A 144,179-nucleotide genomic window follows, 5' to 3' on the forward strand; every position below is an offset into this window, starting at 1 on the left:
ATATAGGTCCACTACCAGAGGGAGAACTTCATCTATAAATGATACCTTGCAAGCTTTTCAAACCCTATGTACAAGAAGAAAAAGAAATAAATGTTTATAGTGAGAAACTATGCTTTACAAATGGAAAAGAGAGTTTGAAAATAACTTATTACATCCATAAATATATGATGAAATACAAAACTAAATCTTAATAAAGCCTGTATAACTGATGAAGAATACTATTACACTACTATAAATAAACACATCGATATAAATTGATAGGATTTTTTTTAAAATCTAAAATACATTTCATTTGCATATGAACACAATTTAGAATGGAAACAGAAGAAATGAAGAACTACCTTTGATACTCAGTTCAGTCTTTGTTAATGAAAGAGGAAATCAGGCAGGAGAGAAGAGAAGATGGGAGAAAAGACGAAAAGAATGGCTTTATTGTGTGATAATGAATTTTACCCCTTTTAAACACAATAATTTTAGCTGATATCCTTTGCATTAAAATATAGGCAGACACATTGCTTCGAGACCTGTGATCAACTTTGAAATGATGTGGTAGAATGCTGGGGTGAAATACGTATCAAAACCAATGCTTGAAGGGAGAAAATTCAATTCCTCTGTAAGGACAGATCTGTTACTTTGAAAACTTTCTTTAAAAGCCCTAGAAAGAACAAAACAATTGTTCTTTAATCACTGAATTATAAAATCAGCCTTTCAATATGAAGAATACAGCACTTTACAAAATGTAACAATATCTCAAAGCTTGTTCTTTTTTTAATCTGGTCCTGAAATTCATAATGAAGCTGTTCCTTTTCTCTTTTCACGGCTACAGAAGCATTTGTGAGCCACACTTTATGTTCTTGCAGGTGTGCTAGGAACTTTTTTCAGTTGTCCTTTCTAGTGATGATGCCACATGAAAATTAAATTTTAACAGTCCTCTAATTAAATTTGAACTAGGTTGTGGAACATTAAATAACTCAGTTGTTTAATAACTGAGTTTTACCTCTTATCAGACTGTAGACTATTTCTTCCAAATAGACTTTTAAAGAAAATGACCTCATCTTTAGCAGGTATTCCCTTCTCTCAAATTTATCACAGCTGCTACATTTGCTCAGCAACATCAGTGGGGCTAAGCCAGAGATAAAAATGGTAGGCAATGGCAAGGGAAAAAGATTGACTATGCTATTTAACTCTCAAATGCTCACGCAGCTACAAGACGTAAGTTTTAAGAGACTTTTCTGTAGCAATGAAAAGTCTCTAATATAAATGAAATATACCTGATTTTTCTTGTGTATTCCAACTGAAAATCATTCTAAGAGAAGTAATGTAAACTTCTACAAATAATTTCTAGAAATTGCTAGCTTCTAGAAACAATTTATTTGGAAACATATGGGAAAGTAGGAGTGGCTAAATGTATCTGTTTTAGCAGAACTTTAAATGTCACATTATTTATCCTAAACTCATTCAACTCCTTCATTCCTCAACAAAGTTAAAGGATAAGAATGGAAGGAACCATGTCTTAAAAATACAGTGGGGCCTTCAAGTACTGTTTGGTTAAAATGACATCCTCACAATAAAGGCTGGGAAATAGTGGTAATACAGAACTTCTAAATGTGGGCAACAACTGTCAGGAAACCATAGGCAAAGCACTTTCAGTTTGCTGTCAAAATGAAGGTATTTACCAAGTATCCATTTATCCTGGGTCTGAACTGGCGTACTGTGCCCTATTTGGAACATAATGCTTTAAGATATATAGCTACTTACATATATATACATAATCCAAAATGAAATGCAAAATAATCACTGTGAAACTTGGATGATGACAATCATCACAAAAACTGTAAGTAATGAAGTCATCAATATAGAATCATCTGCATCACACAGAAAAGGTTCTACATCTTGAAAGGACAGAATAAATGTCACCTGGATAAGAGAAAGTACTTATTCTGGAAAGCAGGGACTTTGGAAAGCATTTGTGGTTCATGATGAATAATCAGCTGCAAAAACCATCATGCCCTGGGCCAAATGGATTAACACAGTTCTACTATCTGCAAATAGAAAATAATAATAAAATATTTCTTTTTTTTTTTAAAGAGACACTTAGGTAGGAACAGGGAAGTCTTATTCCTCTACTACAAGTATGCATGTACATGTTTGTACATCAAGAGAAGTGTATGTAAGAGAAGAGATACTTAGAGATGACAATTTAACACAATTCCTATCTCCAAAAAAGACCAAAAAGTCAAAAATTGCATTTCCCCATAATCTAATTTTATTTTATAAATGGTAATAGGAGAGTATGAAAAAAGACCTGTATTCAGAGTTGGTTCTAGTCCAATTTACTATAAGTCAATATTGTAAATGAAAGTATAGTCTTGCTGTACACAAAATCCTACTATACATTCTTCGAAAAGGCACATAAGGGGAGGAATAAAATTGCTTCACTGAGCAGAAAGATTCAAAGGCTTAACAACTAGCTAATGGTAATCATCCCAGGATATTCAAATGCAAGGTCAAATCCAAATTTAGCTTTTTATCTTTTTCAAAATCCCTAATTTCTAAGTATTCCAATCCCACTTTGGTAAACCACAAAACGTGAAAGCACTGGATTCATATCAGTACCAATACAACCCAATTTGCCAGAAAAGCAGGAATTGAATAAACAATAGCAAGAAACGTTGAAGATTTTTATTATTTGGGTCTACATCTAACTTTTCACTCAAGTCCTCTGAGTTGAAGCACAGGATGTTGGCACTAGTTCCCTAGGAAGGCAAAAAAAAGTGCCTCATTCCTACTGATTCAAAGATCGAAGCCGAAATTCCTTTAAGAGGTATATTCTTTATTGCAGCGCTGGATGCACAAGGGATCTCTCCACCTATCGTGCATACCCAAAGCAGAAAGCAGTCTTGAATTTATACAATCAATCTATCAATATTCTACAAGCGCCTATACATATTCATTACCTATCCCTGCCTTCCCTTGCTTCTCATGCTAATTAGCCTTTTGGCACCTTGCACCTGCGTAGAGCCTCCCAAGAATTGTGGGCAGGGGTCTTTGGGACGTGGGCAGGGGTCTTTGGGAGGAAGACAAAACATTTTGTCTTCCAAATGTCTTCCAAAACAAAAAACAAACATTTATTGTGTATCACACCCCCCAGTCGGAAGGGTGACCCAAGGGCCCACGGCGATGGGTTCCTGGCAGTGGGGCTGGTGGCTCTGCTGGGATAGCCCCGGGAGGGACCGGGACAAGGTGCCCGTTCCGCTGGAGTCCTTGGTTTGGGTTCCCGCTGCCATGGTGCCTTCCTGTGCCCCCCTGGACTTGGGTGGATGGGCCTTTGCTGGGCAGATGGCCCCTGCGATGGGCCTGGCAGGAGCCCGGCAGGGACTTGTCTGGGCTCCCCCTGACACCGCCGTCCCTCTGAGCTCCTCGGTGGGTGAGCGTAGGAGCTCCCACCACAGCATCCAGCACCTTCCCCAGCATTCCCAGCCCCCCTGGCGACTGTTTTGGTTGGGATCCAACCACCCCTCTAGACCCTGCCTGCTCATCCCATCCCCACCATGGTGGGTTTGGTGTTCTGGGTCTGCCTGGGATGGACTCAACCTTCTCCACAGCAGCCCATACAGCACTGTGCTCTGTACTTGTAGCTAGAACTGACTTGATACTGCACCCATGTGTTTTGTCTGCTGCTGAGCACAGCACCAGGACTCCCACAGCGCCCTCCCTCTGCCACCCCCCAAGCCCCAAATCCAGTCAGCTGGCCGTGGGCAGGAGGTGGGGAGGGGGCGTTGCCGGGACAGCTGACCCCAAAAGACCAAAGGGATAGTGCATACGGCGACGTCACACTCAGCAATAAGAGCTGTGGAAGGGGAGGGAGAAGGGGGGAGACAAAAGAGACACAGACTCCTTGGTTAAGACTCTTTATTTTTGTTTCGTTTCTTCCTTCTACTTCTGCTGCAGAACCTCTCTTCATCGTCGCTATCCTGCAGGAGATCACGTAGCTCTGGAGGCACGTTTGTCACTGGCTCGTCGTCTGAAACTTCTTCTACAAAATTAGAGGGGATAAATCCTCGTTTGCCATCCGTCAGCTCTCCCACAAACCAGCCGTCCTCATCCATGTCTCCAAGTACATAAACGTATTCTCCTGCAGTCAGAGGAAGCTCTGCTTCGGGGTGCTCATTAGGACCCTCAAAAGGATTGTAGCTATAGCGAGCTAAAAATCTTCGAAGTTTTAGCAGTCCTTGTCCCAGGGACGGGAGTTCGAAGGACACATGCTCCACTCCTGAGTCTCCGGTCTCATCCACAGGGCCCTCGTCTGAAAGAAGGCTGCAACCAGGGCTGTTGTGTGCGGCATCCGATGTTGAGGTACTTGTGTGGGATGCCAACACTTCGGCTGCCTTCTCAGAAGTATCATAGCAGTCTTCATTGTTGCAAAGGTCATGGGACTGCTCTGCAGAGGCCTGTGCTGTGGTAGGAGATGTCACCTGGAGCAGTTCTGAGGTGATAAGGTTGGATTTTTTTCTTTTTTCTTGCTCAAGTTGCTGAGAGAGCAGCTCACATTGTTGACTTTGCTGCTGATACTGCTTCTCGAATTCTCTCAGCTGCGCCTGAGCCACTTGCATGTCTTCCTCATGTGTCCTTCTTTGCTCTGCCCAAGCCCTCTGGAAATGCTCAACTTCCTCTGCTTTGTTGTGCAGCAGTCGCTTTGTTTCCTCAAGGTCTTTCTCCTCTTGTTGCCTTTTTTCTGCCAGTTGCCGCATGGCATTCAGTTCACAACCCACATCTTTCAGTTGTGTTTGAAGACGTTTGACCTCTCCAATGGCAGCATTTCGCTGCTCTGTCACTTGCACAAGTTTCGCCTTCAGAGCAGCGTTTTCAGATTGGACCTCCTCTATCCGATCCTTCTGCCCGCGGAGCTGAGAATTTTCTTCTGCACGTCTGGCATTTTCATTTGTCATCTCTGCTAGACGCACTTTCAGGTCCTCGTACCTTTTCCGCAGTCTTGAGCGCTCCAGATCCAGGTTCATGTGAGGCCTAAGTTTTTTCCCAGCCTCGCTTTCCAATTGCCCTCTCTGCTCCTGGTCGGCCTGCTCTGTCTTTGCAACCTCTTTCAGTTGCCTGGCTTTTTCTTGCAGACGCTTGGTAAGGAGGCCTAGCGTACAGGTGTTCTTCTGGAGCCACTCCACCTCCTCCGTCACTTCCAGTGAGCTTTTCTTGATCAGGCAGCGGGTCTCCTGCTGAAGGGCACTGCATTGCCTCCGCAGGTCCTCCACATCATGCTGCAGCTGAACTTTCAGCTCCAGCAGCTGGCTGTCTCCGCTGCCAGGTGGACAGGCCTCTTCTTGCGCTGCGACCTGAACACCCACGTCTGCGACAGAGCGCCCGCTGCTCTTCCCATCTCCCTGGAGGTGAGCGTCTTTTAAGCCGGAGGGGGTTGTCTGCTGCCCTCCTCCACCAGCAGCACCAGATGCACCGGGGCACTTTGAAATGCAGGGCCCGGTGGCTCCTATGCCCAGGAGAGTCTGCAGGCGCTGCCAGGCCTTGTCCCCTTTGTGGGAGGCAGGCGACCCACCCTGACCCTGCTCCAGGATGTACTGCAGGAAGAGTCTCCTCTGCAGTTGCAGTTCATTTTGGAGGCTGAGGATCTGGGCGGCCTGCTTGCTATCTGCCCGCCCGCTAAGCTGCCTGTGGACCTCCTGCAGCTTGCTGCGGACCTCGTTGGTTCTTCTCCAGCCTTTTCTCACCAGCTCCTCAGCCAGCTGCCGCTGCAGCTCCCGTGCCTGGCGGATGGAATTGTCCCGCTGCTGCTGGAGCAGCTCGTGTGCCTGGCACCGCTCGGCGTCCTTCTCGCGCAGCAGTTGACGGATCTCCGCTGCCCGCTGCCTCTGGCTCTGCTCCTTGAGCCGCTGCAGCTCGCGCACCCGCTCCTGCTCCCATTTGGAGCATAGCTTGTCAGCTAGGAGCTGCCACTCCTGCTCTGCCCGCTTCTTTATGTCACGGGCTTCATCAGCAAAGCGGCGCTGCAGCTCCTGGGTCTGGAGACGCTCGGCCTCCAGCTGGGCCCGCAGTTCCTCCAGCTCCTGCCCGTGCTCCTTCTGCTGCACAGGGCTGCTGGGGCGTCGCGCTGGGCCCCGACGGGATGAGGAGTGACCAGACACCATGGGTCCCTGGCCAACACCACCCCGGGACATCGTTGAAAGAATTACAAATTGGCGAACAGTCACCAAACACTGCCAGCAAAAGCTACCGGCAATCGCACGGCCTGGGCCTGAGAGGGACAGCAGGCTCTGAGCCCTCAGCAAACACCAGCACCGCACAGCAGCAAACTCTGCAAACTCTGCGGGCGCGAGCGCGGCCTTATATACTGTGCCTGGTTGTGACGTCATAAAGGGGGGATGACGTCACATGCCCTTATATGGCATGTGCTGGCCCCAAATACGCCCCGACAGCCTCAGCACAAGGGGTGCAGAGGAGGGAGGTGAGGGGGTGGCAGCCCCCATGCAGGTGCGCAACGAGAACCTGTCTGCGAGGCTTCGGGCATGGGCATAGCTGCTCCTTTACTGATCACATCCGTAGGGAGCTGATGACCTCCATCTTGCCAATTTATTCCTAAAACAATGCATTTCCAGTGCACATCCTTTCGCCTTACTCTGTTTGATGTGAAAAAGGCACCCATCCCATTTTTATTATTTTCTCCCCTTTCTCAAAAGCATCCTCTCCTGTGTTGCCCCACACGATCATGTCTTCAACGTACATCCACGGGTCCTGAGGGAACCGGTGGACTTGCTAAGCCACTGTCCCTCATACCTGAGAAGTTGTGGAAGTGCATTTAAGGAGTTCCCACTGACTGCAGGAGGGAAAATATAGCCCCCATTTTTAAAAAGGGAAAAAGGAAGGCCCGGGAGCTACAAGCCTTCCTCCCTTTGTGGGGGTGCAGAGCCTTCATCACCCTCAGGTGCGAGGAAGAGCTGAGGCAGGGCCGGGCTGGGTGGGCAGGGCCACTCTGGAAGGTTCTGTGCTGGGGGCATGATGTAGGGGTTCTGGGGGAGGAACACCACAGAGCTAAGGGGACACATGGGGCTGGGGGCACCTGGAGCACACAGTCAGGGAGAACTGTACTGTATCCAGTGCTGAGGACTGAATCCAGTTCGTGAGTTCTGGGTCCAGCTCTGGACTCCCCAGTACAAAACAGACCGGGATCTCCTGGAAAGGGTCCGGCGGAGACCACAAAGGTGATACGGGGCCTCGAGCATCTTCCCTAGGAGGAGAGGCTGAGAGACCTGGGGCTGTTCAGCCTTGGGAAGAGAAGACTGAGGGGGGATCTCATCAATGTGCTTAAATATGTGAAGCGTGGGAGACAGGGATTTGGCCAACCTCTTTTCAGAGGTCTGTGGGGACAGGACAAGAGGCAACGGCCACAAAATGGAGCCCAGGCAGCTCCACACCAACAGGCAAAAGAAATTCTTCACAGAGAGGGTGCCGGAGTGCTGGGACAGGCTGCCCAGGGAGGCTGTGGGGTCTCCTTCTCTGGAGATATTCAAGGCCCGTCTGGAGGCCTACCTGGGCATCCTGCTGTAGGGAACTGCTTTGGCAGGGGGGTTGGTCCCAATGAGCTCTCGAGGTCCCTTCCAACCCCTACAACTCTGTGATTCTGCAAACTGTGGGGGAGACGTGGGGGGAGCAGCTTGGGGTGGGGGACATGGGGCTGCACATTGGGGGGCACATGTGAGTGACAGTGGGGGTCTGGCGGGCACACAGGAGTTGAACTGGTGAGGGGAAAGGGGGTCATATAAGAGTGGGGGTGTTATAAATGGCTCAGTCTTCAAAGTAGGATTCTAATCAAAGTTTACAATTTATTAAAGGAATAGAGGTAAGCAAACAGCGCTGGGTGCGCCAGGAGCCTCCGCTCCACCAGGACGCACACCAGTTACATCCAGTAGCTGATTTTTATGCTCCTAGGCCAATACATATTCATTACTACTTCTAAAAAAAATGGGTCATTATAATTAACTTCTGGGATCCAAACCCTCCTACTGGAGTATGCGTATCAGTCTCCGGTGGTCCCTCTGGCGGTCTCTGGGGGTCTTTCATGCTGAAGGCTCATAGTCTTCCTCTCAGTTTGTTTTTTTTTTTTTTTTCTTGTCCTTCCCCTTTGTACTCCTTGGCAGCATGTCAAAAGCTTACACAGCGTCCCCTGCAAGTTTTGTCTCCTAGCTGTCCTTCAGCTTCTTTTTTCTTCTCCTTAATCTCCTGGCCACCTGGCCAGGTATCAGGGGCTTGCATAGTGTCCCATTCAGAAGCCATAACAGTCACTAGTTGTTAGCAGTTGTTCTGAAACCCCCAGACATCAGAGACTTCAAAGAAAGAACATACAAACACAAATAGTTCTCTTATTGACACTTCACGAGTAATTAAAACATTCCTCACAGGCCATTCACAGGGACAGTCACACCTATAGCAGTACTAAATAAACCACAAAGAAGACAAAAAAGGCTGTAACTGTTAGAAATAAGAGTTCAGAATAACAAAAGCAAATAGGCTCATGGATTTGAGGAATATTTCTGAAGATTTGATCATTTGACTATAATGAGGGGGAGACTGGGACACTGGGAGGAAAGGGAAGAAACTACATCTGTGGAAGAATTAAATTGCCAGTGCAAGACCCAGAGACAGACAGAACTGCTCTCTAGTGACACGAATTGTTAAAATATTCCTTTGCAAGGTACAAGAACTATATACATTAACCATTCTGTTTTTCTTAGACTTGTGGTTATACAAGGGTATGTAAGACAGAAGGTCACATTCATCATACCATGCGGCCCTAACACTGTTCCATGCTGACACGAATCAGATGAACATATATCACAGGGGCACACACGAGTGAAAATGGAGGACTTCTCCACCTCCCTGTTAAAGGGGAACAAAGCTCCCCCCATGGCCTTCCTCCCTCTGTGGGGGTGCAGAGCCTTCACCACCCACTGGCCGTCATACCTGAGAAGTTGTTGGTAAGGCCCATAGGAAATCAGGAGGTGGATGGTGACAGACAACATGGCTTCACTTGGGGCAGATCGTACCTGACAAATCTGGTGGCCTTCTATGATGGGGTTACAGCTTTGGTGAGTAGGGAAAGAGCAACGGACATCATCTTCATGGACTTGTGCAAAGCACTTGCACTGTCCCCCACGATCTCTGTGACAGCCATGTCCCATTGTCCCCCATGGCCTCAGTGCCAGCCATGTCCCAGTGGGCAGCAGTGGCCATGTCACCATGGTGTCACCATGGTGTGTCATTGTGAAACAGCGGCCTCCAAGGGTAGAGGTGTGAGAAACACTCCGTAGCCAATAACTTAGGCTCAGGCGAGGATCTCAGTGAAGTAGTAATTTATTCGCGATTGCAATGGCAGGCGCCCCACAATCAGGAGAGAGAGCATCTACTAGTTCCAAAACACAGTTTATATACCTTTTGATGGCAGGACCCTCCCCTGTTTCCCCACTGAGTGGGTAATCCAGGTTCACAATCTATCTGATGCTTCACAAACAATGCATAGTCTTCAGTTGCCGGCCTGTTAAATTTCAAATTTCTTTTGACATTTTTACTGCTTGAAGTGGTAATGTTTCTTCACTTATCTGACTTGACTTGACACCGTGATTTTCACCTAATTGTCCTAAGGAGACTGGTTGTCTGCATTTTACTAGGTCGCCTGCTAAACTTTCTTATCACTGTAAGCATATCTCAGTACCACATTCCCTCCTTCTAAACAATGTAACTCTGCAAAAACAACATTTCTATTCCCACAGAGGGAGGGCTGCTTGGTGAGGTTATCTGCTGCGTCTGGGTTGTGGGAGTGCTTCTGACAAGCCATACAGTGTCTGCCACGCAGGGTGAGGCCGCCAAACTGGGAGAAGAGGGTGAGGGCAGAGTGACCTCCCCGGAGCCCGCACAGCCCGCAGGCGGGCAAGGGGGTGAACAGGGCTGTGTGTGAGGCTGCAAGCAGTGAGGGGCGGGCAGTAGCCCCCCCAGCTGTCTTGGGGCCACAAGGGAGGGCCGTGTGGGGCAGCTGAGGCTGGCAGGGGGGCAAAGGAAAGGGGTCCCAGGGGCTGTGGGCACTGGTAACATCACAGGGTGGGATGCGGACACTGGAGGTGGCCTCAGGGAGGCCCACGGGTCGAGCAGCCCTGTGCACGCTGTGCAGGTGCAGGGTCCGGGGTTCATGAAGGTGTCTTGGAGCACATGTAGGCCCGCAATTAAGAGCTGACGGAGATGCAGGACTCGAAGGATAGGGAGCTGCTGGTGCTTCAGTCTGAGCCCATGGCCATGTTCCTCACGCTGTGCTGGCTTGTGACGTGCAGGTGAAGAAGCCATGGAGGCAGAGGGTGTGAAGGGTTCTCTGCACTGCAGCCAGAACATGGCAGAGGTGTTGGCACAGGTCGCTCAGGCAAGGGCCGATCTGGAAACAGCGCTGGAGGAGTTCTTCAAGGTCTGTAACCCAAAGGCAGAAATCCAACAGGGGCACGGCAGAGCTGCTGGGGAGTGCTGCGAGCCCCTGAATGCCTTAGCGCTTGCCACCCTGGTTCTGGCCTGGCCTTGCAGAGCCCTGGGGATAGGCTGGGGATGCCCTTTCCCACCCTGACTCCATGCCATGTGTCCCGGTTGCTTTGCAGTGCAAACGGACGCATGCAGAGCTGGAAAAGGCTGTTGCTGAAAGCGCCAGGATCAACAAGGTCCTGAGGGCAGGAGGGAGGGGAGATCAACATGTTTGGGGGGGGGGGAAGCCCCCTCTAAGCAGGTGATGGACTCACAACCTGGTCCTTTGTTTCTCCAGGCGCTGAGGGAGGAGATTAAGCACCTCCAGGAGAGAAAGGAGGTTGTTGAAACACAAACTGCCACGTGAGTGAGGACAGGGCCCTGACCCCGACCAGGGGTAGACAGTGGGGAGGATCTGCACAGCATCCAGGCACCTGTGTCACAGTTTGAGGGCTCCTTTCAGCTCTTCACACCTGCTTTGGAGAGCCTTTTGCCTTCTCCTAAGCAGCTCCAAGCATCTCAGAGCAACTCTTGACTCCTTTTAGCAATGCTGCACAACTGTGAGCAGCTCCCAGCCTCTTGTCAGAGCCCCCCCACCCCCAAGGCCTGGGGCAGGGAGGAAGCAGAGGATGCAGTGTATCCTCTGTTAGCGGTGCTGGGACAATGAGATGTCTCGTCCCTGCTCCAGCAGAGGCTGGGCAGCACCCTGTGCCCCTCCTGGCCACCTTAGTCAAGGGGGAAGTCCTAATGCTGGCTGAGGTCACTTATCGCAGCCCAGAAACTCTGTGGTGTCTGTAACAGGGGGAAGAGGATGCAGGCAGCCAAGCTGCCCAAGACTTGGATGCAGGAGATTGTGGCTGTGCAGCTGGTAGGAGAGATACCACTGCTGTGGGGCTGGGGGGGACGGTCTGGACTCGGCCCCAGAGGACATGGGGCCATTCATCTCAGTGGGAACGAGGGAGGGGGTCTGAGTGCCCCCAGTGCCTTCCCAGTTTTGCGTGCCCCAACACGTGGCCCTGCTTTGCCTTGTCCTGTAGGATGAACAGTTGGCATCAAGGAGGCACAGAATCACTACTTGGCTGCGGTGAGTTGCTCTTGGAGGTTGTGGCTCCCAAGGCATTAGGCAGCTTTTGACTTCTCCAAGATGAACTGCTTCAGCATTTCTTTGTTTCCTGGGTCGGGGAAGCAGGTGGGGTGTGGATTTCAGCCTCCCCTGGCCCTCAAAGTACCACAGAGCCAAGAGGGATAGGCAGGTTCCTCACCCCACTCCTGAGCAGCATCTGTTGCTCCCAGCACGGCACAGGGTCCCATGGCAGGGCTTAAAGAGGATGGTTGGAAAGAGCTGGGACAAATTTTTCGCTGGCTCTGTCTGAACCTTCTGTTCTGCAGGAGATTTCTGCTGTCCTTTGCCGGCCTGCAGCTCGCCTTCCTCATCCTGGTCCTGCTGAAGAGGGACATCCTCCACTGGGTCCTTCCTCCAGGGCTGGCATCTGCCCTTGGAAGCCATCCACCACGACCCTTTCTCTTCTAACCCTACCAATAAACTGCAGCCCTTTATCAATAACCCTACCAATAATCCGCGGTCTTTTATTAGTGGGGAAGGGAAGGGCAGACATTCTGCATGGCCGGTGCTGACTGCATGATGCTGCCGAGCAGTTGGTGGCCTGCTGGGTGTTTGATGCACCCCACAGTGAGCAATATCAAACAACAAGAATCCCAGCTCAGAAATCTGTGCTTCTCTGTGTGTTGCAAAAGGAATCGTGCACTTTCCTTGTAAGAGAGAAGCAGCAATATATTTATTGCTGAAAACAGTGATGGAGCAAAGCCAAATACGCCGGCTGAATGTCTGCTTGGCAGCTTACCAGTGTGTGGGGCTAGCAAAGGGCATCAAACAGACCTCAGTGTGACCACAGCTATGGGGGCAGTGACCCACCCCTGGGTGCTAATGGAGGGCTGGGAAGGGCCCCTCCACAGCCCCGTTCTGTGCAGGGGAGCACTGCCAGGTACACACAAACAGGGACAGCTACTTGCAGGCAGGGGACCACGATGCTGGGGGGGGATGCAGATGCTCAGGGAGGTGCTCCAGGGTGCTCTCACTTTTGCAGCCGCTTGATGCGGGCTTCTATGTCAGCAAGGTTGTCCTCTGCAATGGCCAGGTTCTCCTTCATCGTCTTCTGGACCTGCAGGGGGGTCAGTGGGGAAAGGAGTGAGCAGGGGGGACAGGATGGGGACCCCTCCCACCCTAGCACATGCTGCTGAGACTCACCTCTGCCAGCAGCACGGTGTTGTCCTTGAGAGCACCAGCTATCTCCTGCTGTGTGGTGTCCATGTGCACAAGGACCTGCCCAAACTGTGTGGCTGGGAAGGAGGTGAAAACTCAGCACGGGAGAGCCCCCAGACCCCAGGATCTCCCTTGTCACACCACGCCACTGTCCCCAGCATCCCCCTTCCTTGTCCCTCACGTTGCTCTGGAGTGCATTCAACCCAGTAAAGCCAGCTGTTAATTATCTTGCTGCATTTAATTATATTAACTAATTAATTAATAACTAATTATCTTGTGGTATTTACTATGTGTGCAGCCTCACCTTGAGTGTTGTGTGCACTTCCGGGCTCCACGATATAAAAGGGATGTGAACGTCTTTGAAAGCATCCAGAGGAGGGCAACAAAGCTGGTGAAAGGGCTGGAGGCCATGTCCTGTGAGGAGAGGCTGAGGGCACCTGCGTTGTCGAGGCTGGAGAAGAGAAGGCCAAGAGGCCACCTCATTGCTTTCTACAACCTCCCAAGGAGGAGAAATGCGATGGGCAGCCGGGGAGTCTTGGCTCCGCCAACGGCGCGCATCTCACCCCCGCCAGGGTCCCTTCTTATATCTTGGTAATTCCGGGATTACGCAGCACATCCTGGTATATTCTGCGACTGCGCGCACTGTTGCTAGGGGGTCGTCTCTGTCCCTCTGGTGGTCGTGAAGATGAAGGCCGTAGTCTTCCTCGGCTTTGTGGTTCAACTTCTTTTTTTATTTGGTCATGTTGGCCCAGTGTGAGACAGGAAGGCAGGATGTTGATACACTAGGTTAGCAACTTATCAGGAGATGGTTACATGAGCTTTGCAGCAGGGTCTTTGAACAAAAGAGGCAACTGAGATGCAGAAGGAGAGAAGGGGAGGGGGTTCTCTTTTTTGTTACATTAAGCAAAAGAATTTTCATAGTGTCTAGCCAAGCATTATACAGCTCCTTACTTCAGCAGGGAGCTTTTGCAACTCCAGCTCCTCAAAGGGAACTCCTTGTTTTTATAATACAAAAGACAGTGAACAAACACTTATTGTGTACTACACCCCCCAGTCGGAAGGGTGACCCAAGGGCCCACGGCGATGGGTTCCTGGCAGTGGGGCTGGTGGCTCTGCTGGGATAGCCCCGGGAGGGACCGGGACAAGGTGCCCGTTCCGCTGGAGTCCTTGGTTTGGGTTCCCGCTGCCATGGTGCCTTCCTGTGCCCCCCTGGACTTGGGTGGATGGGCCTTTGCTGGGCAGATGGCCCCTGCGATGGGCCTGGCAGGAGCCCGGCAGGGACTTGTCTGGGCTCCCCCTGACACCGCCGTCCCTCTGAGCTCCTCGGTGGGTGAGCGTAGGAGCTCCCACCACAGCATCCAGCACCTTCCCCAGCATTCCCAGCCCCCCTGGCGACTGTTTTGGTTGGGATCCAACCACCCCTCTAGACCCTGCCTGCTCATCCCATCCCCACCATGGTGGGTTTGGTGTTCTGGGTCTGCCTGGGATGGACTCAACCTTCTCCACAGCAGCCCATACAGCACTGTGCTCTGTACTTGTAGCTAGAACTGACTTGATACTGCACCCATGTGTTTTGTCTGCTGCTGAGCACAGCACCAGGACTCCCACAGCGCCCTCCCTCTGCCACCCCCCAAGCCCCAAATCCAGTCAGCTGGCCGTGGGCAGGAGGTGGGGAGGGGGCGTTGCCGGGACAGCTGACCCCAAAAGACCAAAGGGATAGTGCATACGGCGACGTCACACTCAGCAATAAGAGCTGTGGAAGGGGAGGGAGAAGGGGGGAGACAAAAGAGACACAGACTCCTTGGTTAAGACTCTTTATTTTTGTTTCGTTTCTTCCTTCTACTTCTGCTGCAGAACCTCTCTTCATCGTCGCTATCCTGCAGGAGATCACGTAGCTCTGGAGGCACGTTTGTCACTGGCTCGTCGTCTGAAACTTCTTCTACAAAATTAGAGGGGATAAATCCTCGTTTGCCATCCGTCAGCTCTCCCACAAACCAGCCGTCCTCATCCATGTCTCCAAGTACATAAACGTATTCTCCTGCAGTCAGAGGAAGCTCTGCTTCGGGGTGCTCATTAGGACCCTCAAAAGGATTGTAGCTATAGCGAGCTAAAAATCTTCGAAGTTTTAGCAGTCCTTGTCCCAGGGACGGGAGTTCGAAGGACACATGCTCCACTCCTGAGTCTCCGGTCTCATCCACAGGGCCCTCGTCTGAAAGAAGGCTGCAACCAGGGCTGTTGTGTGCGGCATCCGATGTTGAGGTACTTGTGTGGGATGCCAACACTTCGGCTGCCTTCTCAGAAGTATCATAGCAGTCTTCATTGTTGCAAAGGTCATGGGACTGCTCTGCAGAGGCCTGTGCTGTGGCAGGAGATGTCACCTGGAGCAGTTCTGAGGTGATAAGGTTGGATTTTTTTCTTTTTTCTTGCTCAAGTTGCTGAGAGAGCAGCTCACATTGTTGACTTTGCTGCTGATACTGCTTCTCGAATTCTCTCAGCTGCGCCTGAGCCACTTGCATGTCTTCCTCATGTGTCCTTCTTTGCTCTGCCCAAGCCCTCTGGAAATGCTCAACTTCCTCTGCTTTGTTGTGCAGCAGTCGCTTTGTTTCCTCAAGGTCTTTCTCCTCTTGTTGCCTTTTTTCTGCCAGTTGCCGCATGGCATTCAGTTCACAACCCACATCTTTCAGTTGTGTTTGAAGACGTTTGACCTCTCCAATGGCAGCATTTCGCTGCTCTGTCACTTGCACAAGTTTCGCCTTCAGAGCAGCGTTTTCAGATTGGACCTCCTCTATCCGATCCTTCTGCCCGCGGAGCTGAGAATTTTCTTCTGCACGTCTGGCATTTTCATTTGTCATCTCTGCTAGACGCACTTTCAGGTCCTCGTACCTTTTCCGCAGTCTTGAGCGCTCCAGATCCAGGTTCATGTGAGGCCTAAGTTTTTTCCCAGCCTCGCTTTCCAATTGCCCTCTCTGCTCCTGGTCGGCCTGCTCTGTCTTTGCAACCTCTTTCAGTTGCCTGGCTTTTTCTTGCAGACGCTTGGTAAGGAGGCCTAGCGTACAGGTGTTCTTCTGGAGCCACTCCACCTCCTCCGTCACTTCCAGTGAGCTTTTCTTGATCAGGCAGCGGGTCTCCTGCTGAAGGGCACTGCATTGCCTCCGCAGGTCCTCCACATCATGCTGCAGCTGAACTTTCAGCTCCAGCAGCTGGCTGTCTCCGCTGCCAGGTGGACAGGCCTCTTCTTGCGCTGCGACCTGAACACCCACGTCTGCGACAGAGCGCCCGCTGCTCTTCCCATCTCCCTGGAGGTGAGCGTCTTTTAAGCCGGAGGGGGTTGTCTGCTGCCCTCCTCCACCAGCAGCACCAGATGCACCGGGGCACTTTGAAATGCAGGGCCCGGTGGCTCCTATGCCCAGGAGAGTCTGCAGGCGCTGCCAGGCCTTGTCCCCTTTGTGGGAGGCAGGCGACCCACCCTGACCCTGCTCCAGGATGTACTGCAGGAAGAGTCTCCTCTGCAGTTGCAGTTCATTTTGGAGGCTGAGGATCTGGGCGGCCTGCTTGCTATCTGCCCGCCCGCTAAGCTGCCTGTGGACCTCCTGCAGCTTGCTGCGGACCTCGTTGGTTCTTCTCCAGCCTTTTCTCACCAGCTCCTCAGCCAGCTGCCGCTGCAGCTCCCGTGCCTGGCGGATGGAATTGTCCCGCTGCTGCTGGAGCAGCTCGTGTGCCTGGCACCGCTCGGCGTCCTTCTCGCGCAGCAGTTGACGGATCTCCGCTGCCCGCTGCCTCTGGCTCTGCTCCTTGAGCCGCTGCAGCTCGCGCACCCGCTCCTGCTCCCATTTGGAGCATAGCTTGTCAGCCAGGAGCTGCCACTCCTGCTCTGCCCGCTTCTTTATGTCACGGGCTTCATCAGCAAAGCGGCGCTGCAGCTCCTGGGTCTGGAGACGCTCGGCCTCCAGCTGGGCCCGCAGTTCCTCCAGCTCCTGCCCGTGCTCCTTCTGCTGCACAGGGCTGCTGGGGCGTCGCGCTGGGCCCCGACGGGATGAGGAGTGACCAGACACCATGGGTCCCTGGCCAACACCACCCCGGGACATCGTTGAAAGAATTACAAATTGGCGAACAGTCACCAAACACTGCCAGCAAAAGCTACCGGCAATCGCACGGCCTGGGCCTGAGAGGGACAGCAGGCTCTGAGCCCTCAGCAAACACCAGCACCGCACAGCAGCAAACTCTGCAAACTCTGCGGGCGCGAGCGCGGCCTTATATACTGTGCCTGGTTGTGACGTCATAAAGGGGGGATGACGTCACATGCCCTTATATGGCATGTGCTGGCCCCAAATACGCCCCGACAGCCTCAGCACAAGGGGTGCAGAGGAGGGAGGTGAGGGGGTGGCAGCCCCCATGCAGGTGCGCAACGAGAACCTGTCTGCGAGGCTTCGGGCATGGGCATAGCTGCTCCTTTACTGATCACATCCGTAGGGAGCTGATGACCTCCATCTTGCCAATTTATTCCTAAAACAATGCATTTCCAGTGCACATCCTTTCGCCTTACTCTGTTTGATGTGAAAAAGGCACCCATCCCATTTTTATTATTTTCTCCCCTTTCTCAAAAGCATCCTCTCCTGTGTTGCCCCACACGATCATGTCTTCAACGTACATCCACGGGTCCTGAGGGAACCGGTGGACTTGCTAAGCCACTGTCCCTCATACCTGAGAAGTTGTGGAAGTGCATTTAAGGAGTTCCCACTGACTGCAGGAGGGAAAATATAGCCCCCATTTTTAAAAAGGGAAAAAGGAAGGCCCGGGAGCTACAAGCCTTCCTCCCTTTGTGGGGGTGCAGAGCCTTCATCACCCTCAGGTGCGAGGAAGAGCTGAGGCAGGGCCGGGCTGGGTGGGCAGGGCCACTCTGGAAGGTTCTGTGCTGGGGGCATGATGTAGGGGTTCTGGGGGAGGAACACCACAGAGCTAAGGGGACACATGGGGCTGGGGGCACCTGGAACACACAGTCAGGGAGAACTGTACTGTATCCAGTGCTGAGGACTGAATCCAGTTCGTGAGTTCTGGGTCCAGCTCTGGGCTCCCCAGTACAAAACAGACCGGGATCTCCTGGAAAGGGTCCGGCGGAGACCACAAAGGTGATACGGGGCCTCGAGCATCTTCCCTAGGAGGAGAGGCTGAGAGACCTGGGGCTGTTCAGCCTTGGGAAGAGAAGACTGAGGGGGGATCTCATCAATGTGCTTAAATATGTGAAGCGTGGGAGACAGGGATTTGGCCAACCTCTTTTCAGAGGTCTGTGGGGACAGGACAAGAGGCAACGGCCACAAAATGGAGCCCAGGCAGCTCCACACCAACAGGCAAAAGAAATTCTTCACAGAGAGGGTGCCGGAGTGCTGGGACAGGCTGCCCAGGGAGGCTGTGGGGTCTCCTTCTCTGGAGATATTCAAGGCCCGTCTGGAGGCCTACCTGGGCATCCTGCTGTAGGGAACTGCTTTGGCAGGGGGGTTGGTCCCAATGAGCTCTCGAGGTCCCTTCCAACCCCTACAACTCTGTGATTCTGCAAACTGTGGGGGAGACGTGGGGGGAGCAGCTTGGGGTGGGGGACATGGGGCTGCACATTGGGGGGCACATGTGAGTGACAGTGGGGGTCTGGCGGGCACACAGGAGTTGAACTGGTGAGGGGAAAGGGGGTCATATAAGAGTGGGGGTGTTATAAATGGCTCAGTCTTCAAAGTAGGATTCTAATCAAAGTTTACAATTTATTAAAGGAATAGAGGTAAGCAAACAGCGCTGGGTGCGCCAGGAGCCTCCGCTCCACCAGGACGCACACCAGTTACATCCAGTAGCTGATTTTTATGCTCCTAGGCCAATACATATTCATTACTACTTCTAAAAAAAATGGGTTATTATAATTAACTTCCGGGATCCAAACCCTCCTACTGGAGCATGCGTATCAGTCTCCAGTGGTCCCCCCTGGCGGTCTCTGGGGGTCTTTCATGCTGAAGGCACATTGTCTTCCTCTCAGTTTGTTTTTTTTTTTTCTTGTCCTTCCCCTTTGTACTCCTTGGCAGCATGTCAAAAGCTTACACAGTGTCCCCTTGTCCTTGCCTCCCCAATACCTCCTTAATCACTACTTTCAATAACATCCTATAGAATACCCATTTGCATTCTTTTTGCCAGCTACAGTCAAAGGTTGTTGTTTTTTTTTTCCGTCTCCATATCAGAATAGTAATTTTTTTCATCATCCTCCACAAAATGGGGCATGAGCATATCTGACAGCTTTTTAGGGTATTTACTGTATTTTCAGAAAATTACAAAGCTCACTTAGTCTTCACATTCTCTACTCGTAGCACACTAGAGTTACATTCTTTCATCTCTACCACAGCACTGTCATTGTTACAGGGAGCTGGTTTAGAGCCTGCAGCATAAGTATTTTGTGAATCTTCCAACCAGGCCTTCAGACTGTGCCTATGCCTACATCTGTGGGCACTGGACTTGATGCTCCTTCTAGTTCCTATTTTCCCACTAAGTACAAAGAAATGACATATGATTTTATCCCCATCTTCTTTTATTGTTTGTTTTCTGCTATATTTCTTACTTTACTTCTTCCTTTCGATGATCAACAATTCTTTTAATAATTGTCAATGATGATGGGAGAAAAGGAGAACTTTGAAACAATTTACACCTCAAAAAGTTTCCCAGCTGAGATATCAGTAGCATCAAGGGAAATGCACTCTGTTCCCTCCAAAGCATTCCAACTGACATAGAATACAGTATCCATCCTTTAAAAAATAATCAGAAGACTTCATTCCTACTAATCTGCCAGTCTTTTCAAAATAAAATGCAACATATGGTAACATGCAGCAAACACAAAATCACCTAATACCACCTCAACATCATTCAGGAAAGATGAGTAGCATGTGACAAGAATGCCAAACATACTAGATAGAAACTGTACTTGGAAGAGGGAGTAGTTTCAACTTAACAACAGCACAGGAAGCCATACTACACTGTGTATATGGGAAATGTTGCAGTTTTGGGGAAAGCATGGAAAAAATCAGGATGCACTAAAACATCCACTTTAATAGGCATTGCATCTAAGACAAGCTTTCATTTAAAACTGAGCAACAGGCAAAACATTTAAAGCTTTGATACATACACTGAAGAAAACGTCAACCAAAGAATACATCTTGTCTTGTCCAGGTCTGAAATGTTTCTGTTTATCATGCTTAAAAAAAAAAAAAAAAAAAAAAAAAAAAAAAAAAAAGCTTGATTTAGAAAAAAATAGTTATAAATAACTGGATTCATTACATGGATTACCATGTAAGTGGTGTTATGTGTAGGGAATTTAAGCTTGTTACACAGATACAGACAGCTGCTAAGACCTATTAAGTATGGGCATACACCAAGCCTGCCAGCTGAAAAAAGAACAGATTGAGAACTACTTTTTATGAATAATAATCTTAATTTATAGGCCTGGAAGAATATTACACTTAAAAAAGGTAAAGCCTTTTATCTGCAGCTGTTCATCATCTCTCAACACACAGCTAACAGTATAGAATATGAAATTTCTCAGCTGATTATGGAAGATTAATATTCTAAGCATCTATGAATTTTTTCTCACTTTAAAAGAAATACAAATATGCCAGATAATATAAACAAGAGTGGAAAGGGATCCAGAATTCATTAATAAAGGCTACGCTCTCTCTCTTTCACATACACACAAAAACACAACATAAGAAATTCCTGCAAAAATTGACAGTAATGAATAGTAAATTTTCAGAGGTATCTACAGTCCTCCTTAGACTAACTGGATGAAAGGGAAAACAAGTGTCAGATTCATTTCAGTATTAGTGAAATAAGTGTAACAGTACTTTAGTTAACAGAGGCAGAATGTGAAATAGTTCTCTTTTCTTGCAAAATTACTTACATTTCCATACATTTTTAGCTGCATTCAAACCTGACAGATTAGAGAGCACTTTTAAGTCAATATTTAAATTATACGTAAGATATATTGCAGTCTCTTCCATATTTCAACCTGAAAATGTTACTGCCTGAATCACTTCTCTTTAGCTATTATTATTACATTCACATTGTATGTGCATTTATGATCTTTCAGACGTAACACTTCCTTGCAGATGAGAAAAACATCTGTATTTTTATGTTTTCATAAGAATATACTGGAATCACTTTTAGGTTTCTCAAAAAGTTATCTCACAGCTTTCCGATTTGTGGACCTCTGATTAAAATTACTCTTGCACTTCGGTCAATAGTTTTAATGACCATAAGCTTTAATTTTTCCCTTCTATGTTTTGGACTTTTTTTTTTTTCTGCACAGGAAAAAGTTGGGGACTAAGAGGTGCAAAATTATTAAGTTTATATAATTGTTTTTATAAAATACCGTTCATGTTTCTGGAATTATGACAAAGGGGATTTTCTGCATATTGAAGTTACTCAATTAAAAACAAGTCAATGTGTTGGATTAGCAGGGTGTTGGGAAAAGACTGAAACAGTTACCTAGCAATTGATCAAGGAGCCTTGTCTTATAGAACAATACCAGCATAAAAATAGCTCATAAATCTGAAAGGCTGATTACTAAAACTGTTGTGGGAGCTTTATTTTTCAGAAGAATATTGAATTAATGAGAAATAATACAAAGGGGGAGTTTAATTATTCTGAATAGAATAATTTTTGAACCTAGCCTCTCAGGACAGGTATAATTATGTAGGTTATATATCAGAAATGACTTTTATGCATATTTCATTAAAAGCCACATTTTTTCATGAAGGATAGTAAGCAATAAGCCCTGTTCAAACAGAACTCTCTCTATAGTGCCTTAAATGAAAGATATTTCCTTTGTGGCTATGTAGCTGTTAAGATGGACGGTCAATAAACAAAAACCAGACTTGCTTATAGGTTATTGTTTTCACTAAATAATGAAGTTGTTTTGTTTCTCTCTCTCTCCATGGCCCCACCATCCTTTTGAATATACAGCAATTAGATAGTGGGCATTGTCATGTATATCTAAACAATGAGATTTTAGTTCTGAGTTGATTTGTAAGACTTTTGGTTTATTTTTACAAATGCACATGAAACAATGACGCAGCAACAATTGAATTATAGATCAAAACCACTGAATTTTCTTCAGTGGCACACACTTCACTGTTTTCAGAGAGGAAACATTTTATATCCCCTTTTAGTGTTTCTCTACTTTAATTTTTAACTCGATTTCATCATAAAAAAATATTTACCAGATTTAAACATGTAAATGCTTTTGCTGGAATATATACAGTCTTTTCATCATTGTTGCCACCGTCTCTAAGCTGAAAGACTGAGATTTTTTTTCCACGTACAAGCAATGGTGGAAATGTTTGGTCCATTGAGCATCAGAAAAAAAATCAATTTAAATTACAATTTTCTGTTTAGAATTAAAATGCTAATGTGCATAGTACAGGATCAGAAAATTTATCAGGTACTGTCCTACATAATACTAAAACTTGGATCTCTCAGCTCAGTAATGGACTGAGGAATCCTAGTTTATCCAACACATTCAACTCATGAACTGAACTGCACTTCATCGCATGCCTTCAGAACTAAAGTCTATGTTTTGATTTACTATACTACCATGTTCACTTAAGAGTACAAAATAATTGTTTATAATATTTACATTTAGCAGAAATAAATTCCTGGATATTCCTGTACTCGTGCATTCACATACACTCAAACCTATGTATAAATAACAATAAAGACAAAAGTGTTCTTGTTAAATTATGAAGAACCCATTTCTATCATATTTTGGTGTGGGCCTTGACTCTGGTACTTTTGTCTGAAATGTTTGATAGAGCTCCTGAAGTATTCCTCCAAAATTCAAATTACATTTACATTTATTCCATGGCTATTTTTGTAGCTGAATATTTTTCCTCTTCTATAAGCACTAGTTTCAAGAAAAGGTAGTTAGGGTTAAATTGTTGGCCAAACAGGAGGAAAGAAAGACAACATGCAAGGGATATGGTTAACTAAGCAGAAACATTGTTAATTCATCAGGGAACTACTCATCACTGCCTCATACAGCAAAGGTTGTGGATTATTATTCGATTGTTTCCCTTGGCTAAAGAATTGTCATTGGTCCCTTTACCCACTGCTAAGACTGCACAGTCCTCTGACTACAGTGTGATAACTCTACTTCTCTTCTTTAACGCCATGTTCTATAGCTTATTAATGCTCTGGATCCCTTCTGGCCGAGCTGGGACAGCCTGATAAACAGACATTTTGAACTATCTTCCTACCAGACAAGGTGGTGCAAAGTGGCCAACCTGCACGAAACTGGACATGAGGGTATAAGCTTCCTGTTCCCCAAAGAGTCCAACACAACACAGCTGACAAAAAAAAAAAAAAAAAAAACAGCCAACCTCTAAATCACAAGGTGTAAGGGTGGAAGCTACACCCTTCTCTCAAGATGGAGAAACAAGCTTTGTACATACTCCACCTTGTGTGCAGAAACTTACTCCCTATATTAGCAACCCGTTAATCTGCTTCCTCACTCAGACAACTCAGAGGAAAAAAAGTGGAAGGAATGTTCCTTATCTACCCCTTAGATCAATGACTTTTATTTCTTCTTCCTAACCCTGCAAGTGCATGCCACGTCTTTGTAGATCTGAAATCACAAAAGCCCCTGGGCAGGTTCCCAAGCAAGAGAGGACATGCCTTCCAAAGGACCCCAGCACCCTCCCAACAAGAGCAGGCTATAGATAGTCAAAGGTGGGGCTGATGAAATCACCACCTTCTCCTAATTTTTTTCCCCGTAGGAATTCATGATATTTAGCAAATCCCACACTAACATAGCCCTGTGGTGATTCATATACAACACAGCTGGAAAAGGCAAGAAATCTGAACTTCATAGTTGCAAGCAAATTTGGAAGGTAAAATTTGGCTCCCTTAGGGCCATTAAACATCTATAAAAGAGCAAGTATATGAATTCTCATGTCTGCTAATGCAAAGGTCCTAATGATATATACTTAGGCTTATGAGTACCTTTTGTGCTTTCCATTTTGCTAGTGATTATAAGCCTCTTTTAGATTAGTTTTCATATACTGTCTGTATTTAGGGTATTTAATCTGACATAAAAATTACTACCTAGTCTGTACAAGTCAACATGACACACTTAGAGAGCAGAGCAAATACAAATAAGGAGCTCTCATTTAATCTTTTATTTAATTTGCAGTGATCTAGACCACTGTGATTTGAAGGAGTACCAAACCACCACCAACATATACAATTGGAAGAAGAGTGCAGAGACCACTACAACTAGATCGTGCCTGACCTTGCACACATCTGAACTGTGAATGGACAGTACACAGTATGGACAGCTCATTGCAAGACTGATAGGAAATGAACATTTTTCCAGCAATTATCCCTCTGAAATGAATAGGAAAACAACAGCAATAATAATAGTAATAATGCCCAGGATCTGTGCATAGCACTGTTTCTCACTTGCTAAAAACTATCCTCAACTTCTTGCAAATGGTTAGACTCAGTCCCATTGTTCCCAATTTACTAACTTTATAACTGTTAGTCTGAGCCTGTTAGCCTAGGAAAGAATCCAGAAGACAAGAGTGCATTAGCTATTATGTAAACCAATTAAAAATGGGGAGGCTTATGCACTTATCAGCTTGGCACCACAGGTAAAAAGCAAGATTTAAGTAAACCTACACCTGAGGCTACATCTTTGACAGTTTAGCTTGCATGTATTTTCTGAGGCTATTTTACGATAGTAATACAGGGGATGTGTGTTCATGCAGAGCAACTGCTTCTTTCTCCAAGACATCTTGAACAGCTTTTGTACCCTAACAGTACACAATTCTTTACACTATTCTGACTATGGCTCAGATTTTTTTTTATCACTCAAACCTTTTGCTTCAGTCACATTCCCTCTTTTTATACCATTCACAGTCCCACCCCTTCTCGTACCTTAATTCTACTTCCAGAATCACAGAATTTCTAGGTTGGAAGAGATCTCAAGATCATCGAGTCCAGCCTCTGACCTAACACTAACAAGTCCTCCACTAAACCATATCACCAAGCTCTACATCTAAACGTCTTTTAAAGACCTCCACGGATGGTGACTCCACCACTTCCCTGGGCAGCCCGTTCCAATGTCTAACACTACACATATAAATACTGCTACTACCACTGCTACATATAAAATTAATAAGTATCTGCAGTGTAAACATCTTCTACATTTCTATTCAAAGGTGTGTTTTTTTGTTTTTTTTTTTTAAAGAAAAAAAAATATCTTTAAGTGACCAGGTCAGAAAATATCAGGAAAAATTTCCTTCTATGTGATGTGCTCTTAATTACCAAACAAACAATATTTTTCCTAACAAAGGTTGAAAGTCCTTTACCAAAACTATGAAAACTGTTTCATTTGGTCTTTTATGTGTGTACATAAGTTATACATATATATACACACAAAACAATAATTTTTATAGAAAGTGTTCAATCAGCCCGAGTCTATAATCTGAAGTCTACTGAAATATTAACAGCAAAATGTTACATAAGTGCTTCTAATATCTCCCCTTGCTAGCCTGGATAGCTATGACATCTTTACTAATCTTTGTTGTCCTATGCAGAACTTCTTGAGAAAGCACCTACACTGCTTATACCTGATTTTTATCTTATATGTGTCTTTGATCCTGTTTTGACCTTCTTGTTTTAGTCAAGTCTCAATGAACTTAATATTCAAGCTGCATTAAAATCCTGAGTATGTTTTCAAAAGCTACAATTTAACACTTTGGGAAAAAAAGAAAGACTATTATAAAACTTTTAGCATGATATCTGCAGAGCTTTTATTGAAAGAGGGTAGTCTCAAGTAGTTTTAGTTTTTAGAATAATGTTTCAAATAATTAATTTTCTAAATCTATGTAGACAAAACATCTTCTCAGTTTAGAAGACTGAATAATAAAATCAAGAGCCTCTACTTCATTGTTTTCAAACAATTAAAATACGTAGAATGCCCACCAATTTCATCTAGGTGAAGACTTTTTTTTTGTGAAATTATGTTTCAGAATATACCTAACCACATTCTTACAGCATCTAACTAAGAAAAAAAAAATATGTTCTAGCCCAGTCAGGCTACTGTTTCAAAAGTACTGTTACTCCACTATCTGAATCATAATTCAAAAGTGTTTAAATGCAACCGAATACTACATTCTAATATAGTTAGAATACTTATATAGTTATAAATTTTTTCTTCAAAAAGCATCACTTTTTCTCTGGACAATAATTTATAAGTATTTTGTGTTCTATTAAGCATAAGCCTTATACCTTAATAGCATAAGTCCTATGTTCCTTGGCAGATGGGAACAGCATCTTCTCAACTAAAGATTCAGGGTTATCTTAACCTTTGTCATACTTATTAGAAGTTTATTTCTCTGTAACCATTGTGTGTCTCCTCTGTAATATATAGCACTGAGATATTTAATAAATAATATATACCCATAGAAAATATTCTATTAACACACATCAGGTACTTCAGTAACTTTCCAAATAACTAATTCACTTACAGAATTTTAGGACATTATAAATTTATAACCTTTTATCATTCTCTTCCTGACTCAACTCACAGTTCTGCCCAATCAGGAATTTTTCCTCTTTCCCTATTAAGCTTAATTGCGTATAAGTATCAAATGTCTATGCACAAAAACTGACTATAAGAATTAGGACAGTTTTAACCATTTGTATAATGTAAACAGAATTTCCATTACAATGGGGTTTATAAGCAAAATATTCAGTAATACTGATCAGTGCCAAGAACCTATTGATTGTAAGCATCTCTGCATTTCTGAGGGACAGGTATTAACAGAATCTAACTGAAAGCTTGCAGTGGTCCACACTGTTGTTTGTTTTGTTGTGGGTTTTTTTTTTAGCCAAATGATTTAACCAAAACTGTGAACAGACTTAAGCAATTCCTAGTCTATAGGCAATTGTTGTTTGTTGTTTTTTTTTTTCTTCATGTTATTCTTCTAATGCTACATTAATATTCTGAACTGTAGCATTTATTTTGTAACAGGCTCAAACATGAGAAAGCAAATATTTGCTTTTAAGTATAAGGAAAATTGAAGCTATTATTTAAATAAAGCTTTCCTTCCCCTCCAGTATTCTTTAATTGGTTAAGAAACTATTACACTTGTATAAAAACAGGAACACTGATTTTTCCCTTGTATAAACTAAATGCTGTCAAAGATACCATAATAGTTTGCTCTTGACTTTTACAGAAAATTCAGCTAAGCTCACGCTCCATATTAACTACAGAAATCAATTGGCTGGGAAAATAATATGTAATATATATATGAAAAGCATTATTAGAATTAAAAACTTCATTAAAAATTTAAGGAATTAAAAGGAAGTGCATAGTAATAGAAAGTCCATAAGAGCTACTTGTAAAACAACTTCCCAAACTCAGTAATAGTACAAAATTGTACCTGTTTGTTGAAATGTACTTTTGAATGAAATGTTTTGTATATATTTTGATTATTTCAGGAAGAAACAAATGTCAATTCCCTATGAAATTGAAATTCCAAGTTTCAGCTTGTTCTCTTTAAATGTAAATATTTATTCTATAGCAATAGCTGCAATGCAGTAACTTACAGAGAGAGATTCATAACTCCCCATTGCCTTTTCTTCACAAAACTTCTATGAGGTTACTGACAGATGAAAAATTTATGTTAAAAAAAAAAAAAAACAAACAACATTATGTCTCCCATTTCTAAGATTCATTTTTAATAATGATTGCAAATACTGAGGCTAGAAATGGTGCTATTTACAAAAAGGATATTTAAATGATAAAATGCCCACATTGCACTGGCCACTGTCCAAAATTCACCGTAGCTGAAAAATTCACATGTTGTTCCAGATTTTCTGTTCAGTATCTCATTATTCCTGTCTCTGCAAGGCTATGAACACTAATATGCAAAGCCTCTCAATGCCCTGTCTGTATCAGAAAGACAAGTTTGTTTGTTTGTTTTACCTGGCAGTTTGTCTTAAACAGTTATCATATGCTTTCGTTGATCTTATTCAGGGGTTGACAGTATGGCAACTACACCACACTTGATCTGGCAGGACACAAAAAACCTGGCCGAATTCAAAGCACACAGGCATTGCTCTTAAAAAGTCCCACACAGACATTTGTTTGGTCACGACATATGTATTTTGCATGGCTTTGCATGAGCTTTGCATAATCCTCAGGCCCTGATTCTGATATGCACAAGTGCAAACATGAAACCCTTGTTTTAATGTTTTAAATGCTGCAGTCCTGAATTGCACTCCTGTGGTTTGATATGTTTTCCTTCTCCCAGTACAGTTCTACCCTAGGAATAAACTGATATAATTCCACAATTAATTCCTACCTGCTGTGACAGTGCCCCCTCAGGGTAAAGATGATATTTTTACATTAACAGACAGGAAGCTTCCAGTGCGATTGACCTCAAAGACACTGACAAATTAATTACTTTGCTAGTCAATATGGCATGGCAGCTTAAAGATACGAGCAGATACCCAGCCGACTAACATGCATGCTGCCATCTGCTGAATATGACAGCCAGGGATTTGTACTACTCTGGAAGACAAGTAGTGTAGAGCCTTCCAAGAAATATGCTACCAAACCCCTCATTCACAGCTTATTTAACAAGTCAAATAAAGACAGTCTTCTGGTTCTGAAAGAGAACTGGTAGTATCTTAGGATTTTTTGACCTACATGTTTAAAATGGAAAAGGAAACTATCTTAGAGTATTCATTAAAACTTTGGTTTTGAGCCCACAGCTTAACAGCAAGAGCTAGGGTATATTCAAAAAGCTCATGAGATTTACGGGAACACTCATGCAGTGCAGATGTTCATAAGGAGTTCATAGTTTATACACCTCACTTGTCAAGCTTCAGTGTCACCCTGATTTAAAAAGCTGTCCTCTGGCTTGACTTAAAAAAAAAAGTAATTATGAGAAAACTTGTTACCATTTTTACAGGCTACCATTTTTTCAAGAAAAAAATTAGATATCTCTTATCACCATTTTTTTTTTTATTTCCATAATCTTTTTTCTTTTTGATTTTCAACAAAACCACATCAGATTAGAAAACTGAGTGATTTGTACCCTACTATTCCTGTAAATAATATTATACCTCAAAATGGCCCCAAACTATTTATACATAAAACTGTATGTAGGTAAAACTGTTTAAAGCTATATAGCACATATTATATTGATCCATAAAAATATACTCAGAATATATTCATTGAAATGAATAGAATCATTTAATTTGTTCCTCTGTTCCTGCTGTGAAACTGGGTAGGAGTAAAATCAAAACAAAACTAGAGCCAACAGTAAAGATGTATTTGGGGTAACACTGGATGAATGAAACAAACAAACAAACAAACAAAAAAGTAAAAGTTATGGTTTCCTAAATTTTGTATTGTAATAAGAAAACAGAAAACAAATAACACCGTACATTGTGGGACGCTGAATTTGCTGAGCTGTTCAGACAACCCAGTACATCTGTCAGTGAGCACAGCAAACACTGCCTTGAGACTTGCCTGGCACCAGTTTGCAGATGTCTTCATTCACAACAAAGTGTATCACCTGGATAACCTCACAGATGAAGAATAGTAGATACCATTTGATAACTGCCAGGAGACATATCAACTCACTTTACAGAGAGACTTGCACTAGAACCTGACAAATGTTGTACGAAGTAAACTGAAAGACCTTTTTTTAAATATTTCTCTTAATTCTTTTCCTCACATTTATCTTTAAAAAGCTGTCTTCCTTCTTAAACTGATCTCAAAAAGAACACCAATATATACCTTTCCTACATCAGTATTCAAAATCAAGCTCTACAGAAGCACCAGGGGAATGCCTGTTAAGCATCAGCTTACACAATGATTTTTTTCTAGATCAGTTACATTCTAGCATTCAGCTGGAATTAAAATATCTAATACATGTCAACTAAAAAATTATCATTAGAGTACCTTACAGTACCTGAGTTTATGTCATCAGCTATAACAAGCATCCTTGGCTATATGGGACAGAACCACAAATACTGCAATAGTACCGCAGAGAGTTCTGTACTGCTATATTCTTTTTAAAACAGAAACTGATTAAAAATCAAAGCAATGGCTTACTGTCTTACAGAAAAAAAAAAAAAAAAAATCTTAAGCTCATTTGTCTTTGTGGCAAGTCCTGTTCAAACTATTCTTTCTCCAGTCCAGCAGAAATCTCTGCACTGAAGAGATACATAGGACACTAGATGCACTGACTCTTCTTTTGGGGGAAATATAACAGGTATGAAGATAACACACATAACCTGAAAACAGATCAGAACACAAAATTCATCTGAATGTTTGCATTATAATTTATAATTATGACTGAATATTTCTTCTAAGTATGTGTGCTTTTAAATAATTATGAGCTGGTCAATACATAATACATACATACATATATATATATGATGGTAAAATCTACACAGGCAAATTTAATGATTTACAGTAGTCCAGAATTCTGTCCAGAGACCTACAATGTCTCTCTATTTCATTTAACATCTATGTACTCTTCACTAAACTCAATGAATTAGTGCTTTACTGAATCCTCTACTCACCCAAGTTTACAACACTTTAAGCAATCTGTGTCTCTAATGTTTATTACAAATGTAGTCACCTATCACAGAAGTTCAGCTTCTGCATCGATAGTAGTTTTTGTTTTCATTTTTATCTCATTTTCAGCTCTTCGAATCAAAATCTTTTCTTTAATGTGAGATGTAATAATGCTCTCCAAGGACATTTCACCTTCATTAAAGTCAACAGGGTCAGTATTTAACCCCTCTCTTCCCAATTTCCTAAATTCTTCATCCTTATCATAAACATAGAGAATGCCTCAAATTCCAATTTTGGACTACCTTCCTGAACTGGTGGAATATTCAACACCCACAAAATAATCAGTGAGAGTGTAAGATAGACAGATTTTATAAAATATTTTCTTTTCTAGAAAAACCTTTGATAGCACTGCAATTAAAACCAGCTTTCAGACATGACCTGCCATAAATAATTTTAGTAGTATCTTTCTAGGTATGTGTATATATGCCGTCTTTTATCATAGTTCCAGTCAGTACTTTTGAGCTGTCAAATTCAGATTGCAGAACTTGGAACATATTTATATATAATTCAGTACCTACCTCCAATTTATCAACTTCAGTTTCCAGTGTACCCAAGTGAACAAGTATCTGTCTTTATTCCAAGTGCTAGCAATGCTTCTTGCAATACGGTGTCAAAAAGAAGTTGTTATAACTCTAGCCACACACTGAGAATATCCTTCACTGTCTAGACAAGCTGTATTCAGCTTGCCACCATTTTGCTAATACGCCGTCATTGATGCCTGCAGGAAAGCTTTTGATATCTCTTTTTCTTCTTTCTCAAGACTGAGTATTTTACCCTGACTGCCAACTGTCTCCATACAAAGAATTCAAGAAGAAATGCCATACAGATAGAATTTGATAGGTTTTAAGGATATGAGTAAAAGCTTTGTTAGAAGGAAATGCTCAGAATGAGGTATTCCCTTGCCACTATAGGAGACACAGCAAAAACAAAACCTTCTCATATTAGCTTGAATTTTGTTTAATTTTTCAGATATGTTTTAACAAACTCAATTATTACTCAATTACAGGTAGCAATTGTCAGTAATTTTCATTAGTCTGATTGCAGTCTTTTCTGACTCAGAAATTACTTGTCAGGTTGCAGGAGGATGGACGAGTTAGTCTATTAGGTAGTTTCTTTTTCTCTGTAATGAACCATTAAAATCAAACAGAATAGAATGGGGTCTCTTTATGTCATCCTTATGTATTCTTTTAAAACACATTTTGGTGCTTTTGCATGTACCAAACAAATTAGTTTCTATAACAGGTGAAAAGTATCTGAAGAGTTCAGGAGATCTGATGTCTCACTTTTTTTCGGGGGCCTTGGGAAGCTTTTGTTTTATTTTTAACTTGTACTCTTCAATATTTTACTGATTTCATAGACAGATGTTCCAAGCAGCATGAGGAAGTGGGCAAACATAGAGCTTTTCTGAAGCTCCTCAGAAAGTTTGCATGCCATGATTAATAGTTCATACGTTTTGCCAATTTCATCTACAATAAAAAAAAAAAAAAAAAAGAAGGAAGGGAGGAAGGAAGGAAGGAAAAGAAGAGTGTAAAGTGATAAAGTGTAGAGGAAGAAAGAGAAGGGAAAATTAAAGAACTAGTCACTGACATATTCTAGTAAAATTCTAAATACCTTTATATCTACCTTTGTGGTTTTAGAATCTATGTGTGTTTTTTCTTTGTTTTGTTTTGTTTTTGTAAGAAATGGGCTATTTTGAAAACACCATTCACTTCATCCTTTGGAGAACTGTCAGAGTTTTGGTGTTTTGGTACTGTTACTTTACCTTTGCTTGAAGCCACATATACGCAGCTATCCCCTTGATCGGCTCTTATCCTGATTTCATAGAGAATAGAAATGGCTGAAACCAGTCTCCTTTCTGTATCTTTTTGTACTTTCTTTATAGATGGAAACTCTAAAATAGGGTATGTATCAGAGGGTATTCTCTTTCCATTGTAAATTCATAGAATTTCAATAGAAACTCATTCATAAATTCTGCAGTTTATTATTATTTTGATCCACACTTTGCAGATCTACCTTACATAGAAATTTAAGACCATATCTTTGAAAAAGACAATTATGACTGAAAGAAGTCTTCTCTAAGTCATCTTACCATAAAACATACATTTTGATTCACTCACAAAAGCAAACCTGATTATTTTTATCCTGTAAAAAATTCAGAACGCAGAAAGATAATAAATCACTGTAGGGAAAACTGGCATCCTTGATCCAATTATTATGCCACTGATATACAATCCTTTCAGATAGCATGTGGGCAGAACAGATTCTGTTACATGTATCTTTCAGCAGAACTCCTGAAGACATAAGACACCAATCTTGTAGATTTGGAAACAGGTTAGAAAACAGTGCCATTTTCATACTCATTCTAATGAGCACTTAACCAAAACACTCTCCTGGGCTTGAGAACTCACCAACATACTGTACCTAAAAACATCCTTAAATAATATTTTGCACTGCTATTTTGTTTTTTATTGTGATGTTTTTCTTCTTTCTTTAAGAATATTTTTGATCCTATTTTCTTTGTTAAGATTACACAGCACCTGAAAATCCATGACAGCATTAGCTTTTCTGTGGTAGCTGCTGAAAAAGTACAAAGGGAAAATGTAGACCCCAGAAAAGTTAACATCTAATCAAGACCAAAACCAAACCAAACCAACCAACCAACCAAAAACAACAAACACATGCCAACAGTAAAGCTGATACATTTTGCCATGCAAAACTGGAAAACTTATTTGTATCTCACAACAGAAGCGACTGGTCTGTCTTATTAGTTTCCCTGAATCAATTCCCTTCTCTCCTCTTTAATCCTAATACCAAGCCTGATACAAAAGGAGCTTCTTTTCGTTTCACTTCCTACGACCCCAACCCATAAAACCAAATCAAACCAAAACAATGGGGACGCAGACAAATAATCCTCTACCTACTTACTGTTTCTACTGCCTGCACACAGGAGCTCAGTCCCCAGTTAGCAGCTGTTTCTTCCTCTACTTTCATGGGAAGATGAAAAGGAAGCCTCCTGCAGGTTCCTAAAGAGAGAGGAATGGTGCTCCAATCACACTGTAATAGGAAAATATGGAAACTTTTCCTTTTCAATCAGCCCCAAGTAGTAAAAATGTGCCAATCCCTCAGAAAAGATGACATCTTTTCATGAGATGACATCTTTTCATCAGTTCCAAGTTTATTTCCTCTCTGTGAGTACTTAAATTACCCTCAGGTTGGTTTTGGTGAAGAGAAGGATGTCTGCTACCACTGAATACTGGAACTGCTGTATGTGTTTTAATAAAAGCTAGTAAATCTTACACCGCATCCAGGACCCGGGGCTCTTTCAAACAGAACAGCAAATACTGTTAAGTTCACAACAGCATTTAGAATTGCTGCTATAGGATAGAGCTGTGCGGAGAGAATGAAGAAATGTTTCCTGGTCATCAACTACTAGGATGAAGCGAGCAGGAAGACTCGCTTTTTCTGATGACCAGCTAGGCTTAAGTTCTCTGGCCAAATCAGATTATCAGATTAAAAAAAAAAAAAAAAAAAAAAGGAACTCAGTATTGTATGCATATAAAACAGGTATTTAAAAGTAACGAATACCAGTAACAGTTGTAGGAGAGAAGCCCTTGAGAAAGCACGGAAGGGGACACCCCAAGGCCTCTGGGCACCCCGCTGGGGCCGCTTGGTACCGGGGCTCTGCAGCCCCTTGGGGCTCTGGCAGCCACCTCAGGCAGCCCCCGGGTGAAGCGGAGCGCGGGCTCGGGCGGCTGCTCTCCAGCTGCACCTCAGGCGTGCCCCAGCCCGTCTGAGAACCACTAACGCATGAAACCTAAGGTTATGCTGACTATGGGTCGTGAACTCGAGCGCTGTAAGGGCAACTAATTAAAGCCGTAACCCATTTTACCAGCGCTTTGTTACAGGACGGAGCCGCCACAAGCTCCTCCGCGCAGGAGCTGCCCCGCGAGGGGGCGCCTGAGGGCGGGCGGGCAGCGGACGGGCGGCAGCCATGATGTCGCATCCTTGCCACCGCCTCCCGGGCCCGAAGTTTGGCGGAGGGGCGGGCCGGGGCGGGCCGGAGGCGGGCCGGGGCAGGGCAGCGGAGCCGCTCCGGCACCACGGGCAGCGCCGTCCTCGCTCGCCCGCGGAATGAGCGGCCCCCGGGCGGCTGCCGCTGCCGCCGCCGCTTCCACTCGGGCTGCGGCGGGAGGCGCGGTGCCCGCGGGGGGAGCGGCGTGAGGCGAGGCGAGAGGCGAGGCGAGGCGGCCCCGGCGCCAGGATGCGGGCGCCCGGCAGCGTCCCCAGGCTCCTGCTGCTGTCCCTGCTGGCCGCCCTGCACCCTGCCCAGGTAGGAGCCGGCCGGGTGCCGCGGCCGACGGGGCTCGGCGGGCCGGGGCGGGGGGGATCGCGGCAGCAGGAGCGGCCCCGGGCTCCCCCGGGGCTCCCCCGGGGCAGGTGCCGAAGCCGCGGCGGTGCGGGTCTGGAGGAGGTGGCTGAGGAGCAGCACCGCGCTGCGCCGCTGAAATCGCCGCGGTGGGCTGAACCCGGCGGGCCTGCGGCGCTGCGGGAGCTCACACCTTGCCAGCCGCCTCCTGGTGCCGTGCCGCCTCCTACCCGGCAAAGTGAGGAGAGGGAGAGGATCGCGGGGCACTGCGGGCAGCCCCCCAGCAGCCCGCTCCGCTGTGCGGGTGAATGTCCCCCCCGCGGCACCGCTCGGGTGCCAGGCAGCCCCGCGAGACAGGATTTGGCTCTTCTGACAGTTTGCTTTTCCCTTTTAAATAATTGACATAGTCGTATAAAATACGCACGGAATTTCCAACAGCGTGAAAAGGGTATTCCTCCTACGAAAATATAAAGACAGAACTTAATAAGCAATTCGGTGAAAAACAGATTTACAGCTGCAGTAATCATAAGATACGGTGACAACATAAAAGGAGATGATATATGATTAATAACATTAGCTAATAATGAATTATAGCCATCTGATATTAAATAGCAGCTATTTGACAGCATCGCTATCGCTGTGTTCTGCAGAGACTCGTATCAGGCGGGGAACAGGAGTTCCTCAGCTGTGTGAGCCCGAGCACATGGCCACATCGCAATCACAGGTTTCCAGTCATTGCTCTGTCTTCTGGTACACTTAGATCTGTTGCAGGCAAAGAGGCTGCCTGAAGACAGGATAAACACAATTTGTATCACTGTCTATCCACAGAAGAGTAAAACCACTAATGAAGTGGATGACCTTCAGCTGGCAGAATTTTGCTTAGTTTAGGTGTCAGAGATATGCCCCATAACAACACTGGGAAGAAATGTTCCATCATAGGTGTCTGTTACCATCGAGCACTGAAAAGCAGGATGCACCACTGGAATGGAACTGCATAAATTATCTCTGAAACTTTGCTTCTAGTCCTTTGTGCTGTGGCACACTGTGCAGAGGGCAGAAAAATGGCCTTTTAGTCATTGCTGTGTGTGACATTTTCAGGGATATTAAAATGTTCATTGCAGGCCCTTTTAACTCCGTGAAGAGGTCATGAGCCAGAAGCTCTAAAGTCCTTAAGAATATGTAAAAACAAGAGCCCCTTAATCCAAGTCTGCTTTTTATCAGAGATAAATTGGGTTTTCAGAAATTAAAACAGGAGAACAAATGGTTATTCAGATCCTTGATTAAGATACTGCTCCACTTTAAGCATATGAAAAGGTGCCACATATAGATGACAGATGATAGTTGAGTTTTGTTGATGTATTTCTGTGAAAAATGATGTATGCAAAATGACTACAAGGTCTGTGGGTTTGGTTTTGTTTGTTTGTTTTCAGCAAATAAATACAAGTTATGATTGAAATCACTTTAAAAATGGAAGCAATCCTCAGGTATTTAGCTTACTTTATGCTAAATGGAATAACAATGTTCTGCCCTGCAGGTTTGGAAGCAAATATATTACGTGAAATTAGTATTAGGAAACAATGAGGTGATTATTTCCTTCTTTTACAAATAATTGTGCAACATGCTCATGACTAGACACAACTTTTTAGATGCCCTTGACACACACAAATGAAAATAAATCATGACAGATGTTTCAAAGCATGCCACAGTACATTCCTATTAATGTTCTGCATAATATCTAAGTAATAAAGAAATAATTTCTGTAACTCATCTATTACTTTTAAATATTTCCAAGAAAAAAAATAAGAAAAAAAAAGCTTTGATTTAGAACTAGCTATCACTGACTTTAAAGACTGTTGTCCACAGGCACTCTTACTATGACAGGGGTTTTATGCTAAACTTACTGTGTTATCTACTCATTGTAAAGTATTTAAGTATTGCCATCTTATGGTAATATATGCTAAAAATATGTATAGTTTATTCTTAAATTTCTGGCACATTAAAATTTTATTTCAATTGCAGTAACTTATTGCCCATGTTGTATTTTTATGTCTTTTTTTCTGCTAAGCTTGATGTAGAATATTGACCTGCTCTGGAAATTAGCCTTTAACAAATGGAAGACAGCTCACTAATGATTAATTTTAAATACTCTTAATGCTAATTGTAGAATATCAATTTTAAGACACTTATTAAAATGTCACATCTGTTAATTTGATTCTAATTTTGCTCTGTATTTATACTGAAAAATACAAGGAAATTATTCATTATAATGTGTTTCAGTAAAGTTTTATTTCCAGCAGGATGATTAGATATTCAGCAGGAAGCCAACTATATAAAAAGACTTGGAATATAAAATCTTTCCTTTCTCCTACACGCAAAAGCAGTATCTTGAAAGAATGATCTATTAAGTACTAGGAAATTTCTAAGAGTTACTGCTAGATGGCATCTCTGTGCTGCTTTTCTGCAAGCCTGGAGTTTTCTGAAATGACCTTCGTAGTATACAAAGTGGATTTCTTTTGTAAGTGTTATTTTGGTGGCCATCATTTGATCGCTATATCCAAATAACCACAGCAGTATAACCAAGTGAGCATTTTAGAGTAATGTAATGCTGCACCAGACAGGGAACAAGCTCAGCAGGTCTAGATGCTGTTTTTTAAGTTTGATTTTTGAAGATTTAAACAGATCTGAAAATAGGTATTTTTCAATGCAGTCAATAAAATTTATGTCTTTAATTTTTATAATGGTTGTATATCCTACACCTGGTGGGTTTCTATTCTTTGAACTTTGCCAAAAGAAGTGTTTCAAAGGAAGACTGGTGGGTCCAGTCCCAAACAGGAGCTATGTGTAGTATCATTAAGGACAGTTGCAAAAAGCATCTGTTGTCTATGTTCATTGCTTGCGATAATAGGATCTTTGGGAGCATTAACATAAAAAAAAAAAAAAAAAAAGCAAATTTGAAAAGTTAACTGTTTTTGAGTGCATTCGTACCTTCTGCAGTTTGATCTTTGGAACAGCCATGTTTCTAGATTTCAAAAATCCACAATTTTCACACATCAGCAGACTACACAACTAGCTGCTAAAATCCTTCTTTTTCCCAGAGACCAACAGAACTTGTTTGTAGGAAGAGTGCATTACTTTAACACTGCTTCAGAGTATAATTTAATTCATCTCTACTGTGAGAGTGTATAACAAGGATATTATGTACAAACAAGGGTTACCGTAATACACAATTTTTGTTGGAAATACTGAGTCATAGTACTATAATACAGCACAAAATTGTGTGGAAATCTCATTATCTTTTTGGAAATTAATTGACACTGTTTTCCACAGTATTAGTCATTAGTCAATATGAAAATCGTATAGAATTATTTAACCTACAGGATTTAAGAATGCTCTAAATAAAGAATTGCTGAATATATATGGTCAACTCTTGCCTTAACATTTCTGAGCAATGTGATTCAAAACCCAGTGAAGAGCAGTCCAGAGCTGTCTGTGTCCCGTGTCTTCTCCCAGATACGTTACTCTCAGTCCAGTAACTTCAGTCAATGGGTAACAGTTTGCAGAAATGCAGTTTAATAGCTGTCGAAACAACACCCAGCTATAACTCTAAAAATGTGTTTCTAGTTGCCTACAGATTGAGCAATTATAAATTTCCAGTTCAAATCCTTGCAATTCGTAAGAGACCTATTAAGAAATGAACAGGAAATCCTCAGAGAAGCCCCAGTTTACTTTGGGCACTGAAATACCCTTTTTCAATACTTTAGTATGACACAAATGCTTCAGGGCATCACTTCAGCGTTCTTACTGGATCTTCACTGAAAACCAAGTAAAATTTAAAAATCCTTGTGTAAATCTTTGCAGCAATAGTATTTTGAAGACCATCTTTCACCAAAACGTCAATCTATTGTACTGCTTCACTTCACAGGGCAGTAGATTTCTTGTCTAAGATGAAATTGAGAGAAGTGAGGACTTTGTATGCCTGGGTATAAATACAGAACTCTTTCCACAAAGGAGAATGCCAGCATGCAGGAACACACAGATAGCTTTACAGATAGAAAAACATTCAAGAGTTAGATGTTTTTATGTACTTCAAGAATGCCCAAAGAAGATCAAAGAGCTTATGTTGTACTTGTTTAGCATAATGAGGTCATGTGTACTACTTTCCACATGGTCAGCTAATAAATGTGCACTTGGTGCACCTGCAGAACAGAACAATTTGCTGTTCACCTGATCTGACCGTCATTTTTCAAAAAAATCTTTTTCAAAATATGACAGCTCCGAATCTGCCTCCTTCAGCTTTTTTTTACTGACTTTTTATTTTTCTAAGAGGTAACGATCTTAATGTGTTCACAAGGGGATCTCTTAAGAACCCTTGAAGTGCACAACATCAATCTTCATATACTTAGTCTTGGCATTAATGATGTTTTTGGTGAGTTTGCTAAGAAGAAAAAATGGATGATAAATATCTTAGCCATTCCTTTATTCAGTCAACTGGGAATTTTTCCTAATACTAGAAAGAAATACGTTTTCTAGAGGACATAACTCCTCTTACTTCAGTACTAAATTATCTTTACCAGCCATTCAGAAAGTCGATTCTTCTGTTCATCATATTTGCTCTGGGACACACTGCCTATTAACTGCAAAGAATGGCACATCTTACCCAAGAAGTAAGAATATTAGTAAAACAAAAGTGCAAAGGTGTACAACTTTGCGGAGAACTCTTATTCAGAAATTGATAAAAAGTTGCAACTTTAACAATTCTGATTATGACACATTATTTATCTGAAGGACACTGATCCACCACTGATGGCCACTTTATACCTTTCACAGGCTGAGATAAAATTAATTCAAAATGAAGGAATTCAGCATGACAAGTTAAGGGAGCATTTGCCTCTGGGAATTTAAAATTCACATTACAATGTCTGGGTGATGGTGAAGCCTAGGACAATTCTTAGATTGTTTCTTAAAGTTGAGCACAGTGTTGAGAGATGTATCTCAGAAAAAAAGGAGTGAACTCAGATGTTACCTGTTATGTCGGAGCATAGAGAAATCAGAGACACTTCACTCCGAGCATGGACTGCAGCTTCAGTTATTTTCATTAAGTGGTTCCAATCTTAAAGGTAATTGCACTCCTATCAGCAGCATAATTTATCAGAACACTTGAAACTATTTCCAAAATGTTACTGTTTTTAGTGTCTTTGTTTTATTCCTGTCATTAAAGGTGTTTAAGGTCTAACCTTGGTTTATCTGAAATTAGAGAATTCATGTCTCTGCCTGAAAGGACACCAGAATACTAAATTATAAGGCCCTTTGTTACTGTGTCCTGCTTTTATTACTCACTTCTCAGTATTTTTAAACTTGTTTTGTGGCAAACTGGACTACTGGCCAGCAGATAACTTGTTTAATATGCAAATAAAAGAGGCATGTAACCTTGTTTACAGTAACACAGATTATTTTATCCCTGTTGGGAGCAGTTCTAAAAGATTTTTTATTAACAGGGAAATACCGTGTGTTGTGTGTACCGGACAAAGGAAATCGTTACCATTTGTCTAGCTAGCTCTGTGTAGACTAAAACTAAATGACCCGTGGCCTTCATTTTTACTGACCACCTTCTAGAAATAGTTTCCTAATATTTTTTCTCACAATACGAGTGATTCATATTAATGAACTCAACATACCACGCAACTTCCATACTTAGAGGAGGTGACAGTGAACACAAAATGTTGGTGGTATAAGCAGTTAACATTAAGGACAGAACTCTGTTAATGATGTATAGGGTATAGGTATATAGGGTATACCCAGCAATTTGATTCCTTGAAGTTTCATTGTGGTATCACACGTACTATATGCTTTTCCATACCATCCTATACCCTCTTCAATTTCATGACAGAAGCTGACCTATCACAAAAGCAAAAGAAACAGCCAGGCATATTTGTCATAACTCACTAAACAATCATAACTTGGAACTTCAGTTATAGCCAAAAGGAGGCTGCATAGGAAATACCAGGCCTGCAGGTAGGAATTTTGTAAACTCTTACCTAGCTGCTTCTGTATGCACTTTATGTACTTTTTTTTTTCCCCACAGAAAATAAAAATGTAATATGAAATTATTCACAAAACATCCAGTATTTATTAAAACTTCTTCCTCAAGAAAAAAAATAAAATAATTTTAATATTCTGACCCCCTTCTGAGCCTTTCTCACTTAAATTAAACCACTTCAAGCAGCCCCAAATAACACAAATGTAATTTTTTCATCCTTCAGTTCCTTCAAGAACAAAGTCATCTGCCTGCTGCACTGCCATCTAAACAAACAAATCCTTGCAACTGTGGAATGCAGATTTAATCTTTTTATTCCTTCTATTTATTATTTCACTGAAAAACGTATGTTCATCAGCAGAACAATAGCTTAAGCAAATGCTGGAAGCAAGTAACCCACTTCACTCCTGTGGTTTGGGGAAATACTGTTAACATCCTCCTGCAGCTGTTAAGTAACTCATAAGGGAAGGGGAACAGGTAGAACAAGTGGAAAAGATTCTGTTCAGAGGACTGCATCTTCGTGAGCTCTACAATTAAGTGCCTATCACTACATTGTAAATAATGTTAAACTATTGGTGCATGTTATTAAAAAATGCAGTTTAAAGATATTTTAATGAACCCATTGCTTCTTTGTTTGTTTGTTTGTTTGTTTAGAACTCCTGCTTTAGGAAAATACTATAAAATGTGTTTCAGTGTATTGCTTTCAAGGTGATAACTAAGCATTTAAATCATTTTCCACATCCGAAATTGTAAATGCTATTTGAGTTTGGCCATTAGTCTTAAAATTGGTTTTATAGATATACAAACTTCAATGTATTTAGAATATATTACTACATCATTATTTACTCAAATTAAACTGTTCTGTGCAAGTCCTAGCCTCAGTACTGCAATTATTTTTTTCTTATTCATTTTTTCATATAGCCTTTTACACAGTATTCTAACAAATCCACCTTCTAATAAGATTCTGAGCATTTTCAATATACGGTATTGAGACTTCTCCAAGAAAATATGAAGTAAACAGTGTAGCTGTAACACCAAGATACTTTACCAAGAAACAAACAATACATGGAGTACAGACTGCGATTCCAACAACTGCATTAGCTTTCTCAGATTAGATGTAATTTTGTAGTGAAACTTACCTGCTTTTCAATGTGAGCTATCAGTAATTTGCTTTCATTTTTGGCTGCTCTGGGTCTAAGTGAACCAGAGCTGAAGTGAACCCCCTGAACTGAATAGGCATTTCATCGTTCTGATTTTGTAGAGGTAAAGACAGCCCATTAGTTGTAGCTTAGTGGCAGATCATTATTTTCAAATTATCTATTGTTAACATCATTGAATCCAAGTTCTTAAGAGCTGAAGTTCCCCAGCAACACCACACTGCAAATTGCCCCAGGCCCAGCATCACCTCCTGACCCATCCCTGTTCCACCTCTGCTTCACCAAACTCATTAGACCTTTCACTGTCCATTTTAAGGCACTAAATCTACACAGCACTGCCCTTTTTAGAAGGGAGATATGGTCTTCTTTTTCACTATTCTGCACTATTCTCAACTTTTTAATAATTCTAAAGATACACAGGATCGTACTTATGACATTCATTCTGTTTGCATGGTCATAAAATTTCCAGAGGCTATGGCATGTGAGCTTGGCAGAAAAATTACAAAGAAATTGTCTTAAAGGCAAGATCTCTCTTACATATCATAATTTACTAAGCCATGTAATGCTGGAGGGTGTTTTTTTCCTTTTTTTTTTTTTGTTTTGTTCTTTGCTTTTCTTCTTTTCTTGCATATTAGCAAGAGCTGGCTAATTCTTCAACCTTGCCACTGCAAGAGTACATATATAGTACTTGTACTAAACATGACCACAGATCCTGCTGTCCTCTAGTTTTTACAGTAAAGGTCCTTTCAGCTCTGTGCCCTGAAGGTAAGTATCTTAACTTTTGAGTGTGATATGAATTATCATATAGATGATGGTATGAAAAATTCAGGTGACTGGTTTGCCTTTATAATGAGATTTCAGATCAATATTATTTGCTGTCATCGCAGGTATTTATGCCTGAGATGCATATCAGGCAGAGTAACGAACAAGATCCTTCCCAAGCATAAAGTAGGGAACTTTTCATATCTAATAGGTAATTCAGATCAGGAGAAACCAACAACCAATTAAGTCTGGTATCCTATTACAAAAGTCACATAAGCTCAGACATGACAAAAAGCTTCAACTAAATTAATAAAGAAAAAAATGTTATTAAGTAATAATCACATTAGTCTATCATTAAGATTACTGCAGAAATGAATGGCAAAAAAAAAAAAAAAAGTCAACAAAATCAGAACTGCTAAGCTTTGACATTCCTGGAGAACTGTGACCTTGTGCATTATTTACAACACTCCCTGCACAAATAGTCCTCAAACTGACAACAAATGGAGAGCTTGTTGGAAACACCTTATTCGGAGAAAAGATTTCTGCAAAATAGAGTTGAGTCTGACACCTCAGCTTAGCCAAGGAATTATTTTAAAATATAAGTTTCATTGTTCAAAGAATGTTCAAAATTGTGGTTGTTGGCTTCTAGGTAAAATTACATGTCCTATGGAATCAGCATCATTCGACATACTTTTCTTTTGAATTACCCTTCCTAATACACACATTGATTTACTTTTTAAATCAGTGTCTATTATTCAGATACACAAAAAACCTTGTTCAAAGTGTCAGTTACAACGTTATATTCACTTTATTCAGTTTGGGCATCGTTGCTATTCTGGTAACTGATTTATATTGAACAGCAGTTACTCAACGTGCTTTCAGACCAGTAACTTTGCTTTTGTGGGTGTCACCAGGAAATAGTTCGTGGAATTCTGCACCGGGCAAAAAGAAACCCCTGCAGAAGTCTCTGATACAACCACTGTACAAGAAGCGACTAGGCAATAGTGAGAGCCTTGAAATTTTGGGGGAAATGAAAGAAGGATCTTGATGTAATACTGGCAGTAGCTGTAGTATTCGGATTTGCTAAGCTTTAGATTTGACAAGTCAGAAAGCTACGCTAATGGTAAGGTTCACCTCTGTTGTGTATACAGAAGAAAAAAATTACCAGATGCTACTGGTATTCAGATTATATCCACAGGTGACTGTCAAAAATAGAATAAATTGCTCTTGCTTATAGCTCTCTTCCATTTAGAAATGAGATTTATTTAGGAGTATGCAGTTGAAGCTATATCTCTATATGTTTATTTCTAAACAATTTTGAATGATTCATTCAACTTTGAAAACTCCCTTTTTTTACTAACATTCCTATAAAATCTTGAGCTAAAAAAAAGATCTTAGATTTCTTACTGAACATTCTGACTCATTCAATAGAAGATAATTCTGACACACACCAGAAGTAGGAAATCAGTATTAAGACTTGGAATCCATCTCCTGGCTAGTATCTGAGGGATAAACCCTGTTCCTTTTTAATACCCACGGGTATGATGTTTAACATGCCTTTCAGCAGCTACACTTTAAATTCAATCTGGTGCTCCATCAAAAAAATATTTCCTTTTTATTTGTGAGGGTGATCAAATACTGGAACAGGCTGTCCAGGAAGGCTGTGGAGTCACCATCCTTGAAGATGTCCATCCTGACTGGACAGAGCCCTGAGCAACCTGCTCTAGCTGACCATGTTCCTATGAGAGGCTGGATGCTGCAGAAATGAAGACATAAGGTTAAGCAGGTTAAGTTACTGAGTTCATCTCCATACAGTGGAAATGAACAACCAGTTAATGTTTTCTCAAATGCTTCCACAAATCGGTTTCCAAATGAATGTAACAATAGTGGTAGATAATAAAAAATAAAAATAAATTAAAATTTAATAATAATAATAATAATAATAATAATAATAATAATAATAAAAAAATAAGATAAAATCCTGATATGACCTAACTGCCCAATTCTTCTGTTAAATAGAAACAGTCATGTTTTTTCTCTTTGGGGATTTTCCTGAAGCACATGCAATTAAGTATTGTCTAATGCTTACTTTCTCCTTCTCATTAGTATTCTTGGACATAAAACATTTGCACTGTGTGATTTGACTGTTTTAATTGACCCTAACTCTTAAGCACTAATGTTATCTTTTCACTTGCTAATTATTTTCGCTCTCTCCAGAAATTAGTCTCTTAGGCAATATTTTTCTTGTTAAAATATCATTGTTTTCTTATCCACTGTCGTGTATTTCAGTTCAGGTTCTGAAGACTTGCCATATCATCTCATCTTTGGTTTCCCAAACATTCATAGTTTTTAGGAATATAAACTACTACTACAAGTGATATCCTTCTTTTCTATCTTTTTTTTTTCTTCTTCTTCTGTGCAAAATATGCTATTATTAGTTAATTTCATACCAAAGCCCTTAGTTTTCTCCTTTCTTCACCTTTCAGAATGCTGTTATACTCCTTGTTTGCAATCGGGATGTTTTCTGACCAGCTGTGTTCCTTATAAGCCCTTTTAGCTGCTAAGCATTTGCTTCTGCTATATTCAGTTGCCTTCAAAGAATGGCCTCATTTTCTAGGAATCTTTTTGATCTTTTTCAGTTTTAGGAGACCCCTAAGCATTTTGTTTTGACAAATTCCTCCAGTTGTCTCCAAGTCACTTAATGTGCTTAATTTATTTAATAAATTTATTTTAATAAAAATTAAAACCAAATCTTCTGAGCTACATGTAAGTGCAGCTAAGAAAGACATCCCAAGATGTCAAGAATTCATGTTGATTCTGGTTCATGCACCATACTTGTCTAATTTTACTTAAAAAGGACAAAACAGACTGATCTGATAACTTGTTCCTTGGACTGGAAGGACATTCAGCTATCCTTGCAAGGGCATGTATCCAAACTCTGAAACTGTTACTCCAATTAATATCAGTTAAACTAAAATGTCTCATGACAGGCGGGGTATCGCTGCCCCCAATATATATATTTGTTGCTGTGAGGAGGCCATGCTTTAACACAAGCCTGCTTAAAATAGCAGTGACCGTAGGAGGAGGAACTTATGATCAGCATACCTACCACCACCCGTTTAAACACGAGCTTAACAAATGTCTTAAATAATCTCCTTGATTATTTTAAATAGTGCTTAGGGTTCCACCAAAGGATTGACTTGCTCATTGATCAGTCAGAGACGACCTGGCCTGTGAGCAGTGAGACATCTTTGCAGCTCCCCTCAGGTTTGTCACCCACTGAAACCAAGGTCCAAGGGCAGCCTGATGAAATGCCCGTAACTGGTCCAATGTGGCATTGTAGCCATAGCACATACCCAAGGCTCACAGCTTGCAAGCACTCTCAAAAACCCAAGCTTAGGAAGTCAGTTTAGCAGAAAAATGCATTCAAACACTTCTTTGCTACTTCAGTTGTCACATGGCACATAGAAATTTTTTCTTCTGAAGCATGTTGTTGGAACAATGCCTGCATTATAAATGCCAAATATATGAGATATCTGACTATCCTATAGGGCAGACTACAAGATCAATCTTAAATAGCAGGCTGTGATGCAGTGATAGCTGGTGATGGGAAGAAGGATGGCAGGTATAAGTTAGCACACTGTTCTGAACAGTGGGCACACTGTGAAAAAGGCACTAAGTACACTGAACAGTGGAAAGAATAGTCCTGCCAAATGACATAGTGTGAGATTAAAGTAAATAATTCTGCTGGAAACACTGAAATTTTAAGTATCTGAAAAAACGTATCTTCAGGACTGTTTTGTCTTTCATAAAGGTACTCATCTATTAATAAAAGAGCATATTAAAAATAGGTCTATACAGTACCAAAGTAAATTGGAACTGGGATTTATTTAATTTAAAAATACGTTACTGTTTGGCCAGCAAATAGCCACAGTAGCAAAGCTAGGTTCACTTCTCACTTCCAGATCAATCAATCCTGAGTTAGAATATGTTACTGTGTCTATTACTAGTCAGCCAGCCCATGCCCATCAAAGATGATCTCCTACTGGACGAGCACATCAGTGCAAGATGCCTATAAAAGAAAATGAGGATGAACAAGATGAAGTGATTCAATGTTTTCCTTTCCTAATGCAGTGTCCACAGTAGATAGGAAGAAAACCAGAAATAAAATCTTCCACAAATACTCATTCCAGTTTTAAACAAGCATAGCTTAAAAATATTTGTGCTCCTTTTTTAGCAAGCAAAATTAATGACAGAGGAGAACGTTATGTGAATATTGTAAAATATTTTTGACAACGAGTTTATAATTTGTACTTGCATATGTACAGTTTTGCCTGCTCATTAAAGAAATATCAATACATTTTATGGCTTATCAACCCAGAGTAACTCAAACTTTAGTATTCAGATTTGTGAATTATTCATAGAAGCTACACATCAGGAACTATTTATGGAAATGTTGCTGAAAATAGTACTCTATGTTTAGACTGACTCTAGTTAAAAAGGAAGCTAATTTTGTTAAATTGTTTAGATCACAGTATCTTTATATTTATTTTGAGTATATAGTGCAGTCTATTTTTAACTCTGCTGGCAGTGTGTTTCTCAGCACTTCTTAGAAGCCTATGATACAACAACACTTCTACTACTGCAATTTTTATTTCCCAGTTATTCATACTCAGGTATTGAGTATAAATACTCAATATTCCCTACTACTGTTTGTAGCAGAACCACCCAAAGTTTATGTGGAAACAATTACCTCTCTCTCATTCCACTATCTAACGTTTCAAAATCAGAACCTGTAAGTATCACTTAAGTAACACTTACAAAGCAATATCTGTTTTTACTCACTGCTGGGAAGGGAAATGTATTCTCCTAAAGTTCTTGCTAAAAAGTATTTCCATACCATTATGGAAGACAGCAGAGAAAATAGGCAAGGGGTCTCTGACTCATTGCGTAGACTCAAGGATAAAAAGGGATAGAAAAGGTACAGTCACTGAAACCTTGCAGGAAAATATCAAGTACTATTCAGTGGCAGGGAAGAGTGAACGAGTAAGGGGTAACTGCTTTTTCTTCAAAATATATCTGAGAAGTGTGTCAAAAAACAAACAAAGCAAGGAACAAGCTACAATCTATTTGAAATAGAATCTTACACAGTATGATTTACAGCTGCTCCCAAGTTTTTATCATTCTCTTTAGCCATCACTTTAAAGTACCTTGCAACAAGGAAAAAAATGTTCTTTCCTGCTACTTTTCTACTTTCATGCCACAATAGACTTTGAAGTCATTTATTCAAACCTTTAAATAATGTGCACAATTACATAAATACGTTTACAAGGATAAGTGGAAATAATTAGCTGCTTAAATTTATTTTTTTTTCACTTTTATTTGCTTATTTTTTTCTTCTGTAATTATATAGATCTTTGAAAGAAGTGTCTATACGGATAGATAGCTGGATATTCATGAACAGAAGGAAAAAAGTCTCATTAGGTGTTGTCATAAATGAAAACACTACTTTAAGATGAAATGGCATTTTCTTTGCTGCTACCAAGACATGAAATAGCATTTCTAAGTCTTAGTATTCTCTCACATTGCACTGACTTAAGCAAACATTAAGGTAATACCTTAATACCACCAATATTTACAAAATATATATAATATATATATATATAATGTTTTATATATATATAATTATTAATATTAATATTAATATTAATATTAATATTAATATTAATATTAATATTATATATATATATAATTTATATATATATAATATATATATATATAAAATTCTTACTTATTTTATATCTTACTCATTTTGTTTATTTCAAGACCATTTTTCTATTAGATTTTCACTAAAATATGTATACATACAATTTCAAAGTTGTGAGCTTCAGTACTCGCAGAAAAGCAAGAAGGCAACTTCTATGTTTTCTCATCCATCTAGGAAACAAATACCATACCATGGACTTACTATATAACATATATTTATGTATTATTATTATATGTAATATTATTATATAACTATTATATGGGATATGTAAGTGAATATATAATTATGAATGGATACGGTGTGTAGATTTGTCTTGAACTCAATCTTTAAGCTAAAAGAACTTGAACCAAATCTTTAATCATGTTCCTGGGAGATGCTAACCCATCCTCTTCTGTGTCTGTCCAATTTTTTTTTCCTCCTGAGGAAATCCTACAGTAGGCAGAATAAACTACAGATAACTTCCATATGAGAAAGTGTAAAGAAGACTGCTATTTTGGGATCCATGGGGGATGCATATAGCACAATTTCAAAGTCATAAGTTTCCTTATGCTGTAGCTACAAAAGGCGTGCGTTGGAGTTAAGTTAGTCTGAGGTACAGTTGAAAAGCATTAGAACACCTAGGCCAATGTTTCTGCTTGAGGATCGATAGTTGCAAACAGTATCTGCACTGCAGCAGGCAAATAGAGGCAAAGACCAGGGATTGACTTATGACCACAGAACATCAGACAGGCATCTGATTCTAAAAGTTCTGTTTACCCAAGGGAGGCAAAGGCCTGAGCTGTTTTACAGCTTTTATTTATTTATGCTGGAAAGTTATAAAGACATTGTATCAGAAAAATACAATCACACTGCACTCCAAAGCAAGTCCTTGGGGGAAAGAATGATTTTATTTTCCTATTTCAGAGCTCTTTTTCTTTTAGTGCCTGAAAAAATAAAACTTTTTGAAAGTTTCTCAAACTTCAGATTGCTTAGTTACTTTTGCTCTGGGATTTCTGAAGATTCAAAAGGGGGACTGACGGGGAAGCCCTCTTACACTGAGAACTGTAAAAGCCAACATATGAGTGCTGCAGGAAAGGGAGAATGGAAATTAATTCCTTCATTAACACCAGATGAAGTGACTGTGCCCAAAGGGAAGAAGCCAGGCACAGCAGATCAATGCAGACAGCATACTGCTTGAATCATTCTGTGACTTTGGATATTTCCAAGAACAGACCAGAATTTTACTAAGGATGCCAGAAGCTGTAACCCTTCTGATAAGCCCTTTTGCTTTGGCCGTTCAGGTTGTATGTGGTACAAGAGAATAACATAAAATCATCTTCTCTTCTCTCCGGCCTCTGCTTCTAGCTGGAAGGTGCTCCAGCCCAAAAGCCCTGTTAGCAGTCAGGCAGGCAGAATTGTACCAGTTGAGGGTCTGACCCTAACCAACCTCTGCCATAATTTTGTGGTGCTACCAAGTCCTAAGGTGATCCTGCCATCCCCAAGCCAGTAATTACTGGTTATACGTGGAATGACACCTACCCATCACTAAAAAGCTCAGGGAATGGTACAGAATCAGGCCACCATTTAACCTCCCAGCCCACATTCCCTTCTCCTCAGTAAAGTAATACTACACTGAAATAAAACGATGTTCTGGGAGGCATTTCTGTCACCCATTCTAGCACTAAAGAGCAGTCTGACTGTTTCATGTGCGGCAAAATTCTTGATCATCTTTTCTCTTCTGCTTGAAAGATTTTTAACAAAGAAAACAATGCTACCATTTGTGACAAACAGTTGTCCATTATTACAGGTTGCTCTGAGCTGACCAGACATGTATAAAGATTTTCTTCCCCTAGACAGTAAACAGAATTGTTATGCTTTGGAAGGGATAAATCACCCAGAGTGTTTTCATTCTGTGTATCTGGTGAGCCAACAAGCAAAAGCAATGTCCAAGAGAACAAAATTCTAACATCCCATAAACGGGTGTGTAAACAAGGCAGTATTCTGATGACAGCTCTCAGGTTTGCTCCCAAATAGCTAAAGACACAGCAGGGCTCTGTTTTTAAAGACAGATGAACTTACATAATCTGCATTCATTTAATACTCAGAGGCACCACTGATGATCACCTTAAGGTAAGCTCAGAGTTGTGTTTCATACACAGAAAAGCCTACAATGCTAGGCTCGTTGATACTGAAGATTTTGCTCTTCCTTTTTTCCTGTCAGTTATCATGCAGGCACTGTTTCCCTATCTGCTAACACTAGGACTGAAAATCCATGAAATACAAATATGGTGGTTTTGAATCTCAATTTTCAAAGACTATTTGGAGAACAGTGCAATAGCAGGATGAGAAAAATGGAATGGGATCTTTTGTCTCTCTACACAGTGACAGGCAACACCATTTCTCCTACCAGGCACACTTGCAGTCAAGAAAGTACATTTAGTGAGAGACAATATGGAGCAAAATCCTCAATCCTTAACTGAATAAGAGTTTAGAGATTTAGCTCTCCATAACAATTGTTTCACATTATTAATATCTGACTGCCTTTACCACATTTAATAAGGTAATGGTGTCATTAGTGACTAGTATTTGCATAATTTAGAAACAAAGCGCATTTAGGTGATGTCTCACACATGCCCATATATTCTTCATACACTATGAAGTAGTGTATAGACATGCTGAGAGTCACACAGAGCATACATTTTTATCATGTTTAGGGCACTCCTTCTATCCCAAACCTACAGCTTATGGGCTAGATTTCATCACAGGAGTACTCCAGTACAACCAACAAACTTGACATTTAGTTCTATCACTATTGCAGTCACTCCCATGCTTCAGGAATTTAACTGTAGCTCCATCCCCATGACAAGAACACATTGTCACAATGTTCATGTCATATTGGAGGCTTTTAGAACTGCTTTTTTTTTGGGGGGGAAGGGCGGAGGGGGGGGGGTTGGCTGGACTGACCATTTTGAAATACTATGACATCCTTAGGTTAAAGTTGATATTTAAATTAAAATTATTGTTACTACCAAAGAGAAATTAAGGAGTAATTTGTAAGTGAAAGTCAATGAAATGGTAAGAGTTCAGTCCAACTTATTCTGGACTTAAATGCTTAATGTCTTTCTGTGAATTAAAATTTCGCTGAACAAAGAACCTGAGATTGGATAACCTACAAGTAACCCATATGCGGTAGCTCTGTGGAGTCCCTTTGAGGAAATCCCATGGTACTGGGGAGGTTGGCTCATTAACTGGGCTGCTGGGCCAGCTTCTACCTCCCTGGAGTTCCCACAGCATGCCTATCATGAAATCCTACTGTAAAATTAGTCTGCTCTTTACTGACTGAACCTGAGAAGTTGAAAGTGCAGTAGAATTATTTTCCAAGTGGCACAAATTGATCCCTTATCCTTAATGAAATTTGTGTTCCAAACCCTTCAAGCTTTTCTAGTGTGTAGGGCACAATTCATTTCCGGATGATCTAAGAGCACTCTTCCTGTCATTATAAGATTAAGCCTTTGGAAACTATATAGGTCATCTATATCTAAATTACACTGTCAGGATGCAGTTCTTAATGAGCATTACGTTGTTTTACTATTACATGAACAGCACAAAGAAATAATTGTTTCCCCCTTTCCTTTCAATGGCATTAATTATAGCTATTAGTGATAAGAAAATTTATTATTCTTGTCACACTGGCTCATCTGCAAGGGCAGGTATCTTGGGGAGAGAAAAGGCAAAGCTATATCTGTTCTTGAATCCCTCCCTGCTCTGTAATTCTGTATAGCTCTCTGTGGGAAGAACAGGACTCATTCTTCCTTATTTCCTTCAGCAGGCACATAGCTGATTTCATAATATAAGGCTGAGTTTTTAATGCTTGCAGTGTTTAACAAAATAAGGAAGAGAATACTGTTTGATTTCAGATGAGAGTTTTCAGGAATATATATTCCTTTATCAACTGGAGGAAGGAGGGAATCATCCAGAGCTGCTTGGATTTGAGTGTTTCTTCCTGTTTCTATTCTTACTCCATCTCTGACAACTAAAGGAGTAATGTGGAAAAAATATTTGTAAAGGGAAACAGGAGGAATCCTTCCTTTGTTCACTCTGACACTTCTTTGGCATTTATTTTATCTCAGTTTGGCAAAATCACAATGCAGCTGTTTAGAAGTGTTATTTAGTCCATTATGAGCTCTGCATGAAGTATTTTTAGAATTGATTTTGTTGAGCCTTCTCTGTTTTAGTAGTTATTTCTAATTCATATGAGTTACATGAATCTGAGAGCTCCATTAACCTTCATTATGCCATCTCTGCAGCTCATAGCCTGAGCACACATGCAAACACAAAGAAAAGATGAACACAAACCAGAAAGTCTTAAAGGGATAAAAATGTAACAACTGGTTTGACGAGAAGCTAAGAGGCATGGCTAACTTACATATACTAAGATAACACAGTCTTTCTATTTGACTTTTTCAGGTACATTTTCTCTTAAACTCTGAGCCCTGCATCATCCTAGAAATACAACTGAACTGAATTATCTTTGAGTGCTTTATGCTGACAGAGGCTGTCATAAGACCTTTTTCCTTAAATTGGAAATGAGCAAATCTGCCTCAAACTAACAAAGACTTCAGGCCATGCAGATCTTTCCTTTTGCTCTGAAGTCTCTGAAATCACCTGATGGAATTTATCATCTACGAGTTACAGAGTTGTCACTTGCAACTTGTAACTATGCACTGGGGTATGTGATGGAATGTGCCACTGGGAATGAGCAGATCTAAAAGCTGGTGCTATGGAAGAGAGAGGAAAAACAGTCATGCAGTCAGTGCTGTAAATTGTGTGTGGCCTGAAGTTCACAAACTTTATTCTGAACACACAGCTGGCACACCCTGTGCTCCCTTTAGGCTTTAAGTTACTTCCAGTTCATTATTTTCTTCATTAGTGTTGCCTGAATTATAAAAGAAGATATACCATATTTATAGTTATACTTTATCCTATGACTCTATTTTAAATACAGTAGTGACTCTCCATTTGTTTCCCACAACAGTTTCTTAGAGCACTTATATTTCAATTGATATGAAGCTACTTGTATTAAAACAACCTCAGCCACTCTCACAGATGCATCCTCCCTCTTACGGCACCGTGGAAGGTCTAGGGCAAGAAGCTGGGGTGTTGCTGCCCTCTGGAAGTGCTCTTCTCACCTGCACAGCACAGGAAACACATGTGCCTGGAAAGGTCTACCTCAGTGCTTCTGTTTCACTAAACACAAGTACACATCTTTGAAACCAATGTTATTTGATCATGTGACATTGAAATACCAATATATTGAGTGATGATAATAATGTCCTATATTTTTAGAAATTCATATTGTGTTTTACAAAACGCTTTGGGAAGTTCCATACACAGTTTCCTCAATTCTAAGTATTCTTTTCAGTTCCTGTGAGTAACCCATAATTTATGTTTATGAGCAGAGGCAGAATTTGTATTTCACATTCTGGAGCATATTCTGTTAATTAGAAGATATCAAAGACTGTATCACAAGCAGGGAAAAAAAAAAAAAAAAGCAATAATAGTCATGGCTCTGTATGGTGAAATAAGAGGTTTTCTGCCATAATTTGATTCTTGAAATACAGTCAACTTGTAGCAGGAAACTCTCCCCAGTTTTTCGTAGGAGTGAAAGAGGTTTCACTGGGTACTGGTTGTAGGAAATGTTATTCACATTTAAATTTATGCTTCAGTAAAACTAAATCTAACTTGGGTTGTTTGTTTTATGCATGGAATAAAAAACATCAAAAAACAACACTATACACAAGACTTTTTAGTGACACATGCACACTCCTTTACTATTGATAAGGAACTCAGAAGAAATGGTAACACTGTTCCTTTTCCTTCTAAACTGTATTTTAGCACTAGAACCTGGCATTTGCGCTGCAGTTTCCTAAAGATTACAGCTTTTTCACGAACCATTGACACATATCCAATAAAAGACCAGAGGAGGAGGACTAACATAATAATAAATCACTTGCACTACTGAAGTCTTGGTGTTGCCAGGAGAACCTGCTTGTCATAACATAAATCAGAGCTGACTGAAGCACACAACACCAACAAATGATCATCTTAGAGGTCCAGGAAAACAGTGAGCAAAAGAGTCACATTATTATAGCCTAGAGACCTCTTCATGCAGAGACATCCTTCCTCAGCCGGCTCAGGACAGCCTGAGAGTCCCAAAGCATCCAAACAAACCAGAAGGTGTCTGTTTCTTGAATTATGTCAGCCCCAGTTCTTACTCTTCTGTTTCATTCTGCCTCAATGTGAAAGGGTTCAATTTTCAGCTACAGTAGTTTTCTTTTCGTAGATTGTTAATATATTACCTAGTGGGAATATTATGCCAGACTGAGGAAAAATCTTATTAAAAAGGGTCACTATAATAACGAATAAAGAATATTACCTCATTTGGCTTTCCATAATTACATTCCACCAATTGCTCTAAGCCCATACACCTACTGCCTCTCTTGTTTCTTTACCCTGACTGCCTCTAGCTGAAAAGAGGGAATTATCCATTAAATCTCAGGTTATTCTATTACTGCATACATCTCCTTCCATTTTAATTTGCTATTTTATTGGGATAGCTCTGTTTTCCTTCTTCCCTATTTTTCATGTAATCTTGTAAGTCTTTGCCTACGTAGTATATTTTTTCCCCTTTTACAATAGATGGCAGACTGTGTCCCAGACCCAGAAGGCTAAAACTGAAGTACAAATACAGCCTGTGAATTTTCTTAGTTTCTTCAAAATTACTGAAGACTGACTTTGTGCATTAATGTAACTGTCCATACAGAATGCTGGAAGGCTTTTATCCTAATAGCTACATGCACAATGCATGAAACAGCAAACCGTGTTACAGTTGCATTGCAGTTCATATGCCTTTGGCATAACTAATGGCTGTAAGTAATATGGGGTTTATCATCTGTCCTTCAACATCTGATAAGCCATATTCTCCTTCAGGGATGCTTTTCTTTTCCAAAACACTGATATTTGCCACTGTCAATCCTTTCAGTTTCTATTTCATTTGTAAAGGGTCTGTGTGGTCATTTTAGCCAATTTTCTCCGGATTATCTCAGTGCTGGGTAATATGTTTAATTATCTTCTCTACAATTATCTAATACTTAAAATTTTAAGTCCATGGGTAGACTGCAGGGCCAGTTTTCTCTCTTCTTCTGTTTAGCAAGCTCCTGAAGAATTGTTTTGTCTAATGAAGCAGTACTTGCATTTTGTGCTCTGAAACAATGTTATTTCCAATTCATTACATAAGGAGAAATGAGGCATCTTGTGAAGTAAGCATTAGACTGTGAGGTCAGAAAGTCTGCATTGCTAAGACAGATTGGTCTTTGGGGAAATTGGATATTTCCACCCTACTAAAAAGCCATTATAATTACATTCTTGTGACTGCCAAGCGAGCTGCACTAGAGACTCCATTCATTCCCTCTTGAATGCATACTTAATGCATCTGACTTCTAATACCTCACTTCTAAGTCAAATCAAGAGATCCAGCCATTCCTGTGACGAATCTATTTGATCTCCTGATTCCCAGCATTCACTCCTGTATTGGTGTCGTTTGGCTCTGGCCTGCTTACCAAGTCCAGGACAACATAAACTTGCAGCAACACAGGAACAAAGTCTTCTGAATTAAACGCTAATTCCTCAAAGGCACAAAGTACAAAAAGAAAGAACAAAAACAATAACTGGCTTTTGTAGCTAGACAGTATTTGTAACCTTTATATTTATATTTGTAACTCTGGCTTTACAACTTTATCCCTAAAGTAGAACAGAACGGAGAGAAATGGTGCTGAAGTTCCTCTCATCTTCTGTATAAACCAGTCCTTTTCTACCTCCTCCACTCTACCTCCTTGCTCTGATATTTTCAGGTATAGAATTGCCTGTGATCCCACAATTCAGGCTCAGGAAAATACTCCATTTAAGGCTGCAGGAGTCAGACATACTTTCTTCTATACTCATAATCAAGTCATTGTTATTTCAGCCCACTAAAAGCAGTTTACCTCAGCCTTACTTTTACTAACATTTCATTTCCTAAAAGTTTCAAGTTAACTATACGCATTGAGAAGGGATAGCATCAAACACATGAGCTCCATTAAAATACAATATCTTATTGTATTTCAGAATAAATACTTACAAATTCTACATGTTTTATTTCCTTCTAGGACTGACAATCATCTCAAGGGATTTAGAGCCATGACATTTTCCTGTAAACATCTGGAAATTTGTAGCAGGAATGAAAGTCATCAAGGCACACTGCTTGGGATTCTGCTTTATGTTTTGTTATTCTAAACATACTGCACAGTCCAAGAATCATTTTTAGGTAATTAATCATACCCTCAAGGAACTACTAGGGAAGTCCACATAAGGAAGGCTTGGGCTTTAGGAAATCTAAGTCTATGCTTTCTTAATACGGGTATCCTCAAGCTACAACACCTTATTAACATATTGGATTTTGCTAGGAAAGTTGGGAAATCTGGAGACAGATTTGAATTTGGAGAGTCATGTGAAAAGAGATCTAGACCTGGGAATCTGATTCCGAAATCAATTGTTCTAAGCACAAAGCAAACTGCAGCACAGAAAATTAATCCATGTTACAGGAGCATGTAAATGAGCCAAGCAAAAAACGAACAAAAAGTCATATAATTCATTAAACTAACTGATAGAGTTGGATAAAACAATTTGCTAAGGGAAAAAAATCTGGCAACTTATATTGCTTAGGAAACCATAACCACAAGTTCTGAAGAATCAAGAAGCACGCATACTGCAATCAGCTTCTATGCAGCTCAAGCATGTATTTTAACAATAAGCAAACATGAAAGACTGCCAGCAGCAAAACATTCAGTTAGATTTCAGGATAAAACAAGATTGCTTGAGTGTCACCAGTAAGTGTGTGTTTGTGGTCTGCTTTCCCAGGCACTAACCCATTCCCATAGACTCACTTTTGTGTTTATAGTGTGGCTATATCCAGTATCCTGTTGTACAATGACCAAAGAATTTTTCAAGTCTCTACCTATTTGTCAAAAGAACAGAAGTGTCTAAACTGATATTTATTCTCATCCCTTTGAAATGAGAAAGTTTTTCAGCCCAAAATATCTATTCATATTATTAATAAACCATTAAATGTATGTGTAATGACCTGATTTGAAAGCCTTCCCCAGATCATTGCCATTTGTAACCTAGGGACTGGCTTCTTTAATGTATTAGCAATTAATTCAAAGGTAGCATTCCAAAATGTTTGTTTTTATATCAAACTTGTTTAACAAGATCTTCACTGATTGTTTTGAATAAACCTAATGCCACATTCCATGTGACCAGCTATCACTTGAATATTTGCCACACAATCTGGTATTTCACCCTACTAGTTTTTGACCATCTCCACTAGTTTTTCTCCTCTTGTTGCTCTTTTTTTTGTTTTGTATTCTAATAACTGTAACTCATCATCCATTTTCACATCTATGCATGTGGCATTTGCCCGCGTCACTTTATTCTTGCAGTTCCCCTTGCCTGGAAAAAAATCAAGTAGAACAGATTTGCTTTTGTGTCACCATGATAACACAGCTTTTCTTGTTTAGTGATCCATAAGAGATTTGTTTTTACATATTTTTTAAATGATCTGTGTATCTTTGCAAATTATATTTATACTGCTCCTGAAATTCCATTTTTTCTGTGCTCCTCTATTAATTTGATATACAGTCCTTATTTAATTACTATCTCTATTTGCATAATAGAAATCATTTACCCAGTCCCAATAAAGTGCACTTCTGTTTCAGTGCATTTTCAAATGGCTGAGCTTTGTGCTTCTGTGTGCTCTAATGCTTCTGTAGTCTTTGCAAAGTAACTATTACCTGATGAGATTTTTTTTTTTCTAACTTCGCATTGCTGGAGAGAAATGATGGAATGGTTTAAGTAAAAGCACAGAGGTGGCACCACGGTGGCTATACCATTGTGGTATAGTTTTAGCTATTCTTTATAAAGTATAGATGCACATAGTGACCATGTAGCGATTATCCTTTTCCTAAAGCAACTCTTACAAGTTGGTACGGTTGATACATATGGTATTTAGAGAACAGCACCTGATTTATGTTAACTAAACACACTGCTCCAGGACTTTATAGGCTGCCATATATGTGTTTTTAAGATCAGAATTTTTATTTTTTAACCTCTAATCACTATGAAATTCTGCTGGGTGTTACACTGGGTGACAGTTCTCTGAAGAATTCTGTTTAATCCTTCAGACAGCATAAAGAAATACGATATTTTTACTTGTGCTAAACTTGGTGAGCAAAGCTACTCGATGTTCTATAGTAGGGGATCTCAACTTCTCAGTCTCTTCTATTAAGAAGCAATATTCATCACAGGGTCATGGAAGTAACAGTCTTCCTTCTGATTCTGCCTTAAAATATTAAGCTGATGATTCCTTTGTAAACATGTACTGTAATTTCAAAGCAGCCTATTTTCCAAATATCACTATTTAAAGTCACTTGCATTTTGTGACTTCAGAGAAAGTACTTGAAGCCCACCAAAGTCATGAGTAAGGAACAGCAGCGAGCACCACTCTGGCTTCCATGTTGTAGCAGTACTGTTGCTGTAGCCATGACAGCATAATAAGCATGACAGACTTTGTGAGGAAATCTGGTGTTCCCACTCTTTGATAATAGAAATCATTTACCCAGTCCCAATAAAGCGCACTTCTGTTTCAATGCATTTTCAAATGGCTGAGCTTTGTCCTTCTATGTGCTCTAATGTTTCTGTAGTCTTTGCAAAGTAACTATTTCACTAAGAAAAAAAAAAAAAAAAAAAGTGTTCAAGGAGTTCTTGGGAACACAAGCTCAGTTTCCAGTCCAAAGTAGCAAGAACCACTCCAAAAATTAAAAACAGTTGAGAAGTTTGAAGATTGCTCTTGCTTCTGAGACAACTTCTGCTACTGCTTCAGCTACTCGCCTAAAAAAAAAAACAAAAAAAGAAAAAAAAAAAACAAACTTGACTGCTTCTCCTAATTGTATCAGCTCGTCTAATAAAGAACATAATAATTTTCTAATGAATGTTACCAGCACTTAATCTAAGCCTCTGCATACCACCTACTTGGATTCCTCAAAATTATTCTCACCAAAACAACTTGAAAGTCACAACAGTTATTTGAATGACCTTGTGCAATTCTGAGTTATTCAATATTCTGAAAAATTATTTGGTTAAATGCAAAAAAAAAAAAAAAAAAAAAAAAAAAAAAAAAACAGAAGTTAAACATTTTAAACATCCAATAGTTTAGATATAATAGCTTTTTTAAAAAAAGGTTGTTCAATCTTTTTTTCTTTTTTTTCCCTGAGATTTTCAGAAACTAAGAACAACATTACACTTCATATGTTTAAATACAGATACATCACCAAAGGTAGCTACTACTTCATTCAGGAGAATTTCAGCACCAACATTACTAATGAGCTACTGCTAATTAATAAACTATTACTGAGCTATTACTAATATAGCTCAGGCCACCCAAAGCTCTTTTTACCTTTTGGGAAGGCTCAGGAACTCCATGTTACATTTATGATGCTGATGTTTGTCCACCTCCAGCAGATAGTATTATAGCCATTCAACAGCTTACAGAGCTGAACAGCTTTGGGCTGTACCAATCCAAAATATTTTTAATTCATCATACTATAAATGAAAAAATGTGCATGTTGCTAACTTTATCTACTGAGTTTCCCTTTAACTCATTTCATGCGATAAGTCATCTGCATCCTGAGCACACTGAACAACAAATCAAAGATCTCAGTGTCCAGAGGCACAGCTTAAAAAAGTAATTAAGTAATTCATCCAAGCCAAAAGAACTGTCATGTATCTCTTGTGCAAATCATGCAAGTCACGCTTTTCCTTTAAACTGACTGTGATTATTTGACTATAATGAGCAAAAGCTATTTGCAAAGTGACTGTCATTTAATTAAGTTACTCCAGAGCTAAAATTTAGCACATTTTAAAACTCCATTTAAATTCTTCCATGAAAACCTGGCATAAATTCAAGCTGGGTTTTGCTGAAGTGCTTTTCAGGAAATGACTTTTATTATCTGTAAAACATGCATGTTGTAGTAAAAGAAACAGAGCTCTTGATGGAGATAATTCATTAAAATATTAATAACAGCCTTCAGCCTGAAAAAAAAATTGCCCACTGCAAATTTAAAGTCTGCAGAACTTTGTTTGCTAAATAATCTAACATAGAGAAACTGCAACAGCTAAGTATTTGTTTATTTTATTACTATTCACAGAGCAAATTTCTTTAAAATTACGTACTGTCTATGCATCATGCAACTTTTCTTGTTATTACTGACTGATCACTTAAGTAATGTATTAATATTTCTACTTTCCTTGCTCCTTTTACTCTTTTCTTCCCCTAACTGCAAGAAACCTTATGAGAAGTACACAGGCAGCAAAAGTTTTCCTAGAGCAAACATGTTTTCAAGTTGGAGAAAGTACTTTCATCTTTTTTCCCCCCCTACATTATGTTTCATTAAAGAAAAAACCCTACTTCTTGCAAATGGTCCAATGACATTCATCTAGTGTGAAAATGATGAACATCATCATCCCAAAGCACTAGCTGAGGTGGCCTCCATCTGTCCTTATTTGTGACAGACTGACTATGGGTTATATTCATAAGAAAACCAATGAACAATAATTTGCTAGTCCATCAAAAGTGAAAAGTCAGTAAGAAAAGAAGCATCTGTGAAATGTAGTTTCTTCAGGTTCCCACTTCCCACTCAACCACTGCAATATTTTCTTCAGCTTCTTCCTATTTCTGTCAAACCAACTCTTTTTATAGAGATTTTAAATCATTTTATTATAGTTATAGATCTAAAAGTGATTTCCAGAACTAACAATGATGGACATGACTGCTTTCTTATTGCTATTTAATTGCTTTAACAGCACCAGCACTTTGACAAATTGGCTAAGACATAGCATTTTTTTTTCCAGTTTCATTTTAATAGTCTTTACATTTATTGTTTAACCTCTTGGTGCCTTTACAAAATTATTCTGTATATGGTGATGTATTCAATGCCAGAAAACGTAAACCTTGGCTTGGAATGTAGTAACGCAAGACAAAAGCTCAGAACAGAATTTTTGCTTGGCCAGGACAGACTATTGTAAAATACAGAAAAGAACGGTATAGTTGCAATCATTTCTACATTATGCTTATTAAACTGCAGAATGGCAAGTCAGACCTCTTTACTGGAAGAGTGCCTTACCCACAAATTGCAATGTACACAGGGTTTTTGAGTTCCCTTAAAATAGAGTATAAATATCTATTCCCTCTTTGTATCCATCCTTCTTTGCAGTTAAACTATTTTCATAGTCCGAATGTTTGTAATCCTGTAGTACATAGGATTATAGAAGCTTTAAACATTTGCCATTTTGATCCCCTAGCCACCACACTCCTGCCTTTGAGCAAACAGTGCCAGCTCCCTGTAATCACCGACTGCCAAACACTGCAAGCACACATCGACCTGAAGAAGGTTCAGTTATACCAGCCACTTTCACAGGGATGGACTGCTGTTCTTAGAAAATACCTTCCCTCTGTTTTCTGACATGCAGGTGAATTCAGAACCATCTAAAACACTGAATTTACTAAATTATAACAAATTCACTCATTTTCATGGCACAAGCCCTACTCCAGAATTATATGATCTACCTGCACAGCGAATTTCAGCCTTTGAATATCTGAGAAGAGCCAAGTTCCTTTTTAAATTTACCTTCTGTGAAAGCCAGCTTCCTCAGCTGCCAACATCACTGAGGCTTTGTTCACTCCCCAGCAGAATAACACGTATTTTGAGAACGGGAAAAATTACAAGTGGTTAAAAGCCTTAAGCAAGAGGATTACCGCAGGAGGGATTATGCATAAATCCTTATATGCAGCCATAGCGGTTTTCAAAAGAATTAAACTGCAGTACTGTGTTGAGCCCAAGCAACGCCAGGTCCAGGAGCATATCACATCGCACCCAGTTGTCCTGTGTCCTGTCGCTCACGACAAGAGGAGGGACCTCAAGGTTTTCCAAAGCATGCAGATTCTCAGCCTTTGCTGGGGGGAAAGGACTCTGCACAATCTTTCATCATTCTCGACTAGGTAGATGTTAGTCCTCACTTCTAGCAATTCACACCACCCACTAAGCCCCCTGCAGACGCACTGCTTCGTTACTCTGTGCACTTGGGGGTTGCTAACTGCACAACACAAGGGAATAGGTGAGAAAGAAAATGAAAATGCTCTCCAAGAACAATGTCCCTTCATTCAAAGGGACTAAGAGCATCCTGAAAAATAAACAAACAGATAACAAAGGCCACTTACTTTAAAAAGAATGTCACCTCGAGCACCAGTATAAGGATAAGGATAGAACAGACTTCTCATAAGCCCTCCCCTCATACTCCTCCCGTCAGTGGAGATGCCTGACCAGAGTAACTACCATGTATGTAGGCAAAGACAAGGCTGGTGTAAGAATGTTCTCCAGAAAGGCCACACGCCTCTCGATCCACTCTTGCAAAGAGCCTGGACATTACTACTTACAAGTCACACTGCCGAGCCAGAGGTTTTTGTTGAACATAAATGGAGTTAGATGAAGCAGCTCGGGATTCCCCCGGGTTTCTAAATTCAGAGAACTAGAATTGAACTGAAAGGGCAAAGATGTGCTTTCACTGAGCTGAAGGTGGACTAAGAACTGTAATTGCTATTCAAATTTTGAGAATTTGGGTTTATACACACATTAGCCTCACTTGAATAATTACCAGTGCTCAGGAACATGACTAATGCACTTTTTTTTTTTAAATCCACATATTGCTGAGCCACCACCAGAATACATTACATGAAGAAAAAGAAAGTACACGCTACAGAACAACACCACGGTACCATGGGAAGCTGTGACTTCCATGCATGAGCTTAATTCCTAAACCTAACCTGTCAAAGTACTAACTTAGAGTGGCTTAAGTTTCCTGACTTTGCTCTGCTTCAAAGGAAACTATTTAAGAAATCTGAGACGTGACTGTGCAATCACTTTGATCTCTGTCTACATAAAATGCAGTTTTAGGCGAAGCTTTTATACAGAAGTCATATATTTTCATACCAAATAAAACTTTTTTTTTGTAGCATTTACCCATGAATACAGCTTTCAATTCTAAGAACTGTTTGGGAGGCTAACATATTTTTTCACACACATTTATAAGATGATATGAGGGTTAAGTGACTGCTACTGAATTAGCTATTTCCTCTTTCTTACAGTCACTATTCCTCTTCCTCCATCCAGGATATAATTAGACATTTTTATGCATTTGTGTGTGTGTTCCCATATTTATGACTCTCAGAACATTTACTTTGTTAATATTCCTAATACTGATGTTAATTACTTTTATTATACAGAGTTTATCGTACTTCAACGTGACAACATAAAGTAGGGCTGTATTCTCATTTATATTAGACCCTGTTTAAACCATATGAAAATCTAACAGGAACTCAAAGTAAATTGAATATCATAGACTAGAAAAGCCTTATACCTCTTATTTAATAGCAATAAATTGGGGCATTCATATGCTATCCTTAGTAATACCTTTTACACTGCAAATAATTTATAAATGAATAGTACCAAGCTGGCATACAAGTATCTCAGCTGACAACACTGAAATTGTTAGATTTAGACAGTTCCATATAAGATAAAAATATGGCACGTGCAGTCATTCTGTATAAATAATTTAGCTTTCACTCTAAGATAATTTGGCTCCAAAAAGAGAAAATTACTATGCCAGTAAAATAATAATAATAAATCCCAGTAACTTGTTTTAAAAGAATAGTGCTTAGATTTTAGAAGCATTATTGCTTTCTAGCTCTTGTTCATAAGACTATTTCTTAGTAGCATATCAAGAACTGGAAATGTGAAATTGCACTTTTTTTTCTTTAAAACAGAGCTTCCGTGAAACATAGGAAATAAAACAAAAACTTATGATCTAACTAGATGAGAACAACCCTTCAGTTTTTCTATGGTTTCTGAAAAGGTCTTTGTATATATGATTGCAAGTATGTTTCTCATGAAAATTTTCTATTTGCTTGCCATTTTTTAATTTCCCCAAACGTTTATGGCAAAATAAAGCTAAAATTATTTCAAAGTTTCTGTTCTTTAACAGAAAGGTTTTTTAAAGCATTCCTCCAGTTCTAATAAGAACACAAATAAAATGTAGTTCCAGTGAGCACTTCCACTGTTTAGGAAAAATGATATTTTAATTGTTCCCATGGATGGGTTCCTTTGCATACCACTCTGGAGTAGCTATTTGACAAATGGGTGCATGGCATAAGAAATATTGCCTATGCTGATGCTGCACAAGTCAAGTCCATGTTTAGGGGAAAGGTGTAGCCTATGTAAAAAAAAAAAAAGTCTAGCAGCAGCATAGGACACAGCTTCTAAATACTTAAGGTCCTAGAAAAGCATTTTTGCAGCTTTCCAGTGTAAGCTACACTACCATCAATCCCTGGGCTAGGGTTGCTTTAGGAGACTCGTATCTCTCTACAATCTGCAATCACGTCACTGCACCGCAGTGCAAATGTGCTTTAAAGCCCTTATGCACTTACAGCAGATCTAACTTCAGCACCGTGGGGAATCCAGATATCACCTGCATGGTAATTTGCAATTATAGAACCAGAAAGAATACTAGAGGAGAATCTCCTGGTATGCTACCTTTAAAGACATATCTAGCAGCAATACTGTGAACCACACATCAGCAGGTTTTCACTTCAGCAGGCAGACTAGTTGGAAGAAAATAAAATTCTAAAATATGTTAATGAATATTCTGTATGTAATGAATATAATGAATATACACAAAAGCCAAGCAGCATATCATCTGTAGAAAAAATCATGTGCCCCCAAACAAACAGCATTCTTTGTGGGAGCTGACAATACATGGGATTAAGGATAATTAGCAGTAATTACTCATCTGAACTTCAGAAAAGTTACTGTCTTTGCAATGTAGTTCGTCAAAGGTTTAAGTCAGGAAGGGACAGACTATGGTCTTTTGTGGATCAGAAAATGTTTAAAAGAAAAACAAAACTATAAACAGCTGCAGCTCAATGTGGTATAAATGTAGCATGACTGTTCTAGGAAATGTGTTGGAACTGGGGGTATTCGTGTGCATATTAAACCTCTAAAGAACACGGGAACAAAAAAGGTGATAAAACTGGTGAACAGCAGAATCTTTTGCGGTTAGTCAGATCTAGAGAGAATGCTGAAGTGCTTCAGAAGAACCTATATGAGAAAATTATACAACATGGAGAAATGATAATTCAGCTCTGAATTAAAAAAATAATAATAAAATAAAATAATTACTTGTGAAATTGTCAGGCTGGCAAGTAATTGCAAGAATTCAGCAAAGAGACTGACTCTCGATGTCATTCAGAACAAATGGGGATACAGGAAAGGGGAAGAAATTTATAGGACATTCATTATTTCAGAGATAAAAGTAACCATTGAAATTATTGAATAAATATAAATTGTATGTATAAGTATAGGGACATGATAATATGTCTACATAACTATGGTGTGCACATGTTAATATACCATAAGGGCTTTACTCTACTTTTCTCTTATGCACTTGGTACACATATCTTGGATTATCAGGCATTTAGAATGTGTGTCCTACCGTCTGCTCAATGCCCAGCCTCTGACAAGCTGCTCTAACAGTTTTAACACTGCAAAGTTTGTAAATACCTTTACACAATGCAGGGGCCTCTTGAGAGCAGATCTTTCTTGTTCCTTCATCCAGTAGTCTTAATGATTTCTCATGGACCATTAAGTTTTCTTGTTGAAGAAAACTGTCTCAGATGTTTTCTCTCCGTTTTTAGGGCCTGGATATTGTAATCTGAATTCTGCACCTATAATCATATTAGAGAAAAAATGATTATTATGTTTCTGTCTACATTTCTTCATGATACTACATTGTATGCTATGTTGTAGGCTGACTGAAATCATGGCCCTGGGCAATTGCACTTGACTGAAATTCACTCCCTTCTAATCTTACGTAGAACTTTAGAGGTGTTAAAGGTCCAACATCGCTGCTGTTCTGGTCTTCAACATTCTGATGACATGGCACTCACATATCTGCTCTATAGCCTTAGTTTTCTGTATTTGTGATTTACATTTTATGTAACTACACCCTAAAATGGGAAAGAGAAAAAAAAAAAGTCAATGCTGAAGGTTGAATTCAGTGATGTTCCATTACATTTTCTGTCTCTTGCTGCTCTAAGAAAATGTTATGCTTGATCCTTCAAGTCATGTTAAAAAGATCTTATTTGTACTTCTGCCATACTACTTTGCACAGCAACCTCATGCTCAGAGGGGAAAAACGGAGCCTGAACACAAGCCCATCTGCTCCACAGGACAAAACCCAACTTTGAGCCACAAAGTATCTCCATAGGTACAGGAACTCTATTTTGGACACTCAAACACCTCCACTCACTCTGCCCTTCTGCTGAGGTAACGCCTGACCAGCCTTTCAGTCTCATTGATGATTTTTTTTTCGTTTCTACTAAGTAACCAAAAGATGTTCTGGCTATTAGATCAAGGTTATGCTTACCAAAAATGCATTTTTCATTGGAAAATAGCAGACTGGAATTAAACACAGCATTTCTTAAAATTGCAGTCTAATCACAACTTTTGGTAAGTATACTTTTCACAAAGGACATAATTAAACCGCAGAACTCCATATCAGTAGATGATGTGCCACCCCAAGTTACCGATGAGTTAAAAAGTGATGAGAAATTCACGGAGGAAAGCTTCCTGGAAAGGCCACTGAACACAGTTACAACCTCAGGCCTTGTAAGCACCACACTTTGCTGGAAGGCTACAGCAAGAAAAGTATTGCAGTATGTTTGCTCTCTTACGCTCCTCTATTAAGCATCTGCTGCTGGCTGTTGCTAAAAAAAGGAACTAAATGAATCAAGGAGACTGATCCAGTGCAACTCTTTTCTTTTTTTTTTTTTCCCTGGGATTTTGTTTATTTCAAACTGAACAAAAGAATCACAACGCTTTCTTATTCAAACATCAGAATTATTTGCTATTGACTCATAATCTGAAAGCAATTTGAATTCTTTGGAGAAAATGGCCCTTGTACATTATTTTGTCCCAAAAGTTTTGCCAAAATATGTGAAATAAGTCAAAATGCACACAAGTGTGTGCATTCAACATGCATCAGATAATTAAAACTACAACAGGTTTAACACTTTAACTTATCCTTTTCAGATAGATCTTTTACTTTCATGTCTATATATGTATATGGAAATTAGCAAAGAGCTTATTTTTCTGTGTAGAATCTGCATATAAACAAATAAACTCATTCTTTCAGTTTTCAAGTGCACCTCTTCAGTGAATTCAGCGTGTTTTTGTTTTGAGTACCTGAAACATTTTGCAGCTCACCTTACTGTGTGACTCCCAGAAAATATATAACGTTGGGATGCGAGGAATTTCTCTGTGAATTCATTCCATTGCTGAATCCTTGTGCCTGAAGACCCCTTGTAAGATTAGATAATAGCCCTCCACGTGGTTTTCTGTTTCTTTTTTAAAAACTAGTTTTCCGTGTGTCTTTGTTAAACAAGAGATTGAAATCATCCCAAATGAATGTTGGAAGAGAAAATTTAGCCTGACTTCGGTGTACAAGACCTAAGAATCTGAAATATTGTTTGCAGGACTGATACTACAAGTTTAAGTTTACACGTAAACTATAAGTTTATACTTACAGTAAGTATAGGAAGTTTGCATTTGTGATGGCACACTGCTCTAAAATGCAACCCTTTCCATTTTATTACAGGTTTCCTTCATACAAACTTTAAAAGTTCTTTAAGAAAAATATACTCCTTTGGACACAACTTCAGAAACAAACTAAATCCATAATTGCCTCAGGAAGCACACACAGTAGTCCATCTCTGCAAATTTTTAAGCAAGTTCTTTCTAAAATAATTGCCATTAGAAATCCCTGCTCAGCATTTCTTCTTTTTAAAATAACTCTTTAAAAAAAAAAAAAAAAAAGAAAGAAAAGGAAAGCTACCTCAACACAATGATTTATATACTTTTTTCCCCCACAGTTACTAAGTTTCTGAAAAAGATTAATTGCTACTGAACCTGGAGATCAGTCTACAGCACTAGAGAACATCAGATTTAACAGCAGATTAGAGCCAAGAGAAGCCTCCAAATGCTATATGAGCAACCCACAACTTATTTTCTATTCCTAACAACAGTGAATACACACTGAGTCTGCCAGCCCTGTAATGCAAAAATTTTCAGTGTAAAACATGCACAGTAAAAAAAAATAAAAACAAAACACTAAATACTATCTTAACATGTATCTTAACATGCCTTGCAAATTATAAAGTTGCCGATGTTTGTAGTTTATGTGAGATCAACAAATCAAGGGGTATTTGGGGAGGTTTCTGGGAATGCCTGCCTTTGTCTTTTCATGGGCATGCTTACAGCTCTCACCCTTCCCCTGTCCCCCGGGACAAGTATAGTTCCTGTATCATCTTTTGAAGTATACCTGAGCATATTTCTACCAAAACAGCGATGGGGAGTAGGGAGTTTTTTGTTTGTTGTTTTGTTTTCTTTGTTTCAGTTTTGTGATTGTGCTTTTGAATTTCAGACAGGATGACTAAATGTACTGTTTTAGTCCATTCTGCAAGGACTAAACTAATGAAGTGCTAATTAACTTTCCAGCACCTATAAAGAGGTAATTCACTCATCCCATCTCCCACTGTAAACTGCAATGGCTATTAGCATGTAAAGGACTGCCAAGTCCTATAATAAGTGTTACAGTCATAAATAGCAAATAAATACTGATAAGCATTGTTAGTAAGAGCAAAGAAAGAGACCAAATAAAGATAAGAGTGTCCTTAACAGATGATTCAATCTGGGTACCTTGCTCTCCTTCCCCGCTGAGGCTGTCGTGTGCTGCAGTCACGCCTCTCAGCGCCAGCCTGCACTGGGATGATAATCAGTCACTATGAAAACTCATTAGCTCCACAGCAATGAGCCCTCCACTGCTGAAGCTTGGTGCTGTTCTTAGTACCGTGGCAATGATCTCTAACTGGATGTCCCAAACTCTCCCATCTCTGGTAGGACTAAATACCACCAGACTACCCACTTCAGTAAGTAGCTGTGATGTGTTGCAATCCATCTGAATGCTGAGCAAATATAAGTGCCAGCAAAAGCTTTACTCTGTTGCCTCTCTATGAATCTTTTTAGAGTACTAATCTTCCTATCATCACTTAATGCATGCTTCTTTTTGGGCATCATAAATCTGCACATTGGTGAGCATGTTGTGGTCTTACTATGAAAGAAAAGATTTTAAAATAGCATCCTTAAATATTTAAGAACAAATGCCTTCATCTTGAGGGTGAAATGCTAAAAATAGCACAGCAATGCCATTTCTTTTGCTTCGATATTTTGCCTGTTTACTGCTCCAGAAAAAAAAAAAATGTACTGCATTATTAAGGAAAACAGGTATCAGAAGATTTCTTTTTAATTTTTGTCTGATTAGTGCTATACATAAGCTATTGACTACAATATTCAAGGAGCCTGATCCTTTCTTATTTTTTCCTTTATTGGAGCATGGTTAAGCAAATAAATAGCTGATAAAATAAAATTGGTACTAGGAAGCTGGGTATCAGAACTTTAGAAAGGTAATTGTACAAATAACAAATATCAGCTTGTATGTTTGATGCTCATATCCAACAGCCTCTGTTAATTAAGACCTACAGAAAAGCTGTGATTAGCTATTAATGAAAAGTGTAAAAATTAAAGTAATAGTTTAGCTAGGAACACTATCCTAGTTATAAGTTATCTGTAAGTTAAACTAGAACACATTTTTTCTAGATGGTTAGTAAAACAATTTTATTATAACTGCAGTCAGATGTTTGTATGATAGTGTGTTATGTAAAAGATATAGTTAACTGTTTGTACAGTAGAGCACAATATACAGAACTTAATTTTTCAGTTGTAAATAAAAATGCATTAACTAATCAACATTTAATTAATTGAATATATGCACACAGGAAAAGCATTACTGCAGAAAGTCACTTCGTTTAGACTTTAAATACCACTACTTTAAATTTAATTATATTGTAAGAAACAATTCTTATAAGTTTTAGAGCATCAAGGTGAAAAGACAAGGAAAAGCTCCAGTTTGTTTTCTATAAATGGAGTTTATGCCCACTGACCTACAATACAGTTTGCTAGTTCTTGTGGCAATGTGATATTATAAGAAATAAGGTTCCCTATCTAATTTAAATCCAAGTTTAAGGTTGCAATTGAGTGGCAAAGAGGTGCACACTTGTTGTTGCAACATGTAGGCATATGTATATTTACACACTAATATATGATTATATATATTGTCATTTTCAAATTCCAGGTAGTGTAAACTGCCATGCCTCCCTTGGCTTCATCGGAACACTGATGTTACAAATGCCTCCTGAGTATTATTTTAGTAATGCTCTTCAAACTCAAACATTGGAGTTATATGCACATTTTGGGTTTCAAGAGGGCTAGCAGGAGTGCCTGGAGAGCTGGGGACACAAGCACAAAAACCCGATTATCTGAGCTTGGCAACATCTGCCAAGTGGAAAAAATACCATCTTCAATCAGGTGGCATGTTGTTATAGAACTAGCACCACAACTCTGCTGCCTTTTTCTAAACTTCAGCTTCTAGCTGAGACTTTATGGCCCAGGTGCTCAGCGATGCTGTGGTCATCACTACCTGTTTTTTAATTGGCAGCAGTCAATTAAAGTTAGCTGTCAAGTTAGTGTCATCCCCTGGCAGCTTCTCTAGTGAACAGTGCTGCGCAAGCGGTTCTCCAGAAGTTCTCTCCTATACACAGCTCAAAAATTGCACATCTTGCACCAGGAAAAAAGAGCAAAACCTCCCCATCTTTATTAACATTTTCTCCTCCCCTTGCTGGAAGAAATGTAGGGTCAGGGGAAAGACCCCCCTCTTCAGCAACGTTTCACTCCCAGGACCAAAATCCTACGACTGACAAGTATTGTTCTATTTAAGCACTGATACTGAGTATACGTGTTTCCATTTGCCCAATTACTAGTAACAATGGAGGCAGCTATAGCAGCTTTATCAGAATGTGAGTGCAAGTGAAAAAAATTAATCTTTGTAAGGTAAGTAAAGTGACTGTAACTCAGCAGCCTGCCAAGGCAGATTAATATGGCTCTTTGTAGAGACTCTTCTGTTTTCCCCAGATTTCCAAGAACTAGAATGATTTGTCTTCATTGCTGCTGTTCACCACTCGTTATTTCTTTTCTCGTTTGTTGACTAAGGCCTGTCAGCAGTAAGCCTGCGTTTGGAGACTAGATTCAGCAGCTTTCAAAAGGTTTTGATGCATTCTAGCTCTTTCCATGTGGCACAGCAGTTTCTGCTTGAGATAGGCATTAAATGACAAAGAAAATTAAAAAAAAAAAAAAAAAAGAGAGAGAGAAAAAAAAAACTAAGTGCACCTACCTGCACATGCTTATTTTTCTCTGTAATTATTCGTATTACCCATCCTAGTTAACAAAGGTACCCCAATAGCATGCACACAGGTAACAAAGAATACCAGAAAAAAAAATGTAGCCCACACTGGAGCTGCTGTCTCAGCACTCATTTCTGCATGGGCAGCCCATCACAACGCATTCATATTATGCCTGAAGGTCTTTCACTGTGAAAAATATTTTCCCAAATAGCTACTGCATTTTTTATTTTTTTTTAAATCAAGATATACGTTAAGTGCCATAAGAAAATATCAGCCAAATTAATCAATAAACATTATTTTCTCAGACAAAACACACCAATACATATTGTTAGCATATACAAATACCTTTGACAACACAGCGTGGACTGTAATTGCTTTACTACAGACCATGCACAATCCTGCTATCGCATCCATTCTCAACTGCAGAGAACTCTATTCACTTGAATGCAGTAAAATCTGTTGCTATCAACCAAAAATAGCAGGTATCGCAAATATCACAGTTTATTCATAAACTATACGGAGTATTTCTGTTCTGTAGGAATTATAATTGCAAGCTTTAGGCTCCTGAACTTCAACAAGAGGTTGCTCTTGTATGGGCACACTGGGCAGCCTTTCTACAGAGCAGCATGGAAACTTGTGAACAGAGCTTACACTTCAAAGGGTCACCAGCTATAAGGTTTCAATTGTTCTAGCTTGCCATTTTAGTAGCTGCTCAAATCTAATTTAAATTATCTCTCCAGTTGTAAGTTTGGTTAGATTTTATTCTTCTCCATGTGTTAAACTAGATCACCTGTGCCCTAAAAATTAAGGCTGCAAGAGCACAACAATTTAGCACTGACCTTTGGATATGCCTTTCTGTCAAACCCAGGTTTGACTGTCCTCTGTTTAGTCATCTACGCTATGATACCTTATTCTTCCTTCCAAAACAAGGGAACAATACAGTTCTGAATTGTTTTAGTTAACTCCACAGTAAAAGAGGTCACTGCTGTCTTCAATGACTTCTTCAAAATAGACACTGTGGGGGACAAAAAGTCTATGCTCTTCTCTAACATTGCGCTGATACTCAGAAAAATATTGCTACCTTCCCGTCTGACCTCAGTCTACAGAGATACTGCACCTTTTCTGAGGCACGGAACTATGCAACTTACTCCTCACTAAGCATCAATATCAAAGCTTGCCAATTTTAACAATCACTCTTTGTGCTGACACCGAGTAGAATTTCAGAATAAAATTAATTTATTCCAACTTTATCCAGACCAAAAATATTTCAGTGTCATCCATTAGCAACTGCACTGTAAAATTCAGCAGCCAATATAGTATTATTAGAAAAGAATAATGCAGAATATTAGCTTGAAATTACAGCCTGAAAACAGTCAAAATATTTCTGGTGCCAATTAGTTTTCATTCCCTCACCTGAATTTGTTCGATCATCTGATTATGGTGCTTTGTCTCGTTCTGATGCTGTGCATTTCTATAAATCCCATTAAGTAGACAGTTACCTACTCTTGCAAGGTATCACATGAGTTTTAAAGGCAGTGTAGTGTTGGCCTGCTCTGAAATACAGTTTTTTACTTTGCTCTTGTTTGTGGTGGTGGTTGCTGAAAAAGAACAGGTTCGGAATTCCTAAAATTCTGTGCCAGTAAAGGACAGTGTGATGCCTTTCCTGCCCTGTGCCATGCCTGCCATCACCCCCGATCATCTAAACTAACCTAGTACTTTTCAGTACTGCCCCTGTCTTCCCTTTGGTGTACGTGTAGCTGAAGTCAACCAAGAAGAGTTTTCTGTGCTGCAAACCTGCTAACACACCTCCAGAACCGCTTCCCAGCCAATTCCCTATTGCGTGAGTCACACAGACTGTGCTTTCTCTTTGGGATTTTGTATTTGTTCTTTTCTGTCTTTGTTGTTTCCATTAGTCTAAAGTAAAAGTCATTCAAGCTGAAAGGACATATTTGTTCTCTGTTAATGAAAAACCTTACCGTCCCTCTGCAAAGAATTACATCAACCACTTGTGCTGAATCACTAACAGGAAACTGCTCTCACCCACACTGGAAACAATGCTCAGAGACTCTGCTGCAGATGTGCAACATGGCAAAACTGTGCAAAATCACCAGCCTAATTAGTTAAGAGGATAATGAGTGATGACTAGGAGGAACCTCACTGCAAATATATAATGCAAACAATAAAGAAAAATAGGTGGTGTTTTCAAACAGCAATTAAATCTATTCTGTTCCCTTTATTTTTATTGTTGTTGTTGTGTTACAGACTCAGATTAGCCCCAAGGAAGGGTGGCAAGTTTATAGTTCAGCCCAGGATCCTGATGGCCGTTGCATTTGTACTGTTGTTGCACCTGAACAAAACCTATGTTCAAGAGATGCCAAGAGCAGACAACTTAGACAGCTGCTAGAGAAGGTAAGTCTTCCCAATGAATTTCTCCTTTTGATCACTGAACTTCCCTGGAAATCCACTCCTGCCTCTCTAAGTTTAATATATAATGGTGCCCTGAAGCGTTATCTATAAAAACATTCCTTGAGGGTATATCCCCTACCTGTGTTTTCACCACTTATCGTAATTTGTCTGTTTCCCTCATAGCACACCTCTGTCAACCCAAGCCACTTATCTAGCAAACTGAAGTTGCGTTTTCTCTTGCTCATTCCCCAAACCCTTTCTTACACACATACAGGACTGACTTTCCCTGTGTCAAAACAGTTACAAATCCCACCTTAAACTTCCTCGTTGTTGTGGGATTTAAACTACAGCTCCTGCTTCAAACATGTAAGTCTCTTGAAGGTCATTCCTTGTCTCTTATCAGCAAATAATGAGATACAGACATGACAGCACCACCAAAGCAGACCGTACAGATGAGAAACAATTCTAAGTTATTTTTATTTCTTATTTCCTCAGTTAATACTATTTATTTCATTCTCCGGTGGTGCAAATTTTGTCTAAACAACCCAATTCTTATTCCCACTATTATCCACTCTTGTTTATATATTAAAATTGGTAAACTGTTATTTTGTATGAACCGAAAAAAACACTGCAACCATGAAAACACAAACTATTATTCTGCATTCCCTGTGTAGGTAACCAAGTTTATAGTTACTGTGTAACAGCTAGTAGTTCATACCCTGAGGGACTGAGACAGAGCATTTGAACAGCAACAGCAGAAAGCAACATAAAATGTAGACCCCCCCCAAAAAAATGCATTTTTCAGCATACAATTTTCAGTATTTTTTCAGCTATAGAAAAATCACTCCAATGCTAAATCCAGCAGATGTTCCCTTCATAAACCTCCATGAACTTCAGGAGGGACTTAATTTCAGTTTTTGACAGAGTCCATAGCATGACATGTAACTAAGTAGTTTTAGAAACTTCCCAAAAACAATCCCTTTCTCAGAAGAAAGTTTTTCAACTTATGTAAAATGTAAAGGAGAAAAGTAGAAATGTAGAAAGTAGAAATGTAAAGGAGATGGGAGGACAGGCAGTCATGTTTGCTCCTGATACCCATCTTCAGTTATTTCTCCTTGCCCTCTCCTCCACAGAATATATTAACAGGTTTTAATGAGCTATTTTTCCATCTCAGGGTCCCAAGGAAATAAAACATCAGAATTTTTCCAAGCTAAATACGTTGGTGAGGGTAGAGTCTCCTAGAATGGGGTTCACACCACCTTCATATTGTTCCAAAACTGATAAAAATCCCAGCCAAACTCAATTAGTTGGCTTTCCACTTACCATCTATGACAGGAGGTAGGAACGATCAAAATTCAGGATAAGACCTAATTCAGTAAACGTGTTAGCTATGACCGCCAAACAGCCAGTAATTTTTAAGCCTAATTAATGTTTTTCATCTTTAACAACAAGCCTGCCCTCTTACTCACCATTCCTACAGATTTCATGGTACTCAGCAGATGCAGCTTGAGAACAGGTACAAAATGAAGTCACAGAGAAAAACCTGTGGCTTTGTGTGTCAACAAAAATACCTACAGACCTGTGGACCATGTGTGTCACCACAAAACCGAAGAACTACTTGCTTGCTCAACAGTTGGAAAGCAAAGAAGAAATAAAAACGTTACTTTTTCACTTAAAAATACTTCTAGGAACTGCCAATGGTAACCGTCCAAAAGCTGATTTGTACTATTTTAAGTATATATTTTTCTGAATCCCCGCAGTCTGTAGGTTACAACATATTAATTTCAAATACAAATATTAGTTTAAATTTTACATGCTCTTGCAGACAACAGGAGTACTGCTACTTTTGTGGTTTATTAGGAAGGTCAATTTTTTTTTTTTGAGACAAAACTTCAATACAGCACTTAATATTCTTTTTTTTTTTTTTCATAGTCCACTTTTTTCCCGTTTTAGTGGACGGAACACTTACTGTCAAATAATAACTGCATTTGCAAAATGTGTCATGTTTATGACTGGGAAAAACATTGCTTTTATAATAGGCACTGCTAGATAATTATAATTATCTATATATAGATATATATATATCCATATATATTATATAGATATATAATTAACTCCAGATGAAAAGTCCTTGCCTCATTTTAGTGAAAGTGCTAAATGAGGTCACTTGCAGTACTACAGTTTCCTGAACAGTCACTTATCTATAAAAAATGATTTTCTACTATTAAAACAATTGGCTGAAGTTTCTAATTTTATACTTGTAAAACCACAAGCAAATCCCAATTTAATGATGGCCCCATCCCAGCTTATCTCTGGACAGTCTCATGTATTCCTTATAGTGAATTATTATACCAATGCCTACTAGGTATGAAAATCACACTCTTCGTAACAGCCCAGAAATTTTCTCCTAATCTTAGTCCTGTTCCTCAAGTGGAGGAGGAAACACATGGTGCATGGAGCATCCTGAAGAACAGGCAGCATCTACTACAAAAGACAAAGTAGCCTCTAACAATTAACAGCATTTTTCCAGCCCATTGAAAATGGTGCTGAAAGGATCCCCCTCTCTACCTCAAAGAAACTATCCAAATACTCTGTGGCTCTAAGATCTCAGTCCCGCTAGCCCTCTGTTAGCGCTGTTCCCCAATTTTTGTACTGTCATGCAGTTATGGAATTTAAAACCTATACTGTGGTATAAATGGCTCACAGCTAAAGCCTTGACATAAGTACATTTTATTGCCTGACATTTAACTATCTGAGCAGGGAAAAAAAAAAAAAAAAAAAAGTAAAGCAACAAAAAGTGCATTTAGAGAGTGTTCTTCTTTAACAGGTTCAGAATATGTCCCAATCTATTGAAGTTTTAAATCTACGGACTCAGAGGGATTTCCAGTATGTTTTAAAAATGGAAACACAAATGAAAGGGCTGAAGGCCAAGTTTCGGCAAATTGAAGATGATCGGAAGACATTAATGACAAAGCATTTTCAAGTAGGTTTTATTTTAACAATAACTTTGAAAGCCTGCTGGAAGCGATGTACTAAGCAGCAATGCATGGACTGCTAAGATCTCAGCTTGAAATGTTCATACAAGAGCAACATTAAAATGAAAAGCGTAATAAGATTTCCTTTATGATAATAATCTTTTGCTCTGTTCAATTTAATTGTACTAGGAAGTAACCATTAATTATTAAGATATTGGAGATATGTCACTAGAAACAGATTCCTGTTTTTCCTGTATCATTGTGCATGTCATACTGAGAAATTTATATTCATTCAAGCTCCAGTGATAAATGGGCAGATCCAATGGAATTAATAGCAAGTAACTAGAGAGTTCTGCACTTTTACTGCTGCCTGACATTCACTGCAGTTGAAGGGAAGAAAGCCTATAATAAATCAGGTTGTTGTAATTTTTATCCAGTAGAATTAAGATCTAATTTCGTGTCTGAAGGTTTGCTATTCTGAGTTTGGGATAGGGGAGGAGGGCAATCATTCCCAGTCGCATCTGTATGATTAAAAAAAGACTTCTAAGGAATTTTAATGACAAGAAAAAAACACAAGCCAATCTTTTTGTGAGGAAGGAGAGTTGCAAAGATTACAAAACAGCTTTGTGTATTCTGAGAGGAAAAAAAAAAAAAACAAAACACCTATTTGAAGTACTTTTAAGGAGAAAAATTTACAAAAACATAGTTAAGTTCTTCAAATATCAAGTCTGATAAACAGTATTTCAGGTTGCAAGACAGCAAGGTAGAATCTAAAAAATATATTACAAAGCTTACATTAACAAAATTTATATTTAAACCCTTCATGAAACACAAAATGGACATACTTTTCTAATCAGCATTAAAGTTACATACCTAAACAATTACATAGCTAATTTATTTTCCAGAGACACTGAATATTCTGGACTTAATAGCATCAGGAATTAAATACTTTAATGATCTGACTACCAAACATTATTCTTTGTCATCACTCTTCATATAGGAGGCTGAACACATTCTTCTAGTAATTTTCAGGTAGTAAAGCTCTGCAATTTTTCCTTTTATCACTCATTGCTACAACACATTTCTATAATGCCATTATATATTCTTTATCCTCATAATAGTTTTTCTTGAACAAAATATCAAAATTTGACTGTCTGATATGTGATGTCAAAGGTAGCAGACTCCTGCAGTATTCTAACCTTTTAAATATTCAGCATTTATATTGGTCAGACATTTAACCTCAGTTTGATAGTTTGCCAGGAGCATAAAGCAGATTTCCAGCCAATCAAATGATAGAGGAATTTAGAAGGTCAACATCACACAACATGCTGCTGGCTTTCTGAAATTCAGCCTACTAACATTCCAGTGCTTTATCTTACCTGAGACACAGGAACTTCTTGATATAACAAAACCCCTCACACCAGCAGGTGCAAAGCACCAGAATATGCCTACCACCCATTCATTTTGCAGTACAATTTAGTTCCTGTGCCACGGATCACAGCAACAAGTTAGGAACGTCAGCAAACACTATGGTTTTGGTTTTGTTTTGTTTTTCATGAAAACGCCAAAAACATCTTTATATCATTTACTGAAGCGGGATGTTTTATGCTATGGTTCCATGTTTCTGAGAGCCAAATAGAACAAATTTGATCCAGGTCACACTTGAGAATATGGTCATATTTCTGTCAAATCAGCATTCATGCCAGGCAAAAGATATTTGGTCCCCCCCAAAAAAGTTACAGCAGTTTGCTCAAATGATACCTCATCTGACATAAATTCTGTCAGGAATAAGTTACCTCCACTAATTCTCCTAAACTCATCATCTTGCTGAGTTTTGTTTTTCCATCCATGATTTACCCATGATTTTTGACTGCTTACTGCCCCTAGAACCAAAGCCTAAGTTCATCATTTCAAAATCAAATATAAACTTTTGGCTTTTTGTGCATTCCACATCACAAAACCTAGTCTCGTTATCAAGAAAGACACAACTGTTTGTTTTTTACAGATATATTAGGCTCAAGATGAATTTTTAATAAGGATAGTCAAATAAAAAATAGTTTTAACTGTAGACAAAAACTCTTCATTTCTTCCTGTCCACCTCAATAATTCTGCTAATATTCTATAATTGGAAGACCCTTTGAGAACAGAGCCAAAGATACAAAGAAAACTTCTGATGGTTTCTAATCCATTTATAACAACATATCTCTTTGTAATTTAAAATGCCACTTCCTAGATATTAAGATAACCTGCATGCAAACTATTCTTTCCAACTCCACATATAGGCCTTTATTTTGAGCAAATAATAATTCCAATATGAAAACCATTGTTAAAACTGCATGGATGAGCTGAGCACTGAAGAGACGTAAAACTCTCAAGCTGTTCTAGAACACGTTTGAGAGGTAAAAACTCAGAGGCAGATCTTCAAGCAAATCTAATGCCAACCCTGACTATCAGCTTCTTTCACATCTCCTCAGTAGAAAAGCATTCTGTTTGACATTATGTTATTTATTTTGAAAATGTTTTACCATGCTTATTGCATCCATTTATACGAGTGATGTAACAAACTGTACGTATCTCCGTGCATCTCATTGACTATACTAACTAATGACCACATTTGCTTCTGCACCTCTTCTTTGTGCTTGGGCATCCATTTAGTTCTCTTCTGCTTTCCCTTTTAATCTGCTGACTATTCCATCTATTCCTTCAGGACTCCATTTTCTAATCTCTTCAATAGCCTCTCCCTGTGTGTCCTCATCCATTCTCAGTCTCTATTATCACCTAATATTAGTGCCTAACAAGTCTCTATTTCCACCCTTTTTCTTGTTTTGTCCAGGCTTGCATCTCCTCATGCCTCTGGCATTTGCTCACAGAAGTCCTGCTGTTTTCTCAAAATATAAACAGATATGCAAATCAAGGGCAAACCTACAAGCTTTTCATAAAGCAAAACCTTTTGATTGCAAGGATTATTGAGGTTATCTACAGAAAAAAAAAAATAATAAAATAAAAATAAAAAGAAAGAAAAAAATAACCTCAATCTAGACTAATTTAGTAAAGATTAAGTTTACTGCATTTAAAAGAATTATTACAAAAACAAAATATAAGCAGTCATTATAAGTTACAAAGAGAAATTCTCAATGTACATGACAAAAGTCTGAGAAAGGGGCAACCAAGAATTCCCAAGTGGAGCCTTGCTTTCCTTAATTGATATTTAGGAACAGGAGTGGTGACAAAATACCAATTGCACATAGCAATAAAATGATTTGCTACAGTCCAGAACAAAGAACGCCTGAGGAAGTTCAAAGGCACCTAGTGATGTAGAAGTACCACAAGTACAAAACAGTTTAAGAACCATGGATTTTTCACTTCAGAAGAAAGAGGTATATATCACTGTGTCCAGATCAGAACTAAACAGGGTCCAACAGATATTTAGGAAAAAATGAACTCAGTATTTCTAAGGAGTGAAATAAAAATGAACAGCTTACCCACTATAGATCAGGTGTGATGTTTTTGACTGTCACCAGGTGTTCAGGTCTAATCACCTTTTCTCAGGAAGATACAGTCCATGGGGGTTTATATCCTCTGGATGGAAAGTCAGACCCTCAACAGGTCTGGTTCAGATCACTGGAAGGTAATCATATACCTCAGTAGAAATAAACTATCATCTCACACATTTTGTCTACTGCTTACTGCCATTAATTCTGAGATTTCTAAGACTTTCACAGTACACTGAAATAATAGCTCTAACTAAAATCAATAGTCATTTTTGAGTCATTTTAATAATCAGGCATAAATATTACATAACAGGGAATAAGAGGATTTAATTCCTTTAAACTGCTCTAATACGCATTTGATTACCTTTAACAGGAGTTGAAAGAAAAGATGGATGAGCTCCTGCCACTGATCCCAGTTCTGGAACAATACAAAACTGATGCCAAACTAATCACCCAGTTCAAGGAAGAAATTAGGAATCTGTCTACTGTACTCACTGGGATTCAAGAAGAGATTGGTGCTTATGACTATGAGGAACTACACCAGCGGGTGCTCAGTTTAGAAACCAGGCTTCGAGACTGCATGAAAAAGCTCAGTAAGTTTACTGTTTCTTGTCAGATTTGATCCCACAGCTGTACATTTTTGGTTTTCTCTATAGCAGGATGAAGTTTTCTTTTTTGATGAAAGTCTGAGCTATATTCAGGAAAATTAAGAAAACATTTAGGAAAAAATTCTTCACCAAAAGGGTTGTGAAGCATTGGAACATGCTGGCCAGGGTAGTAGTTGAGTCACCATCCCTGAAGGTATTCAAAAAATGTGTAGATGTGGTGCTTACTGGCATGGTTTAACGGTGGACTTGGTAGTGCTAGGTAAAAGGTTAGACTAGATGATCTTAGAGGGCTTTTCCAATCTCAATGACTCTCTAATTCCATACTCTGATCTGTGCTACCCTAAAAAATGTCAAGAGTAACTCCTCTTAAGGTTAGTCATACCCCTCAAAATTTGCGCCAACGTATTTTAGATAATTACCTACCCTACTTTATACAAAAGGAACTGAGATGGAAAATTATAAAAGATAGCAACTTTAAATCTAAGAGACTTACAACTCATTGGGGAGATACAAAGGTTCTTTCTAAAAAGTTCAGACGGGCTTTTCTATTTAAGTCATTTTTGGTTAATCAGTGTGAAAAAAACAATAGTCAGAAGTAGACTGGAATCAGTTTGGCACTGTCCATGATACAAATCTTGCTATGACACCTGAGAGCCCACTCCAACTGCACTGTCTTTAGACCTGTAATACCAGCATTAAGACAGATATGCCACTTTCCCATCTGGAACACAACAAAATTAGCATTATATCTAATTTAGTGGAGTGAAGCATGATTTTTTTTTTTGAAAACACAGCAAAAATCCATCATGAGCACTGCACTAGATTTACATCAGGCAGCCTCCATCTTTATTGCTCATGTTGCTGGCTTTTGTTAGAAAAAGTTGATGTTCAGCATCTCCAAAAATCAGCACTAGCTCAGTATTAGCTACCAAAACTAAAAGTCTGAAGTATCGTTAAGTGTCAACCTTAACTTCCATTACGCAAGCAGGGTAATTGGTACCCACCCACTTTGCAGCCATGATGCAAAGTCTGCCCTCAGAATGCACGCACTGACTTTGAGAAACCTGATAAAAATAAATTAGCTTAAAGAGAGGAATTATTTTTCTGATTCTGATTGTCTTTTATGTATGTGGACCAAAATGCTAATTGTATGAAGTATCACTGAGAAATTAGGAATTTCTTTTATCAAGTAATGCAGTTCTCATGGTAATAATGAACTATCGAGGAGTAATTTTTTCTTTCTTATATATAATATTCCATGGTAATTCTATTACACTTATTTCAATTAAATTCTAGTGATAATACTTAAATTGGTCATTAAGGAAAAGTATTTTTGTTCATAAAAGTGAAAATGTGTTATTTTGAATATTTATTACCTTAATTATGAATTTCGTTGCTGTTCAAAATATATTTTATAGTATTTTTAAAGAAGGGTATTTCTGACAAAAGGAGTAGAAAATCAAGAAAATCTGAAAAACTCTACTAACATATTTAAGTTACCTCACAGTTTATGGCAATTTTACTTAAATATTGAAATATAAAAATAGCAAGCACCTCAACAACATCTTGCCAAAAGGAACTGAAAAGACTCCCAAAATGCCATGTCCAATAATGAATGAAATAGCAATTCAGTGAAATCAGTAGGAAATTTTCAGTGTTACAATTAAGTGTTCATTGAATGGCTTTTGATAATATTTTCAAAGACATAAATATCAATTGAATGTTTAATTGCCTTTGAGGTTTCATAAATATGGCCTCTGCAAGCAGTGTAAAATGTGCTTTAAATTTAATATTTACAGAAACAATTAGAAGAATCAGTACCTGAGATTGCAACTTTTAAAACAAGCAATGGATATACCTACATACATATAGATAGATAGATAAACAAACAACAAACAAACAAAAAAACAGCAGTATCTGATGAGTTAACATTGGCTTTTTCATGTTGAATGTTTAATAATAAATAAGTTTTCACAACAACCACAAGGCACTGACAGGTCAGCCAAGTTTTCACTGTAATAGACAACAGAGACATACATCATTTTTAGAAAAGGTATACCTCTGAATTTTAACAAGTCTTTCTGTTGTTCAGATTGTGTCAAAGTAGGAGGGCAGCTGAGAAATAGATATGGTGTTGGCTATGTTCGTACTTCCTAATTTTTATACAGCTTTGTAGCTAAGATGACAAGTTGCCCTTTCCAATCTGGTGGGTAATATTTTGATACATACTTTGAAAGCAGCAGAACACTGGAGATGAAACTTAAAACCAGACCTTAATATAACGTAAATCACTACAATGCTATTGGACTCCTTGGCTTGATGCAGAAGCCAAGTAACCTACATTTAGGATTGCCCAGCTTAGTGGTGATAGTGTTTCTAGCTGGGGGAACATTATGCTAGGTATCAGTATTAGCATCATCTACAGTTTCCTTCTCTTGATGTTTGTTACTAGACAAACTTGGACACTTTGCTTGTAAGAATGTTTGCATAACGCAATGCAATGCCTCTCAGCAGGATTCATTACCTCCAGTGGACACCTTGCTAAAGCAGTTTTACGGCTTCCAATGCTGAGGTAGCTTAGACATCTTTGCATGCCACTTCACTGTGCTGCATTGATCATGTTTTGTTGACATATATATGTATCATAGCATAAATCAAATTATCCAAACGCCCACTTGGGTTTTGGATAATGATGACACTGTTTTTCAAGTCAGCCACCCTAGCATTTATGTGTGTCCATTATTTTTTTTTTTTTAATTTTCTGATTCACCTTGTTTATACATCCCAGGACTACATATACATTTGCTGTAATATGAAAAATTAATTTTATTTATTTATTACAAATAGGTTTGTTTTGGTTTGGTTTTCTTTTGTTCCCCCCTTCCCTGCCCAAGTTTCACATGTATATATATATTGTTTTATATTGATTTATATCTCATCATTCCAGATAACCCACTAATAGTTTTCATATATCTTCCCTGTGTTTTAGGGTCTGCCTGGCCCACCAGGTGAAAAAGGTGAAAATGGTGATGTGGGCCCAATGGTAAGACTTTGTCCCCATCGGTCACTCTGGGGGCAATGAGTATCATCTTTATATTATTGTATTTTCTCTGTAGCTCACAATTTGATAATTTACTCCTGAATTTGTTGCCTGAGCATGAAACATTTGTGCATTTTGAACTGCCTCTGGGATTTATTTTGCTTTCCTGCATCCATCTTAACTCTAAGATAAAGATTTATATAACTTCAGAAAATACTCTGAAAAGTAGGTAGCAAAGCAACCAAGTTTGCCTGACAGGATAGTGGCAAGCAGGGTCAGGAAAGAAAGAGAAAAGACACCACTGCACTGAAGAATTTGGAACTGCTTTTCTGAAATAGGAACTTCAGGGCATTGTACCATAGCATCAGGGATCAATGGCACATTTTCCATTGGACTGTAATTGTATGACAAAAGATGGTAAACATTATTTGGTTTTGTTTCTCTGGGTCATCTTGAGACTACATTCTTCAACTGTTTATGCTGTTGTCACAATGCCTTCTGTGCTGGTCTTGACAGAATTGCAAGCTATCTACATTTTGTGTGTGCCTCCAACACCTTATGCCAAGGCTGCCTGCTTTTTTACTGCCCATCTGTAGTCACCATGGTACACTACGGCCATATGGGTGCTACCAGACAGATAAGCTACTCTGAGGTCTTTGTGCAGTGGAAGGGATATGTAGGTAATGCACAGGGAAACAAGTCCTCATGATTCACAATCATTATATCATTTTCAGCTCATGTACTATGTATCTTGGATATTTTTGTGAACTCATGCAGTGGGCTGCAATCTAGCCCTGCTGTTGTTGTAGCACTGTGAAGATTAAAAGTCTCTTACAGATTGAAGATATGATTTATAGTTGGCCAAAGAAGCCCCACTGGACTTTTATTCTATGATTTTAAATATACCAAATTGTCTCTTTGATACAGGGTCCACCTGGTCCTCCAGGTCCAAGAGGTCCCCAAGGTCCTAATGGAGCTGATGTAAGAATTAATCTATTTTTCTCTTTAAATTCCTTTTGAAATTCAGTAATAAGCAATATATTTGGGGTAACTGTACTTGAAATAACATCTTGTATCATTGCAGGGTCCCCAAGGCCCACCAGGCTCAATTGGCTCTGTTGGAGGTGTTGGTGAAAAGGTGAGAATGTTGATTATGTCATACCTAGAAGGAGAAAACGTTGGAATAGGAATATATATTTTGATTCTTCTTTGGTGCTATACAGATATGTTACAGTTCCAAAATATCTTTCATTAATAATTATTAATAGTAATCAACCAATACTTCTAATGGCTGATTTACTATTGTTGTTTGTTTTGTTGTTTGTTTTTTTTTTTCTTTCACATTTTACATCACAAAATTATTTAAGTATTAGGCAAGAGCTTTGGGGGAGAAGATGTAGTTTTTGGAATGATTAGTAAGTATAAGGCTATGGTGATTTCCTTGGTTACACAGTTTAAAGTAACATAATTGGCTTCAACAGTATTATTTTATACTGCTGTGGCTTAGAATATCATGTAGCCTTCTACCTGGAAGGTTAAGAATATAAGATACTGTGGTAAACATATCTGTGAGGTGAAGCAAAAGTCACATCAATATGTGTTTGTTCCCCATAGAAATAGATATAGTTCCAATAAAGTTAAAGGTTTGAAGATGATTTAAGCTAGTTGAAAATCTGGAAACAGATTTAGAATCCCAACAATCATCCCACTAAATTTAATTCAACATGACATTCAGATTTGTGTATCCCTAGTTGTCATTTTTATTTCCTCTTGCTTATTTCCTGTGTTGTCTGCATTCATACAGAGAAGCTTCCACATATATTATTTTGGAGGTTTTATTTCTTCTAATTACTTCCTTCCTCCTTCTCGAGTTGTAGCATATGACTGTTTGTTTTCCTAGTTAAGACTCCTTTCCTCTTAATTTCAGTTCCATTTAATGAGTTCTGCAAGCTGAGAAATAATGGAGAGTTGTTTTTGTCAGGAGGAGTTTTGTTTTTATCACATTGTGTTACTGCAATAGGAGGACTGTTCACGCTTTTAAACAAAACCAAAGCCTTTTCCCTTTTCCTCCTCTTCCCACATACTTTTTTCCCCCAATGTATTATTATTATTGTTGTTGTTATTATTTATTATGTCGGCATACTTTGGCCTGTGCCCCCCCTCAGGAGATATATCATACTGTAGATAATATAATGCAGTGCTGATTGGAAAAATATTTTGGCATCCTTCCTGTCATTGTTGAGGAGTAGCAGAAGATCTTTTATCATTAATACAAAGACCCCTTCTGTCAAATTATAAACACTTTTTGACACATTTAGTGCCATGTATTTTTAGCTAGCTTGTTTGTTCACCTGCTGTACACACGAAGGTTTAAATGTTCAAAGAAATCTGAAGCACAAACATGCATGTAGCCTTGCATTATTAATGCCTGTATCCTCCATGGAGCAGTCTAGAAGTTTTGAGACTTACGCTCAACCAGAACCACCTAAAACCAGCTTCCGCCCAGCCATTATTCTCTTTGTTCTGCTTATAATTAAGAAAAAGGGGAAAAACAGAATGTACCAGCACACGCTGATCTCTAATTTGATATCAAAAGCCTAACATAAAGATATTCTAAATATCCAGTAAATTGCTCAAAACTTTGCAAAGCTGGGCCTTGGATGTTTACGTCAGTTGAAAGCAAAACTACTGTTCAGAAAATAATAAGGAAATGAAGATTATGAATTTTCTTACAAAGAATACTCAGTGCTTATTGACCTGAAGTATCCATCCACCAGACATATTTTAAAATATGCTTTATCACATAAACAATTTTAAGTACTAAGAGGGATCATTCATTAAGATCACTGTAAAATTAAGTGTGTCTAATTAAACATACCACAGTTTCTAAAGGCAACTTTACCCTTTAGAAGTGTCCTTTCTAAAGGGTATGTTAATATTGCCCCTAAAATTCTGATAATCTGTTAATTACCTTATTCTGGAATTCACCTGGGTAGTCATATCTTATTTCATTTATCTAACTTAATATTTACATTTGGCCAAGTTTTGGTCCTAGTGAGGTCATCACGTTGACGTTAGCTTCTATAAGAAAAAAAAAAATGGTATCTACAGTATGAGGTTTGTTTAAATTTCATGTTTTATGATTTATACTTTTCCATTGCATAGAAATGAGAAAGATGCACACTGCATTAATTGAACTGTCACAGGGGCATGCAGGTCATACAGGATATGAAGGATACACAAGTTTAATGAGAAAATGAGGGGAAAAATCCCCTATTAACAACCACAAATTGAAAAAAATCCTCTGGAATAAAAATCTATTTGTTACCGCAGCACTCCATGACAATTGGAAAGCAAGTTCTGTTATCCTTTCACAGATTTGTGTATCTGTGACACTATTAGCTAAACATTCTACTAACAGAGTAGTTTATATAAAGGTTTATTTATCAGTCCACTGAGCTAGAAAATAATCAGTCATAACTAAATTTGAAAATGAACCATGACAAAGAATCTTTTACATGTATAATATTTTGTATTGGCTCAAAAAAAAAAAAAAAAAAAAAAAAAGACGGAATTAACTTTAATGTTCAATTAATAGTGTATAATCTTTGACTTGTATGGATTGGTGTTCTCATATGGTGTTTTCAAAGCCATCTGGTTTACTAAACAATTTCCATCACTAGCAATTACATAGCATATGCTTTTATGGCCTGTGGTAAAAGTTTTACTAACGATTATGCTATTACTTTATCCTAATAGATTTTCTTTATGTAATTATTTATTTTAACAGTAGCTTCAGCAATAATGTCTCTACTCAATTGAAATTAATCTCCAAATAGTATTTTCTTATTTGTAGGGACTTACTTCCAGGCAAAAATATATCTTAAAGGGAAAATATACATATATACATAGTCAATATACTCCTTTGGCTTTTTTGTGACTAGAAAAGAAGAAGACAAACAGGAAATTTGTAATGTATGGGATAATAAAAGGGAAGAACTTCCAAAGCCCACAGGGAAAGTTTGTCTTCCTGTCTCACTAAAAGCTTAGTTTGACAGATTCTTTCAAAAATTTCAGATTCCAGTTCTGCAAAAACACATGTAACAACTGCCTTTAGGTAGTCTCAATAAAAGACAGTTCCTATAAGCTGTTAACATGAATAAGCATGCAACAGTATGTAGTAACAGAATAAATTCATAGAAATATTCTACCTGATGACTCATTAATTTATCTTTACACATGTACAGGGTGAACCTGGAGAAGCTGGTAACCCTGGACCTCCTGGAGAATCTGGAACATCCGTGAGTACTTTGATTTTGTCTTACTAACCTGTATCATGGTTAACAAAGGTATCTGGTAGTGCTTGCTTTAGAAAGCATTTAATCAGATTAATTGTGTATGTTGTCTTTAAATTTTCAGTGAAGAACTTGAAATGCAGTTTGTATCCTTATAATTATAGCCACATCTTGTACTAACAATTAGACAATAAAGCTGTGAAGATTTCGTAAAAGAGTACCTATTTGTTCTTCCCAAAGTATTAACTTTTATATACGTATTTATCTCTCTGGAAACAGTTCACTGATGCAGAATAGGTTCAGACTCGCATCTGGGTGCAGATGTTGGCAGTCAGACCTGAGATACACAGGTTTTCCAATCTGAGGCTGAGGGCCTGATTTCCCATTCACATGCAAACCATTTATTGAATAACATTGTCCAGATCTGAAAAACAGTTTTGCCACTAATGTGTTTTTAGGCATTCAATTCCTAGACAATATTTTTTGTGTTCACATGATTTCTACAGGGTCCAAAAGGTGAAAGGGGAGAAAAAGGTGAGGCTGGTCCACCCGGAGCAGCCGGACCACCAGGTGCTAAAGGACCTCCAGGTGATGATGGCCCTAAGGGTAACCCAGTAAGTAAGCTTAATAATTTTAACAGAAAGCATTGTGAAGCACTGCTGAAGTTCTGCTAAATACAGAGCTACAAATTAAATTCTACATTTGAATTAACTTCATTATATTCTTCACAAAACATTTCTATTGACTGCTGTCTGCTTCTCAATGGATGACATATTCCTGTGTGTTTTTTTTTTCCTGACTTATTTAGGGTCCGGTTGGTTTTCCTGGAGATCCTGGTCCCCCTGGGGAACCTGGTCCAGCTGTAAGTATATTTTAAGAACAGTTTTAGGTCCTGGTCTTAGTTTTCACTGAATTCTAGTTACTCTCACCTCTTCTCTGTTTGAGAATGAGGTCTTTCTTGTCAGAGCAGTTGTTCTGGCTGTTCATATATTTCTTAAATCTAACAAAAGGTTTGGAAATCTTTAAAAAGTTTTGAAAATGACTGTCCTTAGAAAAATTCCTTATAGAAAAACTGTATTCTTATCTTGATATATGAAAGTAAATTACTTATTTTGTCTGAATTTTGTCTTTTGTTTATTTTCACATGATTTCTGTAGGGTCAAGATGGTGTTGGTGGAGAGAAGGGTGAAGATGGTGATCCTGGTCAACCTGTGAGTTGTTTCATTCATTTTGTTTTGGCTGCATGTTCTCTCCTACGCTAAGAAAGTACTTTTTGCTGAATCAGTGGTTTCTATAAATTCATGCTCTTAAAAAATATTTTCTAAATGGATTCCTTTTTTTGTATCGTACTGAAAAAATATCTCATTCTTTCCTTGTAGAGATAGAAGTATCTATATAATGCACACAATCAAAAGCAAGAGGTCAATTTCTTTTAGAAGTAGAAACAAACGATGTGTTAAGAATTTGTGCTGGAGCTGCTGAGAAGCACTAAAAATAGAGCAACTCTGAGCATAAGAAAGTAATGCTGCAGCAAAATAGTCTTCATTAGCCCACTTGTTGAAATGAAGCAAAATCTAGGAATTTCTGCTGTATTTCATGTTAAAGCTATCTGAGTAATACCCATATTAATCATAAAAGCTCTTACCTTTCTGGAGATTTCTATGTTAAAGCATTATGAATTTCATTTTCTGTTGCAAAAAGCTAGGGCTTCCATTTTGGAAAGTCTCTTAACAGCTCTGGAATTTCTAGTTATCAGGGAAATACAGTACAATACAGTACAGCTTGAAAGAAAAATGTTAGTACATTGGACATATGGTTGCAACTAAGTTATAAACTGGGGTTTAACCTGCAAACTTCAGGATGAGCATCTGTATGTCTTACTCAAGAATAAGTACTTTTAGAGTGTTGTGTTCATGAAGAAAAAAAAACTGTTCAGCAACCCCAAAATATTTAAAAGATTATTACAGGTTAACCTAAATGAAGTAGGCAAATGGCTTATCAGTGCACAAAAGATTTTCAATAGAAGACCACATAGGGGCATTTATTTTACAGATGTTAGTGAAAACTGTAGCAAAAGTAGCAACTTGAGCACCTGAAAACACAAGAAACACTTCTTAATAGAGGTAGGCAGTAGTCTAAGATCATATGCTACTTCTGTGCAGCCACATTCTGGGCTGAAATGATTTGTTTTAAGCAGGAAAAGAAAAGAGTGGTTGCATTTTGTACACTAACAAAACCTTTTAAAATCTCCAAAAACTACCCTAAGAAAGTATTTGCTGATTAAGCAAGTATCATTTCTGTATGTATATTTATGGACTACATAAACTTCAACAGACTTTCTGTCTATTGAAGGGGATCAACATATTGCAGACGTATGTTGAATTTAAGAAGGACTATAACTTTTATCTTTCGTTACCACTAAGCCTACCACTTTCCACTGCAGGGTCCACCAGGTCCTTCAGGTGAAGCCGGCCCACCTGGTCCACCTGGAAAGAGGGTAAGTCATTTCTCATTGTCTCCTGTACATTTCCCTTTCTGAGACATGTTCTAGAGTACTTCAGCTACTTGTTTACTTGTAATATTAAGTAAATTTAAGGTGGTCTAGAAGCATTGTCAGAAGTAAATTTTGTTACATTTAGAGCTGCATTTAGATCATGACAAATCACGAGAGGTATATATCCATCAGCACAAATGCCCTTATTTGCCAACATCAAGCAGAACAAAAACACATGGGGAAGTGTCTATACTTGTCTATAATAACATGTTTTTTTTCACCCAAGTGAATTCAGTGTCTGCAAGGGTAAGAAACTAGCATTTTTCCTGGTTTGCTAATAGGAGTGTGACAATGAGAGTAATATTAGACATCATCTTTAGACATATGACTGCTGGCAGAGAACAGAAAGAAAGTGCCTGTTTTGGTGTCTTTCACTTATGAAATAAAATAATTTGAACACAACTTCTGCACAAATCTATGTCATCCCCTCCACATGCAAAATTAACAAGCAGACATTTCTATAGCTTATGAAGCTATTTCATTATTTCTAAAATCTTTGAAGCTTCACAGGCTTTACAAATACAGTTAATCAAAACCACTAAATAATGTTATACTTACAGAACTGTAGTAGATGTATCAACCTTTAGATCTCTCTCAGGCAGCAATTAGATGCAGTTTTTACACTTTAAAAAAAGATAGGGGGAGCATCATTAAATGTAAGCTGAGAGCTATTTAACAAAATGTGTTAAATTGCTCTATTTAATGGGCTTGAGTGAACTGACATGCCTAATTAGTTTTATCTATTTTACACAATAATCTATTTGCTCCACAAGCTTGCAAAACATTTAAAATATTATAAATTATTTTGGTAGCATTAACAACCTTATCACTAGAACTGCTAATATTCAGTTGAGCCATAATTCAATTAGTATGTTTGTTCTACATCAGATTAGAACTTCCTACTTTATTATATGGAAGGCAGTAGTTCATTCCTAGTAGATAGGATATATTGCTATTTCTAGCTAGGTAAAAAACACTTCAGAAATGCAAATGCATCTGTCACCTGGGCTTTGACACAATTCCAATTTATGAATACTGTGAAGAAAAAAAAGAAAAATGTACGGTAAGATACCTGCTATAGTGGTAGGTGTTCCTGCCCATGGCAGGGGGGTTGGAATTATATGATCTTTGAGGTCTCTTCCAACCCAAACTGTTCTATGATTCCATCTAAATATTGCCAAGTAATCTCACTCCTGTATTCTGAAGAAAATTCTGAAGTTTTTAGAATCACATTCTACATTACTTGACTACCCGAACATTTCAAGCTTGTAGAGAGTCTGTATGGTATTGATGTCATATTAGAGATAAACAGTGAATAACTGAAGGCTTCATACTTTGCTAGCAGAATGAACAGTAAAAAATGTTCTTCATTATTTTTCATCAGTAGTGTAATAAATGGCTAAGTCCCAAATAGGATTGCAATCAAAGTTTACAATTTATTAAATGAATAGAGGTAAGCAAACAGCGCTGGGTGCACCGGGAGTCTCTGCTCCACCAAGACACACACAAGTTACATCAGGCAGCTGGTTTTTATGCTCCTAGGCTACTACATATTCATTATTACTTCTAGAAAAGGCAGGGTTATTATAATTAGTTCCCAGAATCCAAACCCTCCTACTGGTGCATGCGTATCAGTCTCTGGTGGTCCCTCTGGGGGTCTCTTGTGCTGAAGGCTCGTAGTCTTCCTCCCAGGCTTTTTTTCTTGTCCTTCTCCTTTGTCCATCTTGGCCAGATGTCAGAAACTTGTGCAGCGTCCCCTGCAAGCTTTGTCTTTTAGTCATCCTTCAGCTTTCCCCTTCACCTTAATCTCTTGGCCAGATATCATGTTCCATGCAATAGTCATAATAGTTAGCAGTTATTCTGAAACCCCTTTGTTCTCTTATTGACACAAATTGCTGGACTATTCCTTTGCAAGATACAAGAACTGTATACATTAACCACTCTGTTTTGCTTAGACTTGTGGTTATACAAGGGTATGTAAGACAGAAGGTCACATCCAGCATACCTTGTGGCCCTAGCATTGTTCCATATTGACACGAATCAGATGAACTCATTTCACAACAGCATGGTAGAATCAGTTTCAAAAAAAACCTCAGGCAGTGTCCTTTCATCCAGATTTGAAGGACACACCATTTTAATGAAGGTGCTATGACCAAATCAGATAAATACATGTTCAGAAGGTTTTATACATCTAACTAGTTATGGTGCAAGTAACTATAGCAATTGTGCATGCAAATCTACCATGGATTTGTGCACATACTGTTTAGAAAATTAGATCATAAATCCATCAAGGGAAACACTCAACCAAATCGATTTTATCATTAACAACCAAAAGGCCATATTCTCCAGTTCAACAGAAGAGAGGATCAATGCAACAAAATAGTGACAGATTTTAAAATACATTTTAATTTGATCAGACTTTCAGGAACTACTTTAGTATTGACTAAACTCTGATTTTGAATTCAGCGATAAAACTCCCATTAACTGTAATGATAGGAGAATTCCGAAATAGTAATTCTTTTAAGGAGCATCTTGTCAATGAAACAAAAGGCTTTACTCAATATTTTGAATGCACAAGAAAAAAAATATAGCTACATATATACACACCTCGCTTTAACTGGATAGTCAAGACAGGTTTTCTTCTATGTAGGTTCTATCTTGGTTTATAACTTCTAAGAAGAGATAGTTCTAACAATGAAAGTTCAGGAGTAAATGTTGGAAGTATTTGGAGAAAATGTATATTCTTTGGTTTAAAAATGTTGTCTTGTATTATATAACCTCAAAGGATATAGATCTAAAATAAAAGGGATGTACTCAGAAACATTTACTGATCTTTATTAGTTAAAAATAGTCAGCTACTGGAATACCGATTGCAGAATGTGAATGAAAGTAGTGTTGAAGTAAAAGCATGCCATAATTATTATTGAAGTCAGACACACCATCAAATCTCTTAAGTTCTCCACTGATGGAAGTCAGCCTAGATTCTCTAGAAAACTCGAGGCATTTGCATATATGCATATTACCTTCCAAGCTGAACAGACAAGTAGTCTATTATAGGTTTGGTACTAGGAACCCCTTTTCCAACTGTTTTCCGATTATGTGTGTTAAGCATTTGTAGTATTGCTGTCTGAATTTCTCTGTCTGCCAAAAAAAGAAGACTGAAACTTGCCCCACAGAAGGATGGGGTAATTCTGAAAGTGTTGTTAAGTGCTCTGAAGGCAAAAACTGCATTAAAGTTAACTGTGTTCCTGGAGCAATCTGAATCAGCCAAGGAATTCACAAATTGCAGTAAGAGTTCTCTGCTGTATTCTTGTTGCTGATAACAGCATCAGCATTGGCCAACAGCACAATGTATGAAGACTGAATTTCTGGAGAGGTAGAATGTTTTTCAGTTTCTGCTTTCAATGTGGGAGATAAGTGAGTTCTCATCTCTGAAAAGTGGAACATCTGAAAAGGCTTCCGTAGGTCTATATTTCCTGATCCAATGTCTGCTTGTCTAGAAATGTAGACACAAAACCTAAATCACTCTACAGTTAACATGATGCTGTTATTTTTTTTTCTGGAACTTAATTCTTTGCACCTACTCTTCGCACTTTTTTTGTTTTGCTGTAGAGTACTGGGTAACATAGTATGGGTAGCATAGTTTGAATGCTTTGATTTCTATCTGACAAATGACAAAAACAGCATGAGGAAAAGGCACCATAAAACAATATTCATTTTCTTATCCATTCTTACAACAAATAACATACCCAGTTGATAAAAGTCGACACAGGAAGGCTTTGCTTACGTTTCTCTCAGCCTTTCGGTGTGCTAGGCCATTCAGCTGTGTAATTAGCTGCTTGGCCATTTTATTAGACTCAATTATATGTCTAGATCACATACACCTAAGGTTCATATATTACTCTAAGAAGTTAGAATTTAAAGAATTTCAAGTCTTAGATACATCGTTATTCTAATGTGGAGCATGCACTGCCTGCTTTCAATAAAGGAACAGATGTCAATACTGCACCATAACCAACTTCTAAAATTGGAGAACTAGAAACTTATTTGGTTAGTTCCCTTTATGTACTATGTTGAAGAATTTAGAAAAAATAATAAGCATTTCTATGAAGTTCTGCATATATTTGTTCTATAATATCATACTCTCTCAGCAGAATGCACACACCACTTAAAAATTAAGCCATTTTGTGATTGAAAATACATGAAATACCTAAAAATACGGCAGACTAGGTTGCTATCTTAGCAGACTGATGAAATGTGATCATGTTTTTCTGTGTTGGAAATCATGGTTTCGGTTAGAGGACAGATAGCTATAAAAAAAAAAAAAAAAAAAGTTGAAATTATTTTAATGAAAATCATAGATATGGAAGAACAGACAGAAATGTCCAGTAGGTTCAAGTAACAAAAATTGTGAACAGGTTTGTTTTTATATAAATTCTTTTGTCTTCTCAGTTCTGTATAAGGCAATACATCCAAACTAAAGTGTAACAATCACTATGGTAGCTGGGTGGTGGAGAGCCATGCATTGATGTATGGCTCCCCAACCATGGTGGCATGGTTGGGGAGCCATGCATTGATGTAAATTATTGCTATCGAGATCTTTTGTCACCTTAAATTTACCAGACACTCCAACAACTCAAGTGTAGGAAGGTAAATTAAATAACAATTAGCAGTGTTTCAATGTAGAAGCACCATCTGTGCCATGCCAGCAATCACAGCCTGTTAGAAAGTGCAGTTCATTTAGCTGCTTTGCGCTTGGTGCAGCACTGGCACTGTTTGATAATGAATGTACCCTCTTTGTTTAGCTATCATGATTCATTGTATTCGCAATTTAGTGATCACAGTGTTTTGAACTCTGTTAATTCAAGCTGCAGCTGCGTTTCTAGATTATGTAGAGACGTTTCTTAAGTACAAACTATCACACTTTTTTTTAGTTTCTTAGGCAAGATAGGTTATAACTGATACGTGAACTTGAGTTAAAGGAATTTCCTAGAAGTAAAGACAATGGTCATGTAAATTAATTCATGTAAGAAAGATACACTCTACTTCTAAAATATTCCTGTGTGTTTTTTTTTATAACCTGATAATCGTTTTTCAAATTATCACGGCAAATTGTGATCCACCCAACCTATCACAACCTACACATCAGAGACTTATTATTGTAACAATGTTGATGCAAATTTTTCTTCTGGAATAACGTATGTAAAAAGAAGAAATATGTGTAGAAAGAAAAACTGGTGGAGTTGTTCAAGGTATGTGGAAATAATAGTGGGCAGTGATTTATAACAGGTTATAAAAGCTTTGGTCTAAATTGAGCCAAAAATAAATAAATAAATAAATAAATAAAGCTATTAGATCAAACTGAGATCCAAAGCCTTGAGTTCACTTTTTTTTTTTTTTTTTTTGTCTATTATGAAATTAAAAGGACTAAGTAAATGGAAATAGCTGGCTTTCCTTTTTTTCTGTTGCTTAGCTTAGAACATTTTTTTAATATTTCTACATTACAAACTGTTGAATTAATGAATAGATTATTCTTAGAGGGTTAGTTTATAAATTCAGAAAATCACTTTGTGTTTGATTATGGTCCCTTTTCTATCCCTTTGCTTTAAGCTGTTCATTGGATGGCAAGAAATAACTATTTGTAGTAAAAACATTTCCCAGGCTAAAAATTAACCTTGTAGGAAAATATTTGGTCCATAACCTTGAGTGCATCTTTCTAAACTAAGTATATGTAAGAGAGCCATTTTAAGAACAGTACATTAGATTCTAGATACTGCCTCTTTTCGTAATTGAGGCTATGAGTATTAATTCCCCAACCTGAAAATTAAACTGTGATGTTCTGGCAGAAAAAAAAAATGCTTTTTTATTTTTCATTGAAACCTTAAGAAAATTAAAGATGGGTGACATCAGCAATAGGTAGACACAGTGCTGCTGGACTACTGTCCAGCAACTCCTGTCTTATGGCCTTCACCTGAAACTTACATGTAACCCATTATTACATCCTCCTTCAGTACCAAGTTCTACTTTCTTAGTAAAATAGAGCTTTTGTAGAGCAATAGCAGGAAACCTACTACCAGGAACTGCTTGTTTGCTGTGTATTTTATTCATTCCTTACAACCACTAGTCATGTGATTTATTTTTTTCTCTTTCACATTTACTGGATAATATTGAGGCATGTATCAACTTTTGGCTCTCCAAACACATTTAAAAGGCGTATAACTGACTTTGAGAATAAAGAAGTATGTGCCATTCTGGGCATTGTATAATGCAAGATTTTTGAAATCAGTGGATAGATTACAGTGAATAGATATAATAGAATGCAAAGCAAATTTGAAACTGTCATTGTATATGTATAAGAAGCATTGTTCTTATACTTTTACTTTTATAACCTGTTTTGATTTTTTTCCGAGATATTTCTTTGTTTTTAACCTTATCCTGTCAGAGATATTAGGTGATACATATTCTTTTAGAAAGAAATATAATTTTGTGGGTATTTTTTAGCATTTATTACTCATTAATACAGTGGAAATGGCCCTTTTTCACTGTAGAAATATCTTAGAAAACAGATTATGAGCTCAGTCTTTATCTTTCACAGGGACCTCCTGGAGCAACTGGCGCTGAAGGCAGACAAGGTGAAAAAGGTGCAAAGGTAACACATACATTTTATTTTTTTAGTAGGAGCATGAAAATATAAATTATATATAAATGAAAAGTAAGTTGCTTATCATTCACTGAGTGTGAAACTTATTGAAGTAATAATATGTAAACTGTAAAATCCAAATTAGGATCCAGAATTAGTAGCAGTACATAACAGAGCCCATGGTGGACTCTGACCAGTACAGGCCCAACTTAGCTCACCCCTGTGGAAAAGAAGGATAAGCATGCTTTGCTGAAACCCCCCTGCTTATATGAGGCTATCATAATTTCATTCAGAAAAATGTTCTGGAACACTGTTTTGGAATATCTTTTGAAAAATGGATTGAGGAAACTTTGTTCTCACTTTGCAGCTACTGTGCCAATCTTAGTCCAATTTTCCTTTCTGACCTCTTGCTTATGTTCTTTCTAGGGTGAACCTGGTGCAGAAGGGGCTCCTGGAAAAACGGGTCCAGTTGGTCCTCAGGGACCTGCAGGAAAACCTGGCCCGGAAGGTCTTCGAGGTATTCCTGGCCCTGTGGTGAGTAAACTGAACATATAATAATATTTTAAATGTTGTATTTCTCGTATATTCTCCAGTAACACAAATATTATGTTCTCTCTAGGGAGAGCAAGGTCTACCTGGAGCACCAGGTCAGGATGGCCCTCCTGGGCCTCTGGTGAGTACCTTTCCATTCAGTATCAGAACAGAAAAGGAAACTTTTAAAGGACATCATTAAGATGTCTGTGTATATTACAGAAAAAATAATTTATAAGTCAGTTCTTAGCACAAAGTTTCTATTCTTCTGTCGTGTTAGAAACTGATGCATATGACTTCCTTCATTCTAGTGCTCTACTTCAGTAGGTAGCTATATTGATTTATACCAGCTAAAGAGTGAAATAAGGCAGTATAAAACCAAATTCCTGAAATCCCCGCAGTAGAATTCAGAATAAAACCAGTGAAGCTTACTATCAAAAAAATCTACTTTAGTGTCCACATCAGCAAAGCTTAATATATTAAATCATTTTGTTTCCTTAACAGTGATAAATTCTATACATCCATTGATTTTAACGACTGCCAGTGTATGAAAGCATTATTCCTAGGGAAAAGATTAGATCATATCTATTCTTTAGAGAAAGAAAAAGATTAATTCTGAAGTAAGGCCAAAAAGATACTTCTACCTAAGAAGAAAACATGCTAGTTTTATAAAAATGAACAGCAGCATCCAGTCTGTTTTTCATTGTGGCAGACCCAGGAAATAAAATTCATGAGCAAAGCATTTAAAAGAGTCTGAATGAACCAAGCTCCCGGTTTCTAGAGCATTGGCTAGAGCTGGATACCCCATTTCTCTTGGATTCAACCCCCTTTGCTTACAGCAATGCCAGTAGAATGACATACACTTTGTTGGCCATTCTCGTTTTCTTTATGCTCTCAAGCATTTATATTAATGCTCTTTACATTAACGTTGTTTTATAATGTAGCAGAAGGTACTGAGTGGTGCAGCTGTGAGACTCATAAAATATCGTTGCTGATACATAAGCAGTATAGATCAAATAGGAAGATATCAGACAAAATAGTTATCTGCATTGGCTGTTCCTATGAGCAAAATAATGCAACTCCAATTTTAACCATGCTGTTAGATAAAATCAAAGTCACCTTTCATGAGGAATTTTTCTGTTATTTCAGCTAGAATTGAGTTTATATGATTTCTGGTTAATAAATTTGATAGCAACCTGTTAGTCCTAAAAAGCATATTGAGATGTTTTTAGAGAACTGTTTATACTGTAAGGCAAGTTATTGGTAGCTTTGTAAATTACTTCTACGCACTGACCTAATTGCTGTAAAACTTGGACAAAATACCTTCTTGTTAGGTTGCCTTGAACATTGTATGGCAAACTAGCCAAGTATATTTTGCTATGTGTTATTAATATGATTAAAGCAAGGAAAGCTTTTAGATGACATAACATACTATAAAATTATATCATTATTTCTATTTACACTTGCTATTTTAGTACATTTTTCTACAAAACTAAAAAAAAAAAAAGCACTGTGAGCACAAATTACAAAATATTGATGATATTCAAAAAATATTTTGAATTACAAAATATTGATATCATTATGTGTAGAAATTCAGATCCAAACTATATGGCCAGCATTTTATTTCTTCACAGGTCAAACAAAGGTGATCCAATTTAGTGAAAAGTTCTTATCTCTCTTTCTCTCCAAATTCACTGAAGTAGAATTTACCTATATTATCACAGTTGAATGACACACAGGGAATAAGTAACTTCAAAACAAAACATAAACTGTTAAAGTTAGGTGGAAAAAAAATAAAGTTACGCTCTGAAGACATCTTACAGTCTGCGAGCAGTGCTATCACATTAAATTTTACTAAATTTTAGTAAAATATACTCTTTGTTATTTTGAAGATTAACTATGCTAACATGGATAATAAGATTACCTTAGGATACTAGGTGTTAAGGGCCTATCCTCTATTTCAGATATGATATGATTCTTAAAGGCAAAAGGAAAGGTTGTGTGTATGAAATGTGAAGGAAATCCCATGTTTCTTTTCCTGTATGGCCTTAAGAGGATACAGGTCTTTGGGTAGCAGTAACACTGAAAGTTTTTGCTCTTATGCCATATACACAAACTGAAAATCTTTCCAGAGAGCATTCCCCAGTAAGAAGTTAGAGTCCAATAAAACATTATTCGGCAGTAAGAAACATCCATTTCTCACGTCAGTCACTAGAAGCCTCCAAATACATCATCAAAATCAAAATCTCCCTTTTAACATTCAATTCAAATATGAAGCTGAGCGTATTATCTATCCCAAATGCACTGGCTTCTTGTCAGCTCAGCAAGAACTTTTTTAGATGTACTGCTGCAACTTAAACTTTTTTTTTTTTTTAAGTAAGTAAAATTTATAACATAAATGTTGTTGAGATGAGGTCTCCTTCCTTCCATTCCCTTCCTCCCCAGCAGTTTGCTATCAGGAGAAGAGCATGAGAGTAGATTTACAGTAGAGCACAATACACTGCAGGTGAGAATGCCTGATTCTGTATTCCAGAGGCTTTAAAATTTCACCTTTTATTCATGAATTATGTATTTGTCTGGGCTTTTGCATCTAATGATATTCTGAAGTAGAGATGGAAAGGATACACACTGAATAATATTTTGTACATGAAGTGTTATGGCACTTTTGAGTTTGTGCCAGGTTGAAAAGGTCACTTATTACTGCTATCCATATCATAACTTCACAGATGTCCACTGCCAGCAGGAGACTAATAGTGATGAGATACTGACTTAGTTTAGCAGCTCAGCTCCTAATGCATACATGTTCAGTGTGAGATTAATAGCCTCTGAGAAATGAATATCTTTTTGGTACTTGCATATACGTTGCATAGCCTGAATTTTTCACCTCATTCTGTTCAAATTGTAGAAAGCTATCATTGCTATTCATATGAACCTCAGAAAATATCTTGGAATGGTGTCTGTATAGCAGTAATTCAAGAATATTCAAAATTCAATATTATTGTATCATTTATAAGATCTATAAATATATGTATATATATAAGTACATGCTTATGACACACTGTCTATCAAATTCTCTTATAATTTTATGTGAATTTTATAAATTTTATAAAATTTTATAATTCTCTTATAATTTTATGTCATCAGTTTTAATTTTTTTCTAGGTATCTTCTAACTTCCAAGGGGTCTAACTTTTTAAAAATTAGAAAATGGTTGTAGCAAAATAGGGCATAATGTTTCTCTTATATTCCACCACATAAAAAGTTTTTAGAATATTGAATTAAAATTCCTAAACAGTGTCAAGGAATTAAAAATCTAATATGGTCATAGGTTGGATTGCTATTAGAGACAGGAAAATATTAAGACCCCTTAAGTTAGCTGAGGCTAAAACTTCAGAAATACTGATTGCAATTCTGAACATCATATTCAAAACATTAATTCAAACTAATGACTGGTAGAAATTCTGAACTTCTGAAAGCCTACTGAAATACTGCTCTGTGAATATTTTATTCATTTCTATCCTTTCAGGATACCCTACAAGTGCATACTATGTAGCCGAATATTCTCATATGATTGGGGAAATAGATGAACTCTACTTAAGCATGTGTTTTAGAAGAGTTTGTAGTCTACAGATCCATTATCATTGATTAATTTAAGTATGTTGATAGTTCCACAGCATGTCTACCTTCTCAGGACCAGTTAAGTCAAAACCCTTGTAAATCTGAAAGAAATAAAACCACCAATGTCAACTGGATTACTCTCACTTTTAATCTTTTTTTTTTTTTCCTGTTAATCAGACTCTCAGCCTCTTAAGGTATGATTCCATACCTTAAGTATGGAATCAAACTATGAAGTAGTTCTCCAACAAAAAAAAATATTGAGGAGCAGTTACTATAAACAATCTGATTTTTATTCTGCAATAATATTTTTGAGCTGTAGTAAACTGGTAGAAAACAAGGGATATTTTATACTGTCTTATGATATAAAGGGCTAAAATAAGAAACTGGAGAAGATACATACTACTGTCTGGATAGGTACATCAACTAAGGTGGAAGTAAAAATAAAGCATATCATGTAAACACAAGCAAAATTAAGCTAATCAACAAAAATTCAGTTGAAATGTTTGAATATCATATAGCTTACTGAATGCTTTCAGTGCAGTTCAAAAATTTAATTGACCTTTTCCTTCTTTATAGATTTCTAATTATAGAGAAATTTAAATGCTACAGCAGCATCTTTATGCCTTTTTAAACATACACATCAATATTATCTTGAGCCCTAAATCACAGCCATCAACCACTGAATGCCTCCACAGTTTGAATTACTCTGCCTTTAAAATATTTCAAGAAAACATGATTTGTGCAGTATGTAAAAACTTACTTTTACATTTCTTCCCTTGTTTTATTTAGGGTCCACCTGGCTTACCTGGCCTGAAAGGAGATCCAGGTTCTAAAGGAGAGAAGGTATATGAGAATGTCTATATTTTTATTCATTGTTTGTACCTTTGTTGTTTTGGCCCAGTCTAAAGGACTATAAAATTAGGAGAAAGAAATGCTGTGGTGTTTTGTTTGTTTGTTTGTTGTTTTACTTGTTGTTGTTTTGTATCAGAAAGCAAGACAACCTTAGCTATCTATCGATCAGCTTTCCATAGCTTTCGTGGTAATTGTGAAGTTTTCAGTAACATCTGATATCCTGGAGATATGTAGAAAGAAAAACATTACTGCCTGTATGGTAATCTAATGACCATACAAATTTTTTTCCTTTCAATGAAAACTCCAAAAACTGATGTAAAGAGAACCTTTGGTTTCACAATAAATAAATAAATAAATGGAAATTAAAATTATTAGAGAATTTAATTTTATAACAACAAAATGCAAATATTTTTCAGCTATATTTTCTTTTTGAAATAATGGATCGAGAGATCTGGAATACCATTTTCTAATAGAGTCCCAACAATTTATTGATTGCTTGTTCATCAGGGAAGAACCGTATAGAGAAAAGGATATGAATATATCTTGTGAATTATGATTTTTGTTTATATGGTTAGGTCAGCTGTTTATACAGCTCTATTACCTGTGGAATCCAATGTGCAACTCTGTAATATGCTTATAAGTATCAAAATATAAAAGGTGGTATGTAATCTGTATCTATAGGTATTATTATTTCTGCATCCGTTTCAGAAAGGACTATGGTGCACTTTGATCTCTTTCACTGAATAAGCATTCACAGCTTGCAAATAATCTTAAAAAGCCAACTAACATTTAATATGCTCACAGAGTAATTTTTTCAAGTTAATTGATAACTAGCAACTGTGATGTCATTTGAAAGTTTTAATTTGTGTGTTTGCAAAGCACATCTACTTTATATATATTGAGTTCTCACTCTTTCTTCTATCTTGTTTAGGGACATCCTGGTTTGATTGGCCTGATTGGACCTCCAGGAGAACAGGGTGAAAAGGGTGATAGGGGTCTTCCTGGCCCACAGGGGTCTCCTGGAGCCAAGGGTGACGCAGTAAGTAAAACATGTGCTTTCATTCAAGTTATATGCATGTCTTTTTTGAAAGAGACATATAAAGTTACTATAAACACTTAACACCAGACTTTCCTCCTAGAGGTTAAAGCTTTCCTAGACAATGGACAAACACAGTGAAGCTATACAACTTAAAACCAGGTCATAGAGCATTTCAGGAGGAGGAAACATACACCTAAGTTAGGGATGAGATAACACTAACAGCACCAATCTTGTTATGTACTACCCAGAATAGCCTCTCTTCTCCTAGTTATAAAGTCATGTTTTAAGCCTCTATGTAAAAATTGAGGCTTCAAAGATGATCTGAACGTGAACAGAGTTGTGACTATAAATGTTGGAGCATGAGAACAAATATATGCAACTCAAACTGTCAGATCATATTTCAAAGACTATTTTGGACACTAGCGAATAGCCTAAATTAAAACTCACCAGGGCTGGACACTTACTAGGACTACCTTTTTGATACATATGCATTTCTGAATCCAGTCTACTATGTAAAATGTATTTCTGGACTTATTCTCTTATTCTTTCTTAGGGAATTTCTGGTCCTGCTGGTCCACTTGGACCCCCTGGTCCTCCTGGTTTACCTGTAAGTTACTTCATCCAGTCCTCCTGTTCAAAACACTCACATGTTGTGTGGAAGATACTCCAACTATGTGCCTATGTTCTTCCCCATAGGGTCCTCAAGGTCCAAAAGGTTCCAAAGGATCCAGTGTGAGTAATTCTCCTCCATATTTTCTGTCTTTGTACTTAATTTCCATGTGTTATTTTTTAACATTATGTAATATGGTTAATATTACATTTCTTTCATTCCTTTATAGGGCCCTGCTGGTCAAAAGGGTGACAGTGGTTTACCTGGTCCACCTGGTCCTCCAGTAAGAACTCTTACTTGACATAAAAGCACATTGTACTGACATGACCTGTTTTGACAGGCTTTGAAAACAACACTTGTGAACTTGCAGATAAGGAACATATTAATGATTGTTTGAAAATAAATTTGTCAGGAAACAGAAATCCACCACACATATAAATACATTGTCTGCTCTGAAAAAAATCCATTAGAAATAATAAAAAATGCAATGATGATTTAATGTATCATATGGAAGCACAGAAAACAGAATGATTTCAGTTTCCTGCTGTTAATACTCTCCTGTTTCTACTACTTCTTCTCCATAGCATAAAAATCTAAAATGAAAACAGTCAAAATCTGAATGAATTGTTTCAATTTTCTGAAATGAAGTACTGCTTTATAGACCCCAAGTGGAATTTTAAAATTTTATCATAGGGAACACCCACAGTTTTGTTCGCTATAGGCTATGCCTCTGCTTCAGGTAATTGCTGGGGATGAAAAGGCAATCACAAATGAGTTCTTCACTTGCATGAGGGCAACATACTCTTCCCCAAACAGCAATGGAGTGGGATGAGTTTAGAGCAAAACAATGTTTTGGTCTGCCACGATCTGTTTTGGCATAAATATGAATGAAATAAGTAAAATAAATAAATTGTAGAAGCTCTGTTCAAAGCATCTTCATGTCATGTTCTTTCGTCTTCCTCTGTGTATTTACACATCTGGAAAACCAACAGAAACGGTAAACATATGTTTTCCATTCAGGGTCCTCCAGGTGAGGTAATCCAGCCACTGCCAATCCAGTCACCTAAAAAGACTAGAAGATCTCCTGATTATATGGTGTCTGATGCTGGTGATAACATTCTGGATTATTCCGATGGCATGGAAGAGATATTTGGTTCATTGAATTCACTGAAACAAGACATTGAACATATGAAGTATCCAATGGGCACTCAGAACAACCCAGCCCGAACTTGCAAAGACTTGCAACTCTGCCACCCAGACTTCCCAGACGGTATGTTAATATTGCATGATGAAGGCAAACAAGGCTGAAGTTATGATCTGCTATGATACTTTGGCAGAATTATTAATTATTGATAGATGGTTAATATAGTTGCTCAATAAATACAGTGTCACTAAATCCATTTTTGCAGGTATAAAAGGGTTCTGTTTATAAAATGTGAGTATAGATATGTTCTGTTGGTAACAGCCGTTATTCTTTAAATACAAAACCAGAAAAAAAAAAAAAAAAAAAAAGATTGTTCAGGAAGGTAGGCCTTGCATTTCCAGAATTATCTAAACGGGAGAGGAATAAAAGATTGATGCCATTTAGATCAATGAAAGTAAAATCACAAATGTCAGCATACTGACATACTGCATAGATTCTAGTTTTTAAAAGAAATGACAATTATTTTAGCAACTGCTTAGTATAATATAGGAAGCAGCACAGATATTATACTCTCAAGAAGTTACTACTCTTTTATCCTTAGAAACAATAATTCAGTCCAGAATGGCCTCTGTTAGTTCCATGTCATTCAGCAAATGGACATTCAAGTTTCTCTAGTACTGTTTAATGCTACTAAGCACTAGCATAAAAAAATGCAGAATAGTGTGAATTCACTGTGCTCTGAAGGACTGTTTTTCATTATATTCTGTTTTCTTTTTTTTATAACTGAATTTACCCCCTTTGGAAAAGTTTTCAATGAAAGCCAACCTTCACACAATTTTCAAGCTTTCATACTTTTTTTCTATTGCAATGGATATTTTTTCCCAGTTCAGAGCAATATTTTTCTGTTTTTAAATGGGAGAAAAAATAGATTTTGACAGCTTAATAATACTCTGTTGTTTTCACTCTAGATAGATAAAAACAGATGGTTGCCTTGAGGAGTAGTTAAGCAGTGTGTGCGCTATATAAAAAGTACATATTTTACAATTCAATACCTCTGTAATAATGAATGGTTTTTATAAAACACGTTTGTCTTCTTCATTTAACAGTATTTGCTTATTGTTTGGAGCTTTCTTCAAATCAAAGGAATTTTATTCTGGTTAAAATAAAAGTAAATGCAGTCATTAAAATACAAAATTCTGCATGGGCAAGGCTTGCATGTAGGAAAGACTGTTTTCAATAAATACAGCCTGAATAAATAGAATTTTAAAAATATGATAAATGATTTTTCTATGCTCTGTATTCAGAATACAGAACCAGTAAAAGGATTTGTCATGCCTCTTCAAAACCTCTACTATTTGCCTGAAAGTCGATTAGAACATTAGTGTCAGAAAATCTTTGCTTTCCTGCTGTGAAACTATCTGGAGATAAGGATCCACATCACAGAAATCATCGTTATAATTAGAATAGTGGATTTTAAAATGTGCTGATTTTAAATGGACCTCAGATTGACTGCACCTCTCTTTCATCCCCAGCCTTTACTTGCCCTAGCATTCTAGGGCCGGAATCCTCAATCATACCAATCTGTTGTGGTTTAACCCTTGCAAGCAGCTATGAACCACACAGCAGATTGCTCACTGCCCCCTTCCACCTGGCTAGATGAGAATTGAAAGGGCAAAAATTAGAAAACCTGTGGCTTGAGACAAAAACAGTTAATAAGAGAGAAGCAGAGAGAGAGAAGGAAAGGGAAAAGAAGGAAGGGAACAGAAGGAATGAAAGGGAAGGAAGGAATGGTGTTATATTCCATAAACAGCAGGAGCAACAAACCACAAATGTAGGAGGTTCCATCAAAGAATCACGAAGCACTTCTTTCCTGTGATGATGACTGACCAATACTGAAGGTGACTTGCTCAGGAAGATTGTGGAGTGTCCCTCCTTAGAGATATTATAAAGCCACCTGGATGCGTTCCTGGGCAGCCTGCTTGAACAGGGGTTTGGATCAGATGACCTCCAAAGGTCCCTTCGAACTTCAACCATTCTGTGATTCTTTGAAAAGAACAGGTTGCTTTCACATCATTCAGATAACTTCACCATATTCTCTGGAGGGCTATTAGGTAGTAAAATCTGACTACAATCTTCCAAATACCATTTTTATGATCAAAGGCAAATCTTCTCTTTATGTTTTAGGGGAATACTGGATTGATCCTAACCAGGGCTGTTCTGGAGACTCCTTCAAAGTGTACTGCAATTTCACAGCAGGTGGGGAAACTTGCATCTACCCAGATAAGAAATCTGAAGGAGTAAGTACCAATCTGTGTTTTCAGTTGGCTGTTGACATATCCTACTATACTATTGCAATGTTGAACTAAACAGGATAATTACATTGTCACATTTTCATATAACTGTCTTTCTGATTACATTTAAATTTGCATAAATTTGAATGAAGCAGTAAAATGGTACACTGAGTTGACAAACAGCATTTCTACTCTTTTGCTTAAATAGAGCTTTTGTGCACCTGTTTGCTAACCTTCCGCTGCATTACATAATGTAGCCTAGCTGGGTGACAGGTTGAAATGCATAATCTAGAGTTTGTCACATAAAAGTTAAACTCTTACTATGTTTCTTTTGTGAGTTCATTTATATCTATTCATTTATAAGTATATGTAGAACGCTGTATATAAACAGTGTCCTCTGTCATTGGTATAAATTACCCCTGAGTGGTATATGGTATAGAGGAAGGCTTTCTAAAAGCTTATCCAAATGAGATAGATCTATCAGAATCAACACCAGTGAAAACTCTACTGTAGACACTCTTCACAGGAACAATTTACACTAACAATTTACCTGAATCTTATCAGATGACAACAGTGTCTCCTTTAAACAGAATTCTCCCTCTTTATAAGCTATCACCTTGGATTCCATTTAAAGTCACTAATCTGAAGGCATTCTATACCAGAAAAACATCCTATTTTAGTGTTTTTACAGAGGCTGAGAACTCAGAAAGAACCATTCTTTACTATCTTATGTGAAATTTGTCCCAGGTAATTTAAAAACTTATCTGTTAACATATGTTCTAAATATCTATATTTCCACTGTTTTACCACACAGGTTAGAATTTCATCATGGCCAAAGGAGAATCCAGGATCTTGGTTTAGTGAATTTAAGCGGGGCAAACTTGTAAGTGGCCATTACAGCATCCAGTTTTTCACAAATCAAGTATCAAAAATCCTTCAAAATCAATGGCAGGATCAAATATAAACAATAAGAAACTTAATACTTCTCAGCTCCAGCTCTTTTGCCCTAGATATTGTAGCAGTTACATGGCCTCTTGCCACTGGACAGCAGGCACCTGCCACTGTGCAGCAAACACACAACAATCCCGGTACTCACCCACCCAGCTGACAGTGTGATCTGGCTTCTGGCAGACCACACATTACCACTGAACCTAAGTAAAGCAGCTGCAGCACAAATCCCGTGCTTCAGTCTAAATAACTGGAAATATACTGAATATGCAAAAATGAGCCTGCAGGCTGACATAACTTTATAATTAACTAAAAACAGATTCCCAAAGAGATTCTGCTGTTTTTCGCTATATAGGGGTAGTTCTCTGTCTTGCCCATTAGAACAAAGCTAAAATATATAGTTCTTCGTCCTAAATATATTGCTATGACATGAACTACAGAGTCATAGCTTCATTGAACTTAAAAACCCCATAAAATGATATGTGTCGGTTTACTTTTTATTAAGGACAGTTATGTGGTTCTTCTGTCAAAAATAATTTTGTTTTGCATTTTAACAAAGGGAACAAATAAATGTTCATGTGAATTCTTCTATTTTCCAGCTTTCCTATTTGGATGTTGAAGGCAATTCCATTAATATGGTCCAAATGACATTCCTTAAACTACTGAGTGCCTCTGCCAGACAAAATTTCACTTACAATTGTCATCAGTCCGTAGCTTGGCATGATGCATCTTCTGACAGCTATGACAAAGCACTAAGGTTCTTAGGATCAAATGATGAAGAGATGTCTTACGACAACAATCCGTACATCAAAGCGCTTCATGATGGCTGTGCAGTAAGTAGACGTTCAGAATATTCTTTACAAAACCAACCTTTTGATTAAAATAGAAATCAAACATTCATTTATTTTACAGCTTTCCCCTGACAAAAAGCTTTCTAAAGGCTTTATTTTTAATAGACTACCTTTTAGTAGTTTTTAATTGCAGTTCACTTATTCAATTTTTATATATGAACAAAAGTCATTATTATTTTTGTAAGCCAAGCAACAGAAATGGAACAAACCTGGCATGAATACAGGCTGTCAGCACCAATGTGCTGAAACTAGACTATTTGCTAGTATGACCACAATATTAAAAGCAAACTAGCATAACAAGAGGGGGCAGTCCATGAGGAAAATATATTTACGTTATAAATAAAATCCTATGAAAATATAAACTTTACAGTTTGTATCATCTGATGCATGAAAGGTAATCGTTTATTAATTCCACACTACAGAGGTACAGTGTGGAGAGCTACAGCATGTTTACTCCTCTGATATATAACCATTTGCTTTTTTTTTTTTTTTTTACTTTTTTTTTTAACAGTCAAGAAAGGGCTATGGAAAGACCGTGATTGAAATCAACACACCCAAAATAGACCAAGTGCCTATAGTTGATGTGATGATCAATGACTTTGGTGATCAGAACCAAAAGTTTGGATTTGAGGTTGGTCCTGTCTGCTTCCTTGGTTAAACTTAAGACAAAGATCAAATCAACAAAAATGTTGCACTTTGGTGCTACCAACCCACTTCCTGCCACATGCAAGTTTTGAATAAGGATGGCATAGAAAATGTCTTGCTGTGTATGTGTGTCTCATCTAGAAAGTTATTGTTGCCCTCGTAGGGCCAGAATCACATGACTTAAACTAACTTTGCAAGAATGCTGTGGCACAGACAGACAACATAGAGCTCACTTTATCAACACCACCCTTTGAATTCTTTTGGTGCTGTAAAAAAAAAAAAAAAAAAAAAAAAGACATGGTGCTCCTTCGATTACAACAGAGGTGTTATGAAAGTGTTTAATAAATTGTAATTATTCTATGTACAGTACTATACTGTTATTTCTCTGTCCATTTCCAAAACTTGCATGTGTCTCTGAATTGCATCTGGCTCTTATTTTATAATTACAAAACTACATTGTCAATACCGTGTATGTATTCTGAAAAAATAAAGATGTAATTGCCAGTGAAGCCAATTCCATTTTTGATTAATAATAAAATCCCTTTGTATATATTTTTGTTGAAGAGCTTTGTTATTTGAAGTCGCCAAAAAAACTTAAGGTGGCAAAACTGGAAGATCTTGAGCAGCACACTCAAATCCCTTTTCTGCTGATATTACTCCGTGATGATGAATTTCAATAATGAAAGCACTCTCAAAGGTGCTGTGTTCCATGGTGCTATACCTCTGACGTTTTTTTCTTTTCTAATTCCAGAATTTCATAAGAATCCTGTATATACCTAAAATAAACAAGTTTATATTTTTGGGTAGGGGAAACAAGTAAGAAAAAAAAAATAAACAAAAAATTTCTGTTAAAATCTGTATGAATTAAATCATTCATATAGCTTTCTTTTTTTTTTTTTCTTAACGTTTCTCATCTGATTTTGTTTCCATTGTGCTTATTTGGTCTGCATAAGTATTAAAACTGGATTCAAAACAGTTATTTATGGATTTCTTGCAGTGTTTACTTAGATTTTTATGTAAGCAATAATGGATGTTTGCTTCTTGAACTGGATACTAGAAGTTCCACAGAATGGTCCTATACAATATTTGCCTGTCCCATTAATATGAATTATTTTTTCCTGTTATTTCAACTGAGGACCAGGGATGCAATATGTCTAGGTCATGTGATTCTACATAGTTGCTAAGCAACACATAGGGGACTGCTTCCTACAAAGCTGTCTTTGACCCGAACTGCTACCATTAGCTCTTAAATCTCACCCAAAAAGTTGGTTTGGCCTTCCCTCTGAATATTTTATTTAGGTAGCTGTAAGTAGAAATTACATTTTAACTTTGCAACACAAATCCTTTTGTAATTATTTTTCATAATATATGTAAGACTTGAAAATAAATGTTTGTTTCTATTTCTTATAAATTGTTAAATTAAATAGTACTAGCTTCTGCTGGCTCATTTCCAACTGGTTCTTTCTCATGCACGTTTATACATGTAAAAGTGAGATTTCAAAGGTCAACTTCTTGCTGTTCATATTTTCTTTTATTTTTGAACCAAAGTTTGTAACTGTCACCTCAAAGAGGAAAATACAAATTTTATTAATAAAATCAAGTCTTGTCTACCTGGATTGGCCATTCTTTTTCTTTTCATTGTCCAGACCTCACCCACTCTCGTTACTGTAACTTCACTCTGCTTCCAGACCATCCAGCCTCAAAAAAAACAATCTTACTGCATATCCTGCCAGGTACCGAGCAATAGTGCTAGGACAAGAAATGTTACCAGAGGAGATACTGATCCTGCTATTTATTGGCAGTACACAGCAGGGGCTGATCTATCTAACTTCACATTTACTTAATGCTGACCGCTGCAGCTACAAATCCATGCAGTACTATCAAAAGTCTTATGCAAGACCGAATCCTGAACTTCTTTACCCAGACACTGTCTTGCAAGCTACAGTGTCTGAGTGCTTCATCATCTTATTCTTATCCCTATAGGCTCCCACACGGTAGACCAATGACCCTATTTATTGATGGGAAACAGAAGACAAGAACTAGACCATGACCTAGAACATACTGCAACACATCTCCTGTACTTTCTTTTAGCTAGCTCAAGCAGAACTGGTGAGGAGTCCAAGGTAGAGACATGACTTATGTCACCTGGGACTACACAAGTTAAATTCCGTTTTCAAGCAAGCCTATAAGAAAATAAGGATCAATTTTTTTCACACTTCAAGTGAAAAACCTGTTTAATCACAGAAATACATGACAGCTGGACTTTACCTCTAGAAGCTAACTAAACAGAAATTGGATGTTCTGTGATCTTGAGGTTTCATGCTACCGCAGACCAGACTGGAACGTATTGCTTTAGGCTGCTTTGAGCCTCTCTTTAAACAGAGAAAAGCCATAGTGGAGATGGCATACATTTTCCTCACTGCAAACAAGTATGTCACTGTAATGTTGCATGGAAATGCAGCAAGTAGACACACAGCACCCTCAAGCCAACAAACAAAATTACGGACGGGGGCAATGTTCTGTCCAGCATAACATTGACACATGATGGAGATCTAAAAGACAAGCCATGCCTGTAGAAGTATAAACTGTCCTGTATTTAGACGTAAAGCTGCTTCTCTTTCTCTCTCTTTCTTCTTCCTTATCCAGAATAGGAAAATATCAACTCATCATGATCAGCACATCTCCTGTAAAACTTCCTAAAATTCAATTAATCTTTTCACTCTAAACAGGCAGTCATTATGCCTAAGACCAATAATCATCTTGTGAAATAAAAAGCTATAATCTCTCTTAAAAAGCGAGCACAATTATTTACTTAAGACTCCTCCCCCCAGAGACAACCTTGTTAATTACAAAATAGAGCTTCATGTGCTAATGACTAGTAGGAGATGCCATGATAGCAACTGATTTTCTATTATACACACACATTTTCTTGTGAATGAACATCCACTATGATATGAGACACCAAAAATAACTTGAAAATGAAAAAGACAGGATATTGAATGTCATATCTACTATATTTACCCCAAACCATTAATATTTGTGCTCCATTTCTAGGCATATAAATTATCAAAAAGTCTCATTGTTGATTTGGTAAAAAGCAATGCCAAGAATACTGCAAAGAAGTAGGCTGCTCTAAAGCTATACACTCTTTCTTTTTCCTTTTTTTTTTTTTTTTTCAGTAAGGACATCAAAGATTATTACAGTGAAGAAGGCTGCAAACATATAGACATGCAGATGTGCTGCTTTAGCCAAAATTGGGCTTTTTTTTTCTTCTCAGCTATGAGAATGAAGGCTCTGTTCTAATGACAGGATGAAGCCAAAGCCCACAATACTACCATGGACATATTTTGTCTAGGTTCTGTCAAGACTTTTGCCACCAAAGCCCACAATACTACCATGGACATATTTTGTCTAGGTTCTGTCAAGACTTTTGCCAGACCCTGACTTTGTTTCCAGTTTCCCAAAGGTGGAGAGACATTATCCTCATCAAAACACAGCTAACTTCAGTAAGACAGACAGGATTAAGGATTCAGCATCAGGACTGGGATCTAACTGTCTTCACTGATTCCTGGTATGGTCTAAGATTTATTTATTTATTTATTTTAAACAAAAACATCACAATGACATCATAGCTAAATCTTGCTGAAGCATAACAAAACCGAACTAGTCCAGTGATTAAACCACAGATGAAAGTTAAAATTTGGTTGATCCAATTTGCCTCAATTACATTATGCACTACTAAAACATAATTTCTATAAATTGCAGATGACCAAGAAATCAAGGACCAGTCAATTGGTTATGATAAAGTATGCAAATAAGCAGTCAATGTATGTTTTCCCTCTCCTGGTTGTGCCATGCCATCATTTATTCATGCCATTTGTTCTGTTCAGACCAGAGCTCATTCTCCAGTAAAAACCTCAATCCTGTTATCAGATTTCCTTTCATCACTTTTTGTTAATTTGCATTATGGTGGATAATGCTGACCACTTCTTTGCCTTTCAACGTCTAATATATATTTCATGAGATATTACAATCTAATAAGGGTAGTAGCTTCCAATTTTCTGATTCTCAGTCCTTATACACCCAAGTGACTAATGTTACCACTTTTTCTCATACTCAGCTCGTATTTTCAGAGCAACTGAAGACTCAGCATGGAGACTCAACCTCCTCCATGATTCTGAAACAAAAAATATCTGCCATAAACACTGTCAACAAGCCCTCAACAGATAACAAGAAAATGGGAAATTAAGCACTCTTCAAATGATACAGTAAACAGAATAGCTGCTGGAACATTTATCATGTCTCCCTCTGCATACATCAAAGATGAAAAATGTAAGTACTCGTCAGAATTATTTTACAGCATGCAAAGCCATCTACTGATTCTGTGTTCGCTATGTGCCTTATGTGATGGTCAGCAAAATTCTTTGCAAGAAGAAAAACATTTTTGCTCTAGTCTCAGTTCTCTAAACTAGATCTTCTGCTGTGTTTTCACTGTAGCGAGGAGGTAACAGATAATTAAAAGAATCTTTCCAAGTCCACAGGGCTGGAACAACAAAGCTGTCCAGAGCCCCAAGGCCATCCCAGTGACAAGGTAAGAACACCAAAGACTCCTGTTCAGTTCCCATCTCACTCTAAAATACTTCATACACAGAGATACTCAAGTCACAGCACAGCAAGTTCTGTAACAGCACTAGGCCCTGATGCTGTGTGCGTGGCTTGCAGGGGCCCAGCCTCCAAACTCTGTACCTCCCAGAGCAAAATAAATATAGAGTAGAGCCACAAACCTGAGTTTTTAACTGGGAAATATTTACTAAACGTTGAGATTGTCAACAGAGCTCAGGATCACAGACACCATTCTAATAGTTACTGTTTCTGAAACCAACATACTGATTTACTATTTGTTACTTTACTCAGAATCTTATACAGAAAGGCAAGTGAAGTCACGCAGATCATTAGCACTGACTTGAATGACTTCTGTAGCAGGCACCATTCATTAAAACAGCTAAGGTAAGTGCATGAAAAGTAGAAAGGTTTAGAATTATTTTTACTGACATAAGAGCTTCCTTCTCTCAAATATTGTCACAAGGGGACAGGAGTACAGTATTGACAGTTAAATAAGGGTCTATATAAAAGGTACAACAAAACCAAGCAAAAATAGTTCTCCATGTACAACAGAATGAATGATGTTAGCAGGACTTGGCTCCCTCCTCTCCTCAAACCTGGGTTACAGGGTGAGAAATCATGGCCCTATCTGGGAGCATCTTATGTGATTTCTGGTGTACAGCAGCGGTCAAGGTTTGCTTCTCGCAGTCATTATGAAGCAGAAAGGTGCACCTGCCACCTAGTTAGGAGGTAGCAGCAAAACTGATACATAACAACCACACCTAAAAGGAGTAGCAACCATCACAGACCTCTGTGGGAAACATGGTGTCACAAATGTCTGCAGGAGCCTGTCTGTCCCTTGCTTTCCTCTCCTTCCCTTTCTAAGTTCACCTCTAGCATTCCCTCAGCTTTTTCCCTCGTCAGAGCTCTTTATTCCCATGGAGCAGCCAATTTTATGGTGTTACTGAAAAGCACAGGGCATCTAAAATGGAGGATGAGAGGCTTAACTTTTAAGGTCAGGTACTTGGAAGAGAGGAAAATAAGGGAGGAAGAGAAGACTTGGAAATCTACGCAGAGCGACATTAACGTGCTACCAGACACATAAAGCATAAAACTAATCTGAGTAATCCACATATCTACATTAGGAACAGAAATTAAGCAGCCTTTTTCATTGCCTGTGTTTTACCAGAGATGCAGGTGGGTCAGGCAGGGCTACTCTATCTGAGAACTGTCTCTGCAACAAAGTCAGATGAAAACAACAGGGTTCATGCTGATGACTGTGAAACCTCCTCCTAAAAGTTGGTCCATTTAACCACATGGAACCACATCAGCTTCAAAACAAAGCCGTAATATCTTGAGGAACCACATTTGATCTAGTGTCGCATCTTTGTGTGAAAATTTCCCTGGAGAAAGCAGTAAATTATAATTAAAAAAAAAAAAAAAAAAAAAAAGAAAAAGTACACATGAACCTGAAAAATTTCCCGATTAAATGATTCTTTACTATTTCAAATCATTATGAGTTCTGCATGTGTGCATTCATTTCTCATGTTTTGCATAATCTTTCTGATGACTGTATGCACAAGCGTACCATGGAGAAACAGCAGCTAGCCACTGTGATTACTCATTAAATTTAATGAGTAAGTTAGAATTATCTACTATAAAAGTAAAATGAAAGCAAAATCACAAATCTGAAAGCCAAGCTGAAGGCTGAAACATACACATGCAGTTAGTTAAAACCTTCTTAATATGCACAACGATAAATACTTCATATAGATATACAGCAAATTTGGATACACAGTACCCAAGCAGAACTCAGCTGCGATGGTATCTGAAATGATACGTTTAACCCTAACGAGACACACAACTCTGAGGAAGCAAAGACACCGAGGTACTTTTGCAAAGCCTGTTCACAGCAAGGCTTCGGTAACTCGGATAGAACTCCTAAAAAATTCACTTTACGTGGAGGTAAAAACCGCGGGACCGTTGGGACCGTTAGGACCGTTAGCCGGGGCCGTTAGGGCCGTTAGCCGCCGCCAGAGGGCGCCTACCGGCTCCTCGTCTGCACCGCTTCACGGCAAGGGGCTGGGCTCGCCTCAGGGGCGACAGCTTTAAGGCTTGTGAGGTAATTTCTGAGCCCCCGCGCGTGCAGGGGTGTGTGAGTAAAAGAGATGCACCCCAATTCCCTCTTACCCGTGATCCTGATGTTATTTCGCAGGGTTCTTTTCCTCCCTTCAAGTCTTACTTTGCTGCCCATGGCACACAGAGGTCAGTGGCACCTCTCACACTTGTGTTTTCTCCCCTATCACGTCAAACAAATGACATGCAGCCCATGAGTTAGCATCTATCTGTGGCTTGTCTATGAACACAAGAAACCTTTTTTAAAAGTAAAGGTGGAAAAAAAAAAAAAAAAAAAAAAAAGGAGTAATTAGTAATTTTAAGATTAATCCTTTACCTAGGTCTTTCTGTGGTAGAAAAGGCTGCACACTTCTGCAAAGCCTCCGTAGCTGTGTGACCTCTGACAGCAGGTATGCAAATACTAACAAGTATTTAAACAACTCTGCATAAACTCAACAGGAAGTTGTGTCATTAGTTTTGAAACAGTTTAAAGACATTTCCACTGAAAAGTCCTCCATGGAGACATGAATCAGATTAATCAGTTTTGTGGTGAATGTGGTAGCTCCTGTTTCATGTAATCTCTTCCTCTGAAAGCTTTGATTGAAAACTAAGCTACATTCAGGGTTTTGTGATAGCCTGGGAGCTTCCTTCAGTAAACTCAACCCCAAAATTAATTGCTGCTGGAGCTCATAACCCATTATAATGCTTCCAGAATCCTTCCCCTATTATCTTGACCTGTCGTGTTAAATTCATCTTTTTGACATGACACCATTAAACAGTGTGAAATAGAAGTACAGAATTCATTACTCAAACGGAAGAAAAAGCACACAGTCCAGTTATTGTTCACAGGTCTGCTTTTGCACTTCTGAAATCAAATGACATTTCATCACAGCTTTTAAGAGAGATGTTTGAGAATAAGCAATCATCTGTCCACCGTCCCTCAACTTTAAGGATCATGACAAGGATTCTTCTAAATTCACACTTTTAGGACATTTCGGTGTAACACATACAACAAAGTAAGAGATCTGCACCAGTTCTACCCATAGACAAGCAATAAATTAATGGATATGGTATGCTCTGGACTCTCATTTCCCTTAGCTATGAATTGTCTTAGGTGAAGGTTATCCTGAAGAGAGACACGAAATGATAATTCTTGCTTAAAGTATCTGGCTGCCAGAAAGGCAGGTAGGGATTGTAAATTAAAACATGACAGAGCAGGAGAGGACTCCAGACCACGCATAATTTACATTAACACATTTGTAAAACATGAATTCCTGTTACGTGTTACATATTACAACTGTTCTTACATGAACTGCAGAAAAAAAAAAATCTTACTCTTAATGAACTAGAATCTAGTTATTCAGAAAATGCAAGCACACATTTTAAGCACCTAGGAAGGAAAGAAGAAAAAAGTTAAGATAGCTTTGAGCTGTATCCCTCCTAAAAATGCAAAATCTACATTGGTTAGGTGCTTTCAGAATTACTGAAAAAAATATGCAAGAAGGAGGAAAAAACAAACAAACAAAAACACAATTCTCTAGTATGCTCTCACGAAAACATTATTGAATTGAAAATATTGCTTGTGTTATAAATATAAAGCTTGGTGTATATTTCTCCAAAACTTTCAATGTAAATCTAAAGAAACTACTTCAGCAAGCTTAGGTTTCCTACACAATGATGTAATACATTTCATTTTTTTCAGCTTATTAAAAGATTTTAGTTGATGTTTGGAAAACATAGTTAGTAACTCATCATAAATACATACCGGTGTAAAACATATAAAAGATACTTTTATAGGAGTGATTCACAAGGAGTACATACAAGAATAAAAGTATATTCACTCTTCACTGTACTGATATCAGCTACTTATAAAGATAAAGAAATCTGGTCTAATATCACATTATTTCCATGTTTTATGATAATATTAAACCAAGACTTCAGAGAACTGCTGAAGGCTGATGCCAAGGTAAGTGAAAGGGGAATCAGAGACATTCTGCTTATTTCAAATGCCATTACAGTAATGCGATCCATACCTTGACAGATGCTAAGAAGAATCATTTTGCTGATTGACTTTTCTTCAAACGTAAGTCTGTGGGCAATCAAAGAAAATATGAACATCTGGCTGAGCTTTTGATTGCCATGCTCAGTGATACAGCTTACCCAAATAAGCAACAATTAGTCAGTACAGCTTGTGTCAAAAGACCCATCAAGTTAATTCAAATTAACTCAGAATAAATTGAATCCAACTGGCATTCATACAAATTTGTATGCATAGTTTAAATAAACTTCTTTTGTGCTATACTATCCTTTATTTACAAGCAAAACACATGCAAAGCTTTCTGGTTTAAGTAAATATCTTTAAACTTTTTGACTTCTTAAAGGCAAACTTCTGGGAAAACTTTGATCCTTTTCTTCAGAAATGCATTTCTAGACTCATAAAAATTTGTCAGCTTTTTCATGTTAACATTTTTCACTTGCCAAGAAATATCACAAATTTGTAGAAGTTATTCATCAGCGTTTTTTCAGTAGCAGTTACAATAGGTGACTAGCATTTGAGTAAACTTAATAGCTAGAAGGTGGTCAAGATAACTACCAGATTGTATTAGGAAAGGAAAGTTCTAAAACTCAAAACTGTTTTCTGATGTTTTCACTTGATTCTCATTATAGAACCCTGGGAATGCTTTCTTTAATCAGTCTGTGATTATCAACTTGGCATGCTGTGTCATCAGCTGCCACAGGTGCCACAAGTAAAGGAGCTTTTCTTTTTGTTGGGAGTCCACTCTGTTTTAGAGCCAGGAATTAGGTTTTTCCTATTCAGAGACTCTTGTGAATACAAGGAATCCAGCACCCTTCGGAACAATCAGATCAATTAATTAGGAAACTGTCACTGTGCTTCCTTAACAAATCAGAGGATTAATTTATGATCCATAACTTCAAACAGCCTTTTAGCAGCTGTTTCTTGGAGTTTTTTTCCATTAAAATACTAACCCCTCGCACATATTTCTTCTGATTCAGAGGTTAAGAGTTCTCCTATTAGCATTACCTTTGGAAATATATTTGATGAAAAGTCCCTTGGATAGTCTAATGATACGGTCCAGTTGCTGTCAGGTGCACAGGCCCTTTGCAAATTCTACTGAAAAATCAATACCAATCCTTCAGTGCTTTCAAGGGATGTGGGATTAGTGTCATAATAACAGTGACTGTCTCCAGCAAATGACTGTTCAGTGATCATTTTGCAGTGGCCTGGAAGTCCAAATCCCCCTCAATAACTTTCAAAATCGACACTTGCTGGAAACAGTGTAATCATCCCTAGCATAAAGACCAGTAGCTGCACTTACTGGCTAGTCAAGTACCTGCTTATTTACTCCACTACTTGCTCATTACTGGCCTAAGGTTTTGGAGAAGAAAATCTGCTAAAAATGTACATTCCCAAACAGCAGTTCAGCGTTTCAGATGTGTTCAGCAAACAAAGGAATGCTATGTACCAAGGAGAATCAGCAAGCAGCTCTCTACATCACCTGTTTTATTTAGAGATTTAAAGGTAGACTAAGGAGAATAAATTTTCAAAGACTGTGGTCCCGGAGGGGGGAAGGGGGAATAAAAATCACTTCAAATGATAAACAGCAGAACAGCATTGGGTAGTTAAGGTCTCTGATATTTATTCTCTGGGTAAAGCAGCCTGCTTGCTCAGAATCATTAGCAGGAACAGGGGGATATTTAGCAAAATTTGAAATAGCGTGGCAGTTACTTTATGAATAGGTCTCTGAATGTAGTATGTTACATGGACCATTTTTAAAATGAATTCACAGTAGCATCTGATGCATAAACACAACAAAAATATCAAAATTTATTTAAATTTTTTACAAAGCTCACCCTTATTTTCACTATGACACAAACCACAGGAGTTGTATAGAGATTTCCCATTCTCAAATCTACATCAATTAGAGGAATAATTTGAATGTAACTGGCAATCTTCTGTTTATTAAGACATTTATGAACACCATTCTTTATACTTCCTATCTTGCTACTATTGATTTTCTTTTGCATCAGTTTATCAAGGAGTTGCAGAATAGAAACTGTTAGCCATGAACTGAAATACAACCATTTATTGTTTCTGATTAAAAGCAACAAATATTTCATAAGAAAATTTCCTCATTAGTGGCTGACACTTTCCCACTGGATCAGGGTCAGTAAAAATTAGAACACAACTCTATAGAAATGTTAAACATAGAGGGTTGGAATTAGATGATCTTTAAGGTCCCTTCCAACCCAAACCATTCTATGATTCTGTAATAATCATCATAAATTGTTGCTAATATAAATTATTTTGAGTTATGACCTGCCAGGAAAACTTGTGAAGGTTTCCAGAGCTTCTGATCTGACTAGCATTATGATTGATTTTATAGAAAAATAAAATAAAATAAAATAAAATAAAATAAAATAAAATAAAATAAAATAAAATAAAATAAAAATAAAATAGTGAGTTCTGTTATTTTTTTTTTTAAGGAAAAATCATCTATACAAGCTTATGTTTCTCATTTTTATGGAAAAAAGCATAGGTGATACCTCAAAATCAGGGGATAACAGGGGAATGGGAATGGGGAACCTGAAGAAATTAACTTCAGAGAGGGTCAGAAATAAAGACAGGCCAAGTCCAAAGTCTCTCTGAAGAGGCAGGTGGGACTGAATTTTGGGGCATAGAAATGCTGTTTTTAGAGACTTTCCTCTCCCTGAGCAGATCCATTTTGGCATGCAGGGGCCCTTCTTTTCTCCCTCTTTCCACACATTTAATGGGTCCTGCCTGATTGCAAAAGGGACACATTTGGGCATGAGCAAAGAGTGTTAATGGGGAGATAGTTGAGTGGGAAAGCAAAGATTCTCTAAATACCTTTTTAACAAAAATTTGCAGGGTAGGAATTTATGTCATTAAATTGCAGACCTGTGCTGACAGAATGGACAGAGAATTGCCTGCTTCCTGGCATCTCTACATTTAATCAGAGATTTTTCTTCTCATCCTAAGGCAGGAGCTGACACGCTGCCAGCCTGTGTGCAGACACAGCGTGTGCTACAGCAGTGAAAAACTTGCTGGGGTGGGAACACGAGCTCATTTCCAACTGCCTCCATGAAGTTTGTTGTCCATGTTGTGCAGCAGAGTGACAATTGTTGTGAAGTCCTTGTTGTCCCTGAGCTTGTCATGCTCATCTGTTATTCACAGTCTGAGCAGTGTTCACTCAGTACTGTCTGTATCTGTGGTTGTTTTTCTGTCAACATGTCAGATTTAGGTGATTTCTACTAGGATTGAGACCTGTATTTATTTATTTATTTATTTTTGCAATGGAAATTAACATAATAGTTTAATTTATGTAATTTATGTAAGTATTTTTAAAGATTTGCTTGCACCATACTCAAAAACATTTGTGTCTATTACTTTGGGTTCTTCTGAGGTTTGAATATCTACCAATGTTTAAGTGATTTCCTTATAGGAAATGTTCCTGATCTTGTTACGTTTCTCTTTATTTTTTTTCTGGTTATCTCTTCAGTTAATCCACACCTCTTTTTGAAGAAAAAAAAAAAAAAAAAAAAAAAAAGGAGGTGCTAGAATTAGAGAATTAGACAGCTGAAATCTCAGCTGTAACAACAGAGAATAATTATATCATAGGATTTATATATGACAACCTCTTTCTTGAAACAGCCTCTCATTCCGAGCCAATATTGAGTTTATGACTCATTTTAAGTGCTGATCTTTTTCTGCCTTGCTAACGCACAGACAATGAGACTATCTGTATTGCACAGGGAATGTCTTCTTCCAGGAGTAGGACTTCACTTATTGTTGAATTCTGTTTTACAGCCTTCACGCCAAACCCACCCCACTGTCTAAAGTATCAACAGCAACAACAACAAAAGGTTCTTTTCTGCTTCTGGTCTGCTTTTCCCCTGTTAAATAAAACGAAAAACTGAACTTCATAATTCACTTTTATATGGAATGACATAAAAATGCATGAGTCTACTCCCTGTTATCTGCTACTCCTCCCATTCTCTGTTCAGCATCAGATTTATGTTTTCTTTTTTCCTCTTTCCTTTTTAATGGAATTATTAAGAAATTCTCATTGTCCTTAAGTTCCAGATGCAATTAAACTTGTGACTTCATATTTCCTGGGTCTGTTGCACATATTTATGCCATTCCTCTCTGCTCCTTCTCAAGCGCGCTTCTACTTTTTATACAATGTCTTTATTTTCAGATCAATCAAGAGTTTCTTGTTCAGTACTATCAATCCCTTACTGCACTTCTCTTTTTAGTGTGTTGTCTCTTTGCATATAACATAGCACACACGAGCTGCTTTGGACCAATAGGGTCTTATAACCACTAGTCACAGATAACCTGAACTCTAGTAGTGTGTATACACTTCATCGTGCTACACTACCATAGCAATCCTAGAAAGTAATGTTGTGACTGAGCTGAACATGAGTAGATGTTCCACCTTTAACACCATTTGTTTTAAATTACTGACATTCTCAGCATCTGAATGTGAATCAGTTCCCTGTTCACTTTCAAACTGACAGGAAGTTCCAGTAGTGGGGTCTTAAAATTTCTGGTATTTGCACTTATACATGATACAAGAATCCATTTAATCTAATAGCAAGTACAGTCAATGTGTGTGTGCCATAGGAAGTCATCCAACTAGACTTTGTTGCCTAAAGTGATTTGCCCATCCTGAAAGATATACAAAGAGATTTTCAGTATATCTTCTTTCTCTTAACACAAAACTAAACAAACTGTTTTGTTGTTGTTTTGCTTTGTTTTGTTTTTTAAGTCTGCTTCTTGGTTGTATCAATCCTTGGCCAACACATACAAGTTGTCAAAAATGAGTCACAGCAATGATATCCTGTGTTGCCATTGAATTCTTGGAAAATATGTGGCCCAACTTTCTTAAGAAAGTTCTTGAGGCACAGAATAAAAACACTTGATACATTAATGCTACACCTCTCTCGAGTCTTCTGTGTAAAAATGTTGGATGAAATTGTCCATGTAGACAGTGATATCACTTGCTAAACACACAACGTAGTAATAATATAATAAGGAAAATATATTTGAAAATATAAAGTCAGTGATGCTTTTGTATTTTAGCAGAAGTATAAAATAAATATTTGAGAATTCCCACCTTTTTTAATGCTGCCTTGGATTTAAAGTATTTTTTCCAACCATCTCTCAAGCATTAAATTTATTTGCTACTAGTATTCCTTCCAAATCATCACCTGTCTTAGTAACTTAAAAAAAAAAACTCTGTACAGAAATGCTGAACAATCATGCTGAAATCTATAGCTCCATTAACCATGATAAAATCATTATCATTCTTTTTTTCTTTGTGTGTAATACAGTGTTTGTATAAATGCTTGTTGCAACTGGAAAGTGTATTGTGCTATCTAGCAGATGACATTTTAAGTTATGCAACACATAAATATTAGACTAGAGAAAATCTTATTGTGATTTCACAGCCAGTTTCACTGTAAACAATTCTCTGAACTGCCCACTTTCTATGTTCTATGTTTCTATGTCTATCTGTTCTCGTAGGATGCGCTGGTAGGTTTTTTTTATTTATTTCAAAGTTTTGAAGGGACAAATGTTATGCCTAAATATATTCTCTACAATAAACAAGTACCTTTAGCAAGCTATTGGCTGAATCAATCAAATCCATCTCAATGATATGTTAGTGAAAACATCTTATCCTCACAAGTTGATTTCAGGCCATTAAGACAGACCTTTTGCTTTGCAGTGTAGATATTCATTACATTTCCCTCTGGTCATTTGTCTTCATTCAGAGCAGCACTCAACCATCTCTGGTCCTTATTACTGTTAACAAGACTGTGGTCTACCTTAATATAGTGTCAAATGAAATCAGAAAGAGTCATGTGGATGATAACAAGAGAAAATGCATCAGTGTGTGCAACATTATCATGTAGATGAGAAATATAAATGAGGGATGAAATGCAATTTAAGGGAACACTCAGATGGAAAACAAATGTGCCATTGCAGACAAACAATTTCTGAAGCAGCTGCATAGTAATCAAAAGAAAGAGGAAAAAAAAAAAATAACACATGAGAAACATGTCATTTCACTTGTAATTCTTGTTACAGGATTGAAAATCAGAAGAAATCTGAGTTATTAAGCAATCAGAAAATATCAGATATTCTCAGTAAAAGTGGTTCTGTTATAATGAAATCCTTATATTTCTCTGACAAGACCAGCATCATATAACATACTGTGTTAACTGCATGAGCATCAGAAAAGGTTCTGTTTTAAAACTGTTAATTTGCTAAAGAGACTAGTAGGCCTAAAAGCTTTCTAGATCATTTTGACACCTTCTGTTTTTCTCATTAATACTGGCACTGGTATTCAGTGATTATTGTAGAAGTTGACCATATTTACAAAACATAGATTCTTTTTTGAGACCACATTTGAATTGTATCTGAATATCTCATAGATGTTCAAGATATTCTGTTCTTGGAAAGATGCAACAAAACATCTAAACACTAGGCCACTGGAAGCAACTTTAAAATGTCTAGCCACTGTGATCAAAGAGGAAAACTTTTCTTGAAGATACTGTCTCACAGAAGTACCAGCCGCTGTTTTTATACTCTGAAGCAGCTCGTGTCAGTCATTGAGGAGTCAGGATCCTAGACTAACCTAATCCCCTTCAGCATTATAAAGTCCATATATTAAATTTGTCCCCAATACTGATTATAGTGAACATATCCATTGCTTCTTTTGGCATTACAGCATTTTTTACTATGAATACTTGGCTTCCAACCTTTCATAATGGAAGATAACGTAACTACTGAGGCCTAAGGGTATGAATGGAAGAAGATAGTTTTGCTTTTTACAGAACTGAACTTCATAAATTCAAAAATGCACACCTAAGGAAACATGCTAATTTGACTAAATATTCCTCCCTTCAGTAAAGAACCAACTTTTATCAGTATCTCAGATTTGCTTCTCAGCTCACGTATATAAGAACTCGTGCGGTCTGTGCATAGCTAAAAAGTGCTTCGTCACCATGCAGCAGCAGATGGACTTGAGGAATCGAAGGACTTGCTGAGATCAGACCAGATGTGGGCATGTTTTAGAAACATTTGTCATTTTCATTTTTCACTGAAATACATTTAAGATTAAAAATGTCCACATAACAAGAAACATCTTCATTGAAGATGGATGCCTATATGCACTCCTTCCTTTCTGTATACCTTACTCTCTTCTGCATTAGCCACAGAGGAGTTAATACAATGCTCAAAGTGAACTCTGCAACAAAATGCATAAGGAACTAGTAGCCTAGAAATTATTAATTTCTTATTGGCATAGTAGTCACATATCTGTACAGGGAGACAACCACAGACATAGAACTGGAAATAACAGTTGATGTTACCCAGACTCAGAATACCTCAATCCACCATCTGGATCAAATTACAAATAGCACCCAACTAGCACCCAACTAGTTCTAGCCACAACAACCACAAACTGAGCTTTTGTGAGTAAGCAACATTGTCCAGTGGATGATATACCTGTATCTATTTCCTTGAAAACCTGTACCTATTTTCCATGAAAACCTGGTTTTATCCAGAAAAACATCCAGACACCATTTTGGAGACCTTCTCCAAAAGAAGCTCTCAAAATAAAATAAAATAAAATAAAATAAAATAAAATAAAATAAAATAAATCTAGACACCATTTTGGAGAGCTTCCCCCCTACACACACCCTTCTGAAGAAATATATTCCCAGGTTAACTATTTATACTTACAGTTCTGAACCCAAAATGAAAATACATAAATCAGACCTAATCTCCTACACTGCTAACTGCTAAATTAATCTGCTTCTTCTATATACATACATGCTATTTTAGATTCCTTGAACAATTAATTTTATTGATGACTCATTCCAGTTTTGGCATTGAATCTACATGCCTTGACTATCTTGGCCTATTCCATTCTCGGTGGAGAGAATAAAAGCATCAACCAGATATAGTGAGATTTCTATCCCACTACCCTTGTAATCTCTCCAAACCAGGGACAAGCTCATGTAGGACAGCATGCTCTGATTCTGTCAGCATTTACACTGAAGGCAAAAATGGAGCTGGCTCTGATGACTTTGATCAAAAATGGTGCAAGGACACTAATATATAAAACATTGTTTCTATCACTTAAAACAAACAAACAAACAAAAACACATACTTATTTTAAAACCTTTAAGTTATAACCAGAAATCTGAAAACCCTTTTTCTTTCCAAATTAGATTACAGACTTTATAGTAATAATAGTAATTTTATAGATGAAAAAACACATATGACTGACCTTCATATCAGCCTTCAGCCTGACAAACTAGATGAATGTATTATCCAGACCTGTATTTCTCATTCTGTTTCACCAGTCAAATAGAATTTGCTTGTTATTATAAATAAGAACCCTCAGATAACAACGAAAAATAAATACATGCAACTAGTTTCCAATGTACCTGTTCTCAAAATTCTCTTTTTGAAAGAACTGCAAGTTTACAAGCTGTTTGCATGAGTAATAATTTCATTGCTCAAAGGTACACTACAGTATTCATAATAAAGTCACATTTGTTATTAGACAGGGAGCTGATTTTTTTTTAAATATCAGTCACTAAATCATTTAAACAGTTATTTGGATTTACAGGCTTCATATGTAGAAATCATCTGTTTATCATGTTTCGTTGAATGTTCAGAGTTGACATTAGTTACAGATTGACCGTTAGGTTCTCTGTGGGGGAAACTCACAGGAGATTTCAGATTATATGGGGGTCTCAGCTTCAAGAAAACGAAACCAGTGACAGAAACTCCTGGCCAGAGACTTAACTCAGCTGCAAAACAAGCACCTGAGTGACTTGCCACCATTTGGTGAAGCTCATCTTGGTTCTAATGTGTTAAAAGATTTGAGTCTTGAGTAGAAGGTTCTCTTGATTTGTCTTTATGGATATAAAATGATTGAGAATTTGTAAAACGAAATTATCTTAAACTCCATGTTGAGATGGTAGGGATTCTAACATATGAAATTAATTTAAACCCAGAGTACTACAAAGCCATAAATATCATTGAGATTAGGTTGTTGTGAAGACAGGTAAGGGGGGGGGGGGAGGGTCTCTGAAGTCATTCAGATGCCTTAATACACTTGCATTCATTGTCATGAAAAAACTCGGGTAGCTACAGTCCTTTGTTGAAGTACTTAAGTTTGGGGAGAGAACACATACTGCAAGCAGGAGTCCTTAGGCCACCAGTAATTAGTTCCCATAAGAACACTGTACCCATGGGATACAGCTAGGATTAGTTTATACATTGCTCTTTGAAGATGTAAAAAGATTCCAAAGAGCTAATTGGTACTAGATTATAGGACTTCTGTATTACTATTTTCAGCTATTTCACTCTAAATATAAAGTGATAAACAGATATTCATACCAATTTGGAAGTTTTTTGTTTGTTTGTTTTGTTTTTCTTAACAACTATTTAATTATCTCATCTATTACTTGAAAACATAAAATAAAAGATTTGATCAAGAATGTCTCTTGCATATAAGGAAACAAAAGCTTGTTTTCAATGTTTAAAGGATCCCGAAAATCTGTTCATTTTCCTCTCCCCAACCCCCAAACCTCACTTTATTTATTCCCTAAATAAATAAATAAATAAATAATGTTTGAGGTCTGTATAAAATAACAGAGTTATTACGAATAATGTTTTCTTCCTTGATTATATTGTGATATTCACTGAAAGAAAACCAAACCAAAACAATATTTTGTTGGCTTTTTGGTAGCAGATCAACAGAATTGAAATTTAAGCAGCAAGAATTTTTCCCCTTCAAAAGCTCAAGCTTAACATGAGATTGAAAGCAGAAAAACAAGCTGGAGAACAGTTACTTGGAAATTTTTTTCTAGGCAGGTAATGCCACACAGGGACAGGTTGCTCACCTGGAGGTATTCTCAGCAACACAAAGCAGGGTTAACCTGACCAACCTAGTAATAGTTCTACCATCCTACCTCAAGGAGGGGCCTGGACTTGATGATTCCCAGAGGTTCCTTACAAGTCTGTGATTCAGTGACCCCCTACTGCACTGCTGAAATTAAGCAAGAATCATCCAACCAAATAGATTATAGGGTGCTGATAAAAAGGTGTAAATAATGCACAGCCCCCAAAATACAGGATAAAACAAAACAAACAAACAAAAACGGAAAAAAAACGGGGGGGGGGGGGGTGGATTCAAGTAAGAAAACATATGCAATCCTCAACCTTCTTTACAATTTCAGCATTTCCATTGAATTATACATACTTAATGGAAAAAAAGGAGACCCATACCTTTTTTTCCTTACAAGTCACCTTAAAAGAAGTGGGATATATTTACTTTATCACAGCAAAACTCTGCGCAAAGGTTGAGTATTTCAAAAAGGCTCCCTGCATCAACTGTAATTTCCTTTTCAAAAATAATAATGTAATTTTATAATCTGTGTGGTAATTTGATGTAATACAATTCTTTTAAAGATATTATCCTTTGGGGATTTTCCTCCCTAGAATTTCAACTTCAATCCTTTAAATTATAACAAGAACATTTCTTTTACTTCTCTCATTACAGCACCCTTTATATTAAGACATTGTATTAAAATTTTTAAGCTGACAGGGTTTGTAACTGGTTGGACAGCCCGTCTGTTCTGCAAGTAAAATTTTAATAGTTATTAAATTCTTCTCTAATAGTTGTGTCAATGTTGTACTGCCAGCGGCCAAGAAACTGATACTTAATTCTGTCTACCTGAGAGCACACCTTAATGCAGACTTGGTAGAGAGAACCCTTGCATGAAATTCAGCTTTCTTCCCTCATAGGCACATGTGCAACCAGCTTAGAAGAATGCTCTACCTCTTTAATGAATAAATAAATCATGAGTCCACTGCAGTTTCAACTACAGCAAAAGACTCATTTTTGGTGTGAGAAGAATTGGCTCAGGCTGTAATGGTTCATATTTCTAAAATCTGGAGATTTATGGTTCCGCTTGTCTAACTGGTTAATATCAAAGGCACCACATATGTAGCAATAATCCTTTCCTTGCATTGGGATTTTCCCATGTTTGTTGACTGGAATCTCAGAAAGAATACTTGAATTGTGGCAATTTCACTATAAAACAAGAAAACAGGATCTGTATTAACCAGACTCAGAATTCAATGACCATATCCATTCCCTATGTGCACAAACGTGTCCATAAGCAATACTATTATCTCATGTTATTTCTGTGCCTATTTCTTCCATGTTGCCTTTAAATCCTTTCTCCTTATACACATATCTCCTCCTTATCCACATATTTTTAATTTATGTCTTCCAGTTACTGCTTGGCTGCCCATCTCATCAACATATGGTAGCTCTGCTGGCTGGTGGCACAGACCTCGTATCTGGGGACTGATTAATGTACCATTTTGTAACTGGCACAGTTAATTACATGCCTTAGAAGCAATTACAAAATATCACCACCTCAGAATATTCTCAACAATGAATTATCCAGATCTACTTAGTACATTTGGTCTTAAATTTATTTACTGTGTAGTAGATTATATTTTCAAAATTTAAAGTAAAGCTCAATGATCTGTCTGGCATCATCATTCTAATCATCCCATTCTAACCTTGAATTTGCCATATGATTTGGAAATTTCTCTTATATTCAAAAACATTTTTTTTCTTTATTATTCATAAACAAAATAATTATGTTTCTGTTTTTGTTTTTGTTTTCAAAAAGAGGAGGAAAGGTACATTTCTACTCTTTATTTGGAATACTAGGCTCCTTATTTCAGATGCACAGTTAGAAAAGTGCCCAGAATGACTGTTCTCTTCTAAGAACAAAATCTAAGGATGTTTGTAATCTTGGAGGATATTCCTTGCTGAAATTTGTGTCTCTAGTGATAGTCTCACAGCTGTTCAATAATGATGCTGTGTTTTTTACATAAATGTGTAAAGTCCTTCATGCATCTAAGCCAAGAAACAATGCAGACTGTGCACCTGAGCTTTTCTAACTGTTCTTTCTCCTGCACCTTAGGACTTCTTGCAGATGGGTTTGTCAGAATACCTTGTCGTTTTTGTGTTTTTGTTGTTGTGGTTGTTGTTTTTAATAACAATTGCAAACCCTGGAGAAAAATAAAGCTGCAGTGAATACAGATGCAATGTTAATTAAAATACACTCTAAACTCTAAATATGAATACTTTTTAAAAAAATGTATCGACATGTCAAGCAGCCAGGCATTACTTTGAAAATCAAGTTTTATTTCCCTGAAAATTCAAATCTGCATTAGGATATATTGAGCTGAAATGCTACACATTGAATTAATTCAAGGCTTTTGTGTGTGCAGCTATGCATTATGGCTCTGGTACCCAGCTGCACTTTGGGTAGATTACAGAATTTGTATAACTATATAATCTAATGGGTGATTTCTAGTCTCTAAAATAGTACAATACAAAGTATTAGTAGCAGTCTTGTGAAAGAGATTTCCTAATTGGGCAGTCAAGTTAATTATTAAAGATGTGCTAGCTTTTATGCTGCTATCTGTCTCATGTCTGTAAGCAAACCAAACGAAACAATGTCAACAGTAGATATGCTTTGTTATGTTAAGTTCCTTCAAAGAATTCCAAAGCACCTGTATACAAGAACTGGTTAGAGAAACTTATGTGAGCTTCCCTGTAGGAAAAATAAATAAATAAATAAATAAAAAGTTAATAAAAACATAGTTTTATTATGATTTCAGTAAATAAATGAAAATAACTAGTTCTACTACTATATTTAGCCCTGGAGACATCTGTGATTGTTGTCATCAAGCAAATAGCACTGCTAAGCTGTAATGTTTAAATTAATCCTGTCACAGAGGTGAGGTCTGGAGATAGATACAGAGATTTTATTAATCTTCCCCTAGAACTGATTTTACTATGCTAATATTTGCTCTTTTTTTCTCCATATCATGCTGTCTCTACCTAAAATAAATACTGTCTAAAACGGAAGCAATGATAGAGATGATGGGTTTGGTTCATTTTTATGTAGTTAATTACTTTTCCAGCCTGCATTGTGTTTCCCCTTTTCCTTTACAAATTCCCAGACCAAGAAAATAAAGTGTTATCGCCAAAGGAAAAGGAGAAACAGAAAAGGAAGCCATGACAAGAGAGACGGGGGAAAGAGTCTTCATTCATCTGCATCTCACTGTCTCTCTTAACTTCTGCTTTGCTTTGGGACAATTTCAGTGCTAAAAAACAAGTGCCTTGTTAATAGATAGTACTAACCTTTTAACTCTGTATAGCATTTTGTCCCAAAGAAAAGCAAAAGATCATGCAAAGCTACAATAACATTATCAAACTTTGGGGATCATTTCACCAAAGCAATGGATTTTACCTCACCACTGTAGCCACCTCTGTTTAGAAACATATCAGCTGTTTAGTAGCGCACTAGTACAACATGATGAGTTATTATCTCAACATTTCCTAGGAACATGCTTTCAGTCTTACACTAGAAGACAGGTAAAACCCACATGTACACCTGAGTTACAAAAAAATCAGTTTTTTTGTAACTCAGTTCATATGATCTCCAGTATACCTACAAGAAATGTAGTATAAAAAGAAGGGAACCCAGCTGAAGATTTCATAGTTTTAAGATAATTAAATAACTGAAGTTTGACTGTGAACCCTAGAATGCACAGGTACCTGGAATGCCACATCTTACTTTCACTATGTACCAGAAGAGACAGCATTATCTGTTGATGTTGATGCCTTTCAGACACTATTTCTGTACTAGTTATTAGCAAATAATTTTGGCTTTTTCCAAAAGTGATGAAAAATCTAGAATTGCAATTACCTCTCAGCAAGCAACTCAGCAATTTTCTTCTCACCATGTTGCTGGTTTTGGGAAGTTATATAAAGATCACACATGAATGGAATTAGCCTTTCCTTTCAACCACTTTATTCCCTCTTATGTAGGTTATCTGTCTTGTATTCCCATGATCAAATATTCAGATTTTGCTTTAAGGCTTACATTTCCTGAGAAACTGTAATGCCAGGTACTAGAAATTTTGTCATAAGAATGGGTTCTGGCAGGGCAATGCAGCAAGGGAAATTCATTCCAGCAAACATGCTACATAGAAAAGCGTAAAAATGTGTAATATACCCAGCTGGACAATACTGGAGCCCCAACTGCTGAGTAGCAGCTGCCATTCTGATTGGAGCGCTCATTAAAAGCTGCCAGCTTTCATGTAATAAGCCAGACATGGCTGGCTCTAGCGACATAATAGAACAGAAATTGCCAAATAATAAGGATTCGAAGCCCAGACTGCCAACGATACTTTAAAACTCCTACATCTCACACAGATCTGTTTTGAACTGCATTGCATTTGAAGTATGTTAGCCTATGAGCCTGCCTAACTTCCCTTGCTGTGTCAGTGGAGAAAGCTCTAATAACATGCAGGTGTGAAACACAGAATTTCACCTACTTGTAACCAATCAGTCAGAATTTTGAATAGGTTTGCAAATGTTGAAATAGATTCCTGGATCCCAACATCTCAGGCCAGTTAGGTACATTTTGGCAAATAAGTCTGACTAGAAGCACTCAGTGACTGTACAGATGACAGCACTTCTCTGAATATGAACTGTCGCTGGTTTTGGCAACGATGATAGCCTGAGGTTTTATTTTTCCCCTCTAAATCAAGACTCTCCTAAAAAGCATAAATCACAATGTAATTAAATCTTTATCTGATATGTATGAGAAAGCGAAAACATGGAAATGCCTTTGGTAAAGAAAAGGTTTCTAGCACAGCCAATGTAATGTGAAATAATATTTGAGAGTGTGAGCATCCTTACGGAAGATTATTTTTTTTTTTTAGTTTTTTAGTTGTGATGCAGCTGTTTTTCAGAGGGCAATTTTTGAAGGACTTTTTTTTTTTTTTCCAACCTTGTAATGTAATACCACCTTCACCACCTTCAGAGATTAAAAAAATTTCATCCTCTTTCTTGAAAAATCAGAAAATTATACTGATACATAGGGTAGGTACCTAGTGTTAAAAAAGGAAATTAGCAAAAATGATTTTATTTTTTTCTGATGATAACAGGTTTTCATACACTGGCTGATTTCTTGTATATATAGAACATACTTCAGAAATGATAATAATGTGGTCATTCTTTTAATCAGAAATCTTAATTTGTAAAAAAGTAGGACAAACTAGTGACATACTCACTGAAAGCATTGGTTATGTCTCTGTAAAACACTTCAGCTACCATCTTATTTTAGACAGTCAGAAGAGTCCAATTGACTTTGATCTAAGAAGTTGTCATTAAAGAGATCTGAAAGCATGATGAAGTACAGAGAAATCAATTTTTGAAATCTCACCAAACTTCACCTTTAGTACTCGGGACACACAGCAGAATAATTTATTGGCATAAAGGAAAGAGAGAAGATAAATTATCTTAATCCCTCTAGATATGATAGGATTTTTCTCATTATTTGTTCTGTTACCCAGTTTGAAAACATGAATATTTTGCTCACTGTACTTTTATTTTGTTCTTTCCAGTAAATAGATAAAATGAGCTCAGCATCTCCACCATTGCAATATCACTTTTCCCCATTTACACACATTGTATTTACAAAATAATTGCTTCATTATGATGTTGCACCTTCCCTCATTTTATGCATTATTTTTCCCATGAAACAACTTTTCTGATACCCTATCTGCCTTTGAGATACAGATTATCAGGAAATATATACTGAATATATATATTGATTATAAGGAAACATACACTGAAGCATCCTTAAGCATAAGTTTCTTTCACAAAGAGAATGATATCTTTCCAAGGAAAAAGAAGCAATTAAGTGCCATCTTCGTAAAGAAAACATTGCTAAAATTCCATTTTTGCTTCTAAATGGTTCACCTATGGTTTTGAAATGTATTTCAAGTGTCTAACTTCTGCTGAAAGTCAGTAGACTCTTCAAAAAAAAAAAATAAAAAAAATTTACTTCACCTGTTTTATGGAAAATACAGTCCAAAGGGCCCAAATCACTTCTGGGACTGAGAATCAACATTGTTGTCTCATGTTTTCCCATTGGCTGCTGCTTAATTATTGTGTTGTTTTGGTGCCAATGTCTTTAAGTGATTTACATAGGTTTTAAAATGTAACCTGAGTTCTCCTATCTACAGCTCAGCTCCAAAGAATTCTCTGTCTTCACATGTAACGTTTTATTTATCCCATGACCTCCAGATCAGTTAACAAAACCCACAGCTGCATTGAAACTAATGGATTTCTCATTTTTGTTTCAAGTCCCCTCAAAGAATATTACAAAGGGTGCCCTTACATATAACATTTTGCAATTTCTTAGGGTTGGGTTATAAAAATTACCAGATTTCAATTACCAGCAATAGCACTGCAGGACCTCCATAATTTCTGTATTACCATTTCCAAATATTTCACTCTAGATATAAAGAGATAAATAGATGTTCATGCCAATTTGGAAGTTATTTTTGACAACTATCTGTTCATTGAGTGTGAACTAATCTTTATTGTTTTTTCTCTTGTTTCTTCACTCTTTGAAAAAACAAAAAAGTATTATAATATTTTTATTATCTTGCTAGATTATTTTTAGGAGAAAAACATTTATGATAAAGCTACTTTGTGATGATAAAATAGAGTAGTAATACATTACTATTTTTCCATCTTTGCAGTTTTTTAATGTTCTGTCCTACCTTGCTATGTACGAGATACTCTGCACCTTTTACATACTTAATTTTATCATTTTTAACTATTCCTATATTTCTTTCTAGCCACATCAGATAAAATTTTTATCCTTATTTTTATTGAAATAAATGTGATTTCTTTTCTCCCTATTTCATAAGCATCTCTAACATTCCACAATAAACAGCAGGTTGTTCTAATCAGTCTCTTCCATCCATTCCTTCAAAGTTTGTCTTTTAAACATTCAATATTTTTGGTGCTATATACTTCATAATATCCTCATGTAATTTTCATAGCTAATGATACCATTATGACAAGATACCAGATGTTCAGTACTTCTCTCTCACTGATCATACTTAGCGTTTATGTCTCAGGACTAATTGAGATAATCTGTGATCTGGGTATTTTCTTCCAACACTATGAAGACACAATACTATGCTACCTCAAGATACTCTCAAGTAGTATTTCATAGTTGCTGATAAGATCAATTTGAATGTCTGAGCCCCAAAGAGAAGCCTGTAATAGTTGCTTTTCCCATACATTTCTCAATCTCCTAGAGTCCATAGGTTTTCTAAGAAAATTTCAGAACAATGTTTTTAAACTGTAGAAAGCAAATTTTTGTCAGGGAGGAAAAATATACAGACAGGAAGTATTTAGCAGTTCTGAATGATATATTCTTTTAAATATTGATTCTTCTCTCCTACTATCTCACAGCCGTTAGCAGGAATTACAGAATTTGTGAACTGAAATTCCTGTGAAGGAATAACTTGCCTGTTCTCTCTCTCTCTCTCTCCCTCTCTGTATATATATATATATATATATATATATATATATATATATATATGTATTATTGTTATTATTTTTTCTCAAAAGTAAATAGAAAGGAAATGGGGAAATGAAATCTGTTGTGGAGGCACTGGATATTTGTTACCATCATGTTATTTGCAGCCTGATTTGACAAGTCCATGATGTTCATATCACACAATAAACAGAAAATCTTTCCAAAAGGTATTGATAGTATCTATCATGATAGCCTGGGAAATAAATATTTAACAAGACCCCAGTCGAGTCTACAGCTCAAAGTCTCTTACAATGATTGCTTTCTCTTCCAAGAGGTGCAGAGAATTTTGAGACCAGCACTCCACAGCAGTGTTAATGTTACTATTCAACTGTGGCTATATGAGACCTAGATCTGTTTGCAGTTTGTATGATCTCACCAGATCATTCACATACAAGTTCTTCAAGAGCTTAAACTCGAAGTGTCAAGGTTTCTAGTCTTGCAACATGAACCATTCTACTATCTGCTACACAACTGTATTTTAAGTATTTATATCTTATTTGATAAGTTATTCAGAAACAATTATTCTTTGCTGTACGAATACACCAGTATCATTCAGTTTTTCTCCTTATATGTGAAGGCATCAAAACTGTTCTCCTGGGATGAGGCTTTTGTTCATAATTTTCAACTAACTAAAATTATTGGTTTGGCATAAAGTACTGATGAGATAGACAGATGATAGTGGTTCTCTAAGAACTCCCTCACAAGCCCTGTGTAAAGGAATATGCCTGAGATGAGACAGAATGGGACAGTTTTTCAAAAACAAGACCGTAGCAGGTAGCTCTACAGAGATCTGGGCAGTGGTGCTGGCCTGTAGGCAGAGACAGAGTGCACTAATTTATAAAGCTCCTAGGGGTGTTCAGAACTATCCCAAGGGCCACTCCATGGGTGTGAGTAATGAGCTGCATCTCTGAAAAAACATCACTGAATTTCATCCTAATGTATAAGCTCTGCAGCCTGGCATATACATGTATCATGTTGATGGGGTCACTTCTTTCACAACAGAACTCTGTTCAAGTGAATTCAGAGTCTATTCAGGTTAGCATATGGGTCTAGTCCCTAATTTTCTGAATTCAGCAGGTATATCTAATACACTTCAGATCAAGCTCTAATTCAGATTTCTATCCTTTTATGTCTTATACTTTCTTCTGTGTTTATGTTTCAAACACATGGTAAATTACCTTTATTAAAGAAAAATTCTACTGACAGATTTATTACTTAGCTTGCACAAATAACACTCAATTCTAGTAGGCCAGATCATGAACAAGCCTCAGCAGGCTAAAAAAAGATGAGAAAGGCATCTTCTTTCCCTGACACGTTACACCAGCCTCCTTCTGCGAGTTTTAGCATTTCATTTCTTCCCTTTTCAAGTTTTAGTTTTTTACTCCCTCATTTCATTTCTTCTCTTTTCTTGCATAACAATCGAATACTCACAGTTTGGCTTTCATACTGAATGATATTGTGGTCACATTTTCCATCGATCCATTGCCATTGGGATAAGTGATAGTGATTTCTAGTACTAGTGCATGTTACTATTAAAATCAGAAAACATAAAATTATGAACCCAAGGAACAAACAAGTTACTATCAGATTAGATTTCTGATTTCTGTATAAGACCTTCTGATCCAGAATATTCCTTCATGTTGTAATTAATCCAGGTGGCACCCAAGTCATTAAAAAAATTCAACCACATATTACTTCTACAAATAACCTTTTATTAAGGATGGAGATATTACAGTTTAATACAAGTACAATAGTCAAAGGACAGAAGAGAGAGACTGAAAGGCATTTTGGACAACAGTAACCAAAATTCACCAAAATATCACCAACATTTTGCAGAATTTTAACTTTGTGTAGCTGACTCCAATTCCCTAAAAAATTTTGGTCTGTATCTACCATCCCCCTGCCCTTTATATCTACTTGTATCTACCAGTTCCTACAAAAAAGTCCATACTTGTATTCCTAGTGTTAAGGAGTCTAAAGAATTTGTGCATCCAGGAAGCAAGACTGACTGTACAAAGAGATCTTTTGTAACTCTCACCACTGCTTGTCAGCTACAGCTAGAAAAAAGACGAACAGTCTCTAATTTATCGTTGTCCTTCAAAATGACTAATTTTCCCTTCTAATTTTAAAAGTTTCATGGGGCTTTGAGAAAGAAAAGCCATATGTTGAGTTCTCATGTCCTCCACAGAAACTGAAAATTAGGCCTGAAACCCAGACTCTTACTGTCCCAGGATCATGGTTTGTGGAACATATTATAAGACAGATTCACTATTTCTCAGTTTCTTTTCTCACCTTTTGCTTAATTTCACATGGTACTTTGCTAGGCTTTCAGTAAGCATTTTCCCCCTTCTCTTACAATTTGGGAAAAGGGGGTAAAGTTAATTGAGAAAATATTCAGTTACCATGATTTATTCTATTAAAGTTTAGATAGGCAATTTGCAACTACTGCTACTGTTAGGAATTTTATTCTGCTTTACCTCTTACTGAACTATTCTAATTATTTCAGTGTATAAACCAGCTTTTAGATTTTGTTCATTTGGTTTAGTATTATATATTACCTGGTTACTGTGGATGTTTTTAACTGCTCAATTTTTTGCTACCAAAAGCATAGTCTGAAAAATCACCCCTTCCAAGAAATGAGTTTATGATCCAGTTAATGTAACTGGTTCTTACCAAAAAAAAAAAAAAATAAAAAAAAATCATCAAAATAATAATAATTCATTGAAATTAAAACTTTAGAAATATCCTCAAAAGTCTGTCCTTTCTAAGTTCAAAACAGTAAAAATACAGCTAAGTATACAAAGTCTATTAAAACAGACATTTCTCCTGAAAAACTGCTGTTTTATTCCTTCTGTCTATTTGCTGTATATAACAACTAAAATCAGAGGTAGGTCTAGAGCAAAACCACTTTGATTGTACTTTAATACTCCTCAGAGAGATTTTATCAAACAAAACTTTTTATTCAGTTTTATCTTCTTTCCTTACAAATCAATAATAGAGTTGACAATATCCAAAGTACAGGATTGGAAATTATCTTATTTGGCAAAAATACGCCTCTGAATCAGCCCTCAACATTTCTTTCAAGCCATTGCTCTTTCAATTCAAGTACTGTATTCCTCCACTTCCAGGGCTGTGGCTTCCTACTCAATCCATCTCTTGCCATAGAATGTATTTTTCTACATCTTCATTTGAATAAGATTTCTGTTCATGTTATAGAATAATTAATGTCATTATGAATATAGAGCTATCTTTTCTGACAATTAGTGACTGGTAGACTACATGTTGAGCCTAATGATTTTTGATGTCTTCATTTTCCTGTAAGAGTCTGATTCTCAGTTTCAGACTGGTTGTGTAAAGCTTATTGAAGAAACTCTAAAACGGTAGGCAAGCTGAGCTGAACCTCTCACTCTTCACTCATCACCAATTCACCCTAGGATGCTGTTAAATAGCTGTATGAATTGTGTTATTTATCTAAGTAACTGGAAATGGTAATCTATAGTTTAGACATAAATGAATATTTGCATTTCTAATTTAAAATTAGAAATTAGTCTCTATTCTTTCAGCCTTCAAATACATTTATCTTCATTTTGGCAGTCTGTTATACTTCTCATGTATTTCTTCATTTAGCAACTGTCCTTCCATTACTTCATTGGTTTGAATTCACTAGCCTGTTTTTTATCTGCAGCAAGCAAATATAAGAGTGTTTTGCATGCTGATCCTGACAAAATCTGCCATTACTTCTTTTTGCTGTTTATTAGAAATGGCTAGTGGGATTTCAAAGATCTCACCTTGGAGTAAAAGGAGCTTATATCCTTGTTCCCCCATTCGTTTCTCTTTCCAATCCATACAAGTTAAAAATAGGCCTTTAAAATTAACTGCAAGCAAGGCACAAAAAATAGCACTTCCAGAATGAGTAATACATTAAAAGAAAAGTAAATCTAGGAAGGCTCCAAAGAGATGAAGCACATGAAATGACGTGCCAGGATGCATAAATAAGTTTGCTATATCTTTCCCTAAATTGTCTAGTTTGTATGCATTTTATTGTCCTATTTATGGGGTGCAGTTAAATCTCAGTATGCCCTATAGCATGCTGACTGCAAAACAAGATCCAAACCTACATAAACAGGATTCTTTCACAATAAAAGAAAAGGCATCAGAAACCCTATTCTTCTTACTTAGTCTACATAAGTTGCTAGCAGAATGGGATGATGCTCAGGCAGAAGGCAATATTTTCAAATACAAAGAGGTGAACCTAATCAAACAGTGAGAATTACTCTATCCCACTTCTACAAAACCCTGCTCTACAAAACCAATCAAAAACTATCTAGCACCTCACTGTAATTTCTCTGGAGAAATCATTTGTCCACAGCTGACTCCCTGTTAGCCTGAAAATCTCTGTCCCAAGAGCAGATAACTGTAGGTATTGCTTCTTGTCACCAACTTCTTCCATGACCTTCTAATGACAGTTGATACACCTGTAACATGAAAGGCAAAAGTTTAATTAAAGCAGAGGAAGCAGAGATACATCTTTGATAATATTAATCTGTGACTTGATCAAACCAAGCTCACAGAAATTTCACCCTTTACCCTGAATAAAGGGAAAAGTTCACCTCTAAATCACATTTTGACCCTTCACAAGCCACTCGAGTTAACATCAAGGGATTTAATATACTTGTCCAGGAGACAATAAACTTGAATCTTCTCAAAAACAAACAAAAAAAATCCTTAAACATTCTTATTCCACTCTTCTCTTTTTTCTTTTCCTTTTCAGCTTCTTTCCACTTTTCCTGACACAGATTGAACAGTCTAATTCTTTCTTATATCCGCTGAGACTCAAGTAGGTAATTGAATTAAGTATATTTCCAACATAGTAGATATCCCCGTTTGTCCATTGTCTTGGACATTGTGTTTGTTTCCAGAGACCTTCCTTACCCCAGCTCCCAGTAAAGGTTGTAGTGAAGCTGTAGAGGGAACTCAGTGGAAAGTTGCTGTAGGTGGTCTGGCATATACAAGCCTTTTGCAGGCGAAAGCTCTCTGCATTTCTCCTGTGGACCCTGCAAGCCCTGCTAACCCCAAGAAAAGGAAACCTAGACATACCTGGGTTTAGAAACAGGTAAGTGGTGCTTTTTTCACCCAGTTGCAGCAAAGTACCACTTTCACTGCGTGCCCAGAGATGCATGTATAGGAACTTGAGTAACTGTAAGATCTTAATGGCTACTGGGCTAACAGTTTTGATGAACTAAATCAGTTGCCTATAGCCCAACTTGACTTAAGACCAGCCCAAATGTTCCACTTTTTTGAGTTGCATGTACCAGCAGCTTAAGCAGGACTGAGCCATTAATTTCTACTTCAGTCTCCCTACACAGATGTTTCAGTGGTAGAGTAAATCTCTCTCATAATAAACCTACAGATTTACATTAATAATTACTCATTCTCATATATCTTTAATCAGTGGATAGTCATTCTTTTATTAACTAGTATTGCTAAAAGTTATGTACTGAATGTATACACTGTTAAAAAGATGGAAAAATCTCCCCTTCGTGTTTGTTTGGAAGTACATTGCCCAGTTTCAAAATATTGTCTTTTCCCATTCAACCCTGAAGGAAGTTAGAAATTGTTGGTAGTCATGGCAATAAAAGCACTTGAGTGGTAGGAAAAAGAAAGTAGTAGATTCCATCTGAAATTACTGTGTTAGGATATGTTCCCAGGAAGATCTATATATCAGGTAAAGATTGATAGTACTTAGTTTTGGCATAGTTGAATGTTTCGAAAAATCAGTCAGTATGATAAATGTCAGTTTCTTATTATCTGATATTATGTTACTTAGATGTCTGTGTGCCAGAATACTCCAGTGATTGATTGACTAAATGTCTTTTTTAAAGTTAGTCTGGTAAAATACATAAGAAACTAAACATGATTTTTTTTTCCTTTGAGGGTATAGTAGAAAAGTATATCAATATGAAAATAGTAATCAATGGCTAATTTTTTATGGCATTTGTTTTGCATTACTCTACATGTAATTAAGAGTAAAGTTGCTTTTAAAAGCAAAAAGGAATAAAATTGTTAATTCAGAAAGTCCTATAGGCTTTTAATAAAGCCACCTTTGAGCTATACAAAGAGGGACCGCTTGCATCACAATGTATGCAACTGTCCTGCTTTATTGTGAGTACATTTAATTTAAAAGAATTCACATGCGATCAGACACCCATAGCCATTTTCTGGCTTGGAACATATCCATGAAGTTTTAGAAATGTTACTGTGTCATTTTTCATTTTCACTGATCTAAAACAATTAATGTGTGCATGAGAATATGCAGACAAGAAACATGTTGCTCTTTCCAAGTGCAGACTTCCTTTGGCGGATCCAATCCTATAGCTCCTTTTAAATGAAATCCTAGTAACAGAGATGGCTCAGAAAAAAAAAAAAAAAAAAAAAAAAAAAAAAAAAAAAAAAAAGAGAGAGAAAGAGAGAGAGAGAGAGAGAAAGAGAGAGAGAGAGAGAAAGAGAAAGAAAAAGAGAAAAAGAAAAAGAAAAAGAAAAAGAAAAAGAAAAAGAAAAAGAAAAAGAAAAAATAAGAAAAAGAAACTCATGTACCAGCTACACCTAAACAATTCCTTACAGATTCCCTTCTTCCCTAGTGTACTCTTAAGTATCCTATGTATATGATGGAGATGATACAGCCTTCCCAGAAACATCTGCTTCAATACTTAACAATCCTTATGGTTGGAACGGAGATTCTTTTCAGAATGTCTAACCATTTTTTCATGCTGTAGTTGAAGCCCTTTCCTGTTTTCCCACACATAACAATGAATATGGAGATTAACATATTCTCTGCAGAAACCTTTGTCTGAAAACTTACTGTCTCTTCACAAGGTGCATCCACTGAACAAAAAAAATACTAAATTTATCTCAGGTAATGTGTTTATCCCACCCATCTGCTCACCTGGTATAACTCCCCTGTTCTTTGCCCTCTGTAGATGTGAAGGAAAGTACATGAAGCCATTTTAAGCCACATACATTGGGTCCCCACAAAGAAGACTTCAGATAGATATTTTGTATTACAAGCTGGGCAGGTGTAAGTGCAATCTCATGATTTTCAAGAGGCAGCTGACAGGAAATAGTTCTATTGGCTGCAGTACAGCAGCTGTATTTTTTTTTTAACAAAACAACCTAGGGTTTTTAATCTTTTCTCCAAGATCTTGTTTTTTAATCTACCCTTTTCCTCTAATTTCTTCTTTCCTTGCTCCAACTTTAA

The 144,179-nt window shown here is 37.9% G+C and overlaps 2 protein-coding genes and 1 long non-coding RNA gene across 5 annotated transcripts; 2 read left to right on the top strand and 1 right to left on the bottom strand.

Moving 5' to 3' along the window:
• Positions 1-29,071: 29,071 nt before the first annotated feature.
• Positions 29,072-34,501, bottom strand: LOC140003026 (uncharacterized). Its single transcript, XR_011810947.1, has 3 exons — positions 34,369-34,501; positions 33,405-33,502; positions 29,072-30,133 (listed from the first exon to the last, which is right to left on the bottom strand). It is a non-coding gene; the product is annotated as an uncharacterized lncRNA (long non-coding RNA).
• Positions 34,502-34,577: 76 nt separating this feature from the next.
• LOC140003025 (noelin-3-like) lies at positions 34,578-82,509 on the top strand. Of its 3 annotated transcripts, none has more exons than XM_072041722.1 (4): positions 34,578-34,809; positions 74,361-74,507; positions 77,332-77,487; positions 81,344-82,111. In XM_072041722.1, exons 1-4 carry the CDS (start codon positions 34,741-34,743, stop codon positions 81,590-81,592), a joined length of 621 nt encoding a protein of 206 aa, XP_071897823.1. In that variant the 5' UTR covers positions 34,578-34,740; the 3' UTR covers positions 81,593-82,111. The 3 variants fall into 3 exon arrangements, with proteins under 3 accessions (XP_071897823.1, XP_071897824.1, XP_071897822.1); XM_072041721.1 differs by lacking the exon at positions 34,578-34,809 and adding an exon at positions 69,518-69,731 and having other exon boundaries at positions 81,344-82,124; XM_072041723.1 differs by lacking the exons at positions 34,578-34,809; positions 77,332-77,487 and adding an exon at positions 69,498-69,731 and having other exon boundaries at positions 81,344-82,509.
• Positions 81,926-111,187, top strand: LOC140003091 (uncharacterized). Its single transcript, XM_072041889.1, has 22 exons — positions 81,926-81,949; positions 84,568-84,621; positions 85,546-85,599; positions 85,703-85,756; positions 88,866-88,919; positions 89,420-89,527; positions 89,722-89,775; positions 90,071-90,124; positions 91,357-91,410; positions 98,063-98,116; positions 98,534-98,641; positions 98,727-98,780; positions 103,045-103,098; positions 104,039-104,146; positions 104,700-104,753; positions 104,843-104,878; positions 104,986-105,039; positions 105,777-106,026; positions 108,085-108,197; positions 109,006-109,074; positions 109,739-109,972; positions 110,502-111,187. The coding sequence occupies exons 1-22, from the start codon at positions 81,926-81,928 to the stop codon at positions 110,646-110,648; spliced, it is 1,845 nt and encodes a 614-aa protein (XP_071897990.1). The 3' UTR covers positions 110,649-111,187.
• The last annotated feature ends 32,992 nt before the right edge of the window (positions 111,188-144,179 follow it).

Source organism: Anas platyrhynchos, chromosome 8 (genome assembly GCF_047663525.1).
Source record: "Anas platyrhynchos isolate ZD024472 breed Pekin duck chromosome 8, IASCAAS_PekinDuck_T2T, whole genome shotgun sequence".
Lineage (NCBI taxonomy): Eukaryota > Metazoa > Chordata > Aves > Anseriformes > Anatidae > Anas > Anas platyrhynchos.

Excerpts from the sequence above, each read along its gene's own strand:
- LOC140003025 (XM_072041721.1), top strand. The coding sequence starts at position 69,612 with ATGAGCCCTCCACTGCTGAAGCTTGGTGCTGTTCTTAGTACCGTGGCA. Across the intron at positions 74,508-77,331 it reads TTAGACAGCTGCTAGAGAAG|GTTCAGAATATGTCCCAATC; the intron begins GTAAGTCTTCCC and ends CTTCTTTAACAG. Across the intron at positions 77,488-81,343 it reads TAATGACAAAGCATTTTCAA|GAGTTGAAAGAAAAGATGGA; the intron begins GTAGGTTTTATT and ends TACCTTTAACAG.
- LOC140003091 (XM_072041889.1), top strand. The coding sequence starts at position 81,926 with ATGTCAAGAGTAACTCCTCTTAAG. Across the intron at positions 98,642-98,726 it reads GAGGTATTCCTGGCCCTGTG|GGAGAGCAAGGTCTACCTGG; the intron begins GTGAGTAAACTG and ends TGTTCTCTCTAG. Across the intron at positions 104,754-104,842 it reads CTGGTCCTCCTGGTTTACCT|GGTCCTCAAGGTCCAAAAGG; the intron begins GTAAGTTACTTC and ends TCTTCCCCATAG.